Raw genomic sequence first — 139,471 nt, 5'->3', positions numbered from 1 at the left:
CCTGTTGCCATGGAGATGGTAGCCCAAATCCTGCAGTGGAGAGCTGCTGCCAGCCTTCATCCCTGGCTTCATGAACTTGAGAGGCCCAGATAGACCCTGTTCCTCTTGCCCCACCACTGTTCCCCTAGGCGACCCTTTGACCCCACCACACATTGTCCAGAGAAATGTTCCTGGGGCTGGCAGCAGGGAGAGCACAAGGAGGAATCCTGGCCTTTGACTAACTGGCTGCTCCAGGGAGGAAAGGGCCTGCTGTCCAGCCCCTTCCCTCTCACCCATGCACCCCCCCCCCACACACACACATACCCTGCCCTAGCTCCCATGTCAATCAGCCCACAGCCTTCCTCCCCAGGGATCGGTGAGGACCCAGGTCCTGCAAGCGGTGGATCCCAGCAGACAGGCTGTTAAGGCCTAACAGGGACCTGACACAGTCCAGGTTCAAAGCTAAATCAGGCTAACTCCAAAGTTGGGGCTCTTCTATGACATCCTCCTCTTTACCCACTGTACTAATAATACCTGTCATTGTGATCCTGGCAAGGGTAAGTCTCTTCTCTCCCCCCCAGTACCCTGTTTCTGAGCTGACCGGGAGATCCATCTTGAGCAGGTATCAGAGGCTGGCCCTAGCTGTGAGCCTTCACTTCTGTGGTCAGTGAAGAGCGTAGCTGGCAGGTCCTGGGCTTCTGGCCCAGCCTGGGCAGAGCTGGCCATCCTGGAGTCTCAACAATCCATTACCACCCCAGGGCAGATTAGAAGGACTAGAGGGCTATGGATAGCAGAACAGGGCAGAATCAGGCAGGAGGGGGTGCTGCAATCCCCACAGACAGCCCCGGGCTACCCAGCACCCAACATGACCTGTCTCTGCTCCTTTCTTCCCAGCCACAGCTCCAAGTCCACCAGAGTGTGGATTCTCCATCCCCAGCAGATGTGAACTCTGCTTCCACTGCCAGCTAGGACTCCAAGCAAGAACCCTCTGCACACTCCTCTCCCCCACACAGCCCGGACAGCCCCTGACACTGCATCTCATACCAGCCAGGCATCCCATCCAAGCCCAGAAACAGAAATCTCAAACTCAGCCTCCCACACACTTTGGGATGGACCCGCTCTTGCCTGTCTCTGGGCTTCTAGGGCTGTAAACAACCTAATGCATTTCACTTGCGTTTGATTTAGAACAAATTGACCAACCCACAGCAGTTCCAGGCACTGAGAAAGCTGCACTCACCACACCTCATTTCTGAGAACTTGGCCCTGAGGGATGGGAGTGAAGGAAACGCCCAGGGTGCCGCTGGCTTCCTGGCTTCCCCTTGGTGGGGACACCAACCAGGAATGGGCCACGCGCAGCAGGCCTGGGAGTCCCTAAACAGAGGAAAGGATACAGAGCCATGATGGGTGTCTCCTAGGCCAGCTGAACCTGCTTGGAACCCTCCTGCGGCTCTCTGTTGCCCTCAGTAAGCCCCCAGGCCCCAGTGGCTCCTGAGGTCTGGCAGGAGCTGGTCCTACCTCCCACAGCCCTCATACAGCACACACCAAGCCCCAGGCCTGGCCATGCGTGGCCACTGCTTGGACCACTCTGCATGCACACATCCTCTAAGGGGTAATTCTCAGGACACCCTCACCCCCATGGCCCCGTGTGCCCCAGACCCTCTGTTGGTTGAGGATACTACTGTGGACCTGTACTATCTCCATCACAGGCCAATCCCATGATATCACTGCCAGTGCCCGCTGACCTGTCCCCGCCCTGCTTTGCCTGTGCAGGGCACCCACTGCCTTCCTAGCATGGTGCAGGGCCACACTGAGGAAGACACCCAGAGCGAATGAATGGGAGAGTGGGGCCTGCCTAGAGAGACTCCACCACCTGCTCTCCGTTTCCTGTATGTGGGAGTGAGGCATGTATGCACATATGTCTGGGAACAGGGATAATGAAGCTACACCAAAGACTCCTCCCCAATGCCCCCCCCAAAACAACAAAACAACACACACACACACACACACACACACACACACACACACACAAAACAGCTGAACAAAATCATCAGATAAGTCACAAATTGCTTCCTTTGTTGTGGACCTAACAGTGCTACTCCTAGCACCCCCCGCCCCCCAAAAAAGAAAATTCCCTACTAGCAAGCACTTCTCACTAGCTATACACCCACCGAGCTGAGTCCTCACATTGCTTCTAGAAAGCAGGGACTGTTGTCCAGGTGAGGAGAATCAAATTCAGAAAGCGTACGCTGCCTGTCCTGGCCATATAGCCAGGAAGTGGGGGAGATAAAACAAGCTCCCCAGAGTGTGGGGTGGGGAAATTGGGTAGCCCCAGGCCCCTCCTTTGCCCTGTCCTGAGACCAGAGTAACAAGACAGGAGGAGACGGCCATATCCACTCCTGGACCTCAGAGCAGAGGGACCTTGGCTCCCAGGGCCACACAACTTACCCAGGAGAAGTGGGCTCCAGAGGCAACTGGGAGCGCAGAAAGAGGGAGTGTGAAGGGGGAGAGGGAGCAGGAGGCCCAGCGTGGTCCTCACACCCTTCTGCTCAGCAGAAGGGCCTAGTTCTACTCTGAATTCAGTCTTTTCATCCTGTTCCCAGAACACAAGCATCCTTAGGGCTTCCCTGAGCCCCAGCCTCTCCAGACACAGGGTCCAGGTGTGGCCCACCTTCCTCAGGACCCCAGCCCACCTAGTCTAACCTCAGCTGGCAGAGGAGCCCCAAGAGCGCTGGCCTAACTCCTGCCCTTTATGAGAGTGGGTTTTCCCTGGGGGGAAAAAAAAAGCCTCTCTTCCATCTCTCAGATGGGCCACGGCTAACAGCTCATGGGAGGGGATAAAGCTAACACCCTGTCCATTGCCAATGAATTCAACCCCAGGACTACCATGAACCAAACACAATGACCTTCCCAGGCCTCCATTACTGCCCATTGGGGTGGCTCTGGTCACCACACCATTCAGTGGGCAGCATCCTCATTTTATAAGAGGAAGCTGACTTAAAGCGTGCAGAAAGGACTTGATCATGTCTTGGGGGCCATGGTCAGGGCCTGCCCTGATTGTCCCTGAAGAGAAGCATTGGGTCCTTCCACTGAGCAAAAGCGGATGTCATGTTCACAGTGAAGTCCACCAGCCCCTACCTCAGGGCTCCTATCTTGCTGTTCCCTCTCTCCTGCGACACCGTTCCCTGAACCCCATCTGGGTAGTGGAAGGGTGAATAACCTAGCCTCCAGCCCTGCTGGTGAGGTGTGCCTGGCTGGGTTCAACTGCATGGGTGAGGAAGGGAGAGAGCCAGGAACCCAGACCAGGCGGCAGCCTTGGCAGCCTCAGCCCTGCCAGTGAGGCCAGGGCCTTGACAGCAAGCACCAGGCCAGGGCCAGGCAATTCCTTTGCCTTCCTGTGAGGCAGGTGAGCCTCTAATTGGGCCTGGGGTCAAAAAGGTCAGCTCCAAGACCACAGGGACCACAGACTCCTGGTGACCATCGTCCTGGGAGTTCTCTGTCCTGATTGGGGAGGTGGTGGGCATCTCCCTGGGTCACAGGCCTACATCCTACCACACACCAATGAAATTTCCTTCCCATGTAGCTCCAGGAATCCAAGTTTGGTTCAAACCCGTACAACACAAGTGAACAGAGACAAGCAGCATCTCACTTGGATTTAGGGCCAGGGAACGTGGACTGTCCTGCTCACCAGCCCTGTGGCAGTGCCTGGTAGGGTGCCTGGCCACCAGCAGCCCAATGCCAGCATGCACATATACCTGTGGCTACTTACCGTGGCTGTCTGCTGCTGCGTGGCCTGGGCTGCAAAGCGGGCCACGTGGTTGACGATGGGGGAGAAGTTGGTGGGACCGTAGAATCGGATGTGGGGCAGGCAGGCAGAGTATGCCTGGGCGATGCCATCCACGCCTGCCGCAGAGAAGAATCTGCATCAGCCCCCACCCTCAGTGCTGCACCCATTCTCTGCTTGGCCAAGTCTGAGGTGATGTGGTAGCCACCTGGAAGTCCATTGTGGACACGGGTGGGGGTCCTGTAGTTAGCATAGCCCTGACATACTATGTATTCGAAATAGTTGCTGCTCCAGGCCCTCAAACATCTATCTGCCCTGTGTTTCTGCCCAGGGGCTATGGCCCAGTGAAGTGGACCCACTTGGAGATATTTGTGCCACCAGCAGGGGCACAGGGCCACATTGCTTGGCCAGGAGATTCCATGGTTGCCAAGCTGCCGCCTAAGCTGGTGACCTGGTTGATTTCCCTTTGGAATCAACTCTAGCCCAGGCTTGGGTCCTCCAGGGAAGATGGTTGCTAGGCCCAAGCCGAATCCCAGGCTGAAAGGTCCCAGGTGTGGGTTCCCAGGCCTACTCCTCCTCTCACAGTCCACGTGCAATCCGCCTCACCTGGGGTCAGATGAGCACAGGCCCTGACCTTACATCCAGTCAGGCCAATCCATGCTGGGCCAGCAAGAAGAGGTGTAACTGGCCCCTCTCCTATTCCTGGTATACAAAGGGCCTAAGCCAACCTCTTCCTCTAGCTCTCTCACCCAGCCACCAGGGAAGAGCAAAGCAAGCCCCGGGAGGAAAGGGGCAAGGCTAGTGACTTCAAGACCCCATAGCCAGGACTGCATACTTACAGCAGCTCTGCTTAAATTCAGCACTGCTTGACTCCAAACTCTAGCTCGCCCTCCACCTGTCACTCTGAGCAAGGGGACCAAAGAAAGGAACAGCAACCTGTGCCCGACCTCTCCCTCCACCCAGGGAGATGGTGGGGGCCACACTCACCTGAGCAGAAAGGGTTGGTGGGGTTGAAGTTGATGGCAAACTCATGGGAGACCTGCAATGCAGAGCAGGTGCTGAGCTGCGGCCCTCACTCCAAAATCAGCCCTGCTCCCAGCCACTACCAGATTGAGTCCCCTCGAGGGCTTTCTCACACACACACACACACACACACACACACACACACACACACACACACACGCGCACACACCCTACACTCACTTCATGGGAAAACCAAACCTGCTACATCATTTCGTTCTCTTCTGAGTAGCCAGAGGGTCTAAGCACTGCTAAGATCTTCTCAGTCCACTGGTAAGGACTGCATACCTACTCTGTGCCAGGTGCCACAACAATGAGGAGACCAAGTATCTTCCCAAAGGCCACCAGGGCAGTGCCCAGGCAGGGAGGAGCCCCCCATGTGAGCATGGACAGGGCAAAACTCCCAGGGAGAAGGAGAAATTAGCTGAGAAGCTGGGGGGAAGGGAAAGGGGACAACAGGCTGAGTGAAGGTCATGTGCAAAGGCTCTGTGGTAGAAGTAGGGGAGGAGAAGGAAAGAAAAGGGAAAGGAAGGAAGGAAGGGAGAGATGGAGGGAGGGAGGGAGGGAGGGAGGGAGGGATAGCTTGTTTGTAGGACAGGAATGAGGCAAGCCAAATGCAGAGAGGGCTAGGCCTGACAGGTTCTGGCCGCAGGGAAAGAGGGACAGGGCATCTGGCATCTCCTAGTTGGTTCCAATGTCCTGCTTGGCACCACTGGGCCTTTGGCCTGGCCAAGCCCCACCTCCCCAGAGTTGCCCTGTGACATTTCCAAAGAGGCTTTTGCTCAAGAAAACATCTCATTCAGCTGAGTTCTTTGAAAGCTAGCTGGTGTCCTAGCAACAGGCTCGTGCTGGGCCCGGCTGCCAGCTCGCCCTGCCCCCCACATGGCATCCATGTAGGCCCAGAGGCCTGGTGTGGGCCCTCCAGGTTTGGGCCTCCAACCACATGGGGCTAGGCCACCCACCTCACTGGCCTGGCCCTGTAAGTGAACACAGTGCTCCCCAGAAAGGACCGGGGGAGATGGAGGGAAGCCATGGCTTGTTCAGGAAAGGACGAAGCGGGACAGACAAGTGGCAGGGACACTGGCTGTGACAGACATCCCTCGTCCCTTGCAGCTACTCATCAGAGAGGCAGGCATGGGTTCAGAGGAGAATCCCCGAGTCCATCTGCCTACCTGGAATCCGGACCCCTATGACCTTCCCAAGGTGACCTTGGGAAGTCACGGTATGTCTCTGAGGCTGTGGCTCTCCAGCCCCACAGCTCCATCCCATTGGCTTCTCACTGGAGCCTCCATGCAGCCCTGGGTTATATGAAACCTTGCCTGCCTCGTGCCCCGGCCCTCCCACACCCATCCCTAGCCACCCCTCTACTCACCTCTACCTCTTTCTCCTGACCCCTTCTGGGCATCTGTGACCTGCCTGCCTGTCCTTCCTGCTCTCTTACTAGTGTCTAGCTAGGCTTGGGCCTCTCCAACCAGCCAGGTATACCATTTGCTCTCAAGGGTCTAGGGCCCAGCCTGCAGGTGGCCTCAAACCCATGGCCAGTCTCACTGAAACCTGGCTCCACAGTCCCTCCAGATAGAATGGGGAAACAGAGCCCACGGCTCCATTCTTGGTGGGAAGAAAATGTATCCAGCACCTTCCAAGTGCCCCACGAACACTGCTTCTTCGCTGCTTCATGCTGCCTCTTCTCCTCCTTACTCTGCTTCCCTGGCTCCATGCCCCATCCCCAGCTTGGCTGCTTCTCACCCACGGAGCTCCAGCCAGTGGCCAGAGTTCGTCCATCTTCTCAGAGCTCCTAAAACATCGTCTGCCTCTCTCCTGTGCCCCCCTCCTTTCCATCTCCCCCCGTATAACCTTCCTCCCCCACTTCCCCATTCCACCAGGGTACCTGCCACCAAAAGCCCAGAAACCTGGTGGCCCCACAGCCAGCACCCAGCCAGCCAGCCCTGTCCTTCCCTCCCCACCACAGCCCTTGCCTCCACCCTCCCTGCCTGCCTTCACCAGCCAGTTTCTACTCAACACCCTGATTAAGACCCCTACGCAGCTCCCACAGTGGCCCTACTGCACATAAACTCGGCCCTCTTCCCATTGCCAATGCTAGGTCCATCACCCAGCTTCTGTCAGACTTTGCTGCTCCAGAAGAGCCCCTGGGCCTCTGCTTCATTGCCTCCATGTTGCTCTGCAAATCCCTGCCTCCCTTCCCCCTTATGGTTTGGACTGAATCCTCCAGGAAGCTTTCCCTCATCCCCTAGGCCGGGCTGGATCCCTTCCCCTGGGCTCTCTGTCCCCAGGCTGTCCCATGTCAGCCTCTGTGACATTGTCTGCCTTTAGGGACACTAGACAGGGTGCAGAAGCATGGTTACATCGAATCTCAGATGAACAGTATGGGTGATTTCCAATAAAGTATTCCCCCCCCAATATACAGCACCTTGTTATGCTTAAGAAATTGATGCTCAGCTGGGTGCTAGTAGCTCACGCCTGTAATCCTAGCTGAGATCTGAGGATTGAGGTTCAAAGCCAGCCTGGCAGGAAAGTCTGTGAGACTCTAATCTCCAATAACCCATCAGAAAAAATGAAAGTGGTGCTGTGGCTTAAGTGGTAGAGTGCTAGCCTTGAGCTATCCAGGCCCAGAGTTCAAGCCCCACAACCAACAAAAGAAAAAAAAAGAAAAAGAAATTGATGCCCATGTTACATGAAAACTGCAGTAGGCATCCTGTATGGTTACTTGCCAAATGTGGCCGCTCTGTCTATCATCCCTGCTCAACACAGGCTTCATACCCAAGACCTTCCCAAAGGGAAGATACACACACACACACACACACACACACACACACACACACACACACACACACACACACACACACACACTCATACCCAAGACCTTCCCAAAGGGAAGATACATACACACACACACACACACACACATCCTACACACACACACACACACACACACACACACACACACACACACACACACACACACATCCTTTCTCAACTAGAAGAAAACGAAGTTCAGCTTCACTCACCTTCCAGTCTGGTGGTAACTGGGCCCCAAATCCTAGAGCTGGAAACATCTTGTCACTAATCACAGAGTGGAAAGAAAAACAGGCTGACGCATCCGGACATGGGCCTCCAACCACCCACATTCTCCCATCCTGGCCCCTGACCAGGTCCCTGCCTGTATACCCCCATCGACAGAGAAAAAGCTGGTCCCTGAAGGAAAAGCTGTTAACAACAACAACAAAATCTCCACTGAACCCAGGCTCTGCCCATGGCAGACATTGCTAATCAACAACAGCACTGCTAACCAGTGCTTGGATACAGCTTTCTAGATCCTTCTCAAACTAAGACCTTGAGCAGCCACTAAGCCAAGGTCATGTTTATGGCTGGGGAAAATGCTCCTAAAATAAGAACTCTGCTTTAGCAATCAGGATCATCCACTATCTGGCCCCAGAGCCTGCCTGTCCCCTCTCTGTCCCCCAGCCCTGGTCAGTGATCATTTGCAGTTCTTCACACACAATAGGATGCCTCCTTGTCTCAACCTCAATTTGGCTGTGTCCCACCTGTCCCCAATCTTTTCCCTCTTAGCAAACTCCTATTTGTCCTCTAAAACCCAACTGAAATGGCTCCTTCTCTCTATGGGCCATGGATGGGCCCTTATACCCCATTAAATGCCTCTTATTGGTGTTCTCAGAGCCTCCTGCCTCACATGTAAACATGTCTCAAAGAACTCCAATGCTTTCTTCTTCCTCCTTCTTTTAGTTAGGCTCCTGGAGGGTTGTCATGAAGCTGTCAGTGTAGAGCAAGGGAGACAGACCAGTAAGAAGGTAGCTTAAATGAGCTCGGTGGAAGGTGATGGTGGCTCAAACTCGGTGCCTTGAGCTCACCAGGGCCTGGCCATGTTGGAATACCTATTTGATGGCCAAATGAAGGGCCTAACTGGTCAGTGAACAAGAGAGTCTATACAGCAGCAAGACCAGGGTCTACACTTGACAGTGCAGATTGAACTTTCACCTCCCTCACTCCACATGCTGTATCTCTTGCTCTATCTCTCTCTGTGTCTGGGTACCCTGGGACTTGAACTCAGGGCTGTCCCTGAGCTGTTTTTTTTTTTTTTTTTTGCCCAAGGCTAGTGCACTTGAGCCACAGCTCCACTTCTGACTTTCTTAGCAGTTTATTGGAGATGAGAGTCTCTTGGATTTTCCTGCCTGAGCTGGCTTTGAACCTCAAACCCCAGCTCTCAGCCTCCCAAGTAGCCAGGATTATAGGTGTGAGTCACCAGCTTCTTGGCTTCTGTACTTCTCTTAGTGGGACCTGGAATCACAGCCACCTTCAGGCCCTGGGTCCCCGGAGGCCTTCTGTTCCCAAGCTGCCTCTCTCTAGGAGATTAAGTACACAGAGCTTCTAAGCCTGCATTTTTTTTTTTTTTTTTTGCCAGTCCTGGGCTTGAACTCAGGGCCTGAGTATTGTTCCTGAGCTTCTTTTGTTCAAGGATAGCGCTCTACCATTTGAGCCACAGCGCCACTTCCAGTTTTTTCTGTTTATGTGCTACTGAGAATTGAACCCAGGTTTTCACGCATGTTAGGCAAGCACTCTACCACTATGCCACATTCCCAGCCCCAGAGCCTGCTCTTTACTCGCCCATTTCTGACATCTGCTGCCTTCTCCCTTGCTCTTAAAGTGCCATTTCCTGGCACCATCTGTGATCATGGTTCCCTCCTTCAGTGACCATCCTCTCAGCCCCCATCCAAGACCCAGGGTGGGAAGAGGGGCCCCAGGAGACTGTCCTATATAAGTTCTGCACAGGACTGAGACTGTTAGAACAGTGATGCTTGGGGTACATCCACCCTGTTCTGTGTGCATTCAAGCACCTTGGCCTCTTCTTTTCCCAGCTATAAAAGAAAGGCTATAGCAACAGTGATGAGTCTCACTGTCCCTTCCTCTCTTTCCCACTGGCTTTGTGATGTACTATGAGGACAAGGATCCCAGTGTGGATCTGGGCTTGGTAAGTAAGAGTGGGGCAATCAGTTAGCAAGATCTGCCCAGGTACAGGAAGGGGCAATAACCACAAGAATACCACGTGGCCAGCCATTGACACTGTGCAGATCAGATTCCCTCCTGCACAGGGTCCTTCCTGGAGGTGGCAAGCCAGCTCCCCAGGCTACAGGAAAATAACAGACCGGCAGAGTCCTCTCCAAGCTTACCTGTCGTAATCCTGGATGATCTGCCCCACCGCCCAGATGGCTGACAGGTATTCGTTGGTGCCCATGGGGTTGATATAGTGCAGAGAAGAAGGGTCGAGGGGATTCCCATTGGAGGCTGTGAAGTCTATTCCCACCTGTGGAGTAGGGAGAAAGGCCACTCAACATAGCTGCTGGGAAGAGGCTGAAGGGACCCCGGAATACCACTGGTCTCCAAGCCCCAAGCCTCTATATAACATGGCCTGAAGCCAGAAGTGTCTGATTCTATCACTCTTCAGCTCTAACACCATCCATAGCTCCCTCCTGCCCAAACATACAGTCTACTGCCCAGGTGTGATACCAGACAAATTCATAGCCCTCTGGCTCCTTGGTCTCCTCACTATCATCTACCCACCCTTTCAACTGTTCCTGTTCCCAGACCTTTATCTGTAAGGCTTCCTGGGCCTGAAGACCTGGGCCAGCTTTTTTTCCCCTAATCCTTTTTCCTGGCCCTATTAAGCTGCCTCTGCCCCACTGAACCTCTCCCAGATCCTTACCCCAAACCCAAGCCACCTGTGCCCTCTCCTCTGGGGCCAGACATGTTGTTGCCCCTGGAAAGTCCTTCCTGAGGTTTAGCTCAAATCCCTTCTGTGGCAATAAAGCCTAAGTCCCCGGGAGGCTGGGGAGAAAGGACTTACGGTGAACATGAGCTGGCAGCCACCCAGGATGTAGTCCAGGAAGGAGTAGTCTCGGTGAATCTGGAAGAAGTAGAACTCAGTGGGTCACACTGGTCACCCATGCCCTCAGGGAGGTGTCACTCAATGTCCCCACGTTGGTAGCCACCAGGAGGCCAAAACCAGCAGATGAGATTGATCTAATTACAACAAATCCCAGAGCTCTTGGCAATAAAGGCCTCAGAAGACAGTTGTCAGTGGGCAGGGATACTAGCATGAGTGTGTGTGTGTGTGTGTGTGTGTGTGTGTGTGTGTGTGTGTGTGTGTGTGTGTGTGTGTGTGTGTGTGCACGTGTGTGCAGACACACAGTTCCAGGCAGGGTCCCAGTGCCAGCATTAATCAATTACCCCATGGTGCAAGTCTCCTTACTCAGTGTTGTCTGGTCCCTAACCTCCTCCCAGCCCTAAATGCTGTCTAAACAGGAGTCCTGGCCTGGGGCCATGGCCTCCTCATGAGTTAATGAAGTTGTTCCTGACTGCATCCGTTTGGCTGGCCTTGCCTCCTCCTGGCACGGGTGCACTGGCCTTTCCATTTCAGTGGCGTTGGATGCTTTCTCCCACGGACATGGGAGAAGTTCATTTAAGCTCATTAATGGGGGAGAGGGAAAGGCTGAGCAGGAAAAAAGGAGAGGAGTGATGGAGTGATGTGTGGGAAATGAGGACAGAAATGGTGCCTGGTCTTTGCAGAATGAATTTTTGTGGCATTGCCACTGAAGCGTGGTGACGATCCCATGACAGCTGGTGTCCCGACTAGAAATGGACGTCAGGGCCTGACTGGCCTCTGAGAAAGCAGTCACACAAGCCCTGTACCTTACCTTATACCCAAGCCCAGGCTCTTGCTGTCTAGCCCAGGGCTCTTGTCCTAATGTCTTACCTGTCCAGCAGGTAGGTGACCACCACCTATCCATGACAACAGCGTGGCCACTTCTGCTGTGAGCTCTGCTGCATTGTAGGCCTCAGTGGCCCAGCTATATCTTGGGGACCACAGGTGCCTGGGCCTCACTGATGCTAGGGAAGAAAGTGCCCCATCCCTGGTCCCCTGCCCACCAATGCCCAGCATGCACTGAGTAAGCCACCAGCGGTGGGCATGGCAGCGGTGACTGCTAACAATTTGCAACCAGGGATAGAGGGAATATGAGGTGAATCGTCCATGCTCTATCTTGCTCACCTACCCACTCTTACAGATGTGGAGACGGAGGCTCAGTGAGCCAATGCATGGCAGGGGCAGACCTGACGCCAGGCCTCACTGATGCGTGGTAGGATGCCCATCCGCAGTGCTCCCGCCACTCACCTTGCAGGAGCGCAAAATGATCACACCAGAGTTTCTGTAGCTCTTCTTCTTCCTCTGCTTCTTGGGGTTGATGCACTCCAACTCCAGCTGCCACCGGAGCGGAGAGAGGCTCAGCTGCGGCTGAGTGGGGTCAGACCCCCACAAACCCTCCCGAGTCTCCATCCCTGCCATGACACGGGACAGCTGGCCCCGTGCCCGACACGGCAGGAGACTCGCAACTGCCCCTCCAGGCCCCGACCATGCTCAGAGCCCAGGGCCTGACCTTGGGCTTAAGAACAGCTGTGACTACACGCCACAGGCCAGGCCTGCTCCATCTCACTTCATCCTGCCCTACACCTCTGCCCCCCAGACAGACGGAGAAACTGAGGCTCAGGCACCGTGAGAAGTGCTCAGGAAGAGGCAGGATTTAAACCCCAGTGCGCCTGACTCAGAGCCCCGGGGCCCCGGAGGTGGCTGACGGGGGCCCACAGCTCACCGGGACGCCGTCGCGAGCCTCACTCATCTGCAACACGGAAGTCTGGAACTCACCGATGAAGTCGTGGCCACCATCATTGTCATAGTCGTAGCACATGACCTGGGGTGGGCCCAGCATGGTCACCTCGGGGCTGTCCTGTGTCAGGACCTCGAGAAAACCCTAGCATCTGTCTCAATGTCTTTGGGGCTCCAGCGATGCCTCCTACAGGAAGCCTTTCTGGACTAGCCAGGAAGGAGGCTCCAGGTGCACAGAGCTCACCTCCCGACACCGCTGACCTGGTCCTCTCTGGTTGGGATCTTCCGGCTCCTATTAGCTTTTGAACTTTGGGCCTCACTCAGCTTGCTTTCTTGGTGGGCATTCTATCACTTGAACCATGCCTCCAGGTCAGCTTTTTGCTGGCTAATTTTGGAAAAAAGTCACATGACCTTTCTGCTCAGGCTGGCTTTTTTTTTTTTTTTAACAATTTGTTTTGTGCCATCATTGGAGCTTGAACTCAGGGCCTGGACGCTGTCCTTTAGCATTTTCATTCAAGGCTTAGCTCCACTTCCAGCTTTTTGGCCCTTAACCAGAGATAAGTATCTCTTGGACTTTCCTTCCCAGACTGGCTCTGAGCCACAATCCTCAGATCTCAGCCTCCTGAGTAGCTAGGATCATAGGTGTGAGCCATCCATCACCCAGCTTAGACTGCTCTTCTTAGCTGAGATGGTGACAGCGGCCATGATAGTGGGAGGCTGAAGGCAGAGACTGTTACACCCATCCTACTGACAGGTACTCAGAAGCTCAGAGAGTAAAACCCGGCCAAAGCCTCAACAGCACCAAGCAATCACCAGGGACCAGGGCCCAAGTGCTTTGGAACCATCCACACCCCCATCCTTTTAGAGAGACAGTGGCCACAGTCCTCCTGTGACCATACTTGCAGGGCAGGTGTGTCTTTATAATCCCAGCCAACAGTGCCGCAGGCTTTCTGGAAGGACGGGCATTGTAGAAGCAGGGCTCTGGGAGACCCTATCTAGGGAAACACAGGACCCAGCTTCCCACGCCCACCCTGCAAGAGGGGGGCTATCTTAGTGAAATCTCGGGCAGGGCGAGGTGCAGGCCCCTGAGCCCATTACCTGGATGGGCTTCTCCAAATCTCCGTCGCACAAGGACACCAGGGGCACGGTGAATGGCTTCCACACGGGGTCCAGTGTGTACTTGATCACCTGCGGGGCAGCGAGGGGCAGGACTGCGCTCAGGCCCAGTGAGGATGGGGCTGCAGAGATGGGGGCCCTCTGTGATAGCCCAGGCCCCACACCCACCTCAGTCCTGTGCACCAGCATCCATTTGCCATCGTCCCCTGGCTTGTAAAACTCCAGAAACGGGTCTGATTTCCCAAAGAGATCCTGTGGGAGGGGAGACAGGACATGAGCAAGGGACACACACGGCTTGACTTGGGCATGATGTAGCCTGGACACCTCCCATTGCACAGCTGGGCCAGCCTGGCCCCTTCCCTTTGGACTCTGTAAAGCTAGGTAAGAGACTGGGGCAGCTGCAGCCCTGCTGAGCCTGAGAATCCAAGAATGCTGGAGCCAAAGCCTCTATGGCACAGAAGGACCTCAGCCCCCTCCCCCACCTCCAGTATAGGCCCAGGCTACCCAGACAGGAGTTTATTTTAGTGAGGCTGAAAATAACAACTATGTTGTTGAAGGAATTACTGACGGGATCGATGGCCTTTAGAGATCCTGTAAAGAGGTTAAATGCCAGTGAGTAGATGGAAAGCAAAATGAGTAGAGTCTCCATTAGAAATGGAAATGTGGGAGGGCGGGCTGACCAAGGCTGCTGCCATTTCCATGAGGTGTCAGAGGTCATGTGGTGTCAGAGGTCGTGTGGAAGAGCATCAGAGAGGGCACCACGAGAATCATGAGAATGTTTAAGGAAGAGCGAAAGACTGAGTGTAAGTGCGAAGGTCCTGAGACGAGAGGGCTCCTGGTTTAATCTGTGGCAAGGAACGGGACCCCTGTTCTCACACAAGCCCTCCCATGCTGCTCACCTTCTTGTCCAGCTTCCTGCCTGCCAGGCTCAGAGTGATGACCCGGTTGTCTGACAGCTCCTGGGCAGCGATCTGTAAGGTAGGGGGTAATGAGGGGGTGCCAGCTACTCCCACTCTTCAACTAGCCAGGCACAGTGGGTGCAGGGTGCCCCAGATCCAACTTGTCTGGCCTTGGAAGGGGGACGGGGTGCAGGAAAGTGGATTGGTCTCTGGGCTTCCTCAAATCTTGGTTTCCAGTTTCTAGAATCCCATCCAGCTATGAGCAACTAGAAGCGACTCCGTGTGGCTCAGGAGAGGGGGCTTAGGGTGTGGGGGAGATGACCCAGGGACCAGATTGGGGGCAGGGAGGTCCTTGAGCCGTGGGGAGAGGTTTGGGAGTAGAGTGTAGTACAGTCTCCCCAGGCTCCCTCTGTAGTCCCCACCATCCTCAGAGGGCCAAGGGACCAGTGCTACAGCATCTGCACTGTGCAGCTGGGGAAAATGAGGCCCCCAGCAAGGGTACGAGCCAGCTAAACACCCTGAGGTGTCCCATCCACTGGCCATCTGTCCTGTCTTCTCCACAGCCATGGACCTCTAACCACAGCCCAGCCGGCTGTGACCTGAAGGCTGCCAAGAGTCCTCTCTGGCGGCCCTGACCCCCCCTCCTCCAGCAACACAAGCAGGCTGAAGTCCTCTCAGCCTGGCTAGGGCTTCCTCTCACTTCTCGGCCTCCAAGATGGCCTCCCAAGGCAAGCTAGTCTTCTGCCTCAGGCACCACAGCCTCTCCCCTTTCGGTCCTCCAGCTGGCCTCATGGGAGGGCAGAACCTAGCATCACCCCATTTCCCAGAGGAGGCCAGAAAGGAGGCCTAGCGCGGAGGCTGGGCACCTTGCACACAGTCTAGGATGCTCAGGGGACAGGATGGATGGAGTCGGTTTGCCTTGAACCCAGGGCATGAAGTAAAGGAATGAGAGCTAAGTGCGGGAGGGTGGGGTCCTGCATGGCTCTCATCCGCCGTGGGCAGCATGGGCCAGGGAGGGGCAGACAGACAGACATAGACTGCACATTGCAGGGGTCAGCTGCCTTGGGAGATGTGCTCAGGGGCTTCCTCGGGTCTCACTGCCCTCATCTGTGAAATGGGGGGGGGGGCTGCTTTCTAGGGCTCCGAGGAAGGAGGCAATCCTCTGCAGGAAGGGCTTGTGCAAGGCTGAGATCACTGCGCATCCCAGGGGGAAATCATTGCGCATCGCTGAAATCACTGTGCATCACATACTCGATCAGAGCCCTGTGCGTGTGTGTGTGTGTGTGTGTGTGTGTGTGTGTGTGTGTGTGCGCCAGGCTGCTGAAAGCCCAGGGGAGGAAGGCGGGGGGGGGGGGCAGTACAGGGAGGAGGGCGCTGTGAGGATGCTGGAGACCCCTGGGATGAGAAGATAGCTCCTGACCCAGGAACTGCTGAGTGTGGGGCCTTCTGACTGGCAGCCCCCCCCAGCACGGCAGCCCCCAGCGCGGTATTTGTGGAGCCAGGAGCCGTTGCTAAGAGACCTGTTGCTAAGTTGTAAGTTGGGCCTTTTTACTCCCAACAAAGCTGGTGATTATCTTCCAGAGGAGCAGCCCATTGATGGGGGAGGGCGGGGGGAGGGGGGAGGATGGAGGGGGAGCCATACCGTAATCATGCCCTTCCCTGCGGGCTTGTCATTCAGCAGCACCAGAGGCCGAGTGATCTTCTTGCTGGAGACAATCTAAAAGGGGTGGGGGTGGGGGTGGAAACAAGAGATGGGGGAAGGGCTCAGGGTGGTGGTGGGGAAGGCTCTCAGGGGCAGGGGGTCCTTAACGGCCAGTCCACCTGCTGCCTCTTGCCAAGACTGGCTTAACCGCAGGTGCAGGATCCTGGGCACAATGGCACAGTGACCAGCATTTGCCAAGCTGGGAAAGCCCAGAGAAGGGAAGCCACTCTCCCAGGGTCCCACAGCTAGGTCTGGCAGTCTAACAGGCACGGAGCTGGCTTGCTCTCTGGATAAAGCTCCCTGCAGGGCTCACCCCACAAGGTCTTCCCCAGCACATGCACAGACCCCGCCTGCCTCGGTGGGAGCCCCCACGCACAGGGCAAACTGTGATGTTTCCCATGTTATTTCCATATGTCCAGCTGATAACACATGCACCCAGGGGTGCACGGAAGAGACCCACTGAAAAGCTCTTCGTGGGTGTGCCTGTCCGCTGCACCCCACTTCATGACAAGGTACCCAGTCTACAGTGTACCCCAAACACTGTATCACCAGCTCCCCTGCCCTCTAGAGCAGAGGGGGGGCTCAGCCTAGGCCTGGCCTGGCCAGGGATGGGCAGACAGGACTGGAGACACGGCTGGGGGCAGTGGCTCAGGGAAAGTCGCACAGCTGTTTCAGCCCGAGGCTGTGTGTCCATCCCTGCCCTGCCTAGCACCAAGCTCTGGGCTGCTGTCCTGGCCCGTGTGGGTTCCCTGCCCCACCTATGTCTTTAAGACCTGCTCCTGCATTACCTTTTTAGTTTTTTTCTTCTTCAGACCTATGTAGGCCAGGTTAGCCTCTAACTTGCTATCCTCCTGCCTCAGCCTCCCAAATAATAGGCTTACAAACTGTGATTCCATGACATCTGGCTTCTAATCTTCTGTTTCATTCCTTTACCATTCCTCTAGGCTAGACAGACTTATAACCATCATCTTGAAGTGAAATTTGGGGAAACTGAGGTCCAGAAGGAGGTGAGGGCTTGTCTAAGAGCATTCAGCTGGCTGCCAGTTCACTCATGCCTATAAGCCTGGCTACTTTCTAGAGACGCTCTAGAGGATCACAGTACAAAGCCAGCTTGAGAAGAAAAGACCTCAAGACTACATCTCCTATTAATCAGCAAAAAGCTGAGTTGGAGGCATGGCTCAAGTGATAGAGCATTAGGCATGTGAAGCAAACTGAGCAGTTGGAGGGTTCTAAGTTCAAATCCCGGTAGTAGCCAAAATGCTAAAAAACAAAACAAACAAACAGAAATGAGACAAAGCCATAAGAACTGAGACTGGGGTGGGGGGCTTCTGGCTCTGTCCTGCCTAGACTCCAGCATCAGAGCCCAGGACTGAGCTGGATAGGGAAGTGTGGCTCAGAGAGGAAAAGAAAAGCACTCAAGGCCACACAGTAGGTGGGACGGCAAGCATGGGTGTCTCGTTGTTCCTTCTGCAGGACACCAAGACCATACCTGAGCTGGGTGCTGGTGGCTCACGCCTGTAATCCTAACTACGCAGGGGGCTGCGATCTGAGGATCTTAGTTCCAAGCCAGCTGGGCAGGAAAGTTCATGAGACTCTTATCTCCAATAAACTACTCAGAAAAAGCCGAAAGAAAGTAGCACTGTGGCCAAATGGTACAGCATGATCCTTGAGCACAAAGATGCTCAGGAAGGCCAGGTGCAGGTGGCTCACGCCTGTAATCCTAGCTACTCAGGAGGCTGAGATCTGAGGATCCTGGTTCAAAGCCAGTCAGGGCAGGAAAGTCTGTGAGACTTTTATCTCCAAGAAACCACTAGAAAACCAGAAGTGGTGCTATGGCTCAAGCAGTAGAGCACTTGCCTTGAGCTGCAGAGCTGAGGGATAGCGCCCAGGCCCAGGCCCCACAAAAAACAAACAAACAACAACAAAAAGACCACGCCTGATGAATTTCACATCACTAGGGATAGAACCTAGGACTCTGTGCCTATGAGGTGGGCGCTGTGGTGCTGAGCCAGCCCACACCTGATGACTTCTAATCACCAGATCCCTGCTCAGGCTGCCACAGGGCATGGCTGCCGCTGCCGGCAGGTCTCCAGCCTGGACCCACTCCACCCAGCCACATTCCCTCTGGGCCTGTTGGTTCCCCGGCCATCCACATCCACACACAAGGAGCCAGCAGGGAGAGACTGAGGGCAGCGCCCCACGCCTGCCCGAGGGAGGAGCTGGACTGACCGTGCCCAGGCTACAGGAGAAATGGCCCAGAAAGTCATGCTCGTCCAGCTGCGTGCTGGACTTGTCCTGGTCAAACAGGGCGAACTTGAGCTTCTGCACCTCTTCGAAGTGGTAGTCGAGGACAAACTTCTTGGAGAAGGCAGGGTTGAGGTTGTTGATGGCCGTTTCTGTCCTGTCGTACTGGCACAGGGGGCAGGGAAGCAGAGGAGTCAGTGTCCACCTTTTCCTTCCACACAGAAGCACACAGAGGTCACGGGATGGACCCAAGCTTGAACGGCAGAGCCAAATGTCAAAACCCAGGCCTGACTGTTACAGCCCTGCTTCATTCCCTGGTGCCAGGGTCAGAGGTCAGGCCCTGGCCTGGCCTGGGCCAGTGACAAGAGGACAAATTCCCCTCCCCAGCTAGGCCTCAGTTCCCACTGCTGAAAAATGGAGGCTTTAACACTTTATACCTTTGAAGCCCTTTCTTTGCTCCTATACATTTTACACAGAAATAGGAGGGAGGGGTGCGGGGGGTGGGTAGGGTGGGGAGGGTCAGGGTTACCACACTCCAGATGTTCACATCTTGCATAGAATGAGGGACTTCCACAGCTGACACACTCCCTGTGGGAGACCCCCAAGCTGGGAGGTATTGTGGGTGGGTACCTGGCAGCACTGACCGGAACAGAAACCCTGTCTCTTGACCTCTGGACCCTGAGGCCGCAAACCACGGAGTGTGGGTGACAGTCTATTTTGGGGGCCTGGCCGGTGTTGACTTTCCCTCTCACCTGGGCCATTTCCAAGGCAGGGATGGAAGAGGTCTTGGCCTGTGCTATTTATAGCCAGGGTGGCCGGGCTGGGGAAGGTGGGGGGCACACAGATGGCTGGGGACCAGGTGAGCCCTAAGAAGGGAGATTTCATTCCCAAAGAGGGTGCAGGAGTTCCATGGACCTGGTAGGGAGGACTGTGCTCCAGACTCGCCTAAACTGGCCTGGGGCGCTCCCCAGAGCCCAGGGCGGTCCCTCTGTCTGTCTTCCATCTGTATGCCATCATGCCAGGTAGCCCAGGGTAGCCCCTACCCACTCTGGGCTCGATCCCCTTGGCGAACAAACCCAGCTCCTTTCTTTTTTTCTTTTTCATTTTGTTGGTCATGGGGCTTGAACTCAGGGCCTCAGTGCTGTCCCTGAGCTCTTCCACTCAAAGGTAGTGCTCTACCACTTTGAGCCACAGCGCCACTTTTGTCTTTTTCTTTTTCTTTTCTTTTCTTTTTGAGTGGTTAAGTGGAGATAAGAGTCTTACACGGCCTTCTCTGTGGGCTGGCTTCAAATCACAATCCTCAGATCTCAGCCTCCAGAGCAGGTAGGATTATAGTGTGAGCCACCAGTGCCTAGCTTCAGCTCTTCAGTTAGCCGCCCACCATGGCCCGGGGCTCTTGGAAATTTTACACACACGCAGACTGGACAGGACCCTAAGCTGGTAATAGAAGCTCCTCCTCAGAGGTGACCAACACATCTCCACTGGCTTCTCTAGGGTCATCTGAACTTTCTGAACTTCCCACAACAGATGCCGTTTCCTTTTGGACCGGGAAATGAAGCAAGTCTCCTAACCTCTGGCGGTGTGAGCAGTGTAGGTCTCTCAATCCTTCCCGGGCTGCCTCTCTGCCTGGCCCTCAGGCCAGTCTTGTAGCTTAGGTGTCCTTGACTGGGACACCTTGCAATGTCCCCAGCTTTGGGGCCCTCTGCTGTCAGCCCTATTTCAAAGGTGAAGAGAAGGCTCAGAAAGGGGCAACCACCTGCCTAAAGCCACACTGGAAGTAGCATGGCTAGGCCTGAACTAGTTCCCAGGCAGATGCCCAAGTTTCCTGTTTGCCTTTCTTGGGGACTGTGTGCTCATTACAAAATAAAGTGAGAAGGGGTTATGAGTGGAAGTGAGCACTGGGTGCCGGTGGCTCACACATGTAATCCTAGCTACTCAGGAGGCTGAGATCTGAGCATCAAAGTTTGAAGCCAACCTGAACAGGAAAGTCTGTGAGACTCTTATCTCTAATGAACCAGCAAAAGGCCAAAAGTGGAGCTGTGGCTCAAGTGGTAGAGCACCGGCCTTTAGTGAAAAAGCTAAGAGAGAGCTCCTAGGTCCTGAATTCAAACCCCAGCTGTTACACACACACACACACACACACACACACACACACACACACACACACACACACACACACACACACACACACACACACACACACACACACACACACGCAAATTAGCATTTTGCAAAACTATGAAAGTTTTTTGTATTTTTTTTTGTCATGGGGCTTGAACTCTGGGCCTGGGCGCTGTCCGTCAGCTCTTCAGCTCAAGGTGAGCGCTCTACCACTTGAGCTACAGAGCCACTTCCGTTTTTCTAGTGGTTTATTGGAGATAGGAGTCTCACAGTCTTTCCTGCCTGGGCTGGCTTTGAACCGGGATCCTCAGATCTCAGCCTCCTGAGTAGCTAGGATTACAGGCATGAGCCACCAGAGCCCGGCTAAGTTTTTGTATTTTTTTAAGTTGAGGCTTTTCTTAACTAACCAAGTGGCTCTATCACTTAAGCTATACTCTAGCCTCCAAAAGTTTTTTGTTGTTGTTGTTTTTTGTCAGTCGGGGGGGGCTTGAACTCTGGGCCTGGGTGCTGTCCCTGAGCTTTTCAGCTCAAGGCCAGTAATCTACCACTTGAACATAGCACCACTTCTGGTTTTCTGAGTGGTTTATTGGAGATTAGAGTCTCACAGATGTTCCTGCCCAGGCTGGCTTTGAAATGTGATCCTCAGATCTCAGTCTCTTGAGGAGCTAGGATTATAGGTGTGAGCCATCTGGGCTTCCCAAAAGTTTTAATCATATAATATAATGCTAAAACTATTGTGACATAAAATGACAAATAAAACATACACTTCTGTGTGACAATAATTTAGACATAGAGTTATTTTAAGTAATATGCTTAAAAGACATATATGTTCTTTGCAGTACTCAGATTTGAACTCAGAGTCCTGACACTTGCTAAGCAAGTACTCTACCACTTGAGCCATGCTCCCACCCTTAAATATACATAAAAGAAAAATGTAAGAGTAATGATTGTCTAAGGAATCCCCTTCTGCCAGCCCACATCGCACCTACTTCCAAGGGTTGCCTGGATCCCGAAGGAGCCCCCAGCCCAGCCATGGACCACCCTGTTCCACCACAGATGCCCGCAGAGGGCCTCACCTCCATCCACCTGCCATTGTTCTCTGTGAAAAGGACACAGAAGGGGTCAGACTTGGAGGTGACGTCCCGGTCCAGCAGGTTCTGGCCACTCACAGACAGCTCCACCTTGCACACGCAGTACTGGGAGCCCATGGGGGCAACCCCCGCGGCTGAGGGGGTCGGGATGTAGGCCATGGGGGTGGGTGAGGGCAGCAGCAGCTCCTGGCAGTCTGGGAGAGAGGAGGGAGGGTCAGGAGGGGACACACGTCACTGCGCTACCTTGCAGCCAGGAAGCCTCACCCACTGACCTTCAAGAAGTGGGAAGAATCTGGGGACTGGTGGCTCACACCTGTAATCCTAGCTACTCAGGAGGCTGCGCTCTGAGGAGCAAGGCTTGAAGCCAGCAGGCATATCCAAGAGGCTTTTTATCTCCAGTTAACCACCAAAGCCAGAAATGGAGCTGGGGCTCAACTGTTAGAGCAGTAGTCATGGGTACAGAGAGCTAAAGGACAGCGCCAAGGCTCTGAGTTCAAGTCCCAGAACTGGCACACAAAAAGTAAATAAATAAAGTAAGAGAGTAGAGACAGAAGGTGAGGGGTGAGGTAGTAACGTGGGCCAAGGCTGGAAGGAACGAGAATGGGAAAAACACACAGCTGAGGCGTGGCCAGGAAGTGCTGGAGCTTTTCTCTGCTTTGGTTAAGTCCTTGTCCACAAGAAGGGCACAGATCCCTGGCTTCCCAATACGTGTGGTATCCCACGGCCATGGTTAATGTGAAGCATGTGGCATTCCGTGGCTATGGCAGGTGTGACATGGGTGGCATTCCATGGCCAAGGTAGATGGGATATTTGGTAGCCAAGGCAGCTGTGAGATGTATGGCATTTTGTGGCTATGGTAGCTATGCGATGTGTGGTGTTCTGTGGCCACGGTAGATGTGAGACGTGTGGTATTTTGTGGCTACGGTAGCTGTGTGATGTGTGGCGTTCCGTGGCCATGGTAGATGTGCAGTGGCTCAGAGGGCTGTGATTGCTTTGGCCTCTGGGAAATTCATTTCCAGTAACTTAGCCAAAGCCTAGCCTGGCTCACCGTCTAGCACAGTGGCCCCTCACCTGCCCAGGCACAGTGACTTGCGAGCAAGATGCTGCAGCACACACTGATTGGACAGAAGAAGGATGAGCGTCTAAATGAGTGAACTGGAAACCCATCACCTCACTCCGTAGATGAGTCAGTGAACTAACACATCCACTCATCCATGACTCCCCCAAACCCCTGCCCAGGCTGGCGACAGGCATTTGCTCCCAGTAGGGGTTTCTGTTTCTCTCTGGGGATGGGTGAGGAGCCCTCTCTAGGTGGAAGGGGGCTCTGAGTCTACCCCTTCCCCCCCACCTGCTATCACAAGCCTTGGCCTTGCAGACCAGCACCATCGCTTCTTACACCTCCGTTTCCAGAACGTCCTCCTGACATCACACCCCAGTAAGACTCTGGGGATCAGATCTCCGCTCTGTGGGTGCCTGGGCATGCAACACAGGGGACAAGTCCAGTGCCCACATCCCTGTCCCGAGAGGGTCAGGCTCCAGCTCCTCTATCCAACATTCTGTCCCCTTGCTACAGGGTGGCTGACCCTGCATGTCCCCCAGGAGCAAGTGTGAGCATGCAGCAAACTGAGGCCTGTGTGTATCCTGAGCATCTACTAGGTCTCAAGCTCTGTGCGTGGGCTGGGAATCCCATAGAAAGATAGCAGTCTTATTCTAGTCCTTGCACAGCCTCTCTGGAGGAACACGGGGAGGGCTGCGGACAAGGACGTGGACAGGCCCAGGACGACAGGAAGCTGGGCTTCAGGCTGAGCGCGTGGCACGTCTTAAGAGGCACGAAGCAATTTGCTTTTGTCTCCCTTAAGATATGGTCTTTCTAGGTGGCCCAGGCTAACCTTGAACTCATGATCTTCCTGCCTCACTCCCAAGAGCTGGGATGGCTGTGTGTCATTGGGCTTGGTGTGCGTCACCAGGGCCGGCATGATTTGCCTTTTCAATAGCTAACTATGGCCGTGGGAAGAGCAGATTGTCACATGCAGAAGACACAGCTGCTGGCACCCACAGGAAGGACCATGCGGGAGCCCCTGCCCCCTGGCCCCAAGAAACAGCCCTCGCTGGGTCCTGAGGTGGGTCCCCTTTCTCCTGCCCCAGGGCCTGCCTGGTAGGGAGGGAGTCCTGATGAAGCCATTCATGGTCCCCTCCTCCACCCAAGCCCCCCACCGTGTCCCCAGAACCTCATTATAATCATATGAGCCTGGAGCACTGGGCAGGCGCTGCAGTTTGCTTATGGGATTTATTCTTGTCTGTTTCCACCGGAGCAGCCAGTGCACGGTGCGCTGGCTGGCGGCGCCCAGCTGGGGGTGTGCGTGCAGGAGGAAGACCGCTGCGCTGCGCAGGGCCAGGCCTCAGCCTAGCCAGGGTGCAGCAAGGGGCCGGCCAGCAGGCTCACTACCCTGCTTCATAGACAAGGCCACATCTTGGTAAAGGCCATGCACAAACCAGGGGGGGTGGTCTCAGGTGGGGAGACAGCTGGGCATGGTGTGGACCCACAGGGGAGTGGGGGGGAGACAAAAAAGCCAGGGGGGGCTGGAACTCAGAGGATGATGGGGCTATGACCACGGCTGCAGAGCTGGGGGGGACAAAGCAAGTGATTTCCCCCCCCATCTCCTCCAGGGGTCACCCCTGGCCACAGCCCTGCATGACACCAGTCCACTGCCACCTCTCCACTGCTGGCCCTCCACCATGTGTTAGACCCATCCTGGGCTTGGGCTCCTTCGGAGGGGTAGGGTGGGATCCAATGCCCAGCCTTGCTCACGTCCTTGTCCGATAACACACGTGGGTCTGGTCACGTGGCTCTGGGACATGACTTCCTGTCCCCACAGCACCACTCCCCAGAGCTTTCCCTCCCACGGGCGCAGCTCCTGCTTCCTAGTGGGCAGAAAGGGGATGGCTCACCCCCCTCCCACCCCCCCAGGGGACCCGTCCCTCCTCTCTCACTCACCCTCAGGCAGGAAGCTCCGGGATCCCCGAAATGGGGAGCACATGATGTCTGAAGTTGGGGCAGGCGAGGGGTCAGAGTGGCCGTGGGTGCCAGCCCGGCAGCGGGGCCGGTGGGCCGGACCCCAGGGCCTGACGCAATGGAAAAAGAAACCACAGCTCGGGCTGGGCCAGCCCCCGCCCCCCGCCCCAGCCAGCACGAGGCGCAGGGTGTCATTAAGGGGGGGTGGGTCTGCCCTGCGCATCTTGGATGCATCAGCTGCAGGTAATTTGAGGTTTCAGGCAGGAGGAGGGGGCATGGGGAGCCAGGGCTTGCTGGAGGAATGGTCCTGACTCCTGGTTTGGCTGGGCACAGGCTTTGGGGGTGACCCCAGTTCCACAAAAGGGGTTACGAGGCGGCCACACACACCCAGTGCTCCCTCTCACAGAGGCGTTCATCCTGTCACGAGTTCGCATTTTCATTCCACAAGCGAGCACTCAGGGGCTGGGTGCAATGATGCAGGGTATGGTTGGGCCTCCCTGTAATCTCAGCCCTTGGGAGACTGAGGCAGGAGGAGAAAGAATTCCAGGCCAGCATGGACTTTAGAGCAAGACTCTGTCTCAAAATAAAATTAAATAAAAAGACATGTTGAGTTCTCCTGCCATTGAGCCCCAGGCCAAAGGAGCCCTGCCTAACCAGATCCCATCTTCTGCCACCTGATCCTAACTCCCTCTAAACTGCCATTCATTCCCTCTGCTCTCAAAGGTGTCCATATTCTGGCCCCAGGACCTTTGCACTTCCCACGTCTTCTCCTGACGGGAAGTTGTCAGCTTACTGTCACATCCTCTGAGGACTTCCCTCATCACTCAGCTAATGTGTTCAGGACCACGCTGTTTCCTTCACCAGCCATGCACTCCACAGGGAAATCATCTGTCATTTGTCTACATGCCTGTCATCTGTCCCCTAAAGCTACGTTCCCAAGGGAGGCACCAGCAGCACTTTCTGGGCACTAGAGCAGGTCTGCAAGTGGGTGCCCAGCAGCCCCACTTTTACATGAGGCGCTGGGAGCCTGCAGGAGGCTCCTCCATCTGTGTCTTCTCCCCAGCTCCGAGTTCAAGGTCACCATAAGCCGAGTTTCTGGCCCTGAACCCTCAGAACCGCTCTGAGAGGCCAGCAGCAGAGGGACTCACTTCACAGAGGAAACTGAGGCCCCACGCTATGGCATAGGAAGGATGGAGGCCGGACGCAGAGCCAAGGCTGTGGTGACTTCATGTCGCCAAGCCTGGGGCGGGCAGGGCACCTGTGGGACTTCCGGTGGGAGGCTGCCTACATCATCGGAAAAATCAAAGCCTGCCTTGATATTTGGAAAATGAAAAATCCTTCTGCTCTCAGGGCCAGTGACAGGAAGGAGGCAAAGCTGGACAGAGTGGCTGGTGACAATCACAGTGACAGAGACTTGGGCCTCAAGTGAGGACCAGAGCTGTGATCTGAATGCTGGCTCTGTTGTTTCCCTGCTGTGTGACCTCAGGCAAGTTACCTAACCTCTCTGGCTCCCCAAGATTGGGCAATAAAAGTGTTTTCCTAGGGGGTGGTGGGGTCAACTGTAGCTCAGTTCTGGAGGGAGCATGCCAGAACTCCTGGGGAGGCGGGGCCACCAAAGAGGGTGGGCCAAGAAATAAGGCTCTAGGCTACATATCTGTGCTGGAGGGCCAGGGGGCACAAGGGTGGTCAGGACACAACCACCCATACTCCTTCCCAGCTGGACCCCCTGGGGCACTGAGGCTGGGGATCCTGTTAAAAAGAAGCTGGGTGGGGGGAGTCAGAGGAGGGAGGGAGGGAAAGTGGGAGGAAATCGGTGGGGGGGGGCAATGTTTGACAAGAAATGCACTCGTTATGAATGTAACTCATCCCCTCTGTACAACCACCTTGACAGTAAAATTTAATTAAAAAGAAAAAGAGGCTCTAACTTCAGACAGCATAGCCTGAAAGTGGGAGGGACCTCTAATCTCTGACAGCAGAGCCTCCATGGGGGGTGATCTAACCTCTGACAGTACAGAGGACTCTAACCTCAGACACACAGCCTGAGGGGATGGGATCTAATCTGACATCAAGGACTCCCAAGCCGCTCAGGACTCTACCTGCTACGTGTGGTCCCTGATAGGTGGCCCTGGTCTCCCCAGAGCCCAGGCAGGCTTGGGCCCAGGAGGCTGCTGCGGCCTTCAGAGGTGAGCAGAAAGAGGTGGTACCTCCCTCTCCCCCTCTCCCTCCCTCCCCGTTTAAGCAAACCCTCCAGGCCACTCTGGTCTCCTGAGTACTCAGGTGGGGCTCAAACGCCTCCCAGATGGGCCTGAGCGGCTAGCCAGACCTGAGGCTTCCTCGCAAATCCCAGGTGATGAGGCTCAGGGTGACCACTAGCCATGGAGAGGGCAGTGGTCCCCTCCAGGTTCTCCAGGGAAACTGAGCCCAGCACATAGCTGTGTGCAGAGGGGCTTCCTTTGAGGAATGGGCAGGTGTGGAGGGGACCGGGAAGTCTCAGGACTTCTTGGAGGAATCTCAGCCTAGGGCCGAGGCCCACATTGGGAGGATAATCTGCTTTACCCAAAGCCTACCGATTTAAATGTTAATCGCATCTTTAAAATACCGGCACAGCCACGTTCAGACTGGGGTCTGACCAGATGACGGATCCCCACCGTCCAGCCAAGTTCACAGCCATTGCTGTGGCCTTGCGCACCCAGGGGCGGAAACTGGGTCTGGGTGCTTCTGGGCTCACCGTCCCTGGGGTGTGGGAGCCGGAGAGGCCAGCGCCACAGGGCTAGCAGGAAGACAGCCGGAGGTGGGAGGGACCAAGCGGACAGAGGCAGAACTGAAATAAATGAGTCACAATAAAGCTGAGCTCCAATTTCTGGAGCCTCCTGGTAGCCCCGGGGCTCCAGCACCCCAGGGCAAAGCCTGTCACCACAACCATTCTCCATATGGGCATGATGCCTTGGGGGCGGGATGATTTGGCCCAGTCAGTCCGGCCTCCTGGCTCCCAGGCTAGCACCACTTTAACTTGGGAGAGGATCAGCCCTGCAGATGGATGAGACTCTGGGCCAGTCATCTGGCCTCTGGGCATCTGTTGTTTTCCTACCCATCCAATGGAAATGACTAAATGTCTGGCACAGAGAAGCCTCTCAGGGCTCAGCTCTCCGCCCCTCTCAGCACGGCCTTCAAGCCCCACCCCCCTCCCAAGGGCTCCCAGGTCCTGCCCTTGCCCCTGGGGCCCTGGCTGAATTCCAGCAATTCTTTTTCATGCCTCCCTAATTTTGCACATGCTGTTCCACACACCCTTCTGTAGCGTTTTCCTCTCCAATCTCAGCTCAGTGAAACCAAAAGCAAAACGGAATACCTGTTCCCCTCTTCCCCCAACTCCACCCCCCCCCCCAATTCTCCTCTTTGGCAAGCATTTGGAGCAACAAGAACTCACAGGTTGCTGGAAGAAACAGGAATTGGTGCAATCATTTAGGACCAACGGTTGGCAGAGCCTGTGAAAGCTAAATTAATGCCTCCCCCTGGGGTGACCCCAGCAACACCCAGCACAGATGTTCACCAAAAGACATGGGCGAGAATCTCCACAGCAGTAGTTACACGGGAGGTGGAAATGGGAAGGTTGTCATTCAAGGGCTGCCAAAGCCAAAAGAAATAAATAAAAGTTCGTGAGACCCTAACTCAACAAACAAGCCTGGTGTCATTGTGTGTGCTTGTGCACGTGCACGTGCACGTGCACACACACACACACACACACATCATCATCATCATCATCATCATCATCCTGGCTATGTGGGAGGAGAAAGTAGAAAAATCATGGTCCAAGGGCAGCCTGGGCAAAGAGTGTGAGACCTTATGTGAAAAAATAACTAGCACAAAAAAGGGCTGGGGCCATGGCTCAAGTAGTAGAGCACCTGTATCACAAGTGTGGGACCCTAAGTTCAAATCTCAGTACTGCCGAACAACAATAGCAAGTTCCACGGCAATGCTATTCATAAGAGCCCTGGGCTGGAACCACCTGACCCTGAGCACCAGGAGGGGTGATGGCGGACGGCATACACAGACGGCCCGTGCCGGGGCAGCGGAAGCGGCCAGCACAGGGACAGCCTCACAGGCCCACTGAATGAAGCAGATAGACAGAGAAGGACAAGGCTGTTTTCCTTTACACGAAGTCGCACCCGGACACGGACATCTATGCTGCTGGCAGCAGGGACAGTGGCAGGACAGGTGGCCTGTGACGGACGAGAAGGGATGCCAAGTACCTGCATCCAGGGGCTGAGCCCGGAATTGTTGGTCTGTGGGCTGTCATGCCCTCACATGCAGGCTGGCTATTTTCTTTAGTTTCCTGTCCTTTTCTGGTGCTGGGGATTGAACCCAACACCTTGCAAACGCTAGACAACTCTCTATCATGGAGCCACATCCCCAGCCCTTTTTTATTTTGGGACAGGGTCTTGCATTGGAGCCCAGGCTAGTCTTGAACTCTCCATCCTCCTGCTTCAGCCTCCTGAGTGCTGGGATTACAGAATATGCACCACCATGTTCACTGGCCATTCAATTTTGGGGGGCTGTACTGGGATCTGAACTCAGGGCCTTGCATTTGCTAGTCTACTACCTGAGCCACGTTCCCAGCGCTGGCAGAATTTTCTGTTACTTCAATATACTGTTTAAGGAGAACCCCAAGGACCCACAGCACTACCTCAAGCCTGGGCCCTGCAGAACACCACTTCCAGCATGGCACCTCCATAATAACAGGCTGAAGGAACCTACCATCACTTAAGCCTAAGGCAGGATCCAATCTTATTGTCACCTCTGCCGGTCACAGAATGCGTGCTGGATGAGTTACTGACCCTGAGGAAGAGTGACAAGGAAAAGCCACTGTAGCACCTTGGAATTATAGAAGCTGGGGCTGATAAAACGCCCGGAGCTGGGAATTCTGCAAGTTCTTTGAAGATCTGAGCAGAAAGGCTTTACAGTGTACCTGACCTCGCTTCCCAGTCACCTAAAAGCCCTGGCTATCTCCCCCCAACCCCAACATCCTACAACCCAATCCTTGGGTGCCAGAATGGTTCAACCCCAAGATGCCCATTTTCTGGGGTCCTGGCTGTGCACCCTGGCTGTCCCACCCCTGCAGCCCCCAGGGAACAAGCTGGCTCTCTGAGCATACACTAACCAAAATGCCACCTTAGCCATGGCATGGGCCACTGCTCTCCAAAGACACCCCAGTCCACCAGGCTGCCAGGCCATTAGGAAGATAAATAGAGATATAGACAGCCAGGCCATGAGGCTGCATCAGGGATCAGTCCTGATGCGTCCACAGGTCCCTAGATTCTGTCACACTAAGCTGAGTAACCCTTACCTCATCACTAAGTCTGGCCCTTGGGGGCGGGGCCTCCTTTGGGACCGCCCCCCAGACCTGCCCAGCCTGTCACTGCAGGCCCCGCCCCCCTAGAGTTGGCAAGGAGCCACCCACCCCAGGAAGACAAGGCTGGGTCCTGCCCTGCCACCCCTGCCTTCTGGACCTCAACGTTTTGTGCCAAGTGTGCTGGTGGTGCCCCCCCCACCTCCCTGAGAGCCCAGGGGCTGGTGCAGGGTATACCCTGGGCTGCAGGGTATACTTTGCACTTTGGGGACCTGAGGAGTGGGTCTGGTTAGGCTAATGGAGGGTGGCAGGCCTGGTGACCACGTGGCTTCACTTTAAGTGGTGGGGGACTTTGGGGAAGGGATTCTCCCCTGGGATGTGCACACCCAACAGGAGGTACCACAGGGCAAGAGTAATGGAGGAACCCTGGGTCTCTGAAAACCTAGGCAAGCCCTTTCCCTCTCTGTGCCTCATTTTCCCTGCCCGTGAAATCCTTCCAGCCTTGGAGAGGGGGGCGCGATAAAGACCTCTCCATCCTTCCAGCCTCAGCTCCACCCACAGTCTCTGGGTTCAAAAGGCCTGGAAATCAGCAAGACACCCAAGCACCAGGCTCCCTCTGTGGGTGCCCAGCACCCTTATCCTGTCTCTCTGTAGAGGATCCTCCTCACCTTCCTTTTCTTCTTTTGAGGTCTGAGATCAGGACTCGACCTCAGTACCTGATGCTTTTGCTTTCATTCACTGGCTATCACTCTACCAACTGAGCCATGCCTCCAACCCCCTTATCACCTTCTTATGATGGGTCCTTACAGCCCAGTGGCTTCAGACTGCCTACCACACCTGGCCACACTGAAGTGGGGGGCCTCCAGGTTGAAAGCAGCCACGCCCGCCTGAGGCCAGTCCCTTGGGCCAAGGGTACAGACACCTGCACTTCAGCCCCAGGCCCTGGCTCCCAGTAAGTACCCCCAGAAAAGACAGGATCACAGTAGCAACAAAATTCTTCTGCTCCTGTGTGCCCAGTGGGCCTTGTTATTATCTCTCCATTTTCCAGATCAGAGAACTGAGGAACAAGAGTTAAAGAGTCTATCTGTTATAAGCAGAACTGTGGATACCCTCCCCCAGTACAAAGATAACCAGCAGTCCCTCAGAACATGAACTAGGAAATGTTAGGCCACTACAGTTGCAAATAAACCAAGTTCCCCTGGTATCTTGAAGCAAGGTGGCAGTGGGAAGAAGGAGGAGCCATGGGCTGGGAATATGGCTTAGTGGTACTTATCTAGCATGCATGAAGCCCTCGGTTCGATTCCTCAGTACTACATAAACAGAAAAGGCTGGAAGTGGCGCTGTGGCTCAAGCAAAAGAAGCTCAGGGACAGTGCCCAGGCTCTGAGTTCAAGCCCCAAGATTGAAAAAACAAACAAACAAAACAACAACAACAACAAGGAGGACCTATGTGAAGAAGACTGTGATGTGGCCACAAGCCAATGAATGCTGCACCAGGCCTACTAAGGGCTGGAAGGGGTGGGGGCTCTCCCTGGAAGCTTTGGACAGAGCAGTGGCTGTACTGACAGCTTGATTTCAGACGTAGAGCCTCCAGAACTTGGAAGAGAATAAATCTCTGCTGTTTGAAGCCACCCAGAACGTGTTGCTCAGCCAGAGCAGCTAGGTTCCCAGCATCCTGTCCCCTGAGCCAACGTGGGGGGCGGGGGAGAGGCTCTCCCAGGGGTAGGAAAAATTGTCAGGCCTAACTCAAAAGAAGGAAGTAAGGAGAGAAGGAAAGAAGTCAGACATGTCAAGAAACTTAGCACAGGCCACGCAGGGATGGGGCTCTTCCCAGCACATTCAGTGCCCTGGCACCGTGTGGTAACAGCTACCCGCCACCACCTCCTCCACCTTCCTGGCCCCCAGGCTTTTGGTGCTAGACAAACCCCTTCTTCTCTGACACACAGTCTTCCCCATGGCTTTTTCCACAGGTGAGTCCACTGCCCTCTGGTAGGTACCCAACTCCCAGCACCAAGCATGCCCACACCCGACTTCCAGGGTGAGTTCTTCTAGGCTCCACCCCCAGCGCCACTGGGCTCATTTTGCTCCAAGGGGCCTACACCCTCTTTACACAAGCATTTACTGAGCAGCTGCTCTGTGCCAGGCGCTGCTCTAAGTGCAGGGATCCAGCCCTGGTCTTGCCCTTCGGTAGAGCTGATTCCCTGTGATCAGGAGGGGCAGTAAATAAACAGATACACAGGTGGACAGAGGGCTTCAAAGTGGTAAACACCTTGAGAAATAAGCATGCCAGGAGTCCTCCCGGACCCCAGAGGAAGGTGTGATGGAGACACACAACAACCACGGGACCCTGAGAGCTAGGTGGCCATGGAGGGCGGAAGACACGGGGCTGAGGGCCAGGAGGCACTGCAGACAGACAGCGTCCATCCTGATGGTGAGGGGTGGGCACAATCAGATAAAATGGTCACCCTGTCCAGCTACTGCCTGCCAAGACTATGGGGTGACTGGGCCTCCAGGCCCCCACGAAGCCCACAGGATCCTATGGCCACATCCTTTCTAGGGGAAAGGGAATGGATTCTTGGGTGTTCTCCTGACATGCCAGCCCCAGTTGTGTGGAAGGGCCAGAGGAGGGCAGAGGGACCCCTGATTGGCCGTGGCATCTGAGCATGGCCTGAGGCTTTGCAGTAAGGGCCTTACCTGGCACAGATCCCCCCTAGAGAGGAGGGAGAGAATTGCTAGAAAGCTCCTTTGTCTCTGACCAAGTTGTTGTCTTTGTGTCCTCTGAGGCCGGCCCCAGGTAAGAGCAGATCACCGCTCTGCCCCAGGAGGGGCGCAGGGGGCCGGCTGGGATTGAGCAGATCCCCAAAGGGATTCAAACAGGCTAATACTTTCATGAACACAGCCAATGACAGCCCTTCCCTCCTGCACAGGTCACAGAGCCAGTACCAAGCCCTTTGCCATGGAATCGGGTCTCACAACTACCTTTCAAGAAACACACAGCTGCCCGAATGAGGATGTAGATACACAGACAACTCCCAACTGCACACGTGGGGAAACTGAGGCTCCCTCTTCATCAGGGACGCCCCTGTTTTTAATTCTCCTGCTATTCCGGGGGAGGAGAAGCCCTTCAAACACCACCTAAGATCCATAGCGTGGCACACCAAGCATCCTCACTTTGCAGAACACTGCCCTGTTTCCTGGCCCCTGACCTCAGCCTCCGCCACCCAGCAAGTGAAAACAGGACCACGTCAAAGTCCGCTTCCTTTGCAGATGGAAAAAACCCAATGGGAACTGAGCAGGCACCAAGGCAGGAAGTGCCAGGGGCAAGGAGAGCCCCGGCATCAGCGTTGTTTGTCCCTGGGTCTTGCCATGTGGAAGTGTGCCTGGATGCCCCCCTTCTCTCCAGTGAGCTGTGCCACCCGTCAGGGGCAGTCCTAGAGATCACAACCCCGCCAGGACGTCAGTAAAACCACTCCTTCTTGTTTGTGCCCAGCCTCCAGTAGCCCTGGCGGTGAGCCCATTTTACAGATGACCTGAGGGCACAGCCATGTCTCCCATGACCCCACTGTGATGGCCAGTATGTCAGGCCTCAGCTAATGGGGCTTACAAGACCCCAATCAGAATGCCTGTCCAGACAGACAGAAGTCCCCAACCTTAGGACGGAAAGGAATCAAAGCCAAGTGGCCAGGGAGGATCCAGGGGATCCAAACATCCTCCACACTGGACAGTGAGGGGTGCAACTGAATGAGATGGAACCTTGTCCAGATTGGGGGGGGGCGCTCCCACAGAGCCCTCGGCGTCCTCCAGGTCTCCACAGGGAGGGGGCTGGGCTCTTGGGTGTCCTGTTCCTAACGTGGCATCCCAGGTTGTGTGGAAGGCCAAGTGGTGGACAGAGGGAGGGGAGGCTGGGAGGAGGACCTGACCCTGGGGTCAGGGCTGGGGCTTCTCAGCCCAGATCTTTCTTGGCAAGGGAGCCACCAGCCACAGAAGCTGTAAGACAACGGCCTGGTGGATGCGACCCCCACCCCCTCTCGGTGATAGTCTCCACCCCTCCATAATCAAAACCTAGCGGCAGACAAAACAGGAGTCACCCAGCCCCCTGGCCCTGGCCCCCTCCCCCAGGGCCTGGGAGGCAGGAGGAGGCGGCAGCAAGATGAAGCTTCGATGCCCACCGGTCTGTCACCCCAGCACCCGCCCTCCCGCTCCAAGGTGGCCCCTCGCCCACAGCAGAGCTCGCTGAGCCGGAGGTGGGGCAGCGCTGGGGACCAAGGGGAGGGGCAAGCCTGCCCCCCCTCTTCCTAACAAGGAGCACCCTGCAAGACCGGCAAGAAAGCAGAGGCCTTTCATCCTTTTAGCACACAGGTGCCAGACAGCTTTTACGCAAAAACTAGTTTGCAAACACTCCGACTCCTGGGACGCTGCCCGGCTCCACTCCCCCTTTCTTTTCGGGCAGGGGAGCTGCCAGATCCCGGGCCAGGCAGGGATGAGGGGGAAGTGGGGGGCGAGGGGCGCGCAGGGGCCCGGGGCCGGCCGGCCTCATGCCTGCAGCGGCGGCGGACCCCGGACGCCCTCCGGGCCGATCGTGGGAGACCGGGGCTCCCACCCGACCCCTAAACCGCAGGGCCCGGCCCGACGGCCAGGCGGCCCTCCCTCCCGGGCCCGCCCCGTCCCTCGGTCCCCGCGGTCAGGGCGCGGGCGGAGCGCCCCCGCGTGGCCGGGCCGGGGCGGCGTCACCCCAGCGCGGAGCCCCGGGCGGGCTCGGAGGGCGTCCTCGGGCTCCCTCCGACCCCGCCACCCGCACCACCGGCTCGAACCTCGAGGTCGAACTGGACCGCCCGCGCCAGCCGCCCCGCCCGCCGGGCCCCACTCACCGCGCGCCCCGCGGGCACCGCTGCTCACCACGCGGCGGCCGTTACCCGCGCGCCTGGCCGCGGGGCATCGCCCGGCGCGGCGCCGCTCGGCGGGGCCCGAGGCGCGGGACGGGTCAGGGCGCTGCCCGCGCGGCCATGCCCGCTCCGTGCGCCGCCGATCGCTCGCTCGCTCGAAGCCGGTCCTCCTCCCGGGCCGGCGGGCGGCGGCGGCGGCGGCGGCTCGGGCTCCTCCCTCCGGCCGAGGGCGGGTGTGGGGGGGAACGCGGGGCGAGGCGGGGCGGGGCGGGCACTTCCTGGAGCGGGGGCGTCGTCCCGCTCGGAGGCCGCCGCCGCGGGGGGCCCCCGGGCACGACGAGGGTCCCCGGAGGTGCGAGGCTGGCACGCGCGGCTCCCGAGGGTGCGGGCTGGGAGCGCGGGTTCGCGCCCGCGCTGGGCCTGCTTGGTCTCGGCGCCCGGCCTCGCCGAGCTCCGCGCGCGCTCGGCGCTCAGCCTGGCGGGCGCGGGACCCGAGGGGCGGGTGGGCCCGGAACCGGGGACCCCAGGGTCGGATCGGCCTGGGACGCAGCCCCGGGACCCGCCTGCCTCCCCCGGCCCGGGCCGCTGGGCAGCACTAACGCGGCCGCGGGGGAAGGTTCTTTTTGTGTGTTGTTCTTTCGGTGGAGAGATGACATATTTCTGGAACCTGGACGGTAGGAGCGGGGCGGCGTGGAGAGCTGGGGCCGTCGGCGGGAGGGCGGCCCCCCGGGGCCTTGCACAGGCCCAATCGGAACGACACTCTGCTGGGCAGCTGAGCCTGGAGGAGCGGGGAGTCGGCGTGGCCCGGGCCCCCGGCCGCGGGCCAACACCTGCAGCTTAGGTTGGGGGTTTTCCATGGCCAGGCCGGTGAGGGTTAACGCGAGAGCCTCAGCTGCAGCCTGCGGACGCGTCCTCCACGTCTGAGTCACAAGCACTTTGCAGCCTTAGAGGGGCCATGACCAAACAGCCGAAGGCTCTGAGCTTTGGCCCCTGTGTGACTGTCCCCCAGACACCCCCACCTGCCTACCAACTCTTCATGTTCTCCCAGTTGAAGTCCATTGCCCCGCCCCAGCCCTACTTCCTCCAGGAAGTCTTTCCTGCTTGCCTTGATCCCCAGTTGCAGGAGAGCCAGACACTGGGGTGGGGAATGATGCTTGGGGTGCCAAGCCTGGGCCAGTCATGTGACTGAAAAGTGCAAAGGTTGGAGGCTGATGGCTTCCAAGATTCAGCCATGGGATTCAGTCAATTCCCTTCAAAGAGACCAGAGGGATGAGAGGTGAGAATAGATACGTGGGCACAGAAACCCATAGTGAGTGCGCACAGTAAACCAGGAAGTCCAAAAAGTGGGAGGGACCTAGTGTGCACCCACCCACTCACCAAGGGATGGAAGAGAATATGGGAGACACCCATCCAGTGGAAAGGTAAAAGTACTAACCCATCTACCACGGGGATGACCTTCAAAAGCATCAAATGATCCCATATTGTCGGATTCTATTTGGAGGAAATGTCCAGAATAGACAGATCTTTGGAGATACAAAGCAGGTTCTAGCTTGGGCCTGGTGGGGCTGGGAGAATAGGGAATGTTCGCCATTGATACAAGATTCCTTTGAAGGGAGGATAGTGGTTATGATTTGGGTCCAGCAGGTCACTGGGGCGCTGGAAGGTTCACCTTGTCCCTGGTGCCCATGCCCCTCCCTCCCGACTTACCCACAGCTTTGCTGCCACAGCCTTCTACCATGCTTTGCCTCACCACAGGTCCTTTGAAAAAAGCCAGGAGGCCACCCCTGGAATCATGAGCCATAGAACCGTTTCCTTCTTTTAAGTTGTGGGTGTCGGGTAATTTATCACAGTTAAGGAAAGCTAACTGCCACAGTTGTGTAGGTGTGTTCTTAAGGGTAAATATCACGATATGGGAATTTGTAAGAGACAACTTAAGAAATGCTTTTGTGGGGCCCTGTAAATTAACTAGAACCCCCCCCAACTTTCTATCTTTGCCCTTTGATCTAAGCTGTTTTCTGTTATAGTCAAGTTGGTGGCCATCACCTTAAACTGCCCTTCAAACAGGCAATGCCTTCTTAAAAGCAGCAGCCAAGCCAGGGCCCTGTGGCTCACACCTATAATCCTAGCTGCTCAGGAGACTGAGATCTGAGGATTGTGGTTTGAAACCAGCCTGGGCAGGAAAGTGGAGAGCCTGTAGTAACAGTGTGGCTCTCTTGGTAGAGTGCTAGCTCAGGGACAGTGCCTAGGACCTGCGTTTAAGCCCCAGAACAGGCACAAAAACAAAAAGAAAGCAGTTAAAAATTGAAGGGACCACCTTGTTCCTGTTTTGTTCCAGTAATAAAGTGGTAATAAGGTTTCTGGAGCTCCTCCAAGGACAAAGACCGAGGGAATGGTCAACCAGGCCTTCCTTGCAACTTGGGACTGTTTTAACACTGCAAACCGTTCTCACCTGCAGCCCCCAATTCTCTCTATTTAACCTGAGATGGATGTCTGCACCTGGGAAGATGGTTGAAGATGTACTGAAGTGCTGTCTTCCCATAGCTGTGATATAATAAATCTCCTTTCTCTGCCCTTCTCCATGGTTCTTTATTTGGCATGTGGGGACAAGTGGCCAGACCTAATTTAGGACTCCTGGATTGTGGGCCTGGGGTCTAAACACCAGATTTTGAATTGATCTCAACAGAGTTCTTAAAAAATCATCAGGGACCAGGAAAGCCCAACAATCAGTAGATAGGCATGTGTTCCTCATGGGTTGGTTTTTGACCCATTGACTACAGGACTGTGAACTGTGGAACTCAGCTCTTCTAAGCCCTGCGAGAATTCTGCTTGGTAGAAGGCCCCTAGGCAGCCAGGATGAGCTGTGTGTGTGTGTGTGTGTGTGTGTGTGTGTGTGTGTGTGTGTGTGTGTGTGTGTGTGTGTGTGTGTGTGTGTGTGTGTGTGTGTGTGTGTGTGTGTGTGTGTGTGTGTGTGTGTGTGTGAAGTCCTGAATGTTTCTAGAATGCAGCCTGCTGGGGCAAACTTCAGAATAACCAGGATGCCTGAGACCAGCCTGAGCAGTTAGCTAGAGACCCTATCTAAAAAACAAAGTAATATCCCCACCCCACCCTCAAAGAAGTGGGGTGTGTGGCTCCAGTAGAAGAATACAGACAGGCCTGCAGCCTCACTAAGTAAGGCCCCATAGTTACCTGCTGGCTTTCTAGAAATGCAGAATCCCAGGCCCCACCCCAGCCTACATAGCCAGAATTGGCACATTATGTGTGTGTGTTGGGGGGGGGGGGAGTGTTTCTCACCACACTTCAGTTTCCATAACCTAGGCTTTCTAGGGAGTTTCTCTATCAACTACCTGTGGCACTTTGAGTTGTACTGGCCTAGATACTAGATGTCAGATGGGCTGGACCATGTGTTAGAGGAAAGATGAAGAAGGTAATTAAAAAGAACTAGAGCCTAGGGCTCATGTCTGTTGAATTCTAGCTATTCAGGAAGCTGAGATCTGAGGATCAAAGTTCGAAGTTCAGCCTGGACACCAAAGTCTGTGAAACTCCAAGCAACCACTAAATGGCTAGAGATGGAGCTGTAGCTCATATGGTAGAGTGCCACCTTAAGTGAAAGTAGCTCAGAGGTAGCATGTAGACCCTGAATTCAAGCCTCAATAACCAGGGGCAGGGTGGAGGGAACAACACCCCAAGCCCTATAACTGGAGGTCTGTGGAACTGGGAACAGAGACTGTGTTATTTCCTTGGGGAGGGGGCGGGGGGAAAGAACAGTCCATCGATGAAATCAGGCTGAAGCCCTGTGAGAAGGCAGCTCACCCAGTTCTTCCCACACTGGGTGGAGTGGGTGCCCCCAGAGCCCCCAGCACCCCCAGCTCCATCAGGCACAGCTGATTACTGCTTCCTGGCCCCCAGCCTACTGTTCTCTGAGCTGAATTTGTATTCACGTAAATATTTAAACTGAGCCTACTTGAGGAAGATGCAGGGAGAGAGACTGGCCCTACTCTTGTTGGGTGAAAAATTAGTTAAGGCCCTCAAGGGGGTAGGCAGCAGGAAAGGAAACTTTTTTAAATGTTCCTTTTTTCTTTTAGTGCCAGTGCTAGGGCTTGAACTCAGGGCTGTAAGCTTTTCCCCCCCTCAAAGCTAGCATTCTGCCACTTGAGCTATACCTCCATTTTTGGCTTTTTCCTGGTTCATTAGGAATAAAGAGTCTCAAAGCCGGTGCTAGGAAGGTGGCTAAGTGGTAGAGCGCTTTCCTTGCATGCATGAGACTCTGAGTTCAATTCCTCAACACCACATAAGCAGAAAAAGCCAGAAGTGGTGCTATGACTCAAGTGGTAGAGCACTAGCCTTGAGCTGAAGAGCTTAGGGACAACACCCAGGCCCAGAGTTCAGGCCCCACGACCGACAAAAAAACAAGTCTCATAGCCTTCCCTGCCTGAGCTGGCTTTGAACTAATATCCTCAGTTCTCATCCTCTAGAGTAGCTAGGATGGCAGGTGCATGCCACCAGTACCTGGCAGGATAGGACAAAAGGAAAAGGAGATTCCCCAGCAAGTTGAGGTGGTGGCCAGCCTCCTGGTTGTGTCCCAGAGCTGCTGCAGCAAGGTCATGGAGTTTAGCACCTCAAGGATGAAGGGGGAGAGGCGAAGAGAACAGTGTAATAATGATCAGCAAATGAAATCATGTTCTCTAAGCTCTGGGCTCCCTGCTCCCTCCCACCACCACTTTGTGTGTATCACCTGGTCTGTTGCTTCTGTTGAGCACTCTGCATGTTCCTCAACCTTGGATAAATATCTTGGAGCTTCTACCTGTCTACAGAATCCCCATGGCCAGGCTGGTGGATGGTGGCAGGTGTGCCCTGACCCTATCCCGATAAGGGTGTCCCTGGCGTGAGTGCTGGAGGACTTTCTCCTCATGCTTGCCTTGGCGGGATGCCGGAGACTACGTGGAGTGCTAAAAAGGGCTTAAGTCATTCTGGTGAGTCACAAACAATCACAAACATCCCAAGTTCTTAGTCTAGATGGAAAAAGCCCCTGGCATCATCTAACCTGCCTGCACTGGCAGGGGAAGTTAGTTTAGGAATCATCAGTGGGCCAGCCTGCCCTCCAGTGAAGATGAGTTGTAACTGCACCCTGCTGGCTTGGCTATTCAAAACCTGGTGCAAGATTCCGGGAAGACAGGCAGGCAGGCAGGTGACAGTTTGCTGTTCTCTGGACACTTGGGGTATCTCTCCACCTTATGTAACGGCTGAGCTGGAGGCATGGCTAGATGGTAGAGCACAGGCCTAGGAAGTTGTGAGTCACCGAATTTAAGCCATAGTACTTCCAGAAGAAAAAAAAAAGGCCTAAGAGTGCAACCCCAGCAAATTACCTTTGAGTTGCAAGGCTAGAGTTTTAAGTAATAGTTCCCAATTTCGAATGCTGATAATTCAGAAAAGAGTTTGACTCTTATGCAAGGCAAACAGCTGTTGCTGATATTCAGAGCTGTATCACTCCTGTGTGTCAGGTAAAGTGTGAAGGGAGAGGAGTTGCCCACAGTCCCACAGCCAGGCAGAAACAGGTTCTAAACTTGAACCCTGTCTCCTGACTCCCAGGCCGAAGTCCTTCCCAGCACCCTGCAGTCATCTGTCCTGTTCTCCGGTGTCCAAGGCAAGAGCAAACTACATCCCACCTCGGGGGCCATAGGAAACATCAGACACGGGCTAGAAACTGGAATGGCATCCACATTTATTTGTCATATCTGCTTGGAGTATAGCAGGGATAGGGCCCTTTGGAAGCTGCTAACACATGGAATGCCCAGGGGCTCACCTGGTCCTCTGAGGTAGTAGACAGAGTCAGAGGCCTTAACTCACATCCTGGGAGTGCCTACCCCAGCCCCTTAGACCTAGCTTTGTCCCTTCCATAGGATAAAAGGGTCTGATCACACCCAAGCTCAGTCTGGCTTCACCTGGATATAGAAATGCAGCCCTCAGGGGCTGGGAAGGTGGCTCAGTGGGAGAGCGCTTGTCTCACATGCATGAGGCCCTGGGTTCGATTCCTCAGTGCCACATAAGCAGAAAAAGCTCGAAGTGGCGCTGTGGCTCAAGTGGTAGAGTGCTAGCCTTGAGCTGAAGAGATGAGCGACAGTACCCAGGCCCTGAGTTCAAACCCCAGGACTAGCAAAAAAGAAGAAAAAAAAGAAACAAAAGAAATGCAATCCTCCAAAACCAGCATTAAAGGAAGAGGAATGTTAGTTTACAGAGGGGTAAGTTGAGGTGTGAGGCAGACAGGGACCACATGGCTGAGTTCCTGGCATGGACCAGAGCCCTGATCTCAGGCCACTGTAGCAATCAGTACCCATACACTCATCCCTTCCCAGAGCAGGGGGGAGGAATAGCTTTTGTTTTCCTCAAAGTAATAAATTAACATGTATATAGAAAAGCAACTATTTGGGAAGAGGAAGGATATCAAGGTTAGGAGAGGTTGATCAAAGTGCACGACATGCATAGGAACATTTAAAAATGAAACCCATTTTGTATAGCTAATATATATTTGTTAAAAAAAAAAACCCAACAACTAAAGGCTGGGCACCAGTGGCTCACACCTGCAATCCTAGCTACTCAGGAGGCTGAGATCCAAAGCCAGCCCTGGCAGGAAAGTCCATGAGACGCTTATCTCCAATTAACCACCAGAAAACCAGAAGTGGTGCTATGGCTCAGTTGGTAGAGTGCTGGCTTTGAGTTGAAAAACTCAGGGACAGCCCCCAGGCCCAGAGTTCAAGCCCCATGACCAACAAAAACAAACAAAAAACCCAACCAACTAAAGAAAATAAGCAATAAGTTAGATCTTGGACTAACCATGTGTCCTGTGACCTGGACATGTGTCATCCATGGGCCACTGGTCACATGTCCTGTTGCTTGTAGTGTAAGGAGTCACTGAGCGCATGTCCACGTGAAGCCACATGTGGAGAGGTCACACTGAGCAGTGTGTGGCCTGCCCTGTCATGGACGGTGTCAGACCCTCCTTGTGCCACACACCCCCACCATGCACAAGGCACATGGTACAGGAAAGTCCTTTGTCCACACTGAGCTCCAAGTCCCCAGGAAAGTGCTCCTCCCCCAGGACAGCAGCTGGACATGGTGTCCCTCCCTCCTAGGGCTGCCGCAGGGACAGGGCACCAGCAGAGGCCAGTCTCCAGAGCTTTCCATCCTGGTAGGCGACACTGGTGGTATTTGGCTGGAGTCCAAGGTGTTGACTGTCCCACCCCCTCATCAAGTTCTCCAGGAGGCTCAGGGCTGCTGGTCAAAGAAGGCAAAGTTCAGCCTGGGCTCCTGGCTCTGCAGACGCTGGGCCATGTCAGGAGCGATGGGATTGTTCCAGAGGCTGTGGACACAGAGACAGGCATCAACCCCTCCCTCTCACCCTCGTCTCTTGCCTCTTTCCCATTTGCAGAATGGGAGATGGAGGCTCGAGGTCCAAGAGCCAGGGTGAGTAACTTCCCATGGTGTAAGTGATTACGAGGTGCAGGCTCAGTCCTCAAAATTCTTTGAGGTCGAGATATCATTTTACAGATGAGGAAACTGAGGCTCACAGAGGCTGAGTTACTGATTCAAAGGGAACCAATTGGGAAGTGGCAGAATTGGGACTTGACTCAGGCCTGCTTGCCTGATGGAGAAATCAAAGTCTCTTTGGTTAGATAATCCACAACCCAGGCCCTGCCTCTCCACGCAGGAAGCCCCTTGGCTAATGAGGGCTGATGGGGCCTCCCACCCCCCCAGCCCTGCCCCTCTGAGCCCTCGTTACCAGATGATTGGGACGCCAGCCTCCTGGGCCAGCCCTTGAAGCAGAAGCCAGGCTCCACGGGCGGTGATCTGATTCTTCTCCAAGCTTCGGGGTGAACGGAGGAGGAAGGTGAAGGGAGGGGCCGGCAGTGTGAGATTGGGTGAGGGGCATCCATCCCCAGGTCCCTCCCAGATCAAGATAGTGGGATCCAGACTTCCCACACTACCAACAGACCGCAGTGGATTTGTGGTAAGGCAGCAAGAAGGATGAAGGTTGGAGCCCAGGGGCGACCAGAATGTGCACCTCCTGGGAGGCAGGGGACTCCCCCGGATGTAGGCTCCCCTCCAGCCCTCCCTGCCCTGGGCATGGCACTCATACTCTACTTTCTTCAGCTGGCCCATCCGAGGCAGGACCTGGGCCAGCTCAGCAGCCGCCTCATCCCCAAGGAGATTCCAGGACAGCCTGCAAGGCAGGGGACAAGGTCTGCGGCTAGACAGCAGTAAGGTGAGGGGCAGAGTCCAGGGCTGGGGGCAGGATGCGCGGTTCAGAGAGAAAGCATGTGAGCGAGTAAGAGCCCCAACATCTTCCTTCCCCTGATGACTTTTGGGGTGCAGATGGCTCCTTCTTTCCTACCTGTCCCAGCCCCCACTCCTGGGTTGGCTGCTCTCCAGAACCCAAATAGCTTAAGTGCTGCCTGCCAGAGATTCCAAGATGGTTTTGGATCTAGGAACACATGTTCTACAGAAACCACGTGGCTACAGACTGCAATGGCGGCCAGACCTCCCCTCCTAGCACCGCCTAGATTCCCTGCCTGCCTGCCATGTTTCCTTAGTCCCGCTCCTTCCTTACTTGAAGAAAAGAATCTTTAGAGGAGACACTTCTCACGGCTGTCAGTGGATGGCCCAGCAGAGATGCTCCTTTAAGGATGAATACGGAGCCGGCAGAAATTGAGCCCCCACCCTGCTCCTGTGGTTCAAAAGGGCACCAGTGGTGCACACAGGCTCATACCTGTCATCCTCACGATGCAGGAGGTGAGATCCAGAGGACTACCATTCACAATCAGAACTGAGCCGGGCACCGGTGGCTCATGCTTATAATCCTAGCTACTCAGGAGGCTGAGATCTAAGGATCGTGGTTCAAAGCCAGCCCAGGCAGGAAAGTCCATGAGACTCTTTAGCTCCAATGAACCACCAGAAAACCAGAAGTGGTGCTGTGTGTGGCTCAAATGGTAGAGTGCTAGCCTTGAGCTGAGAGCTGAGGGACAGCGCCCAGGCCCAGAGTTCAAGCCCCACAACTGGGGGGAAAAAAAAATCAGAACTGGCAGACAAGTCCAAAAAATAACTTGTAAAAAGCCAGGCTGGAGGGGTGGCTCAAGTAGTAGAATGCCAGCTAAGCAAGTAAGCATGAGGCTGTTCTGAGTTCAAACCCTGACATCAGCAAAAAACACCCCAAAATCACCTGTCAAAGATGAGTTAGCAATGGCCCAAGACCTCTTTGATGTAACTAGAAGAATCAAGATCTTTAGAACATAAATTTAAAACCATCTTGCAATCCGTGTGTGTGTGTGTGTGTGTGTGTGTGTGTGTGTGTGTGTGTGTGTGTGTGTGTGTGTGTGTATGTGCTGGTCATGGAGCCTGACCTCAGGGCCTGTGAACTGTCCCCAAGCTGCTTTTGCTCAAGGCTAGCACTTTACTACTTGAGCCGAAGCTCCACTTCTGGCTTCCCCCCCCCCCCCCCTGTAGTTCATGGAGATAGAGTCTCTTGGACTTTCCTGTCCAGGCTGGCTTTGAACCCATGAACCTCAGATCTCAGTAGTCTCATTAATAGCTAGAATTACAGGTGTGAGCCACCAGGGCTCAGCTCCCCTTTGGCTTATACTCTCAGAGCATTTTCTTTCACACTGGTTTGGGTTCCAGACTAGCCCCTGCAGGCTGGCTTACCCAGGAGACAGTGCTGCAAAGCCCAAAGTTCTTGGCCAATAATTGCCAAGGGGAGCTGGGCATGGCCTGTGTGGCAGATTAGAGAAACAGACAGGAGAGGGTGAATGGCTCTGCCTTAAGACTTGAGACATCTTTAAAAAGAGGTTTAACAAGAAAGCCTTTTCCTGGCAATAAATGGGAGGAACAGCCAGAGGAAGGAAGGCCGCAGGCCACCACAAGGGCAGGACCCAACAGGACTCCCAGCTTGAGGCCCATCTAAACACTCACAGTATTTCTTCCAGGGCTGGGCAGAGCATGAAGCTGGTGGCCAGGCGCTTGGCAGTCTGGTCATCAATTTTGCAGAAAAGCAAGCTGGGGAGGGAGAGGAGATGGAAGGGGGGCTTCTGAGTCAGGGGTACCTCTAGCAGGCTCTGCTTTCCCACAGTGGAAACAAGGAGCACAGGGCCTGCAGGCTTGGGGCAGGCGAGAGTCAGGAAAGGCCTTTCGTGCCCCATCCTACTTCCTCCTCGCTCTGTCCCTGTGGCTGAAACCCCTCCCCATCTCCCCAGGTAACAGGCTCCGCAGCCTATTAGGCAATAGGGGCCAGCCGCCGGTGGAGGCTACTTACGAAATCCTTCTGAGCTGTGGGAGTCCTTTGCAGAAATGTGGGGCACCGTTGGCCAGGCTGTTCTCTGCCAAGCTGTGGCATCAGGGGGACGAGGTGAGAGGCACCCCCAGACCCTCCCGGGCCTGTCCCCCTGTGCAGGCTGGGCGGCCCCACTCACTTGATCTCCTCCACATATGGGTGTCCATCCAGGGCCCGGCCCAAGCTCAGTACCCCCTCTGGGCCCAAATGGCTGCATGGCAGGCTGGGGAAAGCACAGAGGGTAAGAGAAGCCTGGGCACCAGCTAGGCCTTCCTGAGTCCCCTCCCTCAGTCCTGCAGCAGCAAACCTTAACCTGTCCAGGGAACTGCTGCCCAGGCCTCCACCCCACTCACAGAGGGTCCTGGCTTTGGTCTGAGAGCCCAAGTTCAAGCAAGGCCTAGCTTCTTAGTGAGTTAGGAAGGCAAGCTTTGCACACTTGCCTGGGCCTTGCGCCCTTCATAGTAAACAGTGTGTAAGAATCCGAGCCCATGCCGGGTGCTGGTGGCTCACACCTGTCATCCTAGCTACTCAGGAGGCTGAGATCTGAGGATCGCGGTTCAAAGCCAGCCCGGGCAGGAAAGTCCATGAGACTCTTATCTCCAATGAACCACCAGAAAACCAGAAGTAGCATTGTGGTTCAAGCAGTAGAGTTCATGCCTTGAGCTAAAGAGCTGAGGGACAGCACCCAAGCCCAGAGTTCAAGCTCCACAACCGACAAAAAAAAAAAAAAATCTGAGCCCCACAATGAGGACAGACTATGTTGTTGTTGCCTTCCTCCTACACATAGCCCTTTGCTGGTGTGTGTGTGTGTGTGTGTGTGTGTGTGTGTGTGTGTGTGTGTGTGTGTGTGTGTGTGTGTGTGTGTGTGTGTGTGTGTGTGTGTGCATACATGTGTGCTGGTCCTGGGGCTTGAACTCAGGGTCTAAGTGTTGCCGTTGAGCTTTTTTCTCACTTCAGGCTAGAGCTATACCACTTGAGCCACAACTCAACGTCTGGCTTGTTGGTGGCTAATTGGAGATAAGAGTCTCATAAACTTTCCTTTCCCAGGCTGGCTTTGAACCTTGATCCTCAGATTTCACTTCCTAAGTAGCTAGGATTACAGGTGTGAGCCACCAGCGCCTGGTGGCTCACTGACATTTTATCTTCCATCCTAGAGACTGACTCCCAGACAGGCCTAGCTGGGCTGGGTAGACTTTCACAGGAGACTTGGGGATGTGTGTGTGTGTGTGTGTGTGTGTGTGTGTGGAGGGGGGTGTCAGGGGCTTGGCTGAGGACTTCAATGCGACCAGTGGCAGGCCAGTGCTACCTTGGGTGTCTTGATGACCTGACTTGGGGAACAGCAGCCTGGAGAAAAGGCCATGCTGCAGTTTGGTCTCAGGCAGGGCTGCTCACTGATTGGGGCCCTTGACCCTCCCAGGCTCCCCTTCCCACCAGCCCTGCTCACCAGTGGGCAGGGGGTACTCACTGGAGGACCTTCAGGTGCTGAGGGAGTCCCTGAGCCAGCTGCAGGGCTGTGAGATCCCCCAGAGTGTTGTAGCCAAGCCTGAAATCGAGAAGACTACATGTTGCACAGTTTGGGACTGTGCCTGGCACCTAGAGAAGGCGGTTGTGGGGGGGGATGGGGGCGCTGTGGGCCACCCCAATGCTGCCCAGACTCACATGAGCACCTCCAGGTGCTGGCAAAGCATGAGTGATTCTGCCAGCTGGGCTCCTGCAGCTGGGCTGATGCCATTCCTGGAGAGGCTGTGGGAAATGGGGACAGCATCAGATCCTGTCCCCCTTCCTCACCCCAGGACACGTGCAGAGACCCAAGAGACACCAGCCACCCTCACTTTCCCATCTGATAAAACAGAAAGACACAGAGAACAGGGGCCAGGGTGGGTTTGGGGGCCCACAGTCGGAGACTGCCCCTGCCTTGTTACTTGACACTAAGGCTGGGAGGGAGAAGGGAGATTTTTCCAATGCCGGCCCAGGCCAGAGGTCAGTGACCTCCTGGACCTGGCTCCATAAGGCTGGCCACTCACTCTATCTTCCTGAGCTCAGGCAGCTCTGGCAGGGTGGCAGCTATGTGCTGGGCTCCGACGTCTCCAATCTGGTTCTGGCTCAAGCTTAGAGAAAGGCAGGAAAGGAAGAACCATCTTACCTTGCCCACCATCTCACCTGCCCCATCATCTTACCTTGTCCACTCATTACCAGAACAGAAGAGGTCCAAGTCCAGAGACAGACCTCCACCCACACAGACAGAGCCCTGTCTCTCATGGTGGGTGAGGATGTGTCTGTTTAGTTTATTCTCTCTGTTGTCTAATCTAAATCCCTCTTGCTGCAATTGACTCTTTACATCCTTTCTTTGGGTCTCAAAGGTTCTTGGCCAGGGATTGGCTATGCGGGGTGCAGGTGAGTGAAGGGACTGAGATTCACACATCAAGAACAGCCCCTCCCTTTTGTTCTGCCAAAGTTATTTGGGGTCTAGAGGAAGAATAGCAACTTACCCCAGCTCCTCCAAGCTGCCAGCAGCTCTGAGAGCCTGGGAAAGGTGACAGCAGCCCGCGTGGCCGATGCTGTTCTCATTCAGTCTGGAGAGGAAAGAGAAACAGGCCCAGTCAGGAGCCTAATGGCCTTTGCAGGGAACTCTGCAATTTGCAAAGTTCATATACATTCAGGAACTCAAATAGCACTACTGGGGAACAGTAAGGAGGGTGGGCATGACTCCCCAAAGCCTTGAGACCAGACAGAGACTTTTTGTTGTTGTTGGTGGTGGTGTGAGCCACTGGTGCCTGGCTTAGGCTCTGGGTTTTATGTCTGTTGGGCTTGAAAGTCACCAAGAGTCTCTATCCAGAGCCCAGTGCTGGTGGCTCTTGCCTATAATCATAGCTACTCAGGTGGCTGAGATCTGAGGGTCACAGTTCAAAGCCAGCCTGGGCAGAAAAGTCTGTGAAATCATCTCTGATTCACTACCAGAAAGCCAGAAGTGGAGTTGTGGCTCAGGTGGTAGAGTGCTAGCCTTAAGTGGAAGGGCTCAGGGGCAGTGCCTTGAATTCAAGCCCCACAATCGATAAACAAACAACACACACACAATCATAACCCAGAGTTCCTGGCTCTGGAGCACTGTCATGTTTTCCCCTTTCTCAGCTTTGCCTTGGCCTCTGTGTTAGGGTCTCTAGGTGAACCCCACCGGTTGCCAATCAGTTTCCCAGGGCACTCGGTGTTGTCTGGCAAGGCTTTTCATCTGTATGACGGGTGCTTTCTCTGCACCAACCCAGCCTCTGCAAGGGGGGAACCAAAAACTCAACCGAACTCAGCTCAGGGATCGCAAGTGGCCCAGGTGAAGTGGCTTAGCATCCTAAGTTTTGGTGTGAGGGTCAGTTTCAATTTCCTTTTGCAAAATTTGATTTCCTTGAACTGTCTTTCTGGGAAAGAATTGAGGATCCTGTAAGCCATGCCCTCCTAACCTCTATCTAACCCCCCAAGAGGGCGGCCCAGGCCCACCCAGCTGGGAGCTTAGCCTTTCCCCTCCTGTGGTCTGACGCCGCCCAGCTGGTTGCACGAGGAGCTTTGGCCATGCAGAATGGGGGTCCACAGACCCGTGGGGTTGGATTTGCATGGCAACCAATTTCATGCAGGGTGCAGCTGGGACCTGGACCTAACCCCCTCAGGTTGTAAGCAGGAATAGCCTTGGTAGCACAAGGCAGCAGCCGTGAATCTGGGAGCACATTGGGAGGTCCCCAGAGGGGGCCAGTGCGTCCCCTGGCCAGTGTCCCCCACTCACTCCAGGATTAGAGGAGGCTCACTGGGTCACTCACTGGAGGCACTGCAGGAGGGTCCCTGGGCTCAGTCCTTGGGCGCGCATGGCCATTTCGGAGACACCCAGTGTAAGGTGAGAGAGGCTGGGGAAAGGAGGCCCTGTCCAGTCAGGCTTAGCCAGGGCCTCCAGATCAGTCCCTGAAGTCCACAACAGGGTAAAGAAAGCAAAGCAAGGGGCACTGGGAGGTCAGCATGGATTGCTGGGGTCAGTGGATATAGACTGATAATGGCAAGAATGAGATGGTGCGTGGAGCGGGTGAGAGGGGACAGTCCCTGGCGAGGCTCTGTCATCTCCATTCTGCTGGCAGAGGCCCAGGGGACAGGGGAACCTGTGAACCGTTGCTCATAGCTGGCAGCATCAGGAACAGAAGCCGAGGCTCTGGGACTCCATCCCTGGGCCCCGGCCCTGTGCTACCTATCGGATGGCAATCCATAAGGGCCATAAGGGCAGGAGAGGGGATGACAACAGTGGTTGCTTGTAGGGTGTGAACTGTGCCAGGCTCTGCTCCAAGCACCTTCCAAGTACGGTGTGACCTAGTTGTCACAGCCACCCCAGGGAGACAAGGCTGCTCTCATCTACAGTGCTCAGAAGGATTAAAGCTTAGCAGCCTGCACAAGAAGCAAGAGGTGGGAGCGGGAGGTGACCAAGCAACTGTTCTGATCTGCCTTACAACTCGCGCTGCTAAAATTAGGGTGGCCTCAGCCACAAAGAATGGATGGGCTCCCAACTAGGTCCCTGCATCTCACCCATCTGCAGGGAGAAGCTGTCTGTCTGTGGGGGTAGATCCTCACAACGCACATGTCTGGAGCTGGGTGCGGGTGGTTCACACCTGTAATCCTAGCTACTGAGGAGTCTAAGATCTAAGGATTGAGGTTTGAAGCCAGCCCAGGCAGGAAAGTCCACGAGACGATTATCTCCATAAATCAGCAAAAAGCCTCAATTGGAGCTGTGGATCAAGTGGTAGAGCACTAACCTTGAGTGAAAAATCTAAAGGACAGTGCCCACACCCTGAGTTTGCCCAGAGTTCAACCTAGGACCACACTAAAAGAAGAAGAGGAGGAGAAAGAATGAAACAGAGGTGAGAGAGAGAAGAGAAAAGAAAAGGAAGGAAGGAAAGAAAGAAAGAAAGAAAGAAAGAAAGAAAGAAAGAAAGAAAGAAAGAAAGAAAGAAAGAAAGAAAGAAAGAGAAAGAAAGAAAGAAAGATTTGGAACTGGGAACTAAGGATCCATCTCATTCTTGCATAGAGAAAAGACACAATTATGTCCATTTTATGGACTTGGAAATGGAGCCTGCAAGCGATAAGGAGTAGTATCAGTGCCGGGCTCAGAAGTGTCATGGCCCGCCGTGTGGGGAGTAGGACTGGGGTGCTCTGTTTTCCAAAGTACCATATGCCCATCGCCCTGGCCCAAGTGCCTGATTGTATATACTTGTCAGATGCGTGAATGAGCCAGTGAGTGACCTCTAGTCCCAACAAGGCTTTAGGTTCAATCCACTGCACAAAATAGGAGGAGGGGGAGGGGGAGGAGGAGGAGGAAAAGGAAGAAAGAGATTCCAGAAGGTTCCAGAAAGCTGAGTGAAGTGAGGTGCAGGCTGGCCTAAGCAACAGCTCTGTGGGGAGATAAGCAGGCCCTATAGTCCTAGGTTTTCCTCGCCCCTCCCCCTCCCCCTTCTTGTCCTCCCCCAAGACAAAGCCAAGAGGGGCTTTCAGTGTTATGAAACAAAAAGTCAGAAGGCTACTTTTAAACTGCATTCCAAACTTATGTAGTGAAAGCTCCAGAGGCAAATTCACAAGCTGATTATTTCCCAGAGTTTTCTCAGGGAGGGTCATCTGGGGATTTCACAGTCTTTGTTCCATATTTCCATAATGATGGAATTTTTATAACCAGGGGTGTATTTTTGGTTGTCAGGAAAACTGAGAGATGAAAGCAGCAAATGCCATTAAGCATTCCATCCAGATAGCATCTACACAGGAATCCGAGCTCCGGGAGGTACATCTTTAGACTGAGGCTGGCTTTGCTGTTCCCAGGAATTTGATGACTCCCAGAGCATAGGGGTCAGTTACTAAAAAAGCAAAAGACAGTGGACATCTGGGAGGTCGCCAGCCTCAGTCCAAGTCTGTTCCCTTTCTCCCATTGACAGAACCCTAAAGCACCGTGACGGGGCATGTGCATGGCTGGCCAATGAGAACCAACACTTGTGATCAGAACTGCAGTGATTGGTTTAGGGGGGGCCAGGTGATCCAAGCTAGTCCAATGAGACTTCAGGTAGAGGCGTGTGTGTGTGTGTGTGTGTGTGTGTGTGTGTGTGTGTGTGTGTGTGTGTGTGTGTGTGTGTGTGTGTGTGTGTGTGTGTGTGTGTGTGTGTGTGTGTGTGTGTGTGTGTGTGTGTGTGTGTGTGTGTGTGTGTGTGTGTCCCCTCCTGGGGCCTGAATTCAGGGCCTGAGGTGCTGTCCCTGAATTGTTTTGCTCAAGAATAGCACTCTACCCCTTGAGATACAGCTCCACTTCTGGCTTTTTGTTGGTTAATTTGGAATAAAAGTGTCGTGAGCTTTCCAACCCTGGCTGGCTCAAACCATGATCCTCAGATCTCAGCCTCCTGGAGTTGCTGGGATTATAGGTGTGAGCTACCAGGCCCTGGGGCCTTTTGTTGTAATGTAACCACAGGGTAAGGCATGCATACTCTTTTACCACTATGCTGGGAGAAAGTGAGCCTGCAGCTGTGAGAGAAAGAAGAGGTGGGGGGGAGGGAGGCAAGAAGGGAGGGGAGAGGAGAGAGAGAGAGAGAGAGAGAGAGAGAGAGAGAGAGAGAGAGAGAGAGAGAGAGAGAGAGAGAGAGCCCTGGATCCAGCCATGCCTGAAGCCAAATGACATACACCAGTGAACTTAGGTTTTCTTGAGTTGGATACTCTGCTTCCTGCAATCAAGCGTCTTGGTGACAGTCAGGCAGGTGAGCAGGTGACATGAGGGCATATTCTCAGAGGGCATGTGGCCCCCCGGGTCCATCCAGAGACTTACAGCTTGTGTCCACAGATGCAAGAGTTCCATGCCCCTGCCCCCTATCCCCCCACATCTCCCCTTACTCCCCCCATCCCCTTGCACCTCCCAACACTTACTGGAGCCTCTTCAGCCCGCGCATTCCCTCCAGGGCGGCCACCAGCATCCTGGTGCCCTCCACACCGAGCTGACTGCTGGAGAAGCTGGTGAGGACCAGACGTGAGGCTGTGGTTAGATCAGGCTGCCCAGCTGTCTCCTCCACCAGCCCCATCCACCCCTCAATCCTTCTGGGAGGCTGACTGGGCTTGCAGAACCCACACCATGCCCACCACCCAGCCTCTGCCAGCTTCCCAAGGGTCTTCACAGGAGGGGACACTGGCAGTCACAGCGCTCAGCGGAGAAAGGGCAGCCTGGATGAATGAACGTGCAGAGAGGATGGGAGGGGCCGAGGGACACACACACACACACACACACACACACACACACACACACACACACACACACACACACACACGCAGCCAGCCCTCCGTCCCTTAGCCAGCCCTCTGCACCCACCCACAGCCAGCAGAGGCAGAGGCAGGATTGAGACCCATTTGGACAAACGTGGCAATCCAGGCCAGAGAGGAGGAAGGAGTCCTGGGTCCTCTCTGGCCAGCAATGGAAATGGCAAGCATTTACCTTGGTGCTCAGCCATGCCTGCCCATACTCGGAGTGGCTGAACTCTTTTACAGAAGACATAGGCTCAAGTCCCACCATCCTCCCCACCACTGCCCCAGCTGTGCTCTCAGAGCCCTGTCCTCATTGGGCCATCCCTTCCTGGGTCCCAAATCTGGCCACTCACTCCAGCTCCTCCATGTGGCCACAGTGGCTCAGGCCGGATGCCAGGTGGGTGAGGCTCTCAGTGCTGGTACAGCTGGAGGTCAGCCTGGAGGGACCAAAGGGCATCAGGTCAGGCAGGATCTGGGGTCTCAGCCCAGGGTCTGCTGGTGACAAGCATAGACCAGGATCCTTCTGTCTCCGTCTCCTGAGAAGCTTGGACGACACATACCCACCACCATACCTGGCCCATGAGTTTCTTCTTCATACAATCAGATGCATTGGGAGAAAAGGCAAACCTAGAACAATTCCATTTTAGCCAGGTGTGGGAGTATGTTCTTATGATCCTAGCACTTGGGAGGCTGAAGCAGGAGGATCTAAAGTTCCAGGTCTGCCTGGGCTGCTTAGCAAAAGAGTTCCTAAAAAAAACCAAAAAAGAGGCCCAGACACCAGCAGCTCATGCTTGTAATCCTAGCTACTCGGGAGACTGAAATCTGAGGATCAAGGTTCAAAGCTAGCCTAGGCAGACAAATCTGAAAGACTCTTGCCTCTAATTAACTAGCAAAAAGCTGGAAATGGAGGCATGGCTCACGTGGTTGGCATGCCAGCCTTGAGTAAAAAAGCCACGCAAGATCTCAAAGCCCTGAGTTCAAGCCCCAGTACTGCCCAAAAGGGAAAAGAAACAAACAAAATGCTCCAATTTGCAATTGTCAAACTAACAGTTGTTTCAGGTGAGAGTTATCAATGGGTGCTAAAATATATGGGTGAAAGTGTGAGGAAGGTATTTAGTATTAAGGGACCTCCCTCGAAAGGCCTGTATTAAGCACAAAAGGAGAACCGTATCCCGGCAAGGGACAGAGCCCAGGGTGCACCTCCTTCTCCCCCTTAGCTTCCCCATCCATAGCAAGGGGACAGGCACCCAGGCCTGGCTTGGTCCTGAAATGAGCCAGAGAAGGACACAGCAGTGCACAAGCGACATTGCTGGCCTGGAATGCAGCTGCCAGAGAGCAGGGAGACATAGACGGGCTGAAAAGGCTTCTGAATCACAGGCAAGGAAAGCGAGATGCACCAAATGCACTGTGTGATCCTGAAGTAGCTCTAGGACAGGGGAAAAGAACAAAAAACAGCAATCAACACCCTTGGGACACTGGTAAATATGAAGTGTAAACTGTGCTTTAATCATATGTCTGTATTCACTTTCCCGTTATTGTAATTGTAGGGGATCAGGGAGGAAAATGCTCCCTTATAGCGACATTCACTGAAATACTAAGGGGTAGGGGCACAATTACACAGCTTACTCTCAGTGGGGTTTGAACTTGGGTCCTTGTACTTGCTGGGCAGTCTTTCACTTTGCCATGCCCCTAGCCACAATAAGACTATATGCATATGTGTGTGTGTGTGTGTGTGTGTGTGTGTGTGTGTGTGTGTGTGTGTGTGTGTGTGCATGTGCGCACACGCCAGTACTGGGGCTTGAACTCAGGGCCTGTGCAACTGTTAGCCTCAAATCATGATCCTCAGATGTCATCCTCCTGAGTAGCTAGGATTATAGGTATGAGCCGCCAGTGCCTGGCTTTAAGACCCTTAAGCACACATACACACACACACACACAGACACCCCACACCACCCCACATACCACAAAAACAAGCCAGGAAATGGAAGGACATAGGGTAGACAAATGTAGCAATGGTACTCACTAGACACTATGTTGAAAATGAATTATACAACTTGTGGGTGAGGAAGGAGAGGGAAAATGTGGAAGAGAGTGAGGGATGAGGCAACATTGTCCAAAAAGAAATGTAGCGGTACTTGACTTGAAACAGTAACCCCTCTGTACATCACCTTTATAATAGCACTAAAAAAATTAAAAGCAAAAACAAAACAGAACAAGCAGGTGTGGGGCACATACCTGCAGGCCTAGCTTCTCAGGAGGCCAAAGGAAGGAGGATCACAATCCAGAGGACGGGACAAGAATGACAGCTTAACCAAAAAGCAAGCTAGAAGCACCTTGCTGTGTATCTATGACTGTGCACCCCTGGCCTCATCTCTAGGACTGGGGGGATACGACGGGGGACTGGCCCTGGCTGATCTGCCAGGAGGCTGAGACATGGTGTCATCTACATACCGGAAGGTTCTCAGCTCAGAGAGGGCCGGCAGGAGGCTCAGCAGCAGCTGGGAGCTGATGATACCTTCGTTGCAGAGGTTCACCTGGGACAAGCTGAAAAGACCCAAGAAGATTCCAGAAGGTTTCAGGCTCACCACAGGGGAAAGAGCACCCAAGAGCTCCCCACTCTCCCCCTGGGCCTGTGTGGGGTGGGAGTTGACCAGGCTGAAGCAGCAGGGGGAGGGGGTGGGGGAGCGTCATTGAAGGACTTGGAGCCCCGGTGGGTTCTGGGATCTGACCTGAGCTGCTGCAGCCTGCCACATGTCTCCATCAGCTGCGTGACAAGACAGCTGTAGGGGGTCCCAGGGCCATGGCCAGCCAGCCTGGAGGCAGATAGGGGAAAGAAGCCCTTTATGAACACCAGGCTGCCCTGGTGAGGACTGAGTAACTGTTGGGCATTTGACCCTTTGGGGGAGAGCAGACTGTGCAAAGGCCCTGAGGTCAAGGAGAATAAGAAGGTATTTAAGACTGAGGCTAGGGTTCGAGGGAGGGATGGGCAGTGTGGAGAGCTGACCTTGAAGTCCCTGGAAAGAGGACATGAGAAGTATGGGTCTGAAGTGGCCACACATCCTCTCCCTGCTACCAGCCTCTCCTTTGAGGGTCCTGGGTGCCAGATCCTACCTGAGGGCCTGCTGGGGATCCTCTTCCTTTCGAGGGAATTCCAGTTGGAGCCAGAGCTGCGTCTCAGCGATGCTGGGCAGGAGGGAGGAGCTGGCTTTGGTCAGTGAGTTTGTCCTGGCTGTCTGAGCTTTGTTCCCAGACCCTGCCCGGGTCCCCCCGCTGCCTGCCAGGGCCAGGCTCGGGACCCCAAAGCAGTTGCTTCCCCTGCTAGAATGTTTATTTTGTGGTAAACTGAACTCAGGGCCTCACACTGGTTAGGCAAGCACTCTATTCCCTCCAGCCAAGCTTCTAGTCTTATTTTTGCTTTTTTCAATTTCAATTTGATTGCTGAGGCTGTTTTAGAACCGTGATCTTGCTCTCTCCACTCCTTGAGTAGCTGGGATTATAAGCATGCGCTGCCAGGCTCAACCTCCTTCAACACTGTGAAATGACTCAGCCGATGAGGCTTTCAGGCTGTGACAGAGAGCCACAGGAGGCATCCTGTGGCAGACAGTTCTGGAATATTCCAGGGGTGTGCTCTGGGGCAGCGTGCCATGGGAAGGCTGGGAGGGGACTTGCCTTCAGGCTGTGCTTGTGCTCAGAGCTCGCTGGCTTTGACCTGGGCGTGGGGTTCAATGTGGGGGGGAATCTGGGGAGCTGAGGGAGGTGCGAAGCTCTCCCCCCACCTCCTCCCTTCGGGCTGGAGGAAGGCGGGTGGAGCCCCAGGCAGCTGTACCATGGTGGCCTGGCACAAGCAGCTTCACACCTGAGCTTTTCTGCTCCTCCGCCCCACGGGGACTCCGTTCTTCCCTCTCAGGCTGAGGCCAGATGGGAGCAGTCAGGGGCGCAGCAGGAAAACCACCAGCTGACCTGACACGCTCACCAGGGACCCCGAAGCCTCCGTCCTCTGCTGCTCTCCGTCACCCTGTGGCCCCCGACTCAGCCACTGCACACTGCCAGGCACCCCGTGTGGACCCCAGCCACATCTGCCCCCACTAGCAGCCCTGGGCTGCATGGAGCAATCAGGCGCGACCTTCACCAACGCCCAGGCCTGCTGGCGAAACCAATTTGCCAGCGCCCCAGCTGTTACCCCACAGGGCAGGAGATCAGGATGGAGCACTCAGAAAGGGGGTCCTCTCTGCCTCACCTTATCTCGGTGATGTGGCCCGAGACCTGGGCACAGACTTCCAGCAGGGCCAGCACCCCAGCTCTGCCCACCCAGGGTTCCTCTACCCTGTAAGGAAGGGGACACACAGAGGACACCCCCAGGTGAGCACGGCCCAATAGCACACCTGGGGGTGGGGTCAGGACGGCCACCAGAGGATTATTCTTAAAAACCATACGATTATACAATTAGCACAAGCACCATAAAGGACATTAACAGCAGCCTTATTCCAATGATTATTTTGCAACAATCCAAAGCCACAGCATTCTTTAAATGCAATGGTTTAGATTTCACTCGCGATCAACATAATGTTCGGTGGCAATCAATCTGTAGGAAATCAAGATGTATACACAATATGGTCTTTCCTATTGGTCGATTCATTCCTTCTCTTGTTTGCTTGTTGATTTGTTTGTTTAGCACAGGTAGTAGGGCTTGAACTCAGGGCCTTATAATGTCACTTGGCTTTTCTGCTCAAGGCTGGCAACACTACCACTTGAGCCACAGCGCCACTTCCTCCACATTTTGCTGGTTAATTGGAGAGAAAGAGTTTCTCAGATTTGTCTCCCTGGGCTGGCTTCGATCTTTAGATCAGGCTCTTGAATAGCTAGGATTACCATGAATCATGAATCACTTGTACCTGGCCCCAATTTTATTTTTAGTTTGAGGTGTTTTCTACAGTCTGCATGCATTAATTGAGAAGCAGGAAAATGAGAATTATTTAAAATATGGGTGCTTTACCATTATATAGAGCATCTTTTTATTTTAATTTTTTTAGTTGGTTGTGGGGCTTGAACTCTGGACCTGGGCACTGCCCCAGAGCTCTTCAGCTCAAGGCTAGCACTCTACCACTTGAGCCACAGTGCCACTTCCAGCTTTTTCTGTTTATGTGGTGCTGAGGAATCAAACCCAGGGCCTCATGCATGCAAGGCAAGCACTCTACCACTGAGCCACCTTCCCAGCCCAGCATTATTTATTTTTAAACAGTATTTTCTTCTTTATGTTATTCTGGACTTCTTACAAGTACTTACCGCTTTGGGGCTTAGAAACATTTTATTTTAAGTTACCTCAGTGACCTAGAAAACTCTGGCTCCATACCCCCTAAAAAAAGGAGAAATCTGCACGCCCATATTCATAGCAGTAGTTTTTACATGGTAAACGGAGGGGGAAAATTGGCCTTTATCGTATAATGGAATATTATGCAGCCTTAAAAAAGGAAGACATTCATTCTTATCCAGGCTTCGCCATGGACCAAATACTGTATGATTCTACTTGCAGGAGGTACTTTGTGTGGTCACATCCATGGAGACAGAAAGCAGAAGGGTGCTTGGCAGGGACTGGGGACAATGGGAAATGGGGCTGTGGTTTACTAGGTGCAGAGTTTCTGTTTTGCAAGGTGAAAAATAATAATTGTACAATGTTGTGAATGTACTTAATGCTACTGAGGTATGCAACTTCAAAGATGATCGGGCTGGTCAGTTCTGCTACATGTAACCTAATGATTCTGAGTGCTCCCCGGGCTTGGATATAGTGTGTTTGCCTAGAATGCACAGGCCCTGGGATCCATTCCCAGCACGGCATAGTTTTTAAAAACATGATTTGGGAGAACAACCAGGTCTCATTTGCTTCGTCATGGACTGTGAGGAGCCTGGCTCAGCACAGCCTGAAGTCACGTTTGGGCTTCTGACATGTAAACTCATCTCTCGTGGAGCCTGTTGGTCTAGTTTTCAGTGAGACTTAGTCAGGACTTAGAGGAACAAGCTCATGACGCCAGCAGGAAGGACCAGACAGAAGCAGAAGGCGGCAGTTACAGCCCAGCACCGTGGACTTCACAGAGAAGAGGGGCCAGTGTCACCCCCGCACATAGCCTAAACTGGATCCCGAGGGAAGTACCCCCAAGCTGCCCCACTGGGAGGACCATGAGGAATTCAGATTGGATGAGGTGACAGGATCCTAGGATCCACACAGGTGTGCTTGCTCATCTGTGACTATGTAGAAAATGCCTATATGTGTACACACACACACACACACACACACACACACACACACACACACACACACACACACACACACACACACACACACACACACATTAATGTTTGCCAGTTCTGGGGCTTGAATTCAGGGCCTGAACACTGTCCCTAAGCTCAAGGCTAGTGCTCTACCACTTGAGCCACAGAACCACTTCTGGTTTTTTTTTTTTTTTTTTTCTGTTTATGTGGTGCTGAGCAATCAAACCCATGGCCTCATGCATGCAAGGCAAGCGCTCTACCACTGAGCCACCTTCCCAGCCCTGGCATAGCAAGGAATTTTTATTTTTATTTTATTTTATTTATTTTGTCACTCATGGGACTTGAACTCTGGGCCTGGGCGCTGTCCCTCAGCTCTACCACTTGAGCCACAGTGCCACTTCCCCCCTATACTTTAGAAACCCCTGGTGAGCTATTTGGGAGTGACATTTAGGGTGATACTTAGCATTAATTTTAATATACATTTGCTAAAAAATAAAAATAAAAATCTGAAGCAAGCCAAGGCACTGGTGGCTCATGCTTGTATTCCTAGCTATTCTGGTAGCTAAGATCTGAGGATCATGGTTCAAAGCTAATCCCAGGCAGGAAAGTCTGTGATGTTCAGGGTGAGAAGCTATCATTAATTTTAATATACATTCGTTAAAAAACTAAAAATAAAAATCTGAAGCAAGCTAGCACCAGACTCGTACCTCACACCTGTAATCCTAACTATTGAGAAGGCTGAGATCAGAATTGCAGTTCAAAGCCAACTCTGGAAAGTTCATGGGACTCTTATTTCCAATGAACCACCAAAGAGCCAGAAGTGGAGCTGTGGCTCAAGTGGTAGAGCACTAGCTTTAAGGAAAAAAAAAAAGCTCAGGGCCAGCACCCCGGTACCCCAGGACCAGCATAAAAGCAAACAAAACTGAAGCAAATATGGAAAAATATGTCAAACTACTGGGCCTCTCTCTGTCTGAGGCTAGTTCTGGGGCCCCAGTCCCTCAGGGGGCCCTGTCCCGATCTCCCACACCACCCCCCTCCCAGGGAGAAAGAAGGTACCTGATCCCCAGCACCCCTGCTGGTGGCTTCACCCAGCTCAGGAGCACCATCAGCTGTGTCAGGTCCAGGCTGCACTCGGTGAGCCTGTGGACAGAAGCCAATCACTGTGGGGCTCTGCCTGGATCCCGCCTTCCTGCCATCCCTGTGTCCACTCACGTGAGCTCCATGGGCTGGAGGGCGTGGCTCAGGCCAGCTGCCAGTCTGGGCACATGCTCTGGCCTCAAATGGCAGTGGTTCAGCCTGAGGGAGGAAGCACAGGGGGAGGCCTGGGTGGGGACTGCGGGCCTTACCTCCCCCCAGTCTCCCCGAGGACCTAGTAGGGATACCCGAGAAGGCCTGGGCCAGGGCCTGCCTCTGGGAGGACCCCACCCCAACACACGCCATCACCCCACCCGGGGTTACCTCAGTGTCACCCCAGATGCCGCCTGCCTGGAGAAGCGAAGCCGGAAGTGCTGCTCGGGGCCCAGGCTGGAGAACAACAAGGCAGGGGGGTGTGCCACCCACACGTGCCAGCCTCCCCGAGGGCCCCCGGGGAGCGCAGGGGCAAGGGCAAGGCCCGTGTAGACCACAGGACACCCCAGACTCATCTGTGAGGATGGTAACACCTCTTGGTACCAGGGGATGGGACTCAGAGAGAGTCACACGGAGGGGAGCTGGGGCACATGGGGTCAATGGGGGTGGTGTCCCCTTACTTCACCAAGGCCTCCCGGATGCGAGGGTTGGAGGGCAGGGTCTCCACCAGGCTCAGGGCGCCCTCCTGAGAGATGCCGTTGTGACTCAGGCTAGGGGAGAAGTAAGGCTCAGAATAGATCCAGCTCCCCATCTTCCCTCCAGATACCGTCCTGAGGCCCACAGAGAGACTCCCAAGGGGCCCCAGACCCTGGGTCCTCGTGAACTTCCCAGGCTGCCCCCCTGCAGCCTCTGTCCCCCTCCAGGGTCCAAGAAAAGGCCTTGATGAGGTCCAGCCTGCAGCTCCAGCCCCACCTGCATCAGGAACTCCCAGAGTGCAAAACTTGGTTGCCTAGTAACAAGTTATATGCAGGCTGTGGCTTCTGTCTGCTTTCCAGGTGACTGGGGAGAGGGGGGAGAGGGGGGCTGGCTTCTTGGGGATCATCCCTCTCCTCCAGGGATATCTCCAAATTCATGACCCATAGACTGGGTGGAGGGGCCTCAGGGATGGGATGATCCAGAAGCCAGGCCACTTCAATCCCCTCACCCCTATTCCCCAGACCAGCGAGTCTCCTGGCCATGAACTGTAGTGTCTCTTGAAGGGTCTGGTGGAGGGGCTGTCCACAGTGGGTTTGAAGGCCAGGCCTGAGCACAGTCTATGACCTTTTTTGCTCAAGGCTAGGGCTCTATCACTTGAGCCACTTTCAGCTTTTTGGTGATTCACCAATGGTAAGAGTCACGGACTTTTCTGCCATGAGCTGGCTTCGAACCATGATCCTCAGATCTCAGCCTACTGAGTTGCTAGGATGACAGGCCTGAGCCACCACCAGCAGACTCCGCTCATGCTCTTGACCACAGGGAGTCCTGCTCCCGCCTTCGTTGAGACTGTCCCCCACTTACTCAAGCCACCCCGAGAGGGGTGTCTGCTGCAGGTGCTCCAGAAGGGAGCTGAGCCCCTCGTTGCCCATCAGGTTTGCATCAAGGCTGGAAGAGGCGGGAGAGGTTGGTGGGTCAGCGTCTCCCCGAGCTCCGCTGCTCTCCTGTGCCCACCGTCCCAGGCCATCGCCCCTGCAGTCACCCCTGGGGGGCTCCCCACCCTTCACCAGCACCACCGCGAATCTGATGGCTTCCCCCCTCCCTGGCTGGTGACTCTCAGGGTTCCCTCCAGCAGGCTTCCAGGAAAAGACTCAGTTCTCTTCTCCCCCACCCATGGCCTGTAGCAGATGAGAGCCATGATTTCTGAGCAAGAATGAACTCAGAAGAAGGCCTAGAGAGTGTCTATAACCCAACAGAGAGTGCCACGACATCAGAACCAGAGCCTCCATACTGCCCTTAGTCCCCTTCCTTTACAACACAGTTCCATGCACCGCCCAAACATCTCATTATCTGCCTGCATCCTTGGCATGATTTTCAAAGTCTCTTTGGTGTTGGTTTGTTTGAGACTGGGTCTCACTATGGAGCCCAGGCTGTCCCGGAACTCAGGATCCTCTTCCCTCTATCTCCAGAGTGCTGGGATTACAGGCATGTACCACCACACCTAGCTCCTTGATACTTCTGGGACTTGTCTTTTCTTGAGAAATTTCATTTAAAAATTGCTTTGTCTTATAAACTTTTCTCCCCCCTGCACACCTCTTTCTCTCATACCAGTTTTGGGACTTGAACTCAGGGCTTAGGTGTTATTTCTGAGCATTTGTGTTCAAGGCTAGTTCTCTACCACCTGAGTTATAGCTCCATTTCTGGCTTTTTTGGTTGTTTAATTGGATGTAAGGGTCTCACAAGTTTTCCTGACCCAGCTGGCTTTGAATGTCAATCCTCAGATCTCAGCCTTCTGCGTAGCTGGGATGACAGGCATGAGCCACTGATGCCTAGCTTGAAATTTCTTAATAAAATGACCTTTAAAATCAGAATTTCCCTCTATCACGAAACCTCGAAAAACCCTAAGGCATACTGCTCATTCTCTCTTTAAAATACATGATTTTCATCCCATGTTTCCTGCTGGGCAAGGCGGGGCTCCTTCTCTTGATCCCATCTGCCCACAGAGCTTGCACACGTAGGCTCCACATGAGGCTGAGAAGCTTCTGGAACATTCTTTGCAGAACTGCCTGGATTAGAATCCCCCAAATACACACACTAGTCCAGCCACAGGGTGGGGTAGGGTAGGGCAGAGGGGAGGGAAGTGGTGGTGAAGGGAAATGAGCAGTGATGTGACTGGCATGCTGCCCTTTCCCTGCTAGCTGGCCCTGAGGGCTGCCGGTGGATGCCCCCCCACCCTGCCCACCCCACACATCCCCACACATCCCCAACTTACTCCAGATGGCTGAGGGTTTCACACTGGCCCAGTGACCAGCACAGCTGCTCCACGTGCTCTGGGCCCAGACCACAGTCTGGGAACCTGCAGGGCAGAGTGGGCAGGGGGAGGGGCAGTCAGTTACCCTGACTACCCCATCCAAGAGCCCGTTCCCCACCCAAGCTGGTTTCCCTGGAAGTACCCAGTACCCACTACCCTCTGTCCACATAGCAAGACCCCAGACAGTACCTGAGCTTGACATGCAAATTTGGGGACTTCAGTAAGCCCCAATCAGAGATTCTGGAGCCAGGCATGAATCAGGTGATTCCCTATCAAGCTCAAGAGCTAAGGCTCCTTTAAGAGACAGAGCCTCCCCTTCCTCCTCATTCCCCCACCCAGGGCAAGAGAGTCTGTGAGACTCTTATCTTCAATTAACTACCAGAAAACCAGAAGAGGCGCTGTGGCTCAAAGTAGCAGAGCACTAGCCTTGAGCAAAAAAGCAAAGGGACAGCACCCAGGCCCTGAGTTCAAGTCCCACAATTGGGGAAAAAATATAAAAAGGCCGACCCTCTTGGGGACCTTTGTTGGGGCAGCCAGTGTCCCCTGCAGAGTCCTCCTGGTGCTCTGGCCACCAGGACACAGGTCTTCTGGTCCCCAGACCCTATAGGCTGCCCACTTAGTGCAGGGACTCACCCACAGTACAGGCCTTCTGGCTCCTCCCTGAGTCTGAAGTGTAGGGTTGCTTGATTCAGGGACCTGCGGCCGATAGCATGGGCTCAGTCACCCCCTCTCACAGCCTTGGGAGCCCAGCCTTTGGCCTGGGTCCTCCTACACCTGCCAGACTCCAGGCCCACCCCTCCCAAAAGAATCCAAGCTCAAGGCCCACCTGATCTCCAGCTTCTGACCCCGAGGGCACAGGGGGAGGGCGCCAGCCAGCAGCCAGGGGCTCCTTGGGGACAGTGGTGTCTGGCTTAGCCTGAGGACAGAGCAGAGTCAAGCAAGATTAGCAGCCCAGGAAGCATGGTAGAGGAAGACAGACGCTGAGGGTCTGCAGTGTCTAGAGGCCGTAAGGAAGAAGGCAGGGACACAGAGGGGCTGCGGGGACAAGCAGACTGGAATGGTCACTGCTGTGTGACCTTGAACAAGGCATTTACCCTCTCAGCCTCAGTCGCTGAGAAGAATATGATGAATCATGGGCCTCTCCTGGGCATGGAAATTTAGTCCTCTCTGGCTAGCATACTGCCTGGCACTGGCTGGCAGGGCCAAGCTTGCCATGATTCTTGCTGTTGTGTATTGTAAATAGGATTAGGCAGGCGAGTCCTTGCTGATCGAATAGGAAGCTCTGGGTCCTCGGGGGCATAGTGGATCTTGCTGTGGACAGCTATCTTGTCCCCTCCATGAAGTTTAGCAGACTATGGGCTTATACGTATTAGAGGCCAGCCCTGCCCCTGGTCAAGCAATCCCAAACTCCCACCCAGTGTCCCAAGGGCAAAGACACCCAGTTGTATTTTGCTTTTTTTTTTTTTTTTTTTCCAGTCCTGGGACTTGAACTCAGTGCCTGAGCATTGTCCCTGTTTGCTCAAAGCTAGCATTCTACCACTTGAGCCACAGAGCCATTTCCAGCCTTTTCTGTTTATGAGGTACTGAGGAATGGAACCCAGGGCTTTGTGCATGCTGGGTAAGCACTCTACCATTAAACTACTTTCCTAGTCCAAGACACCCAGTTGTAAACCACAGTTTTAGAGAAGGCCAGATGGGTTCATTTCACCCCAGTGGTGCCCTTTCAGCTCCACACCTGAGATTTCCCCACGCCCCACACCTGCCCACTGCCTCACACAGGCCGCTACATCTTCCCCTCCCCTTCCTCCCCCTTCTCCTCCTCCTCCTCTTTCTCCTACTCTTTCTTCTCCCTCTTCCCTCTTCTGTTTTGTGCTAGTACTGGGGCTTGACCTCAGGGCTTCACGCTCATCCAGCTTGCTTGCTTGGCTGGTATTGTACCATTTAAGCCACACCTCCATTTATAGCTTTTGGCTAGTTAGTTGGAAACAAGAGTTTCACAGACTTTTCTGCCTGACTAGCTTTGCACAGCGATCCTCAGCTCTCAGCCTCCTGAGTTGGTAGAATTACAGGCAGAAGCCACTGAGCCTGGCCTGACCACTTCTGCTGTCCTCTCAGTCACCTCTAGAGGAAAGACCTTATCATTAACCTGGTGGGATTTTACTCAGCTTTTTCTTTAGCTCTGTGACTATAGGGAAAGCTCCAAGAAGACAAAGTTCCTAGTTCTTTCCCCAAGCCCCAGGCAGGGCCTGCTCCACAGGGCCTGATCCTCTTTCTGTCTCTCTCTTGTATGTTCAACACACACACACACAGTGAGTTGAATAAAACAAAGCCTGGGGACAGTCAGGCTGGCCATCACATTCCCAGATAAGGAGATGAGGCTGAGGCTGTGTGACTTGAGTAACGAGAAGCCCCTCTCTGGTTGGAGGTTTGCCACCTGCTCACTTTTATCTGATCACAAGAGTAGTGACTAAAGAACATCTCTAAACCCTGTCACTCTCCTCCCTTCCAACCCTGGATTAGAAGAAGCAAGGTCCCAGGCAGGTGAGAAGAGATGGCAGGGCAATTTAGGGCAGAGTATGGCCTCTGCGCGCACGCTCACTCTAATATTATGATTTAATTTCCTGTTGTGTTTTTCCATCTTGACTGTGGCTGTTCTCTCCTCCCTCTAGAAGAATATTTAAAAGTAAATCTTCCTTAAATTTGTACCAGTCTGAGATTAAATTAGGAAGCAGAGTTTTGAATACTTTGGGCAATTCTGGATGGGGTTAAACAGTAACCTTTCAGATCACAATGAGTGACGCGCATTCATGACCTCAATCTGTGCAGTAGTGACCTGTCCAGAGATGATAGCTTGCTAGTCACAGACCTCCCCATTGGTTTTTATCAGAGTACTAGGGTATCATCGTATTTTCCAGGCAGGGCAATATATATTATATTATATTCATGTATTATGTTATTTTTATTTATTTATTTTCCAGTACTGGGGCTTGAACTCAGGGCATCATACTCTTGCTTGTTTTTTGTGCTCAAGACTGGTGCTCTACCACTTGAACCACACCTCCATGTGTAGCTTTCTGCTGATTAATTGGAGGTAGAAGTTCCATTGACTTTCCTACCTGAGGCTGGCTTTGAACCATGGTTCTCAGATCTCATTCTCTTGAATAGCTAGGAGTATAGGCATGCCAGCACCTGGCAGCTTTTTTGTGATTTTTTTCAGGAAGAATTTTTCAAACCTCTAATCTATGCCTCTGGAGTAGCTGGACCACAGGCATGAATCACCACATGGGTTTGAAAACCTATTATTGTTTTTTTTTGTTGTCAATTCTGGTGCTTGAACTCAAGGCCTGGGTGCTGTCCCTAAGCTTTTTCACTCAAGGATAGCTTTCTACCACTTTGAGCCACAGCACCACTTCCAGTTTTCTGGTGGTTAATTGGAGATAAGAGTCTCACAGACTTTCCTGCCAGGGCTGGCTTTGAACTGTGATCCTCAGATCTCAGCCTCCTGAGTAGCTAGGATTACAGGCACAAGCTACCAATACTTGGCTTGAAAACTTTTTTCTGTCCTGGGGCTTGAACTCAGGGCCTGGGAACTCTTTTTGCTCAAGGTTAGCACTCTACCCCTAGAGCCACAGCACCACTTCCAGCTTTTTTCTGTGTATGTGGTACTGAGGAATCGAACCCAGGGCTCCATGCATGCTAGGCAAGCATCCTACCACTAAGCCACATTCCTAGCCTACTTGAAAACTTTTTACCCAGGCTGAACATTACCACTTTCTGGCTTCTGAGTAGCTGGGATGACAGGTGTAGGCCACCGAGATCTGCTCAAATGCCAGTATTTGCCAGTCTTTGAGTGCTTTTTAGGCACCTAGTCCGTTTGAATCCCACCCTGAGGAAGAGCTGGGAGATATGAATCCCATTTCCCAGAACAGAAAACTAAGACGGAGAACTCCTCTATAGCTCAAGGTTAGCAAAGGCTAAAGCTAGACAGGGATACAAGTCCCAAGCTGTGCCAGATGAAGTAAAGGAAGCGTGCGAGGGAAGAGGGAGGGGGAAGCAGAGGATGGTTTTGCAGAGTAGAGCCCTGGGGACAAGGACAAGGGACAGGAGACATGGAAGTATCTGGTCTTACTGCAGCAGGCTTAGCTGGGGCAGCTGGGGAAAGCAACACAGCAAGGTCTCCAGGCTCTCATCACTCAGGGCCTCGCAGGACAACCTATGAAACAAAACACAGGAATGAGGCCAGGGAACCTTCTAGAAAAGCAGACAGAACCTCCTGGAGATGACGCCTAGCTCGAGTTGCTGGAAACACTCCTCCCTCCTCCCCCATCTGCTGTCTCCTACGCTCGGCCTCTGAGTTCGCATGGGGCTGCCCAGGGAGGAAGGGCAGATGAAGACATCTTTGCTGCGGGACTTGTCCGAGCCTTCCCTATGCTACTGGACACCGCTGACAGCCAATGGGCTGCAAGTAGCTTCTCCCAAAGTCAGTGGACCAGCAAGTTTAGGGTTTGAGGGCCAAGTATTTATAGTATTCAAAGCACATTCATTGAAGAAAGGATGCTGTATTGACCCAGAAACTCAACAAGCTGCAGGTCAGCAGGGGAGATGCCAGTGCGCATGCACTTCCTGCCCCCAGAGGCCTGTGGGCCTCCCCTTCTCCCCATTGTTCCGTTGCCCTCTTCTTCCATACTCCTCTGCACTGTGGCCCTGGGCCTGGCTGATGCCCCAGTTGGTTGGGGCATGGGGGAGGAGGAGAAGGGAGGAGCTGGGTAAGAGCCCTTGGGGAAGGGGTAAGATGAGTGGCTGGTGGTGGCTCTGGAGCTAGAACGTTACAGCATCATCTCTGATAGGACCCAGACTGTAGCTCCTTTCTGTCCCCAGGCCTGGGGCTAGTCTGAGGGCGGTCTTCTCACCGTGCCTCCCCACACAGCACTTCCAACACATCCCAAGGCCATGGCACTATGGTATCTGCTTGGGGAAAGGCCAGGTTTACACACTTTGCTTTTGTTTTAAACCAATGGAAATTGACCGTCTCAGCATCCCCAGGGTCCGCCTGTAGCCACGGCGGCCAGTGGACTTGAGCAGGATGCGCCTAGTGATCACTGCTAATAGTCTTCTGCAGGTGTCATGGTGGTCTAATTTTTGTTGTTGGTCATGGGGCTTGAACTTGGGGCCTGGGTACTGTCCCTGAGCTCTTTGTGCTCAAGGCTAGTGCTCTACCACTTCGAGCCATAGACAGCTCCACTTCCTGCTTTTTCTGTGCTTAATTGGAGTCTCACCGACTTCTGTCTTGGCTGGTTTTGAATTGCGATCCTCAGACCTCATCCTCCTGAGTAGCTAGGATCATAGGCGTGAGCCACCAGCGCCAGGTGGTGAGATGTGTTTAGATCATGGTGTCATCATCCCACTTCCGGCCACAGTGAGGTGGAGCCTGTGCTCAGGCTACCTGCGATCGCTGTGTCTTTCCACCCCCAGTACCCAATGTAAGCTTCTTAGGGTCTCAAGCTTTTGCTGGCGAGCCTCAGACAAAGGTCTTCTCACCTCTGCCTCCCGTGTAGCTGAGGGTACAGGCATGTGCTCCCAGGCCAGACTTCTCTCTACTCTATCTATGCTTGAAGTTTCCATAATAAAAATGTTGTTGAGCCAGGCGCTAGTGGCTCATACCTGTAATCCTTGCTACTCAGGAGGCTGCGACTGAGGATCGTGCTTTGAAACCAGTCTGGGCAGAAAGTCAGTGAGACTCTTATTTCCAATAAATTCCTCAGAACAAGGTAGAAGTGGCACTGTGGCTCAAGTGATAGAAAAAAAGAAGCTCAGGGGACAGGGTCCAGGTCCTGAGTCCAAGCCCCAGGACCAACACACACACACACACACACACACACACACACACACACACACACACACACACACACACACACACACACACACACACACACACACACACACACACACTGTTTAAATGAAACAGTAACTTCATGGTGAGGAAGTGTGATCACTCCCATCTTGGCCAGGAGGTCAAGTTCAACATCAGCAGCTGTTCCTTCAGTTGGTGGCACACAGCCAGAGGTGACACAATGACACAGGCCCTTCACCTCCCCTCTGCTCTTCCTGAAAGCCTAGACCTCCAGTTTAACCAGGAGAAAAACACTGGACAAACAGACCTGCCTGGACTCCTCAAAACTACCAGGACAGGAATGGGAAAGCCAGCCAGGGAGGCCTCCAGAGAGCAGAGGAGGCAAAGGGACAGGTTTCTGGATGGCAGGCATCCGTGAAAAACTGGCCATGTACCATTAAAGCCTGAAGTTTACAGTCTGTTTCTTCCTTGTGGCAACACAAGATGTTGACCACTGGGAAGCTACGGTGCAGTGTGGGGAGCTTCGCTGTGTTCCCTCTTGCAACTTGCCCGTAAATCGGGTCTAAAACAATTTCAAAGTAGCTTGTTAGAAAATGAATCCAGCCAGGTGCTGATGGTCACACCTATAATCCTACTACTTAGGAGGCTAAGATCTGAGAATAGAGGTTCAGAGCCAGCCAGGGCAGACTAATCTGAAAAACTCTTATCCCCAATTAACCAACAAGGTGGGGCTCAAGTGGTAGAGTGCCAGCTGTGAGTGAAAAAGCTGAGGGTGTGAACCCTGAATTCAAGCCCCAATACTAGCACACAAAAAAGAAAATAATGAATCTAGCTGGGTAGTGTGGTGGCTCATGCCTGTAATCCTAGCTACTCAGGAGGCTGAGATCTGAGGATTTCATTTCCAAGACAGCCTAGGGGGACAAATCCAAGAGACTGTTATCTCCAGTTAACCACAGACACACACAAAAAGCCGGAAGTAGAGGTATGGCTCAAGTGGTAGAGTGCTAGCCTTGAATGGAAAAGCCAAGTGAAAGTGACAGATCCTGAGTTCTAGCCCTAATACTGGCTAAAAAGAGTCCGGAGAGGCTGCACACATCTATAATCCTAGCATTGTGGAGACTGATGCAGGAAGATCTTGAGCTTGAGGCCAGCCTGGACTACATACTAAGACCCTGTCTCAAGGATAGCCTTGCTGTAGTTACAGTACAAAAGCTGACTGCAGAGAGATCTCAAAAAATAAGAGCCTGGGTCAGCCACATCATGTAAGCACATCTCCTTCTGTGTGTTTGAATATGGCATGGGAAGGACATGCACACGGGTGGCATGGATCATCCTGTTGGAAAGGAGTAATTGAAACAGATCCACAGGCAGGAAACAAGACTGTAGCTTTTTTTCCTTCATTGTGGGGCTTGAATTCAGGGGCTGGGCACTGTCCCTGAGCTCTTCTGCTCAAGGCTAGCTTTACCACTTGAAGCCATAGTGCTACTTCTGGTTTTCTGATGGTTCACTGGAGATAAGAGTCTCACAGACTTTCCTGCCCGGGCTGGCTTTGAACCATGATCCTCAGATCTCAGCCTCCTGAGTAGCTAGGATTACAGGTGGGAGCCCACAGAGCCTGGCTTAAGGTAATTATTCTATAGAATCACAGTAATGACAACCACAGGCCGGGGTGACTGTCCACTCGGCAGATGCAGGAGTTGAGGCTAAAGTCATTTGCTCTCGTCCACAGCTTACAGATGGCTGAGCTGACTCCTGATCGCAAGTCTGGTCTTCCCGGAAGGAGAGGGCACCCCAAGGAAGGCTTTCAGGAGTGCTAAGCTCCAGCCTCAGAGACAGGATGAGGGGGGTGATGGGTGGGGAAGGGGGTGGTGGAGAGACATCTGGAAGTCTCACTGGCCTCTACCCAGGTTTCCGAGCAGACACTCCATTGTGCTACTGGGGCTATGTCTTGTCACTTACCTAATTTCCAGTGGTCCTGGACATGTCTCCAGAGAGTGGAAGAGACGAGTGAGGCTTAGGGGATTCAGTGGACACTCCTTGAGACTGGACAAGGGCAGAGGATCAGAGAAGGCTCTGGCTCCTGTCTAGCCCAGAACCCTCCTGCCCCACCACCCTGCTCCCCAGCTGTAGGCCCAGACTGCCCCTTAGCCCTGTTCTCCAGAACTCTGAGTACCCTGAGTACCCAACTACCACCCAGTGATCATCCTCTGAGTCCCTTCTAGTACTCTGCCTGAGCTCGGGACTCCACCCTCAACTCACCTGGACTACTCAGCATCCCCAGATCCCACCTTCACCTCCTACCACCCACCTCATCACCCTGCAAGTCTTATCTCGTGTGTGTGTGTGTGTGTGTGTGTGTGTGTGTGTGTGTGTGTGTGTGTGTGTGTGTGTGTGTGTTGGTCCTGGGGTTTGAACTCAGGGCCTGAGGTCTGTCCCTGAGCAAGGCTAGAGCTCTACCACTTGAGCCACAGCTCCACTTCTGGCTTTCCCCTGGTAAATTGGAGATAAAAGTCTCATGGACCTTCCTGCTTAGGCTGACTTTGAATCTCAATCCTCAGATCTCAGCCTCTGAGTAGCTTGGATTCCAAGTGTGAGCTACTGGTGCCCGACTACTAAGAGTCTCATCTTTTAACATTGCACAAAACCCATCTGGTTCCTTATTACCCTTAGGTCAAAAAGCAAATGTTGGCTGGGTGCTGGTGGCTCATGCCTATAACCCTAGCTACTCAAGGAGGCTGAGATCTGAGGATCGTAGCTCAAAGCCAGCCCAGGCAAAAAAGTTCCCATGAGACTCTTATCTCCAATTAACCACCAGAAAACCAGAAGTGGTGTTGTGGCTATCTTTAAGAAAAAAGAACTCAGAGACAGCATCTAGGTCCTGAGTTCAAGCCCCAAGACTAACAAAAAAAAATGTCTTTTCCATAGCCTCGTTGGCCTTCTTTCACTCTGCTACCTTAGTTCCATTCCACACTGAAATATCTCCTAAGGCCAAACTTCCTTCCTCAAGGCCTAGGCAAATGCTGTCAAAGGCCCTGTGGCAGAGCTGGGAAAGTTCTAACCCCCAGGTCAGGCTCCACCAAAAGCAGTCTGCCCCTTTCTCTGTGTCTCAACTTTCCTTGTACTATACATGCATGGTATATTCCTGGAAATGGGTGTCCTCAATTAAGATGGTAATCAGGCAGGGAGTGGCTGGGCTGTCCTGTATGTTTCAGAAAAATATGGAGGATTCTTTCTATGGACAATGCAAGAAGTTTGGGCCACTGAGTTGCCCCATAGGTCCCAGCAGCTCCCAGCCTCAGATCTGGCCCTGGCCTTAGCCCCCAGCCCCAGCCCCAGGCCCGGCCCCGGCCCTCACAGTCACTCTCTTCCTTTTCCGTTTTATCAAAGGCTCTCTCTCTCTCTGTCTGTCTCTTAATCACTAACTCTGACCCTGTATCCTCTGCCCAGTTCCTGACCCCCTCACCACTATTGTAATCACCCCTGAGTGAGAAGAGGGACACAATACCAGAAGCTCCTGGGGATGCAGTGCTGGCCGAACCCTGAGATCTGGGTTCCAGCCGGGGGTTCTGGAAAAGGTCCACCAGCCAATACACCCCTGAGGTGAGGAGACATTTGAAAGGCAAGTTCAATACAGCCACAGTGAATTCCTGTACTCAGAAGTGGGGGATGGAAGTGGCCCTACAGACAGGCCCTCATTGTGCAGGTGGGGAAGCAAGAGAAAAGCCACCAGCTTACACCTGTCCAGCCGTGCACCACCTAACCAGGTGAGGGAGCCAGGATGGAGCCCCATCCCTCTCTACCACTGGCTAGGAATTCACATGAACCTCAGTTCTCTGTGCTTTAAGACCACGAGGATCCCCAGAAACAGACTTAGGGAGCAGGACCACCTGACCTAGGACTACCCCTGGTTTCAGATGGCTCAAAAACAGCAGTACTTTTCTGTGACACATTAGCTGCAAAGTAATTCTGTCCAGGCACCTCACCAAGTCTGGCTCTGCAGCCAGCCTTCACCTGCCACCACTGGGGGGCAGCCGTGAGCACCCGTGAGCCCCAAAGTAGATTCATGGAACGTGTTTTTCTGAGCACCAATGGTGCTGTTCAAAGTGATTCTCAAGTGTAAGATAACTGTGGCCGTGACTCTCATGAAGTGTCCGCATTTCATGTCCCTCTGGGCAGTCACATAACTGCTCCCTTTGACCCAGCAGTAGTCCATGTGTGCCCTCCCTGCTCTCTGCAGGACAGATGGAAGGAAGGTGGCTGGTCACCGACTAGTTATATGGGAGGGGGAAGGACCCTGAAGAAGCCAGATTAATTCTTGGGCATCAGACCTCAGTGGTATACTGTTGGGCTGATTGCGGGGGACACCTGCAGGAAATGGGGGGACCCCCATTTCAAGGGGCAGACCCCACCTCCACAGTTCCCGCTCCTCACCTTCCTCTCTTGTCACCTGTCAGGAGGATATGCTGGTTCTCAAAGCTGCAAGTGAAGAGAAAGAAGCTAAAAAAAGTCAAAGACCCCCTTCCCAGGCCTCGATGCCACCCTAGCCAGGTCCAAGAGGGCTGCGGAGGGCACAGGGAGAGTCCTGATTTCTCACTGACTGTAACAACCACTGACGACACTGATCAAAACACATGCCAATCTCAAAACACCACCTGATCTCATTGGTTCTTACAGTAAATTTACGAGGAAAGGAATTATTCTTGGCTCCATGTTAGAGAGGAGGAGACCGAGGCATGGTACCCTCAAGGACCTGCTCAAGTAGCCAAGCCTGGACCACCTGCCATGGTACCTCCATTCTTGGGGGTCTTCAAGGAAGGGGGATCCTTAGAGAAATGGCAGGAGGCTCTGTATGGAGGAGCCTGAGACTGCGGGGGGACGGGGGGACTGGTGTTTTCATTCTAGGCTCTCATCAACTCCAGATTGCTCACAGGACGAGTAAGGTGGGTATGGTGACTACCAGGGCACTCCCAGTGGGCTTAAAATGTCTGAGGACAATCGGGAGAGTGACAAAGGGAAAGGTGATGGGCCTTGTCCCATGGTAGAAATTTGAGCGTTTAGGAGATCACATTCATTCATTCCTTCAACTTCCAGCACTTGCTTAGTGTACCTGCCCTGTCCAAGGCTCTGAGGATCATACGTGGTGACCTGGTAGACAGATGGCCCATGTGGAAGCAAGGGGCCCATGGATGGGAAGGAAGGTGGGACCAAGGGCAGGGAGAAACCCTTACCTGATGTCCAGGTGAAAAACCCACGACAGGGAAGCCATGCACTGGGCCAAGCTGAGCACCGCATCCAGGGATGAGCCATTCTTGCTGAGGCTGGAGGTCACAGGGGACATTAACACAACAACCCATGATTGAGAACCCCTCTTTGTGTCAGGGACCCAGCACAGGAGGGCTGGCCTAGTGTGAGGTGACCGTCCCAAAGACAGCATCCCTTCCAACCTCACTAGACAGCTGGGGAAGCAGGGGCCAGACAAAGACAAGAGCTTGCCCAGGGTGACAGGCCATGTGGGTGACAAGGCTGAGCTTGGAACCCAAGTTCCCTTTTGGGCCAGGTCTGGGTGCTGTCTCTCCATCTGATGAAGGGAGGTAGGGCCTGGTGGCAGGGGAAAATGGGAACCCTGTTCCAATAGCAGGGCCGAGGCCCTCCCTGCTCTCCTAATCCTGTCAACTGATTAATCATAGGACTTTTCCGTCTTCTTTTTTTGGTCAGTCATAAGGCTTGAACTCTGGTCCTGGGAGCTGTCCCTCAGCTCTTCAGCTCAAGGTGAGCACTCTACCACTTGAGCCACAGTGCCACTTCCGGTTTTCTGGTGGTTTATTGGAGATAAGAGTCTCATGGACTTTCCTGCCCAGGCTGGCTTTGAACCACGATCCTCAGATCTCAGCCTCCTAAGTAGCTAGGATTACAGGAGTGAGCCACTGGCGCCCGTCTTAAGCATAGGACTTCTTACTCACTATTCCATGTCCCTGGAACTCAGGCCTGGAGGCACAAGTGGGGCGCTGAGTCACCAAGGTACCCATAGTGTTAAAAGGCCACCTGAGATCAAGCCACATGTCCTTTTCTCTCCTTCCTGTCCTTCCTTGGCCTCGTGCAGGCCCCCTGTAGTATCAGAAGACACCTCCTTTTCTGGTCAACTTCTGGAGGATGCACTGGCAGCAGGAGGAGGCATCAGCATTCATTGTTATAACCACAGATGGTAGCTGCTACCTCAGGGAATCAGAGAGGTCATACAACTTGCCCAAGGTCACACAGTACATACATAGTGTACTGTGAACCTGGAACCCAGGACCTGTGACCTCTGACCTCTCAGTTTGGCCAAGGAAAGCTTAGGAGAAGGAGGGGGCTATGGGAGCCAAGAACATCTAAATTTGCAACAGGCCAAGCTAGGGATTTCTGGCCTCCTTTTAAGTCCTATCCTCTCTCCCCAAAGCAAAACAAAAGAAAAACATCTCACACAGGTCCTCAGGACCTGTGAGTTCACCTAGACTCTCTGCTTGGGTGCTCCCTCGGGAATAAACCCACCAAATGTCCCTTCCTGGTGCCAGAAAGGCTGCCAGGCAGCTGTCCATCACCTCACCGTGTCCCTAGCCTGCTTCCATAATGCTATCCATAGTACCCCATGCCTCCCTCATACTGCGCATGCCTGCCCCGCCCCACATGGCCTGGCCTTCCAGGCACCTCTGCAGAGAGGCTGGCGGTGAGTCAGTCTCTATTAGAAATGGGCTCCGCTCCGTCTAATCCCAGTGAACGGTGTCCACAACACAGCTGTCCTTCGTTGGGCACCCGCTCCATGTCAGGCTGGCCCGGGGGCTTCACACGCATTTTCTGATTACATCTTTAGCTGCATTTTCTGATTACATCTTTAGCTGGCCCTCCCGAAGGGAGGGGAGCCAGGACATCCCAACCCCGTTTCTGGGTGATGACCCCCCTGCCCTGCCTAGCTGGCTACTCACTTCAAGGATTGCAGGGGTCCCAGGCCTGGGAGCAGCTGGGCCAACCGAGCCACGCCATTGTCTCCCAGGGCATTGCTAGACAGGCTGGAAGGGAAGGGAGAGAAAGCTTAGGGGAGGGCGGAGCAAGTGTGCCCTCCATACCTGTCACTGGGCTGCTCCCGAGAGTGGAGCCCCAGCCTAGGCTGCCCAGCCAGGTCTCAGCACACCTGGGACTCCCCCAGGCTTTCCCCCGAGGTTCTGAGGAGGCAGGATGGGCTTCAGAGGAGGTGAAAGTTGACAAAGGTCCCTGGGTTCTTTGACTCCTGCCACTGTCCCCTTCATGAACACTTACTCGAGGTGACACAGCTGGCCAGGGTGATGGGGGCGCCGGCTTCCCCCCAGTGCTTTGTAGAGTGCTTTGACGTGCTTGGCCTGGAAGCCGCAGTGTGTCAGCCTGCCGAACGGAGACCACAGCCCTGCAGTGCCCGCCCAGGAGGAGCTGATGCCACCTGCCAACCCGGACCCCAGGCCGGCTGCTAGGACAGGAGGGGACTGAACATGCCTGGAACCCAGGCAGACAGAAAGATGGAGGGGCAGACACACAGCACACACTTAAGATGTTACTGAATCTGGAGAGAGAGGGGGGGAGGGGGGAGGGAGAGGGTTGGCAATGAGGAGCACAGAGACAGAGGACAGGAGAGGGTGAGGGGAAGGGAGAGGGAGGAGGGTAGACAACAAAACTAAGGCCTACATGGGTGCTGGGCAAGTGGCTCAGTGGTAGAGTGCTTGCCTTGCATGCCTGAGGCCCTGGGTTCGATTCCTCAGCACCACATAAGCAAAAAGAAAAAAAGCAGGAAGTGGCACTGTGGCTCAAGTGGTAGAGCGCTAGCCTTGAGCTGAAGAGCTGAGGGACAGCGCCCAGGCCCAGGGTTCAGGCCCCATGACCAGACAAAAACAAACAACAAAAAATAAAAAAAAAACAAAAAACAAAATTAAGGCCTACAGAGAAGAAGAAACAAACTTTTGAAAGATACAAGAAATGGAGAGACAGAGAGACAGACAAGAGGAGGGGCCCAGGCCCAGGATCAGGGTAGCAGAGGCCCCCTGACCCCCCTCTCTGACATGCAGAGTCCCCATGGGGGCCCAGTGCTGGGCTATGGTCCTGGGTTCCCCTAAGTTGTGGAAGGTAGCAGAGGGGGGCTGTTTTGAGCCCTATCTGGAGTGGGCTGCACAGGGGGTAAGAAGCAGGAAGCCCACCACAACTTCTGGACACAGCAGGGTGAGGAGGATCTCCAGGGAGCTTGAGGTTTGGGGACAAGGACAGGAAGAATCAGGAGCCCTGTAGAGGTCTAGGGGTCACCTCCATACCTGATATTTCGGGAGCTTGAGGGCAGCTCCGAGGCCTCCAGGGGTGGGAGGCTGTGGAGAAGCGCAGCACTGTGGAAATGCACAGGCCAGGCTGAGCAAACCCCTCAGCCAGGTCACCAACGTCCACCCCCAGCCTCGCTGTCCAGCAGCCAGTGTCTGCGCTCCATCAAGAGTCAGGAAGTCCTGACTTTGGCCTGGCGTGTGACTCAGGACAAATCACGGGACCGCTCACTGGGGTGGACGATCTTGGTTTGGTGCTCGCTGCTTATAGATTCCCCTCTACTGTTCCCCCCATCACCAATTAGTCCCATCAGAAGCATCTCTAGCCACACCCCTTCAGCAGAGATCGTATCCTACACAGGAGATTGCAGGTAGACATCTAGGAGCCCCTTACTCTTTGCTGGGCTGGGGAAATCCAGAAGGTCACCCTGGAGGAGACAAATACTTCCTAACAGCTTCTCATGCCATAGGGCACTAGAAGTTTTGACCAGCGGGCCTAGCAGCCCTGTGGGTCTGTCGGAAGGTCCTCATCTCCTGAGCCTCATTCTGCAGCTCCCCAACCCCTCCTGGGCCCACCATCCACAGTCTCCACCTTGGAACTTCCTCCAGCTACCAGGGGATAGGGAGGTGCTTGGTGCTGAACCCTCCGGGTTCAGGTCTGCAACCCTCAGCAAGCCTGCCCATTGCTGCCCCTTTGTGAACGTGCCAGGCTCTCCCTGGCAGGCCATGGTCCCCTTCTCCCATGGCGGGACGGGTGATGGTCCCAACAGAGCAGAGCTGGGAGTCGGGGGAGGCCTACCTTTCCCAGGACCCATCCTGCTCCCCTGCTTCCTGGGCAAACATAAGGACTACAGTTTTGTGCAGCAGGCTGGGGAAAGAAGAGAGGTGGAGGGGAGGAGAGGTTACCGGTTCTTGGTGCACTGGTCTTGATTGAATCCTGACCTGGGAGGACCCCTAAGATGTCCCCTGACCCCTTCCAGTTCAGCCAAGTATCCGCTGAGGCCTTGGGGGCTGAGATCTTCTGACTAGAGCACTCTGGAGTGCCTAAGCACCCACCTGACCATGCAAGTCCATGAAAGACAAATGCAGTTCTGCAGGGTCTTAGGAGCAGCTCCCAGATACCAATTGTAGCCCTGGGAGGCTGGGGTGGCTCTCACCTGGTCACATTGTGTAAGTGACAGGGGCAGGCCTCAGCCTGACCCCAGGGGGCACTCTGAGGTACAGAGCCTCCCACAACTTCTCCTGATTGGGGGCCACTCAGCCCAGGGCAGCTCTCGAAGGATGCATACTGAATAGTCCTGGACTCAAGTGTGCCAGCTGGAATGGGGTCTGAGTGGACACCAGAGGAGGCTTGTAGGGGTGCATGTAAAGGGCACATGGGCAGGCCCGGGCTTGGGGGTGAAGGGGGCAGGGCTTCACCTGATGTGCAGCTCTGCCAGGCTCCAGCACATGTCCACAGCCCTCAGCACGTAGGCCACGCCCACCATGGAGAGCCCGTTGTCACTGAGGCTGTGGAAGGGAGAGTGCCAGCCATCAGCAAGCTCTGAGGGCCCAGCCAGTTCCAGCTTCTTCACACCCAGCTGCTTCCTGTCTGTCACTCTCCTCTATCCCAAGTCCCCAACCAGAGGCTCTCCAAGAATTCTGGTCTTGTGGATCAGCCAAGAATCTCCCCACCCCAACATGTGCACCCCACTCAGAGAAGCAAGCTCTCCAGCCTGGGTGGTGAGGACTACTGGGAGGTCTTCCTCCCCTCTGAGTCTGTCTTCATTTGACAAATGGAGACACTGAGGCCAGACACATCCCATTACTTCCCCAGGAATAAGCAACAGAGCCAAAGCCATGACCCCCAATCACTTTTCCCCAATGCAATACTCCCCAACTCCAACCTTAAAGTGACCCCCAGAACCCCAACATATCCACCCTCATGCCACATCCACCTTAGCCCCCTGTAATGCATCAGCACACCCAATAGCACGCCCTTCCTGCTCCTCCCAGCATCCCAATGGCCTACCCTTCACACCACACTACATGCCACTGCTTTCCATCTCAACATCCTCAGTACCATTCCCCCAGCCCCTCAATGCTGCCACATTGCAACCCTACCCTACCCTACCACACCCCACTTGGGCTGACAAAAGCCACTGGTGGTCCATGGACATCCCACACATGCAAGGGGTGAAATGGTGGCATGCTGTGGCTCAGGCAGAAGCAAGGGTCAGGCACGGGCCACCCACCCATCTTCACTGGAGCTGGGACCAACTGGGGCTCCCCCCCCATCATGCAAGGGTAATGTGGATAACTCACTCCAATTTCTTGGTGATGTGCAGCTGGGGTACAGCCTCTGCCAGGAGTCGACAGCCTTCATCCTCCAGATGGTTCTCTGAGAGGCTGGGATCACAGGGCCTATGGGTCTATGCTGGGGGCTGGAGTTACCCTCAGCCACCCACTCACGCTGCACCTTCCTGACTTAGATGAAGCATCACTTCCCTATGTGAGCCTTAACATTAACTGCAGCGACCTGCTGCATGCCTGGCTACGTCCGAGGTGCAGCTACAATTGTGGGCATAGTTCCAATTCACAAAACTTCCAGAGGGCAGGCATTGCACAATCCCCTCCCAGAGGAGGAAGCGGAGGCCAGGGTAGTGAAGGCCTATATTCAAGGGACTCTTCCAACCTGTGTGACCTTGAGCCAGTTTCCCTCCCTGTGTCTTACCTTCCTCCAAGAGTAACAGTGCTTACATCACTGAGTCAAGATGATTAAATAAGACATACACAAAAGCTCTGAGCAGAACACCCAGCACCAGACAAGTGCTAAATACTGCAGGATGAAGGTGCTCGGACACCCCTTACCCACACGTGAGGACCTGACCACTCTGCCCCTGCCTCTGCTCCCCAACCCCCAGCCCTTCCACTCCTGCTTGGGGTCCACGCATCCCACCACACTCACTCCACTTCCTCCAGGTGAGGACCTTCCCGGAGCATGTCTATGAGGATTTTCACATCGCAGACCTTGAGTCGACATTGCTGGAGCCTGGGGTGGTGGTGGGGAGCAGAGGGACTCATGGGGGGTGGGAAGATACAGCATGCCCTGCCCAGCTCTGAGTATGGGGGGTCTAGAGGATGACAGATCCAGGGCTTATACACCTTATAGTAGCTGGGTAATTGTTGGAAAGGCACCGAAATGGTCTGAGTTAAACTGGCTTAAGTTAAACTGAGCCGACCCGGTTTCCCTCTCAATCAAATGGGAATAAGGATGTACACTGCTGTTTCTAAGAGGTTAACCATGAGCTCATGGGCCTGGAACATGGAGCTTAGTGCTGAGCCTACATAGCAAGGGACTACTAGGCATAGCTTTGTTTCTATAGCAACCATCAGATGTTCCTGATCCAAATCAGGTGATTTATTCATGCCATTTCCCACGTCTGCTTTCCCTTTATCCTTCCTTCCCCTGCTGCCCCATCCCTTAGGAGGGGGTCCCTCCTCCACAGGATACGCTTCCCTCTGCAATAAGGTACCTGAGTGTCAGGATTCTGCCCTGAGCCTCTGTCTTTGGGCTGACATTTTCCTGTAGGTCTGGAACTCTGCTGAAAGCAAGACACACATTGGCCAGGTCCCCCCACCCCCACCTTGCTTCTAGGGCCTGAAGATCCTACCAAACCCCCTCCTCCATATTGAGTGAGTGAATCACAAAGATGGTTGCTTGCCCATGGGAAGGTACAATTCAGCCAGGCAGGAAGAGGTCAAAGCTGGAGGCCAAATGGAACTATTATTCAAATTCTGGCTTTGCCAGTGCAGCTGTGTGGCTTTGGGCGAGTCTCTGTACCTATCAGAGCCTGGTTTTCTTCCGTAAGGTGGGGTGACAATCTCCAACTTACACAGTTCGGGAAGGACTAGATGAGGCAATATTTGTTCATGCACCCAGCATAGAAGCTGTGGAAGCAGATGCGGCTGCTGTCTGAGCCACTGGCCTTCCTGGGCAGGTGCATGGTGCAGCTCACTGTACATGAGTGAGAAAACACAGGGCCTCCAAACTCTCTCCCTCTGGGCAGGAGAGCACTGAGGGTCACAGGAGAGCTTGGACATACAAATCAGATGCCCCAGACCCTTGGACAGACACTCTAGAACTTTTATGATAACAAGAGTATCCAATGACCTTATCATCCACTGGCCACCCACTACTGAAGGGCACTTGAATTGTGCACACATGATCGAGGAACTCACGTGTTCCTTTTACTGACACCATGGCTACTGACTATCATTTTGAGTGTGATAGCTCTAGAAATTAGAGGGGAAAGGGACACTGGTCCTTTTGGGTCATTGCCCAGGTGAAGAGGGGACAGGGAGGAGTTTGCTCAAGGCCACCATGTCATCTGTCTCTGAGTCTCAGGCAGGGAGGATCTTGGGAGTGTGGTGGAATGTTCTTGCAGAGGAAAAATAGGGTCCCTTCCTTCATGTGAGCACCACGGCATACTAGCTGTGTTCTAAGTGCTTTCCACCCTCCACCCTTTACAATGCTGCAATGTGACCACCCTCAGTGCCTCTCTTTGTTTTATTCATTTGTAAGTGTGTTTCCAAGAATTTAGCACAAAGTGGCTAACAGTATGTTCACGTCGTCTCACAGGGCTTCACCCTTGCCTCTACACAGGGCCAGACGTGGCCAGAGGTGGTCAGACAAGTCAGGAGATGCAAAAACCCCTTGACAACCTCAGCGATCCATTCCTCAGCAGAAGCTGCAGGAAGCAGCTCCCGCTCCAGCTCTTCCTTGGCTCTCAGCCACCTTCCTCTTACCTGAGCCCAGCTCATTCTCAGGGGTGAGCCCAGACCATGCCTCCCAAACTCCTTACCTCCACAGCTCTGCAGTGGTCTCCATGGGTGGAGAAAGAAGGAAGACAAGGTCTGACTCTCTGAAAGGTCAGATGCAGAAGCATGAAACCCCATGGACTGGAAGCTGGCATATCACCCCACTTCCTGCCCCAAACATCCAGGGAAAGCTGATTCAGAGCAACAGAAGTAGTCACTGCTTGTTAAATCTTGCAAGAGTTTTGTTAGAAAGTAAGAAGAAAACATTTTCTTTTCTTCTTTCCATTTCTTGGAGTTCATTTCAATAAATATTATTTTATATGATCAGAGACACATTGCGCCTTTGTGGGCCTCCAGAAATCAATTTCTTACAAGAAATATAGTAAAAATTAGGCAAGCTCAGAGTTTTCTGAAGAGGAGTTACAATAGTTTGGGAATTAAGATGTTTGACATCTAACCTACCCCTGATCCTAACAGACAATGCAGGTTCAGCACCATGGAGAGCGACATTCAGATAACTGTTCCTTTTTATATGCTTGTGCTTCCTAGATTTGCTTCATCTATCCTTCCACTCACTTATCCACCCACAAAAACAATCATCCATCCATCCATCCATCCATCTGTCCATCCTTCCATCCACCTACCCATCATTCACAATCCAAACTTCTTTCCCTCCCTCCCTCCCTCCTCATTTTTCTTTCCTTTCCTTCCTTTCCTTCCTTCCTTACTTCCTCCCACCCACCCATCCATCCATCCATCCATCCACCCACTCTCCCATTCATCCCACCGACCCATCCAACTATTTGTTAGATACCAGGTGCCAGGCTTCAGCAGATCAGTAGAGTTAAGGTGAAACAGACTTGGGACATGCATGTAGGTCTTACAGATTGGAAGCCTTCTCTTTTCCCATCTCCCACTTTTCCCTCTCTTTTTCTTAAGACCTTGACGATGAGTGTTCCATTCTTTCTGCTCACCTGACCTGCAGTATCCTGACAGTAGGACATGTGACTGCCACCTTCACCAAGTGGAGTAGAGTTGATACAGAGAAGCTGTTTCTGCTCAGGCTGTGTGATTGGGGCAAAGGTATCAAGACTGGGTTCCCCATGCATGGTCTGCAGGGGATTGGAGACTTGGGATGTGAGAGGATGTGGACAGAGCACTTACTCAAGCTTGCGGAGCCTTGGCAGGCAAGGGAGTGCCTTCACGATGTCCAGCACCTCCGGGTCCTTGAGCTGGTTATCCTGCAAACTACAAGAAGATGGAGACCAAGTCCATCAGCCCTGGGGATGGGCCACTTGGAAGCCCTAGTTGGCAGGTGACAGTTATGGCCACCCTCATGTGTGAGATTCAAGACAAGGCACTAGCACCCAGCATGCCCAGCCAAGGCCTCTTCTGGCCACTCCTGTCTTTGTTGAGGATTTCCTGCCTGGTGGTCCAAAGGAATCTAGATGGCAGAATGTGGACAGTCTCACAAAGTAGAGGGAAGAGACCCAGTTTCCCAGGCTTCTGTCTTCAATATGCCCGAGGCCCAAGCTCATCTGGATCTCTTGACCCCCAGGGAAGAAGTGAAGTCTAATCTGGGACACTGGAGATGCTGCTCAGCCCTGGCCCTGACTCATTCAGAACCCCAGGACCAGTACATTCCTCTCTGCTGTCACATTACCTTCCTTTCAAGGGGACCACACACCTCAGTCCTGCATGTTCCTCCCAGCTAGAGGGACAGATGAGCTGAGGGATATTGGGTAATGGGAGAAATGATTCAGGCCATCTTCAGTAATCAGGGAAGATAAATAAGTGGCAGCAAGATCAATATTCCAGAGGTCTGTCTTGACCAGAGTAATCATGCACAAAGGCATCCAGCTAAAGGAGTTGAGGGATGGCACCCAGCTCATGTTCTACTCAGTAAGTGCTGTACCCTAGTGCCAGGATGCACCAGGACAAACAGGTAGTTTTCTTTTCCTTCCTTTACTCTTTCCTTCTTTCCTTCCTTCCTTCCTTCCTTCCTTCCTTCCTTCCTTCCTTCCTTCCTTCCTTCCTTCCTTCCTTCCTTCCTTCCTTCCTTCCTTCTTGTGCCAGTACTGGGCCTTGAACTCAGAGCCTGGGTGCTGCTCCTTAGCATTTTTGCTCAAGGTTAGTGCTTTACCACTTGGGCTACAGATCCACTTCTAGCCTTTTGCTGGTTAACTGAAGGTAAGTCACAAACTTTCTTGATCAGGCTGGCTTGGCATTGCAACCCTCAGATCTCAGCTTCCTGAGTAACTAAGATTACAGGTGTGAGCCACTGGTGCCCAGCTTAAGGTAGCCTTTCTAAATCTCATGAAAGTACCATAGAAGCCAGCAGTGGTCTTTGAGTGGCTGGAGTGTCCCCAACCCCACCTTCTCCCCAGAGCATTCAGTCCCAAACACAGGGGAGGGTAACTTGGTGCATGTATTCAATGTGTGCTTGCACCTAAGTGTGCACGTGGGTGCTGCACACCTGCTTATCTGTGAACAGGGATGTGGAGGGCTCATACTTGAGCAAGGGAGTGTCATTTGTATGCAAATGCTTACACATGTACAGGAATGTGAAAGCATGTTACATGCATTTATGTATACCCACAGAGCCTGCGTCCCGCCTGCACACTGCCATCCTTTCTCCTAGGGAGTCACAGAAGAAAGGAAGAGAGCCTCAAAACTCATGTTCCATCAAGGTAGCCCAATATTAACTATGAGCAACCCTGCTCTGCAGTCCTCAGGAGTCTTGCTTTTGGCTTCAGCCAACCTTGTTCTTGCATCGTTACCTCCCTGTCTGAGTCTCACTGAAAATCTTACTGGCCATGTCCTGACGTCAAATACAGGCCGCAGCCCAGGATCCAGAAGTATCCCAGGAGCTTGGCAGTGACTCTTCTCCCCAGCCCTCCTGACGATCACTCACCTGACCTCCTCCAGCTGTTGACACAGGGGCAAAGCCTGCACCAAGTAGCTGATGCCTCGGGCCGTGACCTTACTTCCCACTAACCTACAAGGCAAGCAAAGGTGATGGAGAGGAACAGAGTCGTGGGAGCAAGTAGGACATGCTAGGCATCCTCAGATGAAGCTCTTTCTTGGTTGCAATCCCTGGCTTACCTTAGCTTCTGTAGGCTCTTCATGGTAGGCAAGCTCCTTGACAGGGCTTCAGCAAATGCGTCGCCACACTTTCTGCTCTTAAAGCTGCACAGGGAGAAGCAAAGTGTCAGATGATGAGAGCTGGGTGGGGCTTGGAGATCATCAGCATCTTCCCCCTTCCCTGCTCAAAACACACTGCATGGAGCAGAGATAGCTCCCCGCCACCCCCGGCCACACAAATGAGGTTCAATGTTGTAGCAGTAGTTGTTGAAGTAGTAATAAGATCACAGCACTAACTGCTTCAGCCATTAAACAATTCTCCCCTTCATACAGAGAAAAAGAGCCAGAGCAGAGAAATGGCCAGAACCCAGCTTTGACTATGCCCAGGGGCTGGATCTCTGCATGATGGCGCGGAGCAAAGACATCCTGCCAGCCTGGACTGTTCACCTCTGACTCTTCCATGAAGGAGAAACACAACTCTAAGGATTCCATTCCCCATATTTGGGGAATGCGCCTTTGTAATAACAGTCTTACTTTTTCTCTTGCCAATGCAGACATGCAGCCCTGGCTGTGGACCAGGTGTGCTGAGACCTGTCTACCATGCCTGCTTCCATCTCCTTCTCATAAGGACCCCATGAGTGAGGTGTTAAATATGAAATCATTTTAGAAAGAAGCCTAGAGTGGTTATATCACTTGCCCCAACATCAGCTTCAAGCAGCACAGCCCATGATGAATAGAGTCTAGAAGCCACAGGTAGCAGGAAGATGTAACAGGATTCTAGAGGACCTGTCGAAGCTGGGCCTCGAGTATCACAAGCCAGTGGGTGGGTGGAGCTGTTCTGTTCTGATACTCAAAATTTGAATCCAGACTCCTTCATAGGATCCTCAGGCTGGCTGGCCTCTGCTCTCCCCAAGCCCCAGGTCCCTCCTACATCTTCCCTCATCTTCCTCTGACCTTACTCACCTGAGAGACTCTATCCCTCCACAGCCTATCAGAGCCTCAGGGCAGTGGGGCTCCAGGAGGCAGCCCTCAAACTCCAGGTGCAGAGGGTCAGCTCTGTGTCCCAGGATGCCAGTCAGGGCAGCCAGGTCTGCGAAGTTCAGTGGGAAATTGTGGAAGGGCAGATGGTAAGGGAGGCCTTGAGCAGCGAGAGTGGCCAGTTCAGCCTCCTGGGTCTCAGCTACACAGTGACACAGCTCCACCAACTTTGGCCCTGTGAGCTTCTGGGTGGCCAACTTGCTCAGCACCTGCACAACAGCAGCCTGCCTGCAGCTCACCCAGGCTTCATTCCTCTTGGCCAGGTGGCTGAGGAATGGACCGCAGGTGTGAGCAGCCAGGCCTGCCAGGAAGGTGGGGAGTTTATCCGAGAGGCTCACTCTACCTTTGGTCCGCAGCACCCAGTGGGAATTAAGGGTGACATGGCCAGTGAGTGTATCTCTGTCCACCAGAGGGCTGGCCATCAGGTACAGGGCAGCAAAAAACTCCTGCAGGCTGAGATGGGCAAATGCATAGCCTGTCTCCCAGTGCCCAGGGCTTGTGCAGGTGCAGAAAGAGGTCAGCAAGCTGTGGGTAGCTCCAAAAGCCATCAAGGCTGGTGGAATGTCCCTTGAGTAGAAGATAACCTTTCCAGAGTCCAGGCCTCCCAGGGCCACCTCTCCAAGGCCCAGCAGGGAGCCGGCAGGGAGATCCTCACAGGGGCTGAGGGCAAGCAGCATCTGCATGTAGAGCTGAGTCACTGTGGGCAGGAGGGCTGCAGACTGGTCCATGGGGGCTCTGGGGAGCAGATGATGGAGGCAGAGGCAGGTGATTCGGCACAGCGCGGGTACTGCACAATTGCTCCGAAGACGCCCATTTGCACGCAGCTCTTCCAGGACCATCTCTTTAGAAGGCTGCCCACTGAAGAAGTGGCTCATGTACTCCTCCACCCGCTGCCCATCGAAGCCCCACATATGGACCACAGCTACCTCTCTGGGCAGGCAAGTGGGCAGCTTCCCTGGACGGGAGGTAGTGATCACCCAGCAGCCAGGGAGGAGGGTTCCACGGCAGAGATTGGAGAAGAGGGTGTGCACTGAGGCTGCGCCATCAGGACCCAGAGTCTCCTTGTCAGAGCAGGGGTGGAGGGCCTCATCCAGCCCGTCAAAGATCAGCAGGACTCTGTTGGCCTTCTCCTGTAGGTACTGGAAGACAGCGTCGGAGCCTGATTCGGGGCTCAGGTACAGATCAAAGAGGAGCTGGCGCAGTGTCAGGAAGCCTTTGATCAGGTTGAGCTGGCGGAATTCAAAAAGGAATAGGGCCTGGAAGTGGTCCAGCTGGCCATCAGCCCATTTCTGGCAGAGCCTCCGGACTAGTGTGGTCTTGCCCATGCCGGCCTTTCCCAAGAGCACTGTCACTCGTGGGCCCTTGTGGGTCCTGAAGTTGAAGAGATCCTGGAAGTCCACATCGCCGCCATCTTCCGTCTTGAAGTCTCTCTTGATGGTCCTCTCTTGGGTGTCCAAGGGTGCTGTGGCCCGGCTCCACTGCAGGATGGTGGGTATGTAGTACTGGTGGGTGGTGAGGGTTTCCTCTGGCCCCCAGCATTTGCTGTCATGGTGTTGGTGGACAAATGCCTTTAGGAGCTCCAAGTACTTGTTGGCCAACTCTGCTGGGGACAGAGAGAAGGTGTGAAAACAGGAGCCCAGGCCCTCTCAGGTGTCTCTAGCCTTAATAATAGGTGTAAGGGCACAATAGGATTTGTTGTTGTTCCTTGAGCCAGACTTGAACTTAGGGCCTTGAATTCTTGCTTGACCTTTTTTTTTTTTTTGGTCTGTCATGGGGCTTGAACTTAGAGCCTGGGTGCTGTCTCTAAGCTATTTTACTCAAGTCTAGTGCTCTACCACATTGAGCCACAGGCTCCACTTCTGGTTTTCTGGTAGTTAATGAGAGATGAGAGTCACAGACTTTCTTGCCTGGGCTGGCTTCGGAAAGCAAGAGCCTCTTGGATTTGAACCTTGATCCTAAAATCAAATTTCAACCTCTTGAGTAGCTAGGATTATAGGTGTGAGCCCCTGGTGCCCCACTCACAATAAAAGTTTTGATGCTACTCAAATTCTTAGCAGTAGTGGCGGCTCAGGCAGCCGCTGGATTGGTGAGAATGGGGCCCATGGTCATGGCTGTCTTGGTTTCTGTAACCATGCGAGTGTATAAAATGTTCAAGAGCTGGAGGGTTTGCTTGGCAAGATCTTATTAGAACAATCCCTTCCAGCAGGACTCCACACGCTCCAGGTCTCTCTCCGGTGTTTCAGTTCTGTGATATCCAGGAGTGAGCATTAACAACCCATGGGCCTTGAACTGGCCTATTAGACCATGTGGCTGGCTTCCACATGGCCAGGTGTTAACCTGCTCATTCTTGAGTCATTGGAAGGTCTGAGATGGCCCAGGGAAGGACTGGGGAGTAGACAAATGAGTGCAAAACATTGTCTGTTTTGCTGGGCATCAGTGGTTCGTGTGTAAACGTGACAACACAGGAGGCTGAAATCCGAGGATCATGGTTCCAAGCCAGCCCAGGCAGGAAAGTCTAGGAGACTCTTATCTTCAATTAACCAGCAAAAAGCCAAAAGTATGGCTGTGGCTCAAGTAGAAGAGCTGATCCTTGAGTGAAAAAGCCAAGGGACAACACCCAGGCTCTGAGTTCAAGCCCTAGTACTGGCACACATACATATTACCCATTTTCCAATAGATGTGACTTCTTCACCACGACTATACCCACAGTGTGTGTGTGGGTAGGTGGTAGGAGAATGAGGACCTTACTGGACCAGTGATAGAGAATGAGTGAGGTTCACCTCGAGAGACCTCGTGTCTCCTTGAGGGCCCTAGGACCTCTGCCTCAGGACTTTTCCTAGGCGTCTTTGTCATCACTTATCTCTGCTTACTCCAACCAGACAGTGGAGGTCCAGGCCTGAGGCTGTGCTTGTCATGTCTATGTAGTAGCTCTGGAAGAGCCTGGCCAGCCAGGCTGTGACCCTCCAGACCCTCTCCAGGTGCCCCAGCCCCCCTCCTCTGCCCACCAGGACCTTGAATTCTTCTCTCTTGGGAGTCTGGAAGACAAGAATTGGACCACAAATCTTCCAGCCTAGAGCAGGGTCTGGGATCTGTGTCCAGGCATCAGGCAGCCCAGTCTTTCTGTTGGGGGTCTCTTCCCACCGTGGCACCCACCTCGCTGCTGTTTCCTGCAGTACTGGGGGCATGGTGAGGACTCACAGCTCTGAGGAGGGTGCTTGAGGCCTGGAGAAAGTGAAGAAAAAAAGGAAGGAAGGACTCAAGGAGCAACTGGGAGCCTAGATGGCACCTTTGGGTGGCTCCATTCCGCAAACAGCCACTGACGGACAAGTACATCATACTTGGGGATGAGAGGGAGGCTGGTGATGGGCAAGGGGGCTTGCAGGGCTGGAGGCTCTCGTCTTGGGGTCTCCTGCTCAGGATGCAGAGAGCAGCACCAGAAATGTTCATCCCTAAGCACTCCATGGCTGGCTCTCCATTTGGGAAGGAAGGAAGGAAGGAAGGAAGGAAGGAAGGAAGGAAGGAAGGAAGGAAGGAAGGAAGGGAGGAAGGGAGGGAGGGAGGGAAGGAGGGAGGGAGGAAGGGAGGGAGGGAGGGAGGGAGGGAGGGAGGGAGGGAGGGAGGGAGGGGCTGGGAAGGTGGTTCAGTGGTAGAGCACTTGCCTTGCATGCATGAGGCCCTGGGTTCGATTCCCCAGCACCACATAAGCAAAAAAAGAAAAAAAGCCAGAAGTGGCACTGTGGCTCAAGTGGTAGAGCACTAGCCTTGAGCTGAAGAGCTGAGGGACAGCATCTAGGCCCAGAGTTCAGGCCCCACGACCGGACCCCCCCCCCAAAAAAAGGAAGGAAGGAATGAAAGAAGAAAGGAAAGAAGGAAGGAAGGAAGGAGGGAAAAAAGTTAGTTTCTAAGACTTTTGCCTAAGAATCAGTGAGGCAGTCACTATTTGGTGGCTGACCCTCCAGGTTCTGTCTGTGAATTGGTCAGAGGCTGTTTGGGTGCAGTGGTAGTTGTGGGTGTCAGGTTGAGGGGTCCTAAGGACTGATTATAGCTTTCTGGAGAGCCTGACTCAGACATGGTGGGGTGGGGGGAGAAGGCAAGCCCTGAGCATAGAGGCAGGGACAAGGCAGGAGGCTTCCCTAGTGACAGTGACGCCAGACAACGTGTCCAAGGGCTGACACCTGCAGACTCTTTAGGGGACACCAGAGTAGACCCCTGGGAACTGGCAGTGCAGGCCTTGAAAGCTGTAGCTCTGGGAGAAGTGCAGGGTGGAGGTGGGGAGGGGGGCTTGTGTAGGGGTGTCTGCAGGTTAAGTTGGGGATGGCGCCATTCATCATTTATCAGCCCCCAACCCCAGGCCTCACCATGGTGGAGTAGAGGTTCAAGTTGACTCTCCTCATCAGCTCCCAGCTGCCCAGGGAACTCTGCAAAAGAAAGCAGGAGAGAATATGCCGTGAATGTGGCAGGATGCTGCACAGCTTGGCCAGGGGTCTGCTCAGGGCTCAGGCCGCTGCATGGGTACCAGGCAGGGAGGCAATGAAGTTAGCTCAGTTACCTGAGGAGGGAAGCTAGTGGTGAGCCCCAAACACAGAAGATGCCTCTGTGCATGGGTATGTCTTTCCGCCTATCTGTCCACTGATGTGTGTTTACACACATGCATGTGCTATGTATATCTGCACATGTATGCAAGTGTGGGCCTGCCCCTCCTCCTGCATTTCCCCCACACCAACCTTAGTAGAGCACTTGTCTGAGTCCTGCTTTATGCGCGAGGATCCCATGGGTTCTCAGTGTCTTTCCCTTCCCCTAAATGCTGTGCAAACAGTGCTCAATGTCCATTGACCTGAACAGAGTGGAACCTGCCTGCAGAATGCCTTCCTTTATTATTGCTTCTGGTCATACTGCTTAAGGAAGCTCCTTGGACTCAGGCTGGGCATGATGGCTGACTCAGGCCTGTAACCCTAGCTACTTGGTTGGTAGAGATTCAAAGCCAGCCCAGGCAAAAAGGAGTTTGAGAGACTTGGTCTTGACCCATGGCTGAGTACCGTGGTGTTTACCTGTCATCTCCAGCAACATGAAGAAGTACAAGTAGGAGGATTGCAGCTGAGGCCACTCAGGCATGAAGCAGGACCCCCACCTTGAAAATAACCCAAGCTAGAAAGGATCTGGAGTCATGGCTCAGGTGGTATAGACCTGCCTAACAAGTGAGAAGCTCTGAGTTCAAACTTCCAAAGAAAATTAAAAGGAAAAGAGAGAAAGAAAGAAAGAAAGAAAGAAAGAAAGAAAGAAAGAAAGAAAGAAAGAAAGAAAGGAGGGAGGGAGGGAGGGAGGGAGGGAGGGAGGGAGAAAAGAAGCCTCTTGGAAACTAGTACAGTGGTTCATGCCTGTAATCCTAGCTACTCATGAGGCAGAGATCAAGAAGATTGAGGGTCAAGGCTAGCTCAGGCAAAACATTAGCAAATCCCCATCTTAACTAGTAAGTTGGACATGCTTGTGGTTCCCAGTTACCTGAGAGGTATAGCTAAGGTTTCAGTCTAAGGGTGACCTCAGCCAAAAAGCAAGGGACCCTATCCAAAGAAGTATCTAAAGTAAAAGCCTCGAAGGGGAGGGCATGGCTGTAGCACCTGCCTAGCAAGCCCAGGGCTCAGAGTTCAAACTCAGTACTGTCCAAACACATGAACAAAAGAGGCCTTGGGCTTTGTGGGCTACTTGGGGTTTCTGGCTGGAAGAACTCATTTGGTCTTTCCCCTCCTGGCCTCTGGGCTCCTTGAGTGCTTGGACATCCAGTCCTGTAGTGCTGAGGAACTGGCTCTGAGATGTGCCCAGAACGATTCCGCATTGTTCCTGGCTTTGCTTCACCTGCACGGAGAGACTTGGACAGGTCGGGGTGTCCCGTGGCTCCCCTGGACATGGGGCTTAGGCTGGCTGTTCTGGACCCTCCCCGACCCCATCACCCAGCCACTCTTACCGTCTTTATCACAGCCCGAAGTGCTCAGCAGAAGCACCTCCAGCTCCAGAGGTACCTCCAGCTCCATGCACATGGAGTGCACCAGCGATTGCCAGGTGGCCGGCCCTTGGGCGTGCAGCTTGCCGAGTTGCTGGGTGACCCTTTGCTCCACATCTAGGGCCTCATCACTGGAGTTCAGCTCCACAGTAGGGAGGAAGACCTGCATCTTAGCGCTCAGCCATTCTTGATGTTTGCTGAGCAGACTCACAAGCCAGCTCCACAGGCTCCTGCTGTCTGGCTGGTGGCTGAGGGGATCCATGAGGGGCTGGTCCTGCAGGGACAAGGTGGATGGCTGAGCTGGGGGAAGATGCATTTAGCCTGGGTCTTCTGCATCCCTTCCCTCACCTCTGTGCCTGTACCCAGCTATCTAGAATGGTCTGGCTCATTCCCTGAAGATGAGGATTTGTGCTGGTTTTCACAGACCATTGAAGTTGCTCTCAGTCCACCTTTATGTCAGAGACACCTAGTTACTTCCTGGGATTTGTCTTTTCTTCCTTAGTACCAGAACTTCTGAACACCCCCTAATCATTGAGAACAGACTTCTTTTCCATCTTGGAATCCAGGAGGACCAGATCACCTGCCTGCCAGGCATCAATGACTCCTTGTAACAAGGCCATCCTTGACCCCTGGGACAATGGACTATAGGGCTACCCAAACCAGCTGGTGACTTGGACTATTTTGGCTATGTGTACCTTCTCATACCGATTTCCCCCTGTTTTACCCAGGGCAATGATTTGTAACCTGGTCGATATCAGAAGGTGGCTGAAGGTGATCTGAGTGCTGGCTCCCTGTGTCATTCCTCCATCACAGAATCTCTCTTTCTCTTCCTTATTTCTAGCGTAATAAACTTTCCTAATATTTTCACTAACAATCAAAAACATGAATAGACCTTTCTTACAGCTCCCTATCACTAGGTCATTAAGTTTTGACCACTGGGATGTTAGTGGAAGTGCTATCTGCCCTTTGTTGCTTCTTCCTGTTGGCTGGAATGTCAATGTGATGGCTAGACCTTGGGTAGCCACATGGATTACAAGGCAGAAGCCAGTCCTGAGGAAGGTATAGGTCAAGCTGCCTGCCTATCCTAGACTCTGACTGGATCTTTATTACCTGGTAGACAAATACACTTCTATTCTGTTCAAACCACTGTGGCTTGGGGATTTCTGCTGCTTGCTGTGAACTCTAATCTTTGCGAACATAAGCCATCCCTTTTCTCTCTAATTCTCTTCTAATCTGGAACTTGCCAACAGCCAGCTGGTAGGAGTTTAAATAGAGAATAAAGGGCATTCACACAGCAAAAGCCTACCTAATGTCAGTCTCTTTGATCTACAACTCTATTTCTAGTCCTCGAATCTTAAGAAACCTCTCTGCGAAGACATTAAAAATTCAACCGCAGAGATGTTCACTGTGAGATTATTCATAAGCGATCTAATCACCCAACAACTGGGGGATTTGTTAACTGATAGTGGGCTTCCTAAGGGCAGAATGTGGCATATATTTCCAGGTGCATTTTACAGTACTCTTTCCCTAATGATAGAAGTGAACACATAGGAAGAACACACTGGGTCAGGCAAGCATGGTTCTTAGGGTGTTCTGCATTTTAACTAATCCTCAAAACTTCAGAGATTCCCATCTCTACCTCTGCCTAGAGTAAGAGGCCCACCAGGACCAAGCCTTACCAAATCTCACCACATGTTCCGTGGATTTAGACCCCAGCTGTTCCCTGGGCCCCTAGAAAAAGCCAATTGGGCATGCGCCCCATGCTGGTCACCCTTCCTCAACTGGACTACCAGCATAGGTCCTCATTCAGACAGAAGCATGAGAATCTATGGAATAGGCTCCCATCCCTCAGACAGGACTCAGCAGTGCCACCGAACAGGTGAGCCGGGCACAAGGATGTGATCATAGCTAGGGTGTAGCTTTTTAGATGAGCTATGGTGTCCAAAATTCACATTGTCCATGAAGAAACCAGCCCAGGCAACACAGTGAGAGGGAGGTAAGCGTGCCTGGAAAGGCATGGTGGCTCATCCTCAAATCCCCTTTGTAACCTGTCTAACACAGTACTTGATTCCATCACTGCCGTCCCATCCTAGGAAACTGGTTAAGAGTAACAGTCCCAAGCTGGGCGCCGGTGGCTCACGCCTGTAATCCTAGCTACTCAGGAGGCTGAGATCTGAGGATCTCGGTTCAAAGCCAACCGGGGCAGGAAAGTCCGTGAGACTCTTATCTCCCTCCAATAAACCACTTGAAAACCAGAAGTGGCACTGTGGTTCAGGCAGTAGAGCACTCACCTTGAGCTGAAGTGCGCAGGGACAGTGCCTAAGCCTAGAGTTCAAGCCCCATGACCAACCAAAAAAAAAAAAAAAAAAAAGAATAACAGTCTCCTGGGAGAAAAAAAAGCAGCACATTATTCATCATTATTAGACATTGACTTCCCCGGGAAATAGCCTTGAGGGCAGAGTTCAGTAGATAGATCCTTGGCTCACAGTCAAGGAAACAATGGAAGGAGGAAGAAAGGTGGAAGAAAGAAAGGAAGGAGGACAGAAGGAAGGAAGGAAGGAAGGAAGGAAGGGAGGAAGGAAGGAAGGAAGGAAGGAGGGAAGGAGGGAAGGAGGGAGGGAGGGAGGGAGGGAGGGAGGGAAGGGAGGAAGGAAGGAAGGAAGGAAGGAAGGAAGGAAGGAAGGAAGGAAGGAAAGAAGGAGGGAAGGAAGGAAGGAAGGAGGGAAGGAAGGAAGGAAAGAAGGAAGGAAGGAGGGAAGGAGGGAAGGAGGGAAGGGAGGGAGGGAGAAAGCATCTCCCAAGTGGTCTTTCCTTGCCCGCTTGTGCTGTTTATTATGGAGGGATTGGCTGGCAGGAGACGTGGAGAGGAGATGGTGGCAAAGGCCAAATGACAGTGGAGGCAGTAGCAGTGGCTGCCTTGGTGGCAGTACCCGTAGCAGAAGTAGCCGCAGGAAGGTGGCTAGAGCTCCCGACAATGAACAGGGAAAAGACAGGGGATGGAGGCCCCTTGGGTGATGAACTGTGAACATATGGAGAAGTCAGAATGACATGGCTGTAAAAGCTGAAGCCATCAGGCTGAGAGCCATGGTCACTATACAAGTTCCAGGGAATTGCCAAACCTTGTGCATCAAGGGCCTTGATTCTCAAGGCCTCAGAGCTTTAAGATGCTAGTTAATTTTCCAAGGGCCTGGCACCCAAGGTCCAGGAGCTGTGAGACTAGCTGCTGCTGCAGATGAAGTTCCTACACCCAGTTCAGCTCACAGCAGTGACAGTGCTGGCGCCATCAACTGCTGCCACTGGCCACTGCTAAGAGTGGAGGGCTACACTAGCAGAGGGTGACACTAGCAGAGAGCTGAGTGTTACACCCAGGCTTACAGCTGTGGATGGCTCTGCTCAGAGCTATAAGCTTTCCAGCCTGATTGCCTAAGGCTGTAAGTCTCTAGTTTCTAACACCTAGAGCCACAGGCCTCTGGCTTTCAGGATTTAGAGCTATAAGCCTCAGAGCCCATATCTTTGGCACTCCAAGACCCAGGTCTGCCAGCACAAAAGAGCTTCTCTGCCTGGCTGTTATTTTCCATCCATTCCTAGCACAGAAGGGCCATAGCCAGGACTAGTAGCCATGACATACAGCTGATGAGGAGAAATCTTAGCAGCAGCAGGAGGAAGAGAAGGAGTGGATGAATGGGAAGAGGAAAGGAGGGGAAGGGAAGTGTGTGTGTGGGGGGGAACCAACCTGGTCTCTTGGTTCATGATAGATGCTCCAGGGAGTCATGGGTGTCTGGGTCCTGTCCCCTGTCCTGAGCTTTACAGGAAGTTCCCATAGTGCAGGCCCTAAGGAGAGAGGACACAGGGAGTTCACCACACTCATCCAAACCCCAAGAAGAACCATGCTCATAGAAGTGCCTTCACCTTCGGGTGCAGATAGCATTCTTCCCCAAACACAGCCCAGCCTCCTTGCCTTCCCTTCCTGCCACGCGATGCCGCTCTTGCTTCTCCAACAGAGCTCAGGTGTCACCTGTGACCAGTCAAGACAGCTCATTCATCCCCATGCAAATGGGATGAGCCTGGCCTTAGGTGAATCTTTCCTCACAGTAAGCCTAGAAAGCTAGGATTGGTGATCTTCCTTCTTACTAGGCAACAAAGTACACTTTGAATAACAAAAAGCAATTTTTTGGGTCAGATGTGGGACTTGAACTCAGGGCTTGGGCCCTGTCTCTGACCTTTTCCACTCAAGGCTAGTGTTCTGCCACTTTGAGCCACAACACCGCTTCTGGTTTGCAAATGGTTAATTGGAGATAAATGTCTCAGTTTGGACTTTTCTGTCCCAGATGGCTTTGAACTGTGATCCTCAGCGATCAGCCTCCTGAGCAGCTAGGATAATAGGCATGAGCCACCAGTGCTGGCTTGGCAAATGTCCTTAAAGGGAAACCACCAAGAGCACACTAAAAAGACACACCAGTGCCAATGACTATGTAATACATTCCTGGAAATCTATGCCTCATAAGCAGCACAGGAAAACCAAGTTCCTGTGAAGTTCAAGAAAGAGAACAAAAAACAAAATGCAAACATAAAGTAATATATTTTATTTAAAAAAGAGAAGAAAGTACATAGAAGCAAGAAGTCTAAGAGCTTGGTTCAAGTGGTAGACCATCTGCCTAGAAGGCATGAGGCCCTGAGTTACTCTTGAACCCAGTACCTAGTACTCACTACTGCACCAGTGCTGCTGAAAACTAAACCAATACATCATAAGCAAATCAAGGCCAGGGGCTGGAAGGTGGCTCAGTGGTAGAGCGCTTGCCTTGCATGCATGAGGCCCTGGGTTCGATTCCTCAGCACCACATAAGCAGAAAAAGAAAAAAGCCGGAAGAGGCGCTGTGGCTCAAGTGGTAGAGTACTAGTCTTGAGATAAAGAGCTGAGGGACAGCGCCCAGGCCCAGAGTTCAGGCCCCACAACCGGACCCTCCCCCCACCCCCAAAAAAATCAAGGCCAAAGATCAATGCAGGCTCTGCTCCTACACCTATGAATCTGGAAGAATTCAACTAGAAAGTTCCAGAACTTTAGAGAAATGCACATTAATGGGCACATTCTAATGTGATGCTGGTAAGTACTATAATAGAAATAAGAAAAAAGCTAAGCACCAGTGGCTCATGCCTGTAATCCTAGCTACTCAGGAGGCTGAGAGCTGAGGGTCATGGTTCAAAGCTAGCCAGGGCAGGAAAATCTTTTTTTGTTTTTGTCTGTCATGGGGCTTGAACTCTGGGCTTGGGCACTATCCCTGCGCTCTTCAGCTCAAGGCGAGCACTCTACCGCTTAAGCCAACGTGCCACTTCTGGTTTTCTAGTGGTTTTTATTGGAGATAAGGGTCTCAGGGACTTTCCTGCCCAGGCTGGCTTTGAACCTCGATCCTCAGAACCCAGCCTCCTAAGTAGCTATGATTACAGGTGTGAGCCGCTGGCACCCAGTTTCCTGAGACTCTTATCTCCAATTAACCACCAGAAAACCAGAAATGGTGCTGAGGCTCAAGTGGTAGACAGCTAGCCTTGAGTAAAACAGCTCAGAGGCAGTGTCCAGGTCCTGAGTTCAATCCCCAAGACAGAAAGAAAGAAAGAAAGAAAGAAAGAAAGAAAGAAAGAAAGAAAGAAAGAAAGAAAGAAAGAAAGAAAGAAAGAAAGAAAGAAAGAAAGAAAGAAAGAAAGAGAGAGAGAGAGGAGGGAGGGAGAGAATGAAAGAAAGAAGAAAGAAACAAAAGAAAGGAAAGGGGAGGTTTTGTTGAAGAGTCGTGGGTACTCACAATGTTTTGAAAACAATATGTGGAATCCTAACAGAAGTAAAGCAAGAGCGTGAGCAGGCGCAGGTAAAACCCGGCTGTGATAGTCTGTGCTCTTTCTAGGTGCACTGGGCGAAGCTGATGAGGTCCTGAGGGTGTGCCCTCAAGGGGGGATTAGAACCCCATCACAAGAGGTGGAGGAGCTTGCTGTGTCCTCTAGTAAAGGGCACAGAGAAAGGAAGCTGTGTGCAAACAGGAACTGAGCCCTCAAAGACCATGTGCTGGGGCTTCCTAGCTCTGGAACTGTGAGCAATAACTTTCTGTCACTTATCTATGCTATTCTGTAACAACAATCCACAATGACTAAGACAAACCACCGGTGACCACAAAAAGCAAGAGGGGGAAAAAGTCTCTAAATTAGTATGTGGACTGAGGACAAGCTACTTCTATTGTGCCAAGACCTGTTATAAGGGTGTGGCTTGGGTGTGACTCAGCAGCACACACACACACACACACACACACACACACACACACACACACACACACAGAGTTTTCTGTTTTTTTGTTTTGTTTTTGCCGGTTCTGGGACTTGTACTCTGGGTCTGGGCTTCTTCTACTCAAGGTGCTCTACCACTTGAGCCACAGTGCCACTTCTGGCTTTTTCTGTGTACGTGGTGCTGAGGAATCGAACCCGGAGCCTCCTGGATGCTAGGTGAGCCCTCTACCCCTAAGCCATGTTCCCAGCCCCTCCCCCACAATAGTTTTTAAATTAAGTTATTTTGCATATAACGACATAGCTTTTGGCAGCTATGTAGGATGGCTATATTGAAATGATGGAGAGATTCAGAGGAGAATTTGGAGAAACTAAGGCTCTCTTTCCTGGCTTGTCAGAATGTAAAGTGATGCATTCACTTTGAAAAACAGTTTAGCAATTAACCTTAATGCCACTATAAACCCACCAATTCCATTACTACGTCCATATCCAAGAGATATAAAAGTATCTCAAATGTCCAGGCCAGTAATACCCATAATAGACAAATAGTGAAATCAACCCAAAGGTCCAACCATTTATGAATGGACAAACAATATATTCTACATCTACACAATGGGATCTTATTCAACAATAAAAAGAAACAAAGTTTATGTCATAGGAAAGTACCGATATGAAAAAAGAAATGAAAGCAGACAGCAGGGAAAGGCATCCGCCCCATGGGTGACAACAAGCTGTTTTTCAACCAATCAGTATCTCACCAACCAAGAGCTGATGTGCAGCCGCCCGCCTGCCTCTCTCTCTGGTAGGGTAACAGGTGCTTCTGGCAGGTGCTGGCAGGTCCTGCTTGTCAGCCTGTTCTTCCGGGTTGCTGGAACCTTTCCCATCTCCATTCCTCATCTCCTACCAGTGTTCGCTTTTTATATCGCCCAACAAACAATCTAGCTGTGTCAAGTCTTGGGGTTTGCTTCTGGGGGAATCTGTACTGTGACAGAGGTAATTTGGCAGTATGTGCATCCAATTTATACTTAGCATTTGTATTTGTAAGACTGTAACTATGAGATATCCTTGTAAATGTGACAAAAAGAGAAAAGAAATGATATAAGTGAATTACATTTATTGAGAGACGTATAGATTTTCTTATAAATCCATAGGACTTATAAGAATCCTATAGACTCTTGGAACGTGAGTGGCACATAACTAATGGTCTCTAAGTGGCAGGTGCCACAGGGGCCCACTATGCATGAGCACTGTAGAAAGTGTCTGCCTGTGACATGACACTTATTCTTTGCAACAGAGCTTCATGGTGAAAACTTACAATGTGTCCATTTCACAGGAGAGAAAACTGAGTATAAGTCACTTGCCTATTCTAGGTGGTCAGATTCCCCAGAGGCAAAGGCAAGAATATCCATTGTCCTCTTGCTGCCAAAGCACCATTTGGGAGGGGGGAAGGGCAGATTTCATGGGAAATAAATAATGATGAACTCATCTGGAGCAACCCTCTCCAAGACAGCTTAGTATGTCCCAGAATGGAAAGAACTCCAAAACATACCAGTAAATAAATTCAAATTTTAACAAGGCATTTTATTAAGACATCTAGATTTTTCACGTTTTTGCCCTGGACTAACCTGGAGCACAATCCTCCATGCCTGGCCTATAGGTTGAGATGATTGCTCACAAACTTTTTATCTAGGCTGGCCTCCATCCACCATCCTCCCAATCTCTACCTCCTGAGTATCCAGGCACATGACATTTTTAATATATACATTTTGATGTTTAAAAACCAGATGAACATTGATACTAAAAACTAGAATAACCATTTCCTCAATGTATAGAGAAGAGAAACAGAGAACAAGGAGTAGGCACAGACGATGGAAGTCCCCTGCACAGCACGGCGCACTAAAGCAGAAGTAGGAAGGAGGTAGATGAGGTTTAATGGTTGCACTATGGCTGATATTTGGATTGAAAAGTAATTGAAACCTATGGAGGAAACCACTTTAACGTGTGTGTGTGTGTGTGTGTGTGTGTGTGTGTGTGTGTGTGTGTGTGTGTGTTTTCCAGGACAGGCCTATTTTTATTGGGACAGCGAGTGACAAAAGTTGAAAAGACCTGATGAACATTTGCTTGATGCAAGCAACCGCCTTCAGCATTAGCTGCTTAAATTCTCACAACTCTGTCTGGCAGCCTCATGTGAGTTTCTAAATCTGAACAGGTGCCTCCTCCCCCAACCCATTTCTCCTTGACCACTTGCGGGGGGGATTTTACACCGCATCTAGGTGCTGTCTAATCAAAATAGATTTTAAAGTGGATCTCAGCTATTGTAATTTTAAAAATCTACTCTCACGCTTGTCTGCCTGAGGGTATTCATGGAAGAGTGAAGAACTGTCCCATACTCAGCCACTGAGCGCACACCAGCATCCGGCACGGTTCATTTGCATATGGATTTTCATATGACTTGCATGTTTTCTTTCCCCCAGATACATAAAGTTTTATTACGTTTTTTAGTAGAAAGTTAGACAGCAGAGCCAACTAGCAAAGAACAAAGAGACAATTTGCATTTAGTGCAGGGTCCATCGGCTGGAGTTACCTCCAGGAATCCCAAACATGTCCCCTGGGAGGCTAGTTAGAAATCAGACTCCAAGAAAGGGAGGGATGTACAGGGTCTCACGGGCATGGGGCAACAGGGTCTGTGGATTTGCCATTCTCAGTCCAGACAGCAGGAGGGACAGGGGTAGGGGGCACATGGGGGGGGCAAGTGGGGCCCTGGGCTGAGGGGTCTGTAAGGAAGCTCACCCCCCCTTAGCTTCTCCTTTCTTACCCACAGCCCCTCCCATTGTCATTGTGCTCTGGGGGACCTTCCCTGCTACCTGGGGGATGCTACTGGAGGAAGGAGTGCAGAAATCAAATTCGGTTTCTCTCTGCAGCCCCCGGGCCTTTGAATATGCTGTTCCCTCCACCTAGATAGCCCTTCTACCTCCAGTGCACCTGGGCCTGTGCCTGCCCATGTGCTCACACACCTTGGCCTCACCCCTGTCTCTCAAGCTCAGCTCCGGATTGTTTTTATTTCTGCCTGAAGTGCTAAGCCCCAACTACCACCAGCAGAATAAAGTCAGAAGGCCAGCATGGGCCAGCCCGGCCTCCCTGTCCCTTTCTCTCAAACCTCTCCCCCTTCCAGCTCAGCTCTGGCCACCTTCTCAGGGAGAACGATCCCACCCCCACCCCCGCCCTTCACTCCTTAGCCCTCCCTCCTTCCTCTTCTGTGGCAGGTCTTGCCCCCTGATCATCTCCCCTTGGCCAATCAGCTTCCCCAGTAGCCTGTGGCCCTCCACAGCTGGTGCCAGGCTGGATGTTGGGTAAGAGCAACTACCAGATGTCTGTAATGACTGGTGATAGCTTCCTCAGTGTTCTCTTCTGTAAGGTGGGATGTTCTAGCCCCAAAGCAGAACCAAAGATAAGGTTTTCTTATGGAAGTTTTTTTGTTGTGGGTTTTGTGGGTTTTTTTGTACTGAGGTTTGAAACCAGAGCTCCATATGTGCAAGGCAGTTGCTCTATTGGCTTAAGCGAGATAACCTCCAGCCCATTTTGCTCTAGTTATTTTTAAGATCGGGTCCTACTTTTGGCCGAGATTGGGATGGACTACGATACTCCTATGTATGCTTCCTGCTGTAGTTGGGATATCAGGCATGTACCACAGCCCCTAACTATTGGTTGAGATGGGATCTTGAAAAATTCTCTGCCTGAGCTAGCTTTAAATTGCACTCCTCAGATCTCATCTTCCTGAGTAGCTAGGATTACAGGCATGAGCCACCATGTCCAGCCCTTATCAAACTTCTTTATGAAGGGGTCAGGGAAACAGGACAGTGTAGTGGGAAAAAAAAAACTAAGCAAAGAAGAATGGTTTCAGGAGAAGCTTGGCTTCTGCTTGACCTCCCCCTCCACCCACCCTGGGATCTGAAGTGGGGACAGTTCCACAGACTGGTCCTCCAGAGGGGGCTGGGCTGTCATACCCACACTCTGTCACTAGCTCTGCGCCACAGCTTGGGGCCAGGAGGCAGATATGAGTGCAGACACGGCTGGGTGATGGTTAGGAGATGAGTGCAGATTCTGCAATGGAAAGGGCCAGGGCCAAAGCTGTCTGCTTTGAGGTCATAAAAGTAGCTAGCCAGCCAGGATGCAAGGCATATAGCATCCTGGCTGGGGTATCTGGCTCAGAGGCTAATTCTCCTGCTAGAGATTAGTGCCGGGGTTTCCTCTGTCTCCATTGTACTGCCCTGAGCAAAGACAGGAGGGAGGGAGAGGGGATGGGAGTAGCTCACAGGCCTCTGTTTCCATGGCCATTTTTCCCTCTTGGGTCCCAGGCTTGGATTCAGGCCCGTGAGTATGGGTAGGAAGGAACAAAGCCCGATGTCCCCATCTAAGCATGGGATCTCTTCCATCAACTCTTAGATCTGTTGGCACTGGGACAATGATGATGTGGGGAACTTTGAGATCAAACCATGAGCTCAAGCTGTACATGGTGATTCATGTTTAATCCCAGTTCCTTGCAGGCTTAAACAGGAGGATCCTGAGTTGGAAGCCAGAATGAGCTAGATAGCAATATACCATCTCATAACACATAAAACCCAACCAACCTCAAATCCATTATCTCCCCTGCCATCACCATGAGATGAACCACATGGCCACAGTATGTTACGGATGAGGAAACTGAGATGTCCGCAGGAGAAAGGAAGTGCTCGGGTCACCAGTGGGAGGATGCTGCAATTCCTTGCTATGAACCCCACTCACCTGGCTTCTTATCAAGTGAAACCCAGGACCTGGGTCCCTACCATCAGCCTACTTCCCCACTGCCATCTTCCTGAGGCTCAGTCTTCCCATCCATCAGATTTCCTCTGAGACAGGATGCCAGCCTCATTCTGGCTGCCACCTGGCTGCCACCCTGCTCCACCTTGACCTCTTGTCCCAGCATGCACAGGGAATGGCTACTACCCAGCAAGTCCTTAAGGACAAGTTTTCAGCCCCACAATCTCCCCAAACTCCAGAAACTTCTTTCTAGATTGTTCAAACCAGAGGTTCCCAAGCATGTCTTCTCCTTTGAATTACCTTCGTAGAGATGGGGAGAGCGTGTTTTAGAAATTCCACCGGGTCACACCTCAAGCCTCAGCCCAAGTTCTGGGTGAGTCTCGAGCACTGGTTCTTCTGCAAGCTGCCCAGGTGACGGTGAGGCCACGGGTCACACCAGCCGTCCCCTCCTTCTCAGCATTTGGCACCCTGCTTCTCCAGCACACCAGGGCCTGCTGAGCCAGACTGCCCAAGAGTCCCCCCTCTCCAATCCTGGGGACCAAGGCAGACCAAGGGGGTGTCTGTAGTGCAGCCACTTGCTTCTACCGCTCAGCCGTCCCTTGGTGCGGTGGGTCCCTGCAGGGCGTGGTGGCTCGGGTGGCGTCCCTCCTGCAGGCATGCTGGGTAATGCCATACCAAAATCGAAAATAAAACTGAAGGCTGGGAAATCCCCTTGGCCTACTGCAGGGGGCTGGCATGACCGGGAGGAACTTATGTGGATTTGGAAGGCGAAGAAGGAAACAAAGACGGTGCCAGATGTGAAAGAGAAAAGGCCCGGATGCCGAGGTCCATGGCAGGACACATTGTCCATGGACTTCCAAGTCCTTGCGTTATGTCCACCCTTTGATCCCAGAACCAAACATCTCTGCCCAAAGCCACGTGGAAACTCTGACCACTGAGAACTGAACGTCTGTGTTGCGCCCATATCCCTGTGTTGAAATCCCAATGTGATTGTTTGGGGGAGATCTACAAGAGGTGGTTAGTCCTAAGGTGATCATCCACCCTTGTGAACGGAACTGACGCCTCATGAAAGGCCCCCAGAGCTCTTTCTAGTCCTCATGAAAGGAAATATTACAGAATCAGTCATCTGTACCCCCAGAAGGGGGCCTCACAAGAACTCCAACATACAACCCCAACTTACAACCTCAGCCTCCAGAACAATAAGAAATATGTTCTCAGTGGCTCACAAGCTAAGGCTATATCCTACTGTGTCCCAATAGCTGGAAGGGGCATGGATATATAAGTCGGCTGAGGAAACTTCTACAGCTGAATTTGAACAATCAAAAGACCATGCTAAGGGGCTGGGAATACGGCTCAGTGGTAGAGTATTTGCCTAGAATACATAAAGCCCTGGGTTCGATTTTTCAGTACCATATAAACAGAAAAAGCTAGAAATGGTGCTGTGGCTCAAGTGGTAGAACACTAAGCTTGAACAAAAAAAGCTCAGTGACAGTGCCCAGACCCTGAGTTCAAGACCCATGATAGGCAAAAGAAGAAGAAGAAGATGAAGAAGAAGATGAAGAAGAAGGAGGGAGAAGAGGAGGAGGAGGAGAAGGAGGAAGAGGAGGAGGAGGAGGAGGAGGAGGAGGAGGAGGAGGAGGAGGAGGAGGAGGAGGAGGAGGAGGAGGAGGAGGAGGAGGAGGAGGAGGAAAAAGACCACACTAAGGGGGTAGGGGCAGAGCCATGCTGTGCACTGGGGGGATGGGGAAAGGTGAGGATTATGTGGGGGTACAGGTAAATCCTCAAATCCAGCCTGGGTGACTGAGACACACTGTTTTTCACAATCCAGCCAGCACTGCCAAAATAATACCAATAAATAAAACCTATGTTGAATCCAGGGGCTGCTTCCAAGCTAAGAGCAACGGTGTCTTTGACAAATGGCCTTTTCAAAAATGACATTGTTGTTTCATCTTATCTTTGTCATTTCTCGACTTGCAAATGCAGTCTGGTGCATTTGGTAAGTTCCAAGCATTGAAGAAAGATGGGGAAACATGTCGTTTCCTCCCTATCTCCCCATCCGGGCACAATGTGCAATTTCCTAGGTCTTTCACTCTTTTTTTTTCTTTTTTTGGCTATATTGCGATTTGAACTCAGGACCTCAAGCTCTCACTCTTGACTTGCTTGCTTGGCTGGTGCTCTCCCAATTGAATCATGCCTCCACCTTTGCCTTTTGCTGGTTATTTTGGGGATGGAGTCTCCTGAACTTCACTGCCTAGAGCCGGTCTCAAACTGCAATCCATCCACCAGATCTCAGCCTCCTTTGTAGCTAGGATTACAAGCATGAGCTGCTGGTGCCAGATTTTTATACTTATTTTATTTTTTACCTTGTATGTAATGACAACTAGAATGACAATTCTTTAAGGCTTTCCTGGAAGCCTTCTCCCTTTTAGATTTTTTTTTTCTGCTTATGTGGTGCTGAGGAATCGAACCCAGGGCCTCATGCATGCAAGGCAAGTACTCTACCACTAAGCCACCTTCCCAGCCCCTGGCTTTATTATTATTTCTTGTTGTTGTTAGCATTCTTATTTACTGTGGTACAAATATCAATGTTAGCTTTATTTTTTAAAGTATAATTTGTCTAAATGGAAGAAACCCCCCAAAAGAGACTGAGGGCAAATTAAACCCACACTGGGTGGAGGTGCTGGAAGCATGGCTCAGTAGTAGAGTACCCAGCTAGCAAGTGCAGCTCTGGGCCTAATTGATTAGGTGGTGTGACAGCATGAATGAGGGAAAGTACCAGAACAAAGCAAGCACCCAACCTAGGGTGAATTAGAATCAACCTCCCCACAGATACCAGTGATGTGAAAGATATCACTGCACTCATTATCAGCTGTGCCTGCATCCTGTCTGGGTGTGTGCTATCTTGCTAGCGCTTTGCTCTGCCTTACTAAGAAACTTTCTTTCTTCCTTCCTTCCTTCCTTCCTTCCTTCCTTTCTTTCTTTCTTTCTTTCTTTCTTTCTTTCTTTCTTTCTTTTTTTCTTTCTTTCTTTCTTTCTTTCTTTCTTCCTTCCTTCCTTTCTTTCCTCTTTCTTTCTTTCTTTCTTTCTTTCTTTCTTTCTTTCTTTCTTTCTTTCTTTCTTTCCTTCCTTCCTTTCTTCCTTTCCTTCTTCCTTCCTTCCTTCCTTCCTTCCTGTCTTTCTTTCTTTCTTTCTTTCTTTCTTTCTTTCTTTCTTTCTTTCTTTCTTTCTTTCTTTCTTTCTTTCTTTCTTTCTTTCTTTCTTCAGCCAGTCCTAGGGCTTGAACTCTGGGCCTGGGTGCTGAGCTCCTTTTGCTCAAGGTTAGCACTCTACCAACGGAGCCACAACATCACTTCCAGCATTTTCTGTGATTAATTGGAGACAAGAGTTTTACAGACTTTCCTGCCCCAACTAGCTTTGAACTGGGATCCTCAGATCTCAGCCTCCTGAGTAGCCAGGATTATAGGTGTGAGCCAGTGGTGCCCAGCAAAGAAACGTTCTTGATCTCTACTCCCACACCAGCTTCATGACCTTGGTACCCAAGGGCCAGACAGTCCTGCTCCTCTGAGCAGCCTTCCCTCCTCAGCATCACCAGTTCTGGGTCAGTAACATTTCCACCTCCTCCCCTTCCTCTTTTCTCTTTTGAACAAATGCAGAAACTCTCCACCAATCACAAACCCATGCAAAGCCTGCACACAGGACCCCGCCCCAAATCCTCTCAAGGTATTTTACCTCAATCCTTCCTTCTCTAAGAGGAATTCTGAAGAAAGAAAAAGCAATTGGAGAAGTTAAAATGTCTTTTTTTTCACATACAGCAAGAAACATTCTGCATGTAAAAGGAGCAAATAAAATTCTATCTCATTATCTAACAAGAATAAACATAGCTTAGCCATTCTGTGAACAACTATGTCATCATTCCAAATGACAGTATACTTGTTATAGACCCAGAGCTAATTTCCTTAATATGTAAAGAGTTTTGACTGCTCAACAGGAAAAAGATCGACAACCCAATAGAAAAGTGGGGCATGAACAGAAAGGGATATACACAGTTTGTGGGAAATGAACCACAGGTGGTTCATAAATATTTAAGAGAAATCCAACACCATAGTAAGAGACTTTAAAAAGTTATTTATCTCCTAGAAATATGAAAGAAGTTTGATTATGTATGTATGGGAGTATGTGGGAACAAAGGCACCCCAACATAGCGGATGGGATTCAGATAAAACTTAACGGCAGTAATTGGTCATATCTATACAAGTTCTCTCTCTCCCTTCCTCCCTTTTTCCTTCCCTCCCTCCTCCTTTCCTTTCCTTTTTTTCTCTTCTCCTTCTCCTCCCTTTCCTCCTCCTCCTGCTCCTCCCCTTCCTCTTCCTCCTGCTTTTTTTTTTTTGGGGTCCGGTCGTGGGTCCTGAACTCTGGACCTGGGTGCTGTCCCTCAGCTCTTCAGCTCAAGGCTAGCGCTCTACCACTTGAGCCACAGCACCACTTCTGGCTTTTTTCTTTTTGCTTATGTGGTGCTGAGGAATCGAACCCAGGGCCTCATGCATGCAAGGCAAGTGCTCTACCATTGAGCCACCTTCCCAGCCCCTTCCTCCTGCTTTTTGATGGCACTATCTCACTGTGTAACCCAGGTTGACCTTGAATTTGGAATCCTCCTGCCTCAGCCTCTAGAGAGCTAGGATTATAGGCATGCGCCACTATGCCCAGCTCTAGGATGCTTTTTCTAAAGAGTTACTCTCACCTATGAAAACTGATATTTCGTGGAAGATATTCATTAGATCCTTTTGTTCAGAAGAACAAGAGACAGGAAGTAACCCAAGTGCCAACAATAGTCAAGTCAATGATAGAAAAGCCACAAGGTAAAATACTAGGAAACTGTTCAAAAGAAAGAAAGGAGCTACAGATGCAGCTCAGGGGTAGATCACATGCCTAGCACATGTGGGGCCCCAAGCTCCACCCCCATCATCAATAACAAAAGGCAGATTATCTTGTTTTGATATAGAAAGATTTATAAATTACATTAAGAAAAAAAGTAAAGCTGGGTGCTGGCGGCTCAAGTCTGCCATCCTAACTACTTGGAAGCCTGAGAGTTGAGCCAGACTGGACAGCAAAGTCCATGAGACTCCTAACTCTAATTAACCAGCAAAATACTAGAAGTAGAGTTGTGGTTCAAGTGGTAGAGTGCCAGCCTGGAGTACAGAAGCTAAAGGACTACATCCAGGCTCTGAGTTCAAGTTGTAATACTGACACAGAAGAAAAAAGTAAACACTACATACAGTTTACACTAAGAGGGAGATGTGTGCAGATGTGTTGGTGCATATGCACATGTATATGCTTACCGTGTGCAGTCAAAGGCCAATTAGTCTCTTTGGAAGAAGACTCAGGGACATGAGGATGCTGGCTGTCTTGTAAGTGGGAGAGAGCACTTGCTTTTCATTACACATCTTTTAACTTTTATTTTTATCTTCTTACTCTATGAAGGAACATTTAAATTTATTTATTTATATTGATTTATTTTACTGGTTGTGGGGCTTGAACTCTGGGTCTGGGCACTGTTCCTGGGCTCCTTTTGCTCAAGGCTAGCGATCCACCACTTGAGATACAGTGTCACTTCTAGCTTTTTCTGAGATTAATTGGAGATAAAAGTCTCAGACTTCTTTGCCCAGGCTGGCTTTGAACTGAGATCCTCAGATCTCAGCCTCCCAAGTTGCTAGGATTACAGGTGTGAGCCACCAGTACCTGGCTTAAATGTTTATTTTTTATATTATTTATTTACTTATTTTGAAACTATGCAATCGAAGCTGGCCTCCACTCTGGATCCTCCTGTTTCTGCCTCCCGAGTACTGCGATTACAGGCATGGACCACCACACCTGGCTTAATTTTCCAATGAAATACAAGGTTACATTTCCTTTTAACCTATGGATTCCATATTATTTCGCTCAACAAATGAAATTTCCATTTCTGTCACTATGAGTCATGAAAAGTAAGAATAGACACATGGAGAAAGAAAGCTGAACCAAAAGGGCTTCTGAAGAAACTGTCTCCTCATCTTCCTCGAGTTCTCCTTTACTACTGGCCAGTGAGGGACAGGCCAGCCAGAGAGCTACTAAAAATCTTCCTGGAGAAGACTTTCTAGAAGATTCCTAAGTGGCTGTGGGATGGAGAAGAGTCCCACCATGGCCAGGCTTGAAGCAGGTAGGAAGAATGAGTGGAATCACTCTCCCACGAAACTGGCTTCATGCCCTGTTTGCTTAGCTGGGTTAGGGTGAGGAGAGGAGTCTGGGGTCACAGGTGTCCAGCAGGGGGTGGCTCCCCATCCTCACCCTCAGGTCCACCTAGAGGAGGAGAACACTGCTCTTCTCTAACAAGGAAAGTGAAGGCCGTGCTGACGCTACCAGCAACCCAGAACCCAGGAAAGCCCACACGTGTTTGGCCAGCCATGTTGTAGTTTCACTTTTATGGCTGCTGCTTCTCCACTCTGCCTGGTTTTAGGTATAGCCAATGGCTCCCCTGCCCGTGCCAACAGTCCAGGTTTCTTTCAGTTTTGCTGGTTGTTTTCTACATAGAGTCAAGTCAAAATGTGGAGACTTTTAAGCCACCAACCAGCACTCAAAAACCAAAACAACACAAAATAAGCACAGGTCCCGCAAAGAACAGAAGTTTGCATCTGTGAACACCTCCACAGGCCCCACATAAGTCGTGTTGCCCCACCCGCAAAGTTTTTACAGCGCATGCGCTCACTTTCATTTCTTACTCCTTCATCCAATCTATCCAATGGCAATGGAGTACTGCAGGTTGTAACAAAGTAGCACAAAGCAGGTGAATTGCAATGACAAAAATCTGTTCTCCTGCAGAACAGAAAGCTGGAATGGGACAGAGTGGGACAGGGCCAGGCTCCCTCTAAGGGCTGAGGGTGTCAGCAAATGCTCCTTCCCTACCTCTTCCCACTTTCCCCAGGTTTCTCCGCTTGTGGGTACATTGCATTAACCTTTGTCCCTGGCCTATGGCTGCCTTTCTTTCTGCTAGACCTTGCTGATTGTCTCTAGGCCACCAGAGCACACACACCAGTTCTATCTGCCAAAAAAGGCCACGTTGCCTGGGTATGCAGAGGCTGCCTGGGCACATGGCTAAGCAGACTGTGAAATTCATGAACCCTGTTTGTCTGCCCCACTGAGGACCCAAGAGTCCTTACCCTTCTAGGGGTACTTTAAACTTGACCAAGTACTAGGCCTACCTCATTCATACCATCTATGGAACAGTCTTTGAAGACTCTATTGTGCCCGTTTTACAGGTGAGCAATCAAGGTCCCAAGAGATGAAGTGGCTTGCTCATTGGTACCCAGCAAGTATAAGATGCTGAGGGGCCTGATCTGTCCCCCTCCCAGGACAGCTGCCAGACAGCCATGTACAGGTCACATTGTCAACCGTTCCTCCCCATCCATTCTCCCATGGGAGAGCATGCCCAGTGCTTTATTATTATTTTTGCCGTGCTGGGGCTTCAACACTGGGCCTTGCACATGCTAAGCAAGTGCTTTACCACTTGAGCCATATGCTAACCCAGTCCCTAAGCCGCAAAGTGATTGGAAAGCCAGCTAGGTCCTGACTAGTGTGTGTCCCACCTTCTGCTGCCACCGGCTTCTAGACTCTGGGAACTACTACTTTTCAATCCGCCTTTTATGTAACCTTGCCAGGTGCCAGTGGTTCCACACCTGTAATCCTAGCTACTTAGGAGGCGGAGAACTGGAGGATCAAGGTTTGAAAACAGTTGAGGTAGAAAAGTCTATGGGACTTTATCTCCAATTAACCAGCAAAATGTCAGACTGGGGGATATGGTTTAAGTAGTAGAGTACCAGCCTTGAGCAAAACAAAACAACCAAAAAACAAAAAAACCCCAAGCACACATGAATTCAAACCCTGAATTCAAGCCCCAATCCCAGCATACATGCATCTGCACATGTGCACACACACACACACACACACACACACACACACACACACACACACACACACACACACAGAGAGAAACCTTAAACATTTTAAAAAGGAAACAGAAGGGGCTAAGAAGGTGGCTCAGTGGTATAATGCTTGCCTTGCATGCATGAGGCCCTAGGTTCTATTCCTCAGCACCACCTAAGCAGAAAAAGCCAGAAGTGGTGCTATGGCTCAAGTGGTAGAGCGCTAGCCTTGAGCTGAAGAGCTGAGGGACAGTGTCCCCCCCAGAGTTCAGGCCCCATGACCGACAAAAAAAAAAAAAGTCAACATAAGATCACAAATGTATAAAAAGTATGCAAGCCTGGCACCGGTGGCTCAAGTGGTAGAGTGCCAACCTTGAGCTGAAGAGCTGAGGGACAGTACTCAGGCCCAGAGTTCAAGTCCCATAACCAACAACAACAAAACTATGCAAGCAGAGTGGAAGTTGGGGTCTCTCCTAAGCCCGACTACCCCCACTAGATCCAGAACTATTAGTTGAGATGTGTGATATCTGCCTTTTTGTGTGTGCCAGTCCTGGGACTTGAAGGGCTGGTCATTGTCCCTGAGCTTTTGACTCAAGGCTAGAACTCTACCAATTGAGCCTCAGCTCCACTTCTGGCTTTGGAGGGGAGGAGGGTGGTAGTTTATTGGAAATAAGAGTCTCGTGGAACTTCCCTGGTTGGGCGACTTTGGACTGCGATCCTCGGATCTCAGCTCCGAGTCGCTAGGATTACAGGTGTGAGCCACCAGTACTGGGCATTAAAAAAAAAAACCAATGAATTTTTAAAAACAAGAATGCTAGAGCGGGAGGTGGGTGGCTTGGGGCGGGAGTGTGGAAGCTGGCCATGGCGATCACCAGCACATGCCTAGGGCTACCCTGAAGTCTATCTTCTACTATAGGTTTGACATTTTTTCATAATAAAAAAAGGGGGTTGAGGCTTAAAAAAAAATCCGAATGGTGCATCAGGGATAGTGCAACTTCTGCAATTCTTTATGAAAGTTAGAAAGAAGAAAGAAAAAAGCCAAGACAAGGTGGCTCCACAGGTTGCCTCCCCCCCCCGCCCCCCACCCCGACCTGGGCGACCCTGGCTCGTCCATCGGGATCTGTCCATCATCCCAGGGCTCTGCCCTGACCGCAGGTGCCTCCTGTGCGGGTCCTCCGCCCATCCCCTCCGCCATCCCCCCCTCCCTCTCTGCGTGGAGTTTGAACCCAGACCCGCACCGGGCACTCACCAGCAGGACTCCCGGCTTCATCGCGCTCCCGAAACTGAAAGCGGCCGATGAGGGCGGGAGCCAGGGAACCGGGGACCAGCGCCGCTGCCGAGAAATCACGTGTGTTCAAGGCAGCAGCCCCGCAGGCCTGGCACAGCCGCTGTGCGCTCGGCCCGGACCCAGGACGCGCGATCCTGGCATCCCGGGCGCGCGCGGGGCTCAGCAGGTGAGCTGAGGGGCGGGGGTGGGGCAACCCGGGATGCTGTTGCAGGACTTGGGGGGGTAGTTCAGGGGGAGGCCTGACTCCTGGCCCTGGGTGTGTGTGGGGGGGGACACCCCAGGATGGAAACAAGGCAGAGAATGACAGGTCCCATTCACTGAGCCCTAGCTAGCTGACCCAGGGTGAGTTCGATGTGTGCGGTTTTTATTTTTGTGCCACTACTGAGGCTTGAACTCAGGGACTTGCCACCTCCCTTAGATTTTATTTTTTGCTCAAGACTAGTGTTCTACCACTTGAGCTACACTCCACAGTGCTGGCTTTTTGCTGGTTAATTGGAGATAAGAGTCTTAGGACTTTCCTGCCCTGGCTGGCTTCAAATCCTGATCCTGAGATCTCAGCCTCAGTAGCAGCTAGGATTATTGGCATGAGCCACCAGCTCCCTGCTAAGATAAGTACTCTGTACAGAGATCTCTCTTCCAGTCTTTGAAGTTATCCTAACATAGAGGCAAGCAGGACCCAATGGCAGGGAGGAAGGAGGGGGGAATTACAGGGAGGAGGGAGGGGAGTTAAAGGGAGGAGGGAGGGGAATTACAGGGAAGAGGGGGGAATTGCAGGGACGAGGGAGGGGAATTTCAGGAAGGAGAGGGGGAATTGCAGGGAGGAGGAAGGGAAGGACTTCACAGCAGAGAAGAGGGAGGCATGGAAAGAAAGACAGGGAGACAGAAGGACAGGGAAACAGGACATGGGGGTGGAGGGGAGGAGATGGGAGGGGAGGGACAGGAAGAAGGAGAGTGGGGTCAGGGGCAGTAGGGAAAGACTTCCTGTTCGTTCAATTACTCATTCAGAACTTTCCTCCAGCATCTTCAGCCATTTTTAGCTCTTGTCCCTGGACACGCCTGTGGAGACCGCCCCATCCTGGGGGTGGCTCTGCCGACTAGAAAGCCCCCTAATTCTCAAAGGAAAGCAGTGTCCACAGCCAGACTTCTGCTCCCTTGCTTTCCAGGCCAAAGATTGGGGGAAGAAGAAGAGGGGTTGCAGGGTAGAGGTCAGACACTGGGTTGGATTGAGAGCTCCCCAGGATCTCCATACACCTCTGCAAGTGTCTGGGAGGGCCTTTCTAGAGAATTAAACTGCCCCGGGCTACGCTTCAACCTAATCAATGGATGGCACAGGCCTGGGAAGTTGTGAGGAGCCAGGGGCAGGCCTGTGGGGAGGAAGCAGATCCCTGGTGCGCTGCCTGGGGACCCTGTCCTGCCCTGTAAGTTCCAGTATTAGTCTGCTTCCTCTGCTCCTTGTCTGCTGTAAGGTGAAGACAGTTCTCCACCACACACCATGAGGTTCAGACAAGTATGTGGGGCCAACCATGGCTGTACCCCGGAAACCATGGGCCAAAGTAAGTCCCTCCTCCCTTTAAGTTGGTACTGTCAGGTGTTTTGGTCACAGCAACCCCAAATTAGCCATCACCTTAACTGGGTGCTATGGCACGTTGGCCAAACATCTCTAAGGCTCAATCAGTCATGCCATCTGTAAGATGGGAATGAGGACAACAAGACCTCTCCATAATCTGGTCACAGAATTTGAGGACCTGAAGCTAGGGCTCAATGCTACTGTGCCTGCTGTCCCCAAAGCCAGCCCCCCCTCCTTTTTTGTTATGTCAGTCAGTCCTGAGGCTTGAACTCACGACCTAGGTGCTGTCCTTGAGCTTTTATGTTCAAGGCTAGCACTCTACCACTTGTGCCACAGCTCCACTTCCAGCTTTTTGGTGTTTCAGTAGAGATAAGAATCTTGTGAACTTTTCAGCCTGGGCTGGATTCAAACCTCAATCCTCAGATGTCAGCCTCCTGAGTAGCTAGGATTATAGGCATGAGTCACCAGTACCCAGTTACCTTTATATTTTTGTCCTCTTCTGCAGGTCTCATAATCCCTTCCCAAGACAGCTGGCTCCTTGTATAACTCTGACAATTGCCCTGTTCTTTCCTGGCCTCAATTTCCTCATCTATCAGATGGCAAATTCCCACCCCACTCCAAGCTATTATGGGTGGATCATGGCATGGAATAGGGACTGTTGGCTCTATGTCTGGGGTGGGGAGAAGGACTGGGTTCTAGTCTCAGGGTTTATTCACTATTCATTGAACACCTCTGTGTGATTGGCCCTTCATGAAGTCTCTAGTGGGACTTTGGATAAATAGGTGGATAAATAGGATCATGCAGACTACAGGATCAAGGTTACTATCACTTCAAGCAGATGAAGAAATAAGGTCCAGAGAGGTCAGGTGGGGGGGATGATGGGGAGGGAGGTCACAGAGCAATCGAGAGCAGAGTCTTGAACCCACTGCTCACTCCACCACCACGAAGGCCTACCACGAAGGATTCTAGGAGAGCTACTTCCCCAGACTGTTCACAGAAACTGCTCTCTGTACCCAGCCTGGCCTGGGGCCCAACAGTCTCCATCTTCTGGTCTAAGGTATGCAACTCTCGTTGTCTGTTTCAGAAAGACCTCAGTGCCAGCATAGGAAAACTAGCTAATGGACAAAAGTGTTCTTTGGGTGACAGCAGACAATGGTGAACCACTGCCCATAACTGAACTATACCAGGCCTTCCTCAAAAGCCACAGTTGCTTGTCTTAATGTTTCTGTTCGTCTTACACACCTTGAGATGTGTGCCACAGTCACTGGGGAAGCCAAATGGCCCCCAAGCTTTCTGTTTGCCTGAGGCCTAGTCTCACTGAGGCCCTTAGAATCCATCTTGGACAAGCCTAGCAGCCTAGGTGGCCGGAGCACTTTCTCGGGGGGCCCCTGGCCTGGGGAAGCTTTGCCTGCTCCAAGAAGGTGGCAGTGGGTTCTGGGTACAGCCTTCTCTGGGGAACAGATTGGAACAGGCCAACGTCCCAGCTAGGTCAGGACTTCCTAGTCACTTGGGCTGGCCTAGAACAGTATTTCTGGGCTTGCTCAGAGCTTCTAGAGCAGGACTTGGGAGAGGCCCCAACTAGTTGATCCTGTTCTGGCAAATTCTTGTCCATATCTCCTTTTGCCTTGTGCACTCCCAGAGAGTGCTCAGATCTAGGGACCCACCCTCTGAGGGTGGAGAAGGAAGCTGGGAGACCAACGTAGCTTCCATTTTGGAATGGAGATGAGTTCTTGGTGAAAGTTTCTGTTTCTAAAGAAGGAGCTGCCTGAGGCTGCCCCGTTCTCATGCTGCTGTGTTCATGCTGCTAAGGAAGGGCCTTGGATCTTCCCACACCCCTCAAGGGAGCATTCTAAGTCCAGTGTGGCTTCTAATTACTGTTGTCACCCTGGCTGGATGGTGATATTGCAACTTCTTGACTTCCATGTGGGATAAGTTAAGCTTTTCCTGTGAAAGGCCCTTTAAGAGTCCTCCCCCTTCCTCCCCAGGCTCCTTGTGAGTCAGACCTCGCTCTAGATTCCAAGAAATGGGTGGGATGGGGGGCATCAGAAAGAATCTGGCAAGTAGATGCTGTGTGCTAGGTGAACACTCTACCACTCAAGCCACACCCCCAGCCCCTTGGTTTTGATTTTGATCTTGAAATAAAAGTTTAGCTGTCCTTGTCTGGGCTGGCCTGGAACTCTTGATCTTCCAGCTATGACTACAGGTATGTGCTACCATGCCTAGCACCCTGCAGATCTTTTTTTTTTTAATTTTTATTTTTTTGTCGGTCATGGGACTTGAACTCTGGGCCTGGGCGCTGTCCCTGAGCTCTTCAACTCAAGGCGAGGGCTCTACTACTTGAGCCATAGCATCACTTCCAGTTTTCTATTGGTTTATTGGAGATAAGAGCCCAGGCTGGCTTTGAACCTCAATCCTCAGAGCTCAGCCTCCTGAGTAGCTAGGATTACAGGCATGAGCCCCCAGCGCCCGGCTCCCACAGATCTTTTTATACCTGAAGTGCCATCCACATGCCAAGTGCCCCCTCCATCTTGCCTCCTGGCAATGTTAAAACAAAAGCCAAGTCCTTCCATAGTGTGGATACCACCTGCTGCTCCTACCTCATCTCTTTTCTTCTCTGCTGTCTGGGCTACACTGGTATCATCCTTGCCCTTTCTTGAGTCTGTCAAGGTTCGCTGTACCCCAGGGACTTTGCATGTGTCTTGCATGCACCAGAAAAGTGGTAATCAAATTTCAAGATGTTTGGAGAGACAGATTACAGCATTATGCCTTTTTACCCCTCCCATTTGGTCAGTGTGTCCCGAAGAATTTTCTTCCTATACCTAGAGAAAAAGTTCCAAGATTGAGAAGGGAAAAGCCCAGGAAGGGAAGGTGAACTGGATATGTGCTCAGAAGATTTTTCTCTTCTGTATTCAAGTCTGACTTATTTGCCTTATTTATTTATTTATTTTGGTGCCAGTACTGGAGCTTGGACTCAGAGCTACCTGGGTGCTGTTTCGCAGCTTTTTCTGCTCAAGGCTAGTGCTCTATCCCTTGAGCCACAGCTCCGCTTCTGGCTTTTTGTGGTTAACTGGAGATAAGAGTCTCACAGACTTTTCTGCCCAGGTTGGCTTCAAATCCCAATCTTCAGATCTCAGCCTCCTGAGTTAGGATTACAGACATGGACTACCAGTGCTGGGCTACATGAGTATTTTTATTCCAGTGAGACTTTAGGATGGGGGGTAGGCTTGTCTCCTAGCTCCCCAAGTCCTCTCTCACCCCACCACAATGGATGGAGATGCCAGGGTCTCGATGTGAGTTGGTTTGTGCCTTTTGCTTCCAGCCACTGCAGCCCCTTTGGAGCCTCTTAGCTCAAGGTCTGCAGGAAGTCCACCAGCAGGTGCTCTGGGAAGCCAAAGTCCATCTGCAGCAGCAGAAAGCCCTAAAAGGAAGGGCAGGGGTGAGGGGATAAGCTGTGTGGGGATCCCAGGCAGCCAGCCACCTGAGAGCTGCGCGGGGCTCTCTGCCGGGAGGTGGGGGCGGCGCAAGGGCTTTGTACTCACATCCCGAGTGATGATCTCAGGGTTGATGATGTCAAAAAGGTCCAGGCCTTTACTGTTGATGAGGGCTGTAAACACCACCTCAAACCCTGGAGCAGAGGAAGGGGCCCTAGTCAGAATCACTTGGGGAGCAGGGTCAGCCAGGTCCCTTTGTTCCACGGTCCTGTGGGGCCCTCTGGGCACATGTCTCTGGCTGGCTGAAGCCATCCTGCTCAGAAGAGTCTTTGGAGAATAGCTGTCTCCCCAGGTGTGCCGGAGGTCACTCCTCACCCCCTCCAGAACATCTCCGTGCAGCTTACACGGAGTGGGGGCTCTCTGTAAAACCCATATAGTCCATCCTCATAGCTTTAGCTCATGGCACAGATTGGGGAATCAGGCTGAGCAAGACAAGACCCTTAGCCACACTAAGTCCAGTATCTATTCCCTCCAACTCTACCAAAGCCCTGTGGACAAGCAGGTAGTGAAAATGAAGGCCCAGCAGGCTCAGTGGACCCAGCAGGACCTTGTCCAAAAGTCTCTCGCCGCTCCAACCTCTGAGTTAGACTTGCTGCAAATGGACAGATATCCTACAATGTCAAGGGTCACAAGTGGTTCAGGGATCCGCAAACCCCAGACTCTCATTTTACAGGACAAGCTGTGGTTTGGGCTTGGGCCTTACCCTCCCAGCGGTGGGGGCTCTTTCTGCCACACCCAGTTGTCAGTAGGACCGACACCTGGGTTCTAACGTGAGTGGAGCTTCCCAATGGGGGTGGCAGGTGAAGTAGGATCAGGGGGGCTGTGCACCTGGCCGATCATTAGCATGCATTGCTGCTAGCAGGGAAAGAGGCTTGAGAGAAGGGACCAGAGGACTTGGATCTCTGCCTAAGAGGGGCCATCCATCTCTGCCTAAGGTGGGGACCATGTGGAACCACAGCCCTCCCCCAAACCCTCCTTCTGTCCACTTACGAGACATGACCTCAGGGATCCCCACTGTGGTGACCATCGACTCTATGCAGCTCTGCATAGACTCAGAACTGCCCTGTGAATCAGAGGTCCAAGTTAGTACTCCCTGGGATCACTGCCTGGATGGGCAGTGACTGCATTGCACTCAGCCAAGAACTCCCCTGTCTCTGCAATCCAAACCACGGGGGCTCTCTGGACACACACAGCTCCCAGCCGTGAGCTAAGCAAGGGACCACCTTGTCGAATTTCTTTTGCACCCTTTCCTGATTTCCTTCAGGGCTCACTTCCTTTTTCTTTAAGGCATGAAGTCCTTCAGGGCCTACTTCTCCCTGACCACCTACCTCAGCCACGCTGGAAGCACTGGTTGGTTTAACCCTGAAATCAACAAAAGAGATGAGAATCAACCCCTGGAACACTCCCCAGCTGCCTCCCAGGAAAGAAATGAGAGGATTCTTAGATCATGTTTCTGTCTGGTATTCAAGGCCTCCTTGGGAAGAGGGCCCTTTGGGGGCCTCTCTTGAGACTTGCCATTCTGGCTGCCCAGCCTTGGTCTAGCAATCTCCTTCTCCTGCCAGGCCCTCCCTCCATTCCTGTGGGATCTCTTCCTTCTAAGTGTGGGCACTAGAGAGAGGCCAGTTAGTCTTTGGTCCTAGAAGGAGGAAGCCAGATTCCATCCCCCAGCCTTACCTCCCCACCCCCACCCCCCGCCCCCACAGCCTTGCCCTGTGCTTGATCCCAGGTCAGGTCAGGTCAGGAGAGGTTTAAATTGACCCACTTCTGCAAGCCCATACCAGGACTCCACGAGGCTCAAGAAGAGCTTTTTCTTGGAATAGGAGGCTTGGATGGTGGTGCTGACCTCCTGGGGAGAGAAATCAGATTCTGTAAGCCTGGCTTTCTGAGGCAGAAAGCACCCTGGATAGAAAGGTTGGAGTCTGGTCTTCTGAAAATGGAGAGGAAGCTGGGGCGTCAGCTCGGGGGAGGAGAGCTTGCCCAGTGCAAAGCCCTGACTTCCATCCCCAGCACCACAAAAAAGAAATAGTGATCTTAATAATTGAAAAAGTAAAAGTGCCTGGCACCAATGGCTCACACTTGTATCCTAGCTTCTCAGGAGGCTGAGACCTGAGGATTGAGATTTGAAGCTAGCTCTCACAGGAAAGTCTGAGAGACTCTTCTCTCTAATTAAACACCAAAAATGCAGAAATGGAGCAGTGGCTTCAGTGGTAGAGTGTCAGCCTTGAGTGAAAAAGCTAAGGGACCCCCCACACAGGCCCTGTGTGTTCAAACTCCAGTACCTGCACACACACACACACACACACACGAAAAAAAGGAAAAATGAAGGAAGTTCCCCAGCACCTGTGGTTTTAGGCTTAAGACCTAAAGAGTCATGTGGACACTTCCTGTCCTGTTCTAACCAGCCTGCATTCCCAATGGCTTCTTCCTGGTGGGGAAGAACCTCCCTGTGTTTCTCATTTCCCACACCCCAGGATGCTGGCATGGGGAGGGGACCCTCAGCCATGCAGCCATAACCAACTGAGAAGTGAGGAGCATGCTGAAAGGGCAGAGTCTCAGGTCCTACTCTAGATTTACAAATCTGAGACTTTGGGGGAGTCTGTCCTTTGTCACCCTCCCCAGGGCTGGTGTTCACACACACCACCGTGTGAGAACCACAGCCCCTAATAGCCAACAGAGAACCTCTGGATGTTGAGAATACTTTGAGTCAGCACCTTGCCTGACCACATATCAGAGTGATGGGCAAAATTAGTTATTGTCTATCTCTGCCCACTCCATGATAAGCTTCATGAAGTCAGAAACCCCATGGCCTGGCCCAGAGTAAGAACTCATCAGATGTTGAACATAAATGAATGTGTGACAGTGTTGGAATAAAGAAGCTATGGACTCCTGGATACATATGATGTGTGACCTTGAACAGATGTCCTTGGTTCTTGACCTCTGAGCTCCTTCTGTTCAGCAAAGGAATGGTCCCCAGGCCACGTCCACCAAGGCTCAGGTTTACGTCTCCTTATTCCAGCTAATCTACACCTGCACAACCAACCACACCATCTTCTCTGTGGCCTCCACTTCCTCCTTCTAGCCCTTCCACTTCAGGACATGGTCTTAACTTACTTCCAGCTGACCACAAGTCCTTCAATATCCACCCCCCCATACACGCATCTATACTTAGCCTTTCCTCCTCAGCCCTGTTAATGGTTCCATCTGCCCAGACAACTGCCCCAGGGGATTCTAGCTAAAGCTGCCTTCTGGACTTTTTCCCTTCAGCTGTCTTGGGTGACAACTGGCATCAGCCAGATTGACAAGCAAGAAAGGGACATCCGGGAGCAGAGAACAAGAGTGGGCAATTGCAAAAGCCAGCAGGCTTGAGGCAGCGGGGAGAAGGGGATTGACAGGTGCTTTGCTTAACCAAACGAGTGGAACTCCTAAACCTTCCAGATCCAATGTGTGCTTCCTTGTAAACTCCAGTGTCAACAGGACTCCTCACCCTCATACATGATTCTGTCTACCATCCTCCACCATCCCATGATGACTGAATACCCCACTCATCTTTTTCCTTTCACTGCTGGTCCCAGGGCTTGAACTCAGGACCTGGGTGTTGTCCCTGAGCTTTTGTGCTCAAGGCTAGCTCCCTATCCTTTGAGCTACTGATCCACTTCTGGCTTATTCTGAGTAGTAAAATGAATAAGAGTCTCAGGAACTTTCCTACCCTGGCTGGCTTTGAACTGCAATTCTCAGATCTCAGTCTCTTGGGTAGCTAGGATTAGGGGTGTGAGCCATCAGTGTTTGGCTTATGTATCTCATCTTCAGGATTTGGTTGGGTTGGTTTAGCAGTCTCCCCAATACCTCCACTCTTGCCCCTAAGGCCTCTTCTTTTCCACCCCTTGACACCCACCTGCTCCTCCTTTCAGTTCCCTCTTGCCCAGTTGTATCTAGAGTCAAGCCCCACATCCCTATCCTGTTGCCTGCTCACAGCAAGACTCTGCAGTGGTCCCTGTGCCTACCACCTTGGCTACCGTAGTCTGCCTAACCAAGCTTGAATCAGGGTCATGCCTGGTTTTATTCTTTCACAGGAACTCTGCACGGTTCAGATTGTTAAATAACAAACAATATGGCAAGTAAAACATAAATTAAGAGATTTTTTTTCTTCAAAAAAGGCTGGTAGAACACTAGCTTTGAGCAAAAAAGCTCAGGGACACACTCTGAGGTTAAGCCCCAATACTGGCACAGAAAAGAAAAGAAACAACCAATTACAGCAACAGGGTGGAAGAACTGGAAGGTTTCAGAGACCCCCCACCCCCAGTGGGCCGCCTGTGGGCCAGGTCCCCTGCCCATCTCCCCTCACACATACTTCACCTCTTGGAAAGAAAGAGCCTGAGAACCTTGTCCGTCTGCACGTGGGGAGAAGAAGGTCACCACCACGGAAGAGCTGACCACAATGCCTCGGCTCTGACAGGAGATCCGGGGCCTCTTCAGGCAGTGCACAGTGACTTGGGCAAGGCCAGTTGGGAAGTTTCTAGAAAGCTGTAGGAGACAGGGGGTCCCAAGGCCAGGACAGGAGTACCAAAGGGCTGTGGCCACTGTCACCCCAAGATAGAAGGAAGGAAGCTGAATGGGTCCCCAGGGTGGTGGCCCTGGCTGTGTCAGAGAATGGCAGTCAGGACCCTTGGTGCTCTGGCCCTCCATTCTCTCCTCTATGAAATGACAAAGCAGTTCCTTCCCTGCTCAGTGCCCTGCGCCTCACCTTCCTCATCTATAAAGTGCGGTGACAGTAGTTACACACCTAGGGCAACTGGGATTGGTAAATGAGAGAAAAGCCAGGCACCATAAACTTCCTCCTGGGAGAGGTGGCCTAAGCCTCTCCCATTGTGTATGGGTCCCCACAGGTCCACTCGCCTGGGATGGAAGGCAGGGCAGACATCAGATAGGCTCTTGACCCAGAAGGCTGTGCATTTGTGAGAGAATCCCAAATCTTCACAGTACTTTTTTTATTTTATTTTTAGTTTTGTGCTATATGGGGGTCTTCAACTCAGGACCTCACACTCTTGTTTAGCGTTCTCACTCAAGGCTAGTGTTCTGCCATTTGAGCCACAGCTCCACTTCTAGCTTTGTTGTGGTTCAGTGGAGATCAGAGTCTCACAGATTTTCTTGCCTGAGTTGGCTTCAAACTGCTAGCCTCAGATCTCAGCTTCCTGAGTAGCTAGGATTCTAAGTTGAAAGTCACCAGTGCACTGCAAGAGACATATTCTAAGACCAGTACAATCAAAAAGAATTGCTCTTAAAATGAAAACTCAATGGATGAGTAAACAGATGAAAAATAGCTATTAAAAAATTAGTGAACCAGGTATAGAGACACATGTTTGTATATCCAGCATTCTTGAGGCTGAAGAAGGATGATTGCAAGTTTGAGGCCAGCTTGCACTACATAGTGAGACCCTGTCTCAAAAAAGAATGAGTCAGTCTGGGAATGTGGCTCAGTGGTAGAGCGCTTACCATGCATGCCTGAAGTCCTGGGTTTGATTCCTCAGCACCACATAAATAGAAAAAGCTGGGAGTGGCACTGTAGCTCAAGTGGTAGAGTGCTAACCTTGAGCTGAAGAGCTGAGGGGCCCAGAGATCAAGCCCCACAACCGACCAAAAAAAAAAAAAAAAAAAAAAAAGTCAGGCATGGGTGACTCACACCTATAATCCTAGCTACTCAGGAGGCTGAGACCTGAGGATCACAGTTCAAAGCCAACCCAGGCAAAGGAAGTCCATGAGACTCTTATCTCCAATTAACCACCAGAAAACCAGAAATGGTGCTGTGGCTCAAATAGTAGAGTGCTTGCCTTGAGCTGAAGAACTGAGGGACAGCGCCCAGGCCCAAAGTTCAAGCCCCATGAGTTGAGTACCAGTGGCCTCAATCCATAATCCTAGTTTTCCAGGAAGCTGTATCTTGGAGGATTGCAGTTTGAAGCCAGCCCAGGCAGAAAAGTCTGTGAGACTCTTATATCAGCAAAAAGCCAGAAGTAGAACTGTGACTCAAGTGGTAGAGTGCCAGTCTTGAGCAAAAAAGGCCTAGGAACAATGTGAGGCCCTGAGTTCAAGCCCCACTACTAGCATGTAAACAAATGAATATATAAGAATTGAAAAAATATTTGCAGAAACTGATCAGAGCTTCACATAGAACTACAAAGAGCTGAGCCGGGCACCAGTGGCTCACGCCTGTAATCTTAGCTACTCAGGAGGCTGAAATCTGAGGATCGTAGTTCAAAGCCAGCCTGGGCAGGAAAGTTCATGAGACTCTTATCTCCAATAAACCGCTAGAAAATGGGAAGTGGTGCTGTGGCTCAAGCGGTAGAGCACTCGCCTTGAGCTGAAGAGCACAGGACAGCGCCCAAGCCCAGAGTTCAAGCCCCACGTCCGACAAAAAACAACAACAACAACAAAAAAAGAACTACAAAGAGCTGAAAAACACAACAGAACAACTGACAGACTTTGAAAAATGAATAAGAAAAGTCCAATATATATATAATGAAAATTCAAATACACAAGAATGGACCAAGTTGAGAGAGGCAATAACTGAAGAGAGTGCCAAGAAATTTTCAAAGCTGATAGAAGATACCAACTCATGGGGCTGGGAATGTGGCTCAGTGGTAGAGTGCTTGCCTTGCATGCATGAGGCCCTGGGTTCGATTCCTCAGCAGTACATAAGCAGAAAAAAAAAGCCAGAAGTGGCACTGTGGCTCAAGTGGTAGAGTGCTAGCCTTGAGCTGAAGAGCTGAGGGACAGTGCCCAGGCCCAGAGTTCAGGACCACGACCGACAAAAAAAAAAAAAAAAAAAAAAAAGAAGATATCAACTCATAATGTAAATAGTCATGAGGGTTCCAAACCCCTAGCTGAGAGTTAAACACGGGCCAGACAATATAGGACTCTGGAGGCTGTGGGTGCAAAGTTGGTCAACTTCCTAAGACTCTAGTCCTTCACCCTCGACTGGTCTAAGCTAGCAGGTGAGTGCTCAATATTGAAGTCCTGGGGCTTGAACTCAGGGCCTGGGTACTGTCCTAGAGCTTTTTTTCTCAAGGCTAGTTCTCTACCACTTGTGCCGCAGCTCCATGTCTGGAGTTTTTGGTTGTTATTTGGAAATCAAAGTCTCTTAGGGTTTTCTGCCTTGGCTGACTTTGAACCTCAGATCTCAGCTTCCAGAGTAGCTGGGATTACAGGCATGGGCCACCAACACCCCCAGCTTCAGTATTGCTTCTTAGTAAGATTATCCTGGCTTCCCTGAGGAAGAGACTGAAGGGACTGTTGGGATTTAGAAGGCTGGAAGTGGATCTTCACAGAGGAAAAAGTGGCTGGGCCTGGAGTGAGGGAGAGACAGAGAGGCAGACAGACCCTAGGGACAATGGTGTTGCAGGATAGGCTGGACTGGGTCAGGGGGATGAGAGAAAAACACGTCAAGGGCACGCACACACAGAGGGAGGGAGAAAGAAGGGTGTTCTAGGCCTGGGGAGCCTGGAAAGGGTAGGCAGGGCGTTCTGAAGGGAACTGGAACCACACCAGGTAGAGGATAGTATGGGAAGGGCAGCAGGTATGGGCGGAGGAGAAGGGTGGGAGAGAATGCTACAGAGTGGAGCGGGGGCCGGGGGGTGGGGGTGGGGGAGACAGTTCTATTAGGGACACTGACAACTCTTGGGAAGAAGATGAGCAGGTCATAAGTAGTTGCTACTATTGTGGAGAAGAGATGGCGGAACAACTAGAGGGGTAGCTAGAGAATTGAAGAGGGAAATTCCAACATGTAATCCAGGTAGGTGAGGACCTGCCTCAGAGCAACACAAAGAAATTACAGTAGGATGGGAAAGCTGAGAGATTTACCCAAAAGGAGTGAGCGTCCACTTAAGGTCAGTACCATAGATTCTCAGTGGAACCCAGTATGGAGGCCCCACTGCTGCTGGGTAAAGCAGGTACAGGCTGAGGTTGCCTGAGGCTGGCTTTGGACAGTCCTATTTCAGGGCTGGGGTTAATCCTGGGTTTCAGTCCCCAGCCCCCTAGGGCACCAGGGCCTGGGTAAAGAGGCAGGAGATGGTCCTGGCCTTCACTGTGTCTCTGGGTATAGAGGGGCAGCAGGACGGTGCCTGGCTCTCTGTACTGGTGTGGGCACCAAAGTGATTTACAGAGCCAGATACCGGGGAGCTGTTATAATTGTCTCTGATGCTGTCATTGACAGGGTGCCATCTCCTGAAGCAGGAGCAAAGTTGGGGTACAGGAAATAAGCTCCAGACACAAGTAGTTACCTCCAGAAAGGCTTGCTGGTTGGTGTTGAAGCCTCGGGACTCCAGAATAGCCTAAAAAAAGACAAGAGGGGGAAGAAGGCAACCCTCAGAAAGATACCACATGACTGGAGTAGGGGGTCAGGGAGGGGTCCCCTTCCCATCCCAGATTCCCAGTGCTGCAAATAAATCTGAAGATGCTCTGGGCAGGGTACAGTTTAGGGAAACCCAGCCTGGCTGGAGGCTTGGCTTCTGTGCTCTACTCAGCCATGTTTAGGCTGTGTGACCTTAAGGGAGTCTTTTCCCCACTAGGGTCCTCAGTTTCCCTACTAAACTAAGGAGTACAAGACTTCAGAGACACCTCCTCCAAGCTGTGTGACTTGGAAGGATATTTACCCTCTTGGAGCTTTGCTGTGTTTTTACTTATTCTTTCTTTTGCAAAAATGGAGAGGGTAATAATACTTACCCTCAGGGTGAGTGCAACAAAAAATAAATGCGACTGTGACTATAAACATTCATAGCAGCTTATACTTATTGTAGTTAATATGCTCCATGCTCCAGTTATGTCTACACCTGTCTGTCAGTTGGCTCCTGAGCCAGCTCAGGCCCTGCATGTAGTGAGCTGTAGAGGTTGGGCTGCAGCTCAGAGGACCCATGGCTCCTTGACCCACCACCCAGAGTGTCCTTCACGCTCCTCACATCTGTGCATGCATGCATGCACACTGTGTGTGTGTGTGTGTGTGTATGTATGTGTGTGTGTGTGTGTGTGTGTGTGTATACACAGGTGTTCCAGCAGCCCCGCCCCTCACCTTGAATTCAGCCCCTGTCAGGCTGAGCACAAGCTGGTCATCCTGGAAGGCGGCCTTGGCCAAGTTGTCAAGGACGTGGTCGGAGAACCAAAAGTAGAGCATGCGGCCATCCCCCAGCAGCGTGGGGGAGAAGGTGGGGAGAGGGAGGTCCTCGGAGGTGTTTTTGTAGAGGAGATGACCCTGGAGGAATATGGATGCTTCCTGTTCTTCCCCTGCGTGTCCCTGCTGGGCTCAGAGTCAGCTCAGGGGGATCATGAGGAGGAGCCAGCCAGCCCAGGGAGATGGCACTCGCCTTCATTGATTCAGTAGATACACCCCCAGCATGGAGTGAAGTGGGCCTGAGACCCAGTCACCACATCACAGGCTGGCACTGTGGTAAAGGCAGTGACCACTGCCGCTGGAAGCCATGGATCACTGTGCCCTCCACCCCCAGTGGGCATGGAACACTGCATCTTGGCAGCTTGGGCAAGAAATATACCACAGTCCGATTCCCAGCCCCTCCGATGTCTGCTGCCCTAGGGCTGTGAAGGGCCAGAAGTGCCCATGGCCCCTCAATTCTCTTTGTGTTCACTTTTCTGGGGAAATTACAGAGGCTTCCTGTTCCCTAAAACCCAATTCTGTAATACCCAATTCTTGGCTGGGCTTCTGATTACCTCCATTGAACGTCTCAGCTTCCCCTGCAGCTAGGTGTGACCTTGTGGCCCAGGTCACAGAGGCTGTGGCCGTCAGGTGACAAGACAGGGATGGATCTGGGGACCTGACCTGGCTGTGTCTCCAGGTCCACTCTGGACTGCAGCACATGAGCCATTCCATGAGGGAGATACACATGTGGGGAGGGGGGTGGGCGGGCTTAAGCTGCTACCCTTCCTGTAATCCTAGCTACTCAAGAGGCTGAAATCTGAGGATCACGGTTCCTGGGCAGGAAAAAAAGTCCATGAGACTCTTATCTCCAATTAACCACCAAAAAATCATAAGTGGAGCTGTGGCTCAAAGTGGTAGAGCCCCAGCCTTGAGCAAAAACAGGCCTTGAGTTCAAGCCCCACAACCAGCAACATGAACAAACAAGCTGCTACTTTCTTTGTTATAGCAACAGAAACCATATCCTAGCTAAATCAGGGATCCATAGCTTTCCTCAAAGTCCCCCAAGTGGAGTTTAACTCCCCCAAATGACTGCTCTAGAAGATACTGGAAGCCTAGTAAATCTAGAATGGAGCTGGTGTCTGGCTGGGCCCTCTGAGAGGGGTACCTTGGGCCTGTGGAGAGCCCACACACCCGGGCTGAGGCTCTGCCTTCCTGGGCACATCACGACACGCTCTGCAGGAGGATGGCTTCCATGGGGCAAAGCTCCAGGGAGGTAGCTAGGTTACTGATTGGGTCCTAATCCCAGGAACACCCAGGGAGGTGAGACCCTGTCCCCTCTGGCTATGCCCACCTTGTGGTGGGACTCCAGGTAGGTAGCTGTGATGACTGGTGATCTTGTCAGTGAAATGTCAACCCCGATGTCTCCATCAGAGATAATGCTGGCTGTGGGGAGAGAAAGTCAAGGTAATGCCACAGGATAGGGGGGCACCAAATTCGCTGCTCCCTGCCCCAGCCTGCGTGCTCCTACGTATGAATGGGTCCTGGGACAAGCAGGACCCCCTCTCCTTCTCTTTCCTCAACTTCTTTCTTCTGGGTACTTTACTAGCTGAGGACAGTTTCTAAGAGAGAGGTCCAGGCTAGACCTCTGCCCTCTCCTGCAGGCATCTGTGTCCTCCTCTCCAATGACGGTGCCTGCCTCAGTCAGGACTGGATGTTTACTTCTACCTTTGTGTAAAAGGATGTGGGCTATGCCTGTCATCCTAGCTACTCGGGAGCTGAGATCTGAAGATCACTGTTTAAGCCAGCCCAAACAGGAAAAACTCCTATCTCCAAACTTCCTATCTGGAAGTGAGCTGTGGCTTTAGTAGCAAGATGCCAACCTTGGGGGGTAAAAAAAAAGCTCAAGGACAGCACCTAGGCTCTGAGTTCAAGCCCCAGCACCAGCACAATAAAAGGGGAGGGTATGAGCTAGGGCCCAATTATGATTCTTCTTCTGTGTCTTCCCCAAGATCAAAGTGTTCATCAGTCTTGAGGTCCCCAGTCCAGGACAAGGGTCAGAAAACTCTCCAGGCTCTGTAAATGTCTGGATTGGTCATAGTGCAGGTTCCTCTGTCTGCTACTATTTAGTGCTGCAACTGTAACCAGGGCATTAGTGAGTAGGTGTGGTTGTGTTCTAATAAAGCTTTATTGATAGCAAGATGGGGTTGGTATGCTTTCCTGGCTGGGTCTTCTGCAGGATTCCACCGGGAAATGTTTGGCAGGTAACAATGGTAGCTGTTAGTGCTGAACACGATAGCACTTCCCACTTCTCATGGTGCTGCCTCACTAAGTCCGGTGCTGGTGGCTCACACCCAAAATCCTAGCTACTCAGGAGGCTGAGAGCTGAGGATCACAGTACAAAGCCAGCCCGGGCAGGAACATCCATGAGACTCTGATCTCCTATTAACCTCCAGAAAACTGGGAGTGGCGCTGTGGCTCAAGTGGTAGAGAGTTCACCTTGAGCTGAAGAGCTCAGGGGCTGTGACTAGGCCCAGAGTTCAAGCCCCATAACTTACAAAAAAAGAAAGGAAGGAAGGAGGGAAGGAAGGAAAGAAGGAAGGAAGGAAGGAAGGAAGGAAGGAAGGAAGGAAGGAAGGAAGGAAGGAAGGAAGGAAAGATGTTCTCACTAGATAAATGATAATAGACAAATGATAATATTGAGTCCTTTCTACACTGCATGACCTTGTGGGACCTTTCCTATACCCCAAGACCTGATGGGAAGGAAGGAATAAACGCCAGTAAGGGCAGAGGAATTCTTTATCTCCACCCTCTGTTCTTCCTTCTCTTCTTCCATCCATGTTTGTCCATTGGATTCTCCGTTGAATTGGTTCTAGACTTGATGATAGTAAGGGCTGGGGATGGTTCTGGTACTGTTTTATGATTCTTACATACATTTTTTTAAGCACTCAACTCTCATTTTTAAACACTCAATTTTTTGTGTGTTCAGTCGTGGGACTTGAACTCTGGGCCTGAGCCCTGTCCCTCAGCTCTTCAGCTCAAGGCTAGCACTCTACCACTTGAGCCACAGTGCCACTTCCAGTTTTCTCAGTGGTTCATTGGAGATAAGAGTCTCACAGACTTTCCTGCCCTGGCTGGCAGATCTCAGCCTCCTGAGTAGCTAGGATTACAGGCGTGAGCCACTGGTGCCCGGCTAAACACTCAATTTTTTTAAACACTCAACTCTCACAGTGACCCTGGTGAGGTAGATGTAATCGTTATCCCCATTTAGTGAGGAGAGAACAAGTTCCAAGAGGTTAAACAACACAGCTTATGAGGCTATAGCTTTAGGGGGAAGCAGCTTGCCAGAGCCGGACCATAATAATCACCACGTATCAGAGCCATCAGGGACCAAGCCACCCAGACAGAGATGTGACTGTCCCAAGATCACCCCCTGACTGTGGGTGAGTGCCACCATCACCTCCTTCTGAAGCATGCAGACAGAACTCACCTGCCCTTTTCTGGACAAAGTCAGCCATGATGTTGGAGATGACATTGACCTCTTTGCAGATCTGGAGTGGACAGGCAAATGGATCACCAGGAAGGCAGGGAGACCGGAGGAGGAGCGGGTGGCATCTCCCTCCAGGCCAACTGCATGGGAATGGGGCAGGGAAGGGCAGGGAGGGGAAGGGCTGGCTCCTGGGCACAACTCAGCACACCAGGTGGATCAGCTGACCTCACTCACCTGTCCCTTCAGGACCAGCTTCAGGGTGAAGGAAATGAAGTTTGTGAACAGTCGCTTGATCCATCCAGGCCTGAGGGGAGCAAGCACTACAGTAAGCCTTCAGCCCTGTGCAGGCATAGAGCATCCACCGTATGCTGGGAACCATTCAGAGCTCTGCCAGCCTCCTTCCCATAGCCCAGGCCTTATCCTTCTCCTCATGTCCCAGCTGACACCATGAGCCTCAGCAGGATCCTCGGCCTGAGGCCTAGCCATGTCACGGGTGACTTCCGGTAGAGGACTCCGTTCCTGCCATGCTCACAGCTGCCATGCATGCCTAGTATCCAGATTCACATGTCTGTCTGCTCTGGGGACAGAGAGCATCCCCCCTCCCCCAACCCTTCTGTGTCCCAGGGGTGTGAGAAGAGCTAGCTGTTCACAGTTCCACACGTGGGGTCTGCTGAGACAAAGCTTCACCCTGTGACACAGGAGCTCAGATCCCGGGGTGGAGGATGCAGGATGCAGGTCCTGCTTCCTGCCTTGAGACAGCTGTGGGTGTGTAGAAAGTCACTTCGAGGACTGGGAGTAGCCGTGACGTGGTGGTAGGCCTGCGATGCGTCATTAGCTCACTGGCCAGTGGGTGTGGCTGTGTGCCAATAAAACTTTATTGACAACTCAGACAGCAGCAGGTATCTTCTCCCAGCTCTGCCCAAGGAGGAGATTCCAGGTTTGCTTTCCCTGTTAACCTCCCTGTGCCTTAGTTTATCCCACATGTGAAAAATAGGTATCCTAAAAGAATTTCCTTCCTAGCCTTGGGTTGTGTGCAGGTTAAGTTCATGGATTCATCCAAAGTACTTAGAATAATAGTATGTGGCTCAGAGCACGCTCTCACTATTATTTTTCTTCAGCCTTTGAGGGTGTATTGATGGGAATGAGCTGGGAATAACACACTAAAGGCCCTGATCCTCCCAGGTTTGGCTGCCACATGCATGGAGAGTGGCACGCTACTAGGATGGGGACATAAGGAAGACTGGGGCCAGAGAGGTGGTGACTTACTCACGCTCCCCTTGGAGATGCAGCAGCAGCTTGTGGAAAGACAGGTGGCAGTCGGGAGCATCAGTCCTCACTCTGCCAGAGTCACAGGCTGCAGGGAGCCCAACAGCACCTCAGGGTGAGCTACCAGGCTTTGCCCATGGGCAGCCCAGGCTAGCTGGTAGCAGGCCCAGCACTGGGAGCATCCTCTCTCCCATTTTCCCAGGCTGGGCCTTATCTGAAGGCGCCCCCTCCCCCCAGCCTTCCTCTCTCTCTCTCTCTCTCTCTCTCTCTCTCTCTCTCTCTCTCTCTCTCTCTCTCTCTCTCTCTCTCTCTCACACACACACACACACACACACACACACTATCTGCACAGTCTGGCATATGTGCTCCAGCCCAGCCCTGGAGCCCAACCTCCCTGCTTCCTCTAGGAAACTGCACGTACTCAGCTGTGTGTTGATCTGCAGGTCAATGGAGGAATCAATCTCAAAGTCGACAGACTGCTCAATGCTCAACCTGCAAAAAGCCAAGGTCCCAGGACATTCATTTGGCCTTGAGTCCCAGAAAGACTATCAGGTGACCTGCCAGTGCCCAGAAATGCTCACCCCCAGGCGCTCGTGTAGCCGTAGTTCAGGGTTCCCTTGAAGATCCCAGATGCATTTTGAATGGAGACATCGATAGACTTGGCTTCCATTAACTCCACCTGGCTGCTGGAGACCGACAGGTGGCTGATCTGAATGCTAGAAGAGATGGAAATAAGGAGGGCACCATGCGGAGAGGAAGAGGGAGGCCACCTCTCTCCACAGGCTGGACAGGCACTGCCCAAGGTCCCTTCTGCCTTCCTAGGTCTGTGTCCACCCAGAAATCACCACACAGGTTCATCTGGATCACTAAGAACCCCGGCATCTAGTGAGGCTGTGACCCCCAAACATCCTCATCCCAGTCTACAGAACGTGTGACTGTGTTGGCTGATGTTGCAGATGCCACTGTACAGGTGCTGTGAGGTTAGAGCCCTCGAGACAGGTGGGGTGAGCCCAGGTCACCTGTGAGGAGGCCATGGAATCACAAGCATGCCAACAGGAAAGGGGGGCAGGAAAAAAGACCAGAGAAGTCAGATGTAAGCTTCTCTGCTGTTGGAGATGGAGGGGCTGCAAGCCAAGGCCTGTGGGAAGCCTCTAGTAGCTCTAAGGAAACAGATCTCTTCAGTTGCATCAAGGAAGAGCACAAGGACTGGGAATGTGGCGCAGTGGTAGAGCGCTTGCCTAGCATGCATGAGGCCCTGGGTTTGATTCCTCAGTACCACATAAGCAGAAAAAGCTGGAAGTGGTGCTGTGGCTCAAGTGGTAGAGTGCTAGCCTTGAGCAAAAAAGCTCAGGACAGTGCACAGGCCCAGAGTTCAAGCCCCAGGACTGGCAGGAAAGAAAGAATGAAGGAAAGAAAGGAAGAAAGGAAGAAAAAGAAAGAAAAAAGGAAGGAAGGAAGGAAGGAAGGAGCAAACCTGCTGCCATCTCAACTTGAATCTAGTGAGACCCGTGTCAGACTTTTAATTTTTTTTAAATGGAAGGTAATAAATGTGTTGTTTGAGGCTATTAAACTTGTAGAGATTGTTCGTGTGTGTGTGTGTGTGTGTGTGTGTGTGTGTGTGTGTGTGTGTGTGTGTGTGTGTGTGTGTGTTGGTCTGGGGTTTGAACTCAGGACCTGGGCACTGTCCCTGAGCCTCTTTGTGTTCAAGGCTAGCACTCTAGACCATTTGAGCCACACCACCACTTCTAGCTTTTCTGAGTAGTTTATTGGAGATAAGAGTCTCATGGACTTTCCTGTCTGGGCTGGCTTTGAACCATGATCCTCAGATTTCAGCTTCCTGAGTAGCTAGGATTATAGGCATGAGCCACCAGCACCCAGATATGCAGATTTTTTTTTTTTAATGGGCAAGTAGGAAGTGAAAACAGAGGGCTTCCTGGAGGAGGTGAGGCTGGGGTAGAAGGTAGAGGGTCTGGGGGGTTAACAAGAGGACTTGCCAGTGAGAGGACTCAAGTACAGAAGAGGAGCCAGTCCTGGGGTCTGTGGATGGGCCTGAAATCCACAGAGTCCTCTGTGCCCTCCCTCCCCACCCGACCCCACCCCCTTGCAGAAGCTGCAGAAAAACATAGTGCTGCATTCCAGTGTTGCCAGCGCCCCCTGGTGTCTCTACAACAGACAAGATCCTTCAGTGCCAATGTCTCTAAGATGGTCCAACTTCATTAATTCTGTTTTAGGGGATTGGGAGGTGGGGGTTGGTTTTATGGCTGGGTGGCCTCTCAGCTACTTGATCTCCCTGATCATCTCTTTTCCTATGTGTTAAGCAGAGCCATTGGGGAATATGATAGATAAAGTATGGTGTGTGTGTGTGTGTGTGTGTGTGTGTGTGTGTGTGTGTGTGTGTGTGTGTGTGTGTGTGTGTGTGTGTGTGTGTGTGTGTGTGTGTGTGTGTTGTTTTTTGCCAGTCCTGGGGCCTGAACTCAGGGCCTGAGTTCTGTCCCTGAACTTCTTTTGCACAAGGCTAGCACTCTACCACTTGGGCCACAGTGTCACTTCTGGCTTTCTCTATAGGGCTTCGTGCATGCTAGGCAAGCACTCTATCCCTGAGCTACCATCTTGGCCCATAAGGCATGGTTTATAAAGTGGTCTGGCCCACAGCTGCCCTGGGATGCTGTCACCGTAAAGTTAGGAGACTCTTTGGCCAAGAGACCTCTGTTTCTTGCTCCATCTACCCAAGTAAGAGTCTCCCTTTCCTGAGGTAGCAGAAAACATCCTTCAAGGCTTGTTTCTTATGTGTATGTGGGGTGGTAGCAGTACTAGGGCTTGAACTCAGGACCTTGCATTTGCTAGACAAGTGTTTGCCCCTAGCCTTTTTAATCAGGGGAGAAAAGGAACCCAAATCCTGAATTATATCATCCCAATCTCCACTTCCTGAGAAGCCAAGGTGCAGGTGTGAGCCTTGGCACTCCACAAAGGCCAGATCTTTCAGAGCAGCAGGAAAGGCCCATCAGCTCCAATTGGCCCCCGAGGGCACTGCGGGGTGGAGGGTGAAGGGGCCTGTCCATGGAGAGGCTGGGTTCTCGGTTGCCTTTTCTCCCTGGGATGGGGGCAGGTCTCTTGTCCCTCTTGCCCTGGGCCAGCCCACTCCCACCCTGGCCACTCACTTGTGCAGGCCGTACTTAACCCCGCCCAGGAGCATCACAGACTTCTCGCCCTTGATGTCTGGGTAGTGGGCTCGCTGAAAAGCCTTCTGGATCACCTTGGCGGTCTCCTGGTTCACTGGAGAGATGGTATGATTGAGAGGTGGCGGGCCAGGCCTAGCCCCACCCCACCCGATTATAGCTTGGCAGGCCTCAAAATGCTGAGGGGTCACCCTGAGCCTCACTCGGTGCTAGTTATCTTAACGTGTGTAATCAGAAAACAGAACTATTATTAAAAATAGGGCCAAATATTAAAGGCAGAGAGAAACTCCAGGTCAAATGGCCAGTAGTCAGCCGAAACCTTTTCCATCCTTGCTAAAAAGCAAAAGAACATCTCTCCCTCACTCAGGTTTACCAAGCTGGCCGCTTTGCAGTTTACCACAAACTTTGCTGAAGGCCACTAACGACTGAGGCTTATCATCAGCTGTACTATTAGGAGCTTATCATAAAAATCATTTCTGTAAAATAGACTACCCCTACCCAAGGTTATGTTTTGACTTCTATAATCCACAAATGTGTTTTGATTTTTGTAATCAAGTATCAATAATGTCAATAACAGTGATAGTATCGATCGTGCTGACCAAGTCATGATTATGTTTTGCCTATGCTCTTGTAACTCAAGGCTAATGTTTTGCTTCTGTAACCTTGCTTGCTTGCTTTGGTAAACATCACCTATGTGAAACCCTTTCCTATAAAAATCCCTGTAGAAAGCAAACGGAGCTGTTCTCTGAAGCTTTGTGAAGAGCTGGAGACAGACTCCATGTGGCTACTAACAGCTTCCAGCCAGATTGACTGAGTGCTGGTGATTCCTTTCACTGATCGTGGGTTCGAGCCCCACCGGCCCTGGGAAGTTGGGGTACTGCAGTTATATGTTGATTCTCAGGGGACCTCCAGCCAGACACCCTGCTCCCACCTCAGCTTTTGGATCTGAACACACAGGAACCCCGTGATCCTAGCCAAACACTGCCCTCGACCCCTGGCTATTCTCAGAACAACGCCCCTCATCCCCTCCCTAATACATCAGAGTCTAATCCTAGGTCTCACACTTAGTATAGTTGATGTCAGAGACTATCAAATTTAGCCTCCCAGGGCACTTACTATATTGAGCAAGAGGCCGAGGCTCAGAGAGAGGAGTGTAAGTGTCCAAGGTCACACAGCAGTTGGTGACAGAATTTCCCTAGCCTAGGCTTATGTGATACCTGATTGGATGTAGTATAATCTCTGACAGTAAGTACACTCCAGCATCACCTTTGTCCCCTAACTTGATCCCTCTGAATCCCAGGCTGACCCTACAAATACAAACCACCACACCTAGGCTTTTGCAGTCTAGTAATGGCTTCAACAAAGAGCTTGACTTCGAAGGGGAGGCCAGGAGAGAATGGAGAGCCTGGCTCTGCCTGGATCATTCTCTCCTGGCTGCATGGGCCAGGCCTGGCTGGGAGGTGGACGTGGTACTTACACACCAGAAGGGCAGGCTTGGTGATGCGGCATACGATCCCTGCCACATACGACGTGTCTGCAGAGCAGGCGTGGGCACTGGCCAGCAGACTCAGGCTCAGGAGAGTGACGGCAAGCATGGTTCTCCGGCTACCAGCAGGCAAATGGTCCTGGCCAGGCAGCCTGAGCTCTTCTATGCATCCGCCCAGCACCCATGGGACAAGCTGCTTCCGGGCAGCAAGGTCTCTCTGGCCCTGGGATGGGCCTCCTTCCTGCCCAGCCCTTGGCCTCTTCTTGGGCTCAGGGCTGGACAAGGGACCAGGGCACCACACCCTCTGCATGTCCCCCTCAACCATCTGTGGCCTACTTGCCATCCCTTGTATTAACTGGGCAATGTTATACGATTATCTGGAGGATCTTTAATAAGCTTCCTTGAATTCTTGTTTTTCCTTTTACTTAAATAAGAATCTAAGAGGGAAACTCTTTCACTTGCCATAAATAGATTAATGATGTGAAATAAAGCTATTCCAATCTTGCTGGACAATGACCTAAGTTGGAGGCCTGTGGTCTTCTGTCAATTAAAACCAGCCAGGTGCTGGGTGGCTCATGCCTGTAATCCTAGCTACTCAGGAGGCTGAGAACTGAGCATCGCAGGTCAAAGTCAGCCTGGGCAGGAAAATCCATGAGACTCTTTCTCCAATTAACCATTGAAAAGTTGGAAGTGGAGGTATGACTCAAGAGGTAGAGTGCTAGCTAGCCTTGAGCAGAAAGAACTAAGTGAAAGCATAAGGCTCTGAGTTCAAACCCCAATATGGCACAATAAATCGATAATTAATAATCAATCAATCGATAATTAAAGTGCTTTTAAAAAGCAGCTAAAAAGGGATCTTAGTACCACCTCTCTTCCCCTGTTGACACTTGAAACACTGGAAAGACCCCAATAGCTTTGCAGTGTTTAAGCCACACATCTGTGCCATGGACCACCACTTTGCGTGTCCCTGCCCTGCTCCACCGGTGGCATACATCTTGTTCTTTGGGATGTTCTGACCTAGAGATCATTGCATGTAGCTTCCATAGTCCCTTTTTGAGGAAGCAGCTGTGGCCCAGAGAGGACAGAGTATCTGGCCAAGATCACACAGAAGTTGGTGACACCGCTTCCTCAGGCTGGGATGTACAAGTCCTGGGATAGTGAAATGTGCTCTCTCTACAGCTTTGCCAAGGAAATGGTGGATGGGAGCAGACTCGTGCCACTCCTGAGCAGGCTATAGCTGTTAGAAGCACACTCAGAGCAGGGCTGAGCACTGCCTTTCCCAGGGCTCAGAGAGGTTAGGCTACTTTCCCCTGGTACCCACAGGCAGGGCAAGTGCTCCCCTCAGCTGAAAGGGCAGTGCCCACTGGCTATCTGAGGGCTGGGGCTAGAGGATAACCTTTAGCCCAGAACTCTCTGCGATCTCCTCCCACAGGCAGGCTGCCAGGCAGTCTGGTGGCTCCTGGATCACGAGGACTTCCTGGGGCCATTGTCCTCATGGCTGTTGTTTATATTGCATTCCTGGGGCAGAGGATGATGACCAGCAGTGCCCAGGCAGGGCTCTGGTGGTCAGCAGAGGGGAAGAGAGAGACAGGCTGCTCCAGCCTATGTCCCAGCCCAGGAGCCTGACACCCGCAAGGTGGAGTGGGGAGCAAAGCATTTATTGGGCGTGACATTTAAGAAATGCTGGGAAACCTCAATAGCAGGTATTTGAATGAAATGTTTTACAAATCAGGATGTAAGCAGGTATTTGTAGAGCCATCCTCAGAGCAGTTAAACTAGTTTTTAGTCCTCAGGCCAAAACTCTAGGAGTCCCACATTAGACCCAGGTATGTGTCTCCATAGGCTGGGAAGGTGAGGGGCTGGGAAGGTGGCTCAGTGGTAGAGCGCTTGTCTTGCATGTATGAGTCCCTGGGTTCGATTCCTCAGCACCATATAAGTAGAAAAAGCTGGAAGTGGCACTGTGGCTCAAATGGTAGAGCACTAGCCTTGAGCTGAAGAGCTGGGAGACAGTGCCCAGGCCCAGAGTTCAGGCCCCACAACTGACAGAGAGAGAGAGAGAGAGAGAGAGAGACATGGTGAAAGTAAAGGAAGGAGATTTATTACATGGCAGCACCGGGAAGATGGTATTTTAGTACACCTTTAGTCATCTATGGGGGCTTCAAATTTAGGTTCAGGTTAAATAGGGAGAAATTGGGGCCAGGGGTGAAAAAAGATATTCATAGTTAAAACAGTTCTGGGTGTGGCCTGGCTGACCACAAGCTCAGTCTTCATCTCTAGAGGCCGGTGGGTGGGTGGCCTGTAGCTTTTGGCTATTTTCTTCAAGATGATAGGCTGACAGACATTGCCTGTTCTACTAATGACAAAGGTCATAAGTAGGCAAGAGAAGACCACTTGAAAGAAGTCTTCTAATGGGTCCAGCGTTGCAACACCAGAGGCACAGCTCAGAAAGGTGTTTCCCAGCTAGCTCAAAAGTGAGCTGAGGGCTGGGAATGTGGCTTAGTAGTAGAGTGCTTGCCTAGCATGCATGAAGCTCTGGGTTCGATTCCTCAGTACCACAAAAACAGAAAAAGGCAGAAGTGGTGCTGTGGCTCAAGTAGTAGAGAGCTAGCCTTGAGCCAAAGAAGCTCAGGGACAGTACCCAGGCCCTGAGTTCAAGCCCCAGGACTGGAAAAACAAACAAAACAAAACAAAACAAAAGTGAACTGAATAGCCTGCTTATATAGCTAGAAAGCAAGGGGCGGGGGAGAATGGGTATTTGCATCAACCGTGGCACAGCCCTTCATGCAAATGAAAGATTGTGATCTGCACCAATCACAAGCTTTCAGCTGGGCCACCAGGGAAAACCACTAGCCCTCTTACCTAGGTAAAATGACAACAGGCTCCCGAGTTCACCAAGGCTTGTGAACTGCACGAGCTGCACAGTTGTGGCTGGAATAGTGTCTTCTGCAGCGGGGACTGTGCTTCAGCAACCAGGAGCAGTGTTTGCAGAATGGTTTCCACAGGACACCTGTGGAGTGTTCTAAAGCAAGTAGGCTGCCATGAAGGCAATCTGACCTGCTGTTTGGCTGGCAGTTCCCTGACCAGCAACAAGGAAGAGGCCCATCAAACAGCTAATTGTGCCCAGAAAGTATTAAAAGGATGTTTGCAATAGAGACTTAAGGAAAACTCAACCTAGAACTAACATTCTAATAGCGCTCAACAGTACTGCAGTTGCTAACTCCTGTCCCTGTGCTCCAGAGAGAAATGGGCTTCTAATCTCAGATTCATTTATATAAATACCATGAAGAAATGCAATGTGGAATGTAGAGTGCCAGAGACTGGGGAGAAGAAAATCAGTGTGTCATTGTTGAATGTGGACAGAGTGTGAATGCCCCAAATGCCACAAAACAATGTTTAAGAGGGACTGGAATGGCAGGTCTTACTATTTATATTATCTCTGTAAAAGAAAATCAAGATTAATGCAAAAAGATCCATAATGAACAAAGTATGAAAACTTACTAAAGATTGAATCAGTGTCACTGATTTTTCCTCCCCCAGAGCTTATGACAGCACTGTTGTTGAGTTTGATCTACAACACAACAAGGTGCCAGCCCAATTCTAAGGTCTTCCTCTACCTGATTCAGTGACCTCCAAATCACAGCTTTAGAGCATGAATCCAAGAAGAGGA

The 139,471-nt window shown here is 52.3% G+C and overlaps 3 protein-coding genes across 11 annotated transcripts in view; all 3 read right to left on the bottom strand.

Annotated features, from left to right (window-relative positions):
- Cpne2 (copine 2) overlaps positions 1-35,061 on the bottom strand; it is a 38,166-nt gene extending 3,105 nt beyond the window's left edge. The window contains exons 1-15 of one of the 2 annotated variants that reach the window (XM_069992354.1): positions 25,047-25,094; positions 24,642-24,769; positions 21,632-21,840; positions 18,420-18,599; positions 16,131-16,205; positions 14,489-14,560; positions 13,758-13,841; positions 13,572-13,661; positions 12,460-12,558; positions 11,985-12,071; positions 10,659-10,718; positions 9,985-10,118; positions 7,807-7,861; positions 4,748-4,799; positions 3,746-3,879 (exon numbers count right to left, since the gene is read on the bottom strand). In XM_069992354.1, the coding sequence (XP_069848455.1) occupies positions 3,746-3,879; positions 4,748-4,799; positions 7,807-7,861; positions 9,985-10,118; positions 10,659-10,718; positions 11,985-12,071; positions 12,460-12,558; positions 13,572-13,661; positions 13,758-13,841; positions 14,489-14,560; positions 16,131-16,205; positions 18,420-18,599; positions 21,632-21,840; positions 24,642-24,769; positions 25,047-25,093 (1,506 nt within the window). In that variant the 5' untranslated portion in view covers position 25,094. Of the gene's footprint in view, positions 1-3,745; positions 3,880-4,747; positions 4,800-7,806; positions 7,862-9,984; positions 10,119-10,658; positions 10,719-11,984; positions 12,072-12,459; positions 12,559-13,571; positions 13,662-13,757; positions 13,842-14,488; positions 14,561-16,130; positions 16,206-18,419; positions 18,600-21,631; positions 21,841-24,641; positions 24,770-25,046; positions 25,095-34,870 lie in introns of those variants that run through there. The other variant, XM_069992355.1, reaches the window with a different exon arrangement.
- A 5,526-nt stretch (positions 35,062-40,587) lies between these two features.
- Nlrc5 (NLR family CARD domain containing 5) lies at positions 40,588-112,192 on the bottom strand. 7 transcript variants are annotated; one of them, XM_069992348.1, is made up of 49 exons: positions 112,157-112,176; positions 108,292-108,425; positions 95,631-95,728; positions 91,862-92,171; positions 90,261-90,320; positions 89,056-89,124; positions 85,828-87,502; positions 84,886-84,969; positions 84,695-84,778; positions 82,945-83,028; positions 82,755-82,844; positions 81,825-81,884; positions 80,496-80,564; positions 79,928-80,011; positions 79,285-79,383; positions 78,400-78,489; positions 77,780-77,848; positions 76,981-77,049; positions 75,965-76,066; positions 75,634-75,717; positions 73,903-73,992; positions 73,106-73,150; positions 72,180-72,269; positions 70,634-70,717; positions 66,953-67,036; positions 63,650-63,739; positions 63,457-63,519; positions 62,785-62,868; positions 61,377-61,460; positions 60,500-60,589; positions 60,210-60,275; positions 59,964-60,047; positions 59,808-59,891; positions 56,725-56,811; positions 55,599-55,670; positions 55,217-55,300; positions 54,939-55,031; positions 52,841-52,924; positions 52,119-52,202; positions 47,693-47,776; positions 47,228-47,311; positions 46,863-46,946; positions 46,669-46,746; positions 45,343-45,426; positions 45,186-45,257; positions 44,846-44,929; positions 43,017-43,100; positions 42,660-42,743; positions 40,588-42,239 (listed from the first exon to the last, which is right to left on the bottom strand). In XM_069992348.1, the coding sequence occupies exons 3-49, from the start codon at positions 95,667-95,669 to the stop codon at positions 42,146-42,148; spliced, it is 5,595 nt and encodes a 1,864-aa protein (XP_069848449.1). In that variant the 5' UTR covers positions 95,670-95,728; positions 108,292-108,425; positions 112,157-112,176; the 3' UTR covers positions 40,588-42,145. The 7 variants fall into 7 exon arrangements, with proteins under 7 accessions (XP_069848449.1, XP_069848450.1, XP_069848448.1 ...); XM_069992349.1 differs by lacking the exon at positions 108,292-108,425 and having other exon boundaries at positions 112,157-112,192; XM_069992347.1 differs by lacking the exons at positions 108,292-108,425; positions 112,157-112,176 and adding an exon at positions 103,256-103,601.
- A 4,739-nt stretch (positions 112,193-116,931) lies between these two features.
- On the bottom strand, positions 116,932-136,103 carry Cetp (cholesteryl ester transfer protein). Of its 2 annotated transcripts, XM_069992345.1 has the most exons (16): positions 135,796-136,100; positions 134,301-134,415; positions 131,724-131,858; positions 131,564-131,634; positions 131,143-131,230; positions 130,111-130,180; positions 129,877-129,937; positions 127,741-127,832; positions 126,309-126,488; positions 125,524-125,574; positions 121,607-121,774; positions 119,032-119,099; positions 118,582-118,615; positions 118,244-118,316; positions 117,302-117,387; positions 116,932-117,180 (listed from the first exon to the last, which is right to left on the bottom strand). In XM_069992345.1, the coding sequence occupies exons 1-16, from the start codon at positions 135,911-135,913 to the stop codon at positions 117,106-117,108; spliced, it is 1,485 nt and encodes a 494-aa protein (XP_069848446.1). In that variant the 5' UTR covers positions 135,914-136,100; the 3' UTR covers positions 116,932-117,105. The 2 variants fall into 2 exon arrangements, with proteins under 2 accessions (XP_069848446.1, XP_069848447.1); XM_069992346.1 differs by lacking the exon at positions 121,607-121,774 and having other exon boundaries at positions 135,796-136,103.
- Positions 136,104-139,471: the final 3,368 nt, after the last annotated feature.

This window comes from Dipodomys merriami, unplaced genomic scaffold, assembly GCF_024711535.1.
Source record: "Dipodomys merriami isolate MVZ:Mamm:240054 unplaced genomic scaffold, mDipMer1.0.p SCAF_41, whole genome shotgun sequence".
NCBI lineage: Eukaryota > Metazoa > Chordata > Mammalia > Rodentia > Heteromyidae > Dipodomys > Dipodomys merriami.
Note: the sequence above shows the minus strand (reverse complement) of the source record. Positions and strands in the feature narration are given on the sequence as shown.

Excerpts from the sequence above, each read along its gene's own strand:
- Nlrc5 (XM_069992349.1), bottom strand. The coding sequence starts at position 95,669 with ATGACTCCCTGGAGCATCTATCATGAACCAAGAGACCAG. Across the intron at positions 61,461-62,784 it reads GAAACCCTCAGCCATCTGGA|CCTTGATGCAAACCTGATGG; the intron begins GTAAGTTGGGGA and ends CGCCTCTTCCAG. Across the intron at positions 43,101-44,845 it reads CCAGCCCTGGAAGAAATACT|GCTGTCCTGGAATCTCCTTG; the intron begins GTGAGTGTTTAG and ends CCTGCCTTGCAG.
- Cetp (XM_069992345.1), bottom strand. The coding sequence starts at position 135,913 with ATGCTTGCCGTCACTCTCCTGAGCCTGAGTCTGCTGGCCAGTGCCCAC. Across the intron at positions 131,859-134,300 it reads GTTAAGTACGGCCTGCACAA|CATTCAGATCAGCCACCTGT; the intron begins GTGAGTGGCCAG and ends CATCTCTTCTAG. Across the intron at positions 130,181-131,142 it reads CATCTCCAAGGGGAGCGTGA|GCCTGGATGGATCAAGCGAC; the intron begins GTAAGTCACCAC and ends TGCTCCCCTCAG.